This window comes from Quercus lobata, chromosome 12 (genome assembly GCF_001633185.2).
Source record: "Quercus lobata isolate SW786 chromosome 12, ValleyOak3.0 Primary Assembly, whole genome shotgun sequence".
In the NCBI taxonomy this organism is placed as follows: domain Eukaryota; kingdom Viridiplantae; phylum Streptophyta; class Magnoliopsida; order Fagales; family Fagaceae; genus Quercus; species Quercus lobata.
This window is the reverse complement of record NC_044915.1, coordinates 17,984,026-18,126,809: the sequence shown is the minus strand read 5'-3', so window position 1 is coordinate 18,126,809 and position 142,784 is coordinate 17,984,026. Positions and strand designations below refer to the sequence as shown.

Here is a 142,784-nt window from a genome sequence, read left to right as displayed (position 1 = left end):
GCTTGGAGAAAAAAAGTGGAAAAGAACAAGAATGAGTTATAACTTTATATAAAAGCAAAAACCTGATAGGTGCTCAAATTCTATATGTACTAATTATTTCACCTCCATAAAAATTTGTATAATAAGGAATACAATTTGGGGATAGTTACATAATAATATAAATTTATGTAAGTTGGGATAATTACACAATTAAATTAAATTAATATATACATATAAGTATGTTTGGTATATGTTTTTATAGATTTTCCTCGCTGAAGTCAGATTATGATTGTCATTGACTATATATCAAGGGGGCCATCTTGATAATTTATGTTTTTTAGACAAATAGTAGTTTATCATGGTATTAAATCATGTTATATGAGTTGGAATTTACTTTCCATCCTATGTCTCATTTAAAAAGTTATATAGAAGTGTGTGGGGGTACATATGTTTAGAGATTTTTCTCTTCAAAGTCAAATCTTGACTTTGTCATTGGCTATATATCAAGTCAACTCTACTAATAGTTTAAGTTTTTTTGAAAAAAATTATTAGTTATATTTTACTAACTGAGATTTAATTTTTTTTTTCCTTTCTCCCCCACTATTTTATTAGGTTTTCCTATTCAAATGGATATTTTTTTGTAGGCATTTATAATTAAAAAATATTTACAAATAAAAAGAACATGATCTACATACAATCAAAATTATAACATAACAAAAATAAAATAAACTTTTAAATATATGACTATTAACAATGAAATTATATATATATATTTATATATATATATATATATATAATGAGTTTTATTTTATTTTGAGTAAGACAATGCATGGTGAAGGAAAGCTGAAATTCACCTTTTAATGTTGGTAATGTGGAGAGAGAGAGAGAGAGAGAGAGAGAGAGAGAGAGAGAGGATATTGTTTGATGTGAGGCCTTGTTTGAAATAGGTAAATAATTAATGTTAAACATCTATAATGTGGAAAATGGATAGCTAATGTTAACCATTTATCATGTGAAAAACTAGTTTACAAAAATTAAAATCTCAAGCTGTTAAGAGAAATTGATCATCAATAATGATTCATCAAACACATAGCATTTTTTTTATAATGAAAATGAAGTTTTAATTTGGTTGGATTTTTAATGGCTCGTAATTTTGAAAACTTTATTGAGATTGAAGAGAGAAGAGATAAAATAAAATAAAATAAAATAATTTATGCTTTTTTTTTTCCTTAAAAAATCATTTATCCCCAAATTTTAGAAATTTGGAGGCTTTTTAGACCTAGACCTATGGCCGGCTCTAGCTATCAACAAACAGTAAATTCAATAATTTAACTAATATTCTAATATCCTAAATCTAATATATAATAGGTTTCTTTGCCTTTTTTTTTTTTTTTTGAGAAGAAGGTTTCTTTGCCTTTTAGCTTCTCGTAGTGGTATATATATATATATATATATATATATAATGATTTCTAACAATGACTTCTAACTTCTGAGACTGTAATGCTTCAAAAAATTAAACTGATATGCTTATATTGCTGGAAAACCACTAGGATGTGAACCATTTGTCCCCAAGTTTTCAGAAAATGTGTCCAACTGTGAATATCAATATATCAATACCTAACTCATGGTCGATTCACTATCTAGTATAGGCCTACTAGAACATGAGAGCAATTTGTATCCTTTAATATGTTAGCTTGGTCACCCAGTCTTTCTGTTTCATAGACATGACCCATTCAATTTCTGTAACATTTTTTTATGATATGATTGACCGTTGAAACCACAGGAAAACTAAGAGAGCATACAGGCTACGTACTAAACCAATGCATGTCACAAAATTCTTTCTAGCTCTTATTGTTATTGATAAAGAGTTTGCACTTTGCAGCTGAAACTGACCAACTCTTTATTTTCGTTACTACCTTCAATGGGTGATACCATTTAAGAATCAAAGATTACTTCAATGTGGGACCGGTTCATTCTTTATGTAATTTTGTTTGAAATTTTATTGTGGCAGAAATAGCAGATACTGTTGAGAAAAGTTCGGAGGGTGCAATTGATAGAGGTAAATGGTTTAAGTTACTTGTACAATATTACTTTGAATATGAAAGAGATTGATATCTTTTTCACATTGATAGTGTAAATTGTTTTCTCAGATGCAGTGCTTGCACAGGTGACAACTGAGAAAAGGTTGGCTTTAATTAAAGCATGGGAAGAGAGCGAAAAAACGAAAGTAGAGAATAAGTAAGAGGCTATCTTAAACTTTCAAATTCCTTTCACCTTCTCTTTGCATTCGCTTGTACTGCCCAATTTCCTAGAGGGTAAATTAAAGAAGGTTATTAATTATTATATCAATTAACTTTAATTTGGGGGAAAAAAACATTACCCTTGGTGATTAAACAAGTATTAGAGCTTGTGGTGGTGTGGGGGGCAAATACTAAAGTTCAAGTCTCCAGGAGGAAACTTCACACACACATACACTTAGGTTATACTAGAGTAGAATTTTATCTAAAAAAAACCAATTTTGGTTGTTCCAGTCTCTACAAATTTGAAAATTTTATTTTTTTAACCTACACATTTTGAGTTGGAAAATGTTGTGTACTTGTATCCATCTTATTAAATTTACTATATATACTCTTTGTACCAATCTAATCATGAGCTTTGATAGTTAATATGACTTCAAAAGATGTTCAGGGAATCTGTGTTAGGAAAATTTATAATAAAATGTTAGACACATTATAAATTTTACCACACAAATCTTATAAAATAATGTGTCTCTAATCACAAAATTAAAATTAACCATTTATTTATTATGTTATTGAAGTGTTACTAATCATTTTTATTGGAACATATGCAGTAATTCTATATAAGTTGCTAGCCAAGGCCAAATCAAAGAAATTGAATCAACAAATCAAAACATGAAATTTAGTTAAATAATTAATATTCTGGAACATTTTCTCAATACCATTAATAAAGGAGATGACATTTTTCAGCTTGATTATAGTATAACTCAGCATTGGGATTGTCCAACAGGGCTTATAAAAATCTGTCTGCCGTTGGATCATGGGAAAATAGCAAGAAAGTATCTGTAGAAGCACAATTGAAGCAGATTGAGGTAGTAAGCTCTCTTGGATTGCTTGCATTTATTCTTTGGTGTTTGTTCTGTTGCTTCCTTACTGATGCACAAGCACAAGCACAAGGCACCGCTAACTAGGAATAGGATAGTGAACATTCTTTGATTTCTTTCTAGAACTAGAAGTGCATGTCTCGACTCTCGATTGTCAACAAAGCGAACTCATTTTGGGCATAATATAAAATATTTCATATTTTATGCAATTGTTAGTGACATACTCAAATGTTATGGTATGTTCAGATGCCCATGACAAAATTTTCAGCTATTAGTTTGAAAATATTAGCATATGACATGACATCAATACTTGATTGAATAGTGTTAATTTGACAAACCCTTTTCTATGTAAAAGGAAAAATTCGATAAAAAGAAGGTAGAATATGCTGAGCAAATGAAAAACAAAATTGCTGAGCTCCACAAGGCAGCAGAAGAAAGGAGGGCGACAATCGAAGCCAAACGAAGAGAAGATTTCCTTAAGGTAGAGGAGATGGCTAAAAAGTTCCGCTCTAATGGATATACACCAAAGAAATTTCTTGGATGCTTCAGCTTTTAAGGTTACTAATTAAGCAAGAGCACAGAACAAATAAAGAAAAGTATTTTGGAGTTTAGTTTTCCTTTTTAATTTCTTCTTTGGCTTGGTTTTTTTTTTTTTTTTTCCTTATCATATGATAATACTACAGAGTATGTCTTTGTTATATGTATAAAATACAATATAAAATAAAGGGCTATGAATATAATCAATTAACATTGTCTCTTCCATGGATAGCTTACAGAGGTTTCAAGTTTTCGACCACTGAACTTACTTATGCTCAACGTGTGGAACGAACTGTCCAAGCCATAGAAAATCCTACTATAAGCATGATATTTGGCCTTGACCAAAAAAACAAAAAAATTGCATATTATTAAATCCCAAATCACCTTGGCGGAAAATTATAATGAGGGTTGAGTTTTTAGGTTTTAAGGGTATTTTGGTAATTTTATAGATTTAAGGGTGTTTTAGCAATTTTAGAGAATTTAGTAGTATTTTAGTTTTATATATTAATTGATTTTTTCTATAAAAAAAATTCATTGGTTATTGGGTGGTGCTTATTCATGGGAATGATGAATTGTAATGGTGCTATTGATGTTAGTTTGAGTTATTAACCATATAGGACATAGTTTGACCAGGACATTTAATGGTACTAAAATAGTTTGTCCTTATGATTTTCATAATATTGATGTTGAGGTCTAAAAAGTCACCATCGAAAAAGGACCCTCACAATTGGTAACGCCAATATCATGAAAATCACTATTGGATACTATATATTCAATATCAATTCACAATTATTGTCTGTGAAATTCTACTAAATATAATACAAAATAAAATAATAAATTAGTCAAATAGCATCTCCTAAATCGAATGGGGATAGATGCATGGGATTGTTCAGCTCAATTACAGTTTGTTTCATTCAATATCTTCACATACAAAATATTCGAATAGACATAGTATAAAAATTATACTCATTAGTTCAGAGAAAAAATAATAACAAAAATCTAAACAATTTAGTTTGTATGGAAAGCTAACAATAGAAATTTTAATTTTGATTCTAGTTGAGTTTTCTCTAAACTTTTGTTTAAAAAAGCTATATATATATATATATATATTGTTAGTAATGAACTATACATAGTCATGATACATCACATAAATAACTTATAAATTTGAATTGTTTTTAGTTATACCAAAAAAAAAAAAAAAAAAGACTCATAAATATAAAATCATTCAAACTCTCTCTTCCTCTAATTTTATAGAGCAAGACTTAGGTATAGTACTTAAGTGCTGTTTCTTATGTTCCCCTTTTAAGATTTTGCCATGTGAATTTTTCCTCATGAGAAGAAAGTATATTTTTTAGTTAAGTAGTCACATAACTGAATCTTAAGAGGGGGACCTAAGAAACAACACTTAAAGTACTGTACCTAAATTTTGTCCAATTATATATATAGTTAAATATACGATGGATCGAGATCCCGTGCAAGGTATTGCACGGGGCGGGGTGCAATAGCTTTAATAATAAATCTAAGAGATAATTACACTTTACCCACCTGTGATTTGCCTCTAATTCTATGTGCCTACCCGTGGTTCAAATTTTGACATTTTACCCACTTGTGATTCTCACCGCTTATGTGCCATGTACCCACCTCTCCCTCACCATTACTCTAACACAGAAATATGTAAAAAACTCACTCTCATCCAAATCAAAACACTCTCACTCCCAAAAAAATCACTCACTCCCATCCGGCTTGCTCACCAAAAATCACACACTCTTACTCCCAAAAAACACTCAGTCATTCACTCCCATCGTGCATGCAAACCGAGCCCGAGGAAGACAGCTCCTCTGTTCAGCTGTGGCAGGAAGACTCACTCACTCTCATCGTGCAATGCGCTTCGCTTCACTTGAGATAACTGAGATTTGATCGTGCATGCAAACCGAGCCAAGGAAGAACAGTTGCTCCTCTATTCAGCTGTTGCAGGTAGATCAGGATTATTGCTTTTTAATCTTTGAAATCTAGGGTTCTAAATTGGGTTTTAAAATTCTTTCTTCCAAATTGGGTTTTTGCAAAAACCCAATTTTTTTTTTTTTTTTTTTACAAAGTCGGAGAAATTTCCGGGTTGAAGAAATTTCTGAGCAAAAACCCAATTTTTTTTTTACAGTTGCTCCTCATTTTTATATGTATGCTTTATAGGCTTTGATCATCTTCATTTATAAGTTTAAAAAACCCCAAGAAATTGATCATCTTCATTTATAAGTTTAAAAAACCTCAAGAAATTGGAAAAAAAAAAAATTAAGCTAATGGACCACAGTCTCTGTTTTATTTGGTTAATCATGGTACTTGGGTTTTTATTCATTTAGCTTCCAACCATTTTTATGCTCAATTTCACAATTATGAGTGATTGACAAAAACCCAATTTGGGTCAAGTTAATAGGTGGGTCAAGTTACTTAGTTGGGTACTGAGGTGTGCATGTGGTGCTAATTAGCTGTGCATGTGGTGCTGCAAGTGTGGTGCTAGTGGGGTGCGTGTGTGAGTTGTTGATGAAGGATGCATGAGTTGCTGATGAGGCATGTAGGTGTAGCTGATGAGGTGTGCTAAGGTGTGCTAATTAGCTTATTAGCTGATTAGCTGTGCATGTGGTGCTGCTCTTATTACTACTCTTATCCATATAGGTATTGAGTCTTTATTAACAATAGAACTAGATGCCTCATTTTTATAAGTATGCTTTATAGGCTTTGATCATCTTCATTTATAAGTTTAAAAAACCCCAAGAAGGAATATGCTTGTCATAAAAATAAAAAAAATAAAAATTGAAAAAAAAGGGCAATGCAATTGGGTTTTTGCATCTATTCTTCAACGTGGAGCTGCTGGACCATAGTATTGATTATTGCTTTTCTACTTTCCCTTTCCATGGGTTTGTCTCCCAAAAACAGAACAAAATTTTTTAATAATATTGTCTGTTTCTGTGTTGTGCTTTGTGTGGACCATAGGACCACATGATACTTTTCCACATGCAAGCCCATCTCATACTTTATTCTGTTGTGTTTTATATGCAGATGGCTGACTTGGCATTCAATTTTGAGATTCATTATGGTGGCCAGTTTGTGTGGAACCCAGATTTAGTATATTTAGGAGGTAGTACTTCTTTTGTTGATAATGTTGACCCAGATAAACTTAGTTATTTTGAAATACAAGATATTTGTTCTAATGTGGGGGCAGTTAGTACAAGTAGATTTCATTATCTTATTCCTGGAGGTAATTTGGAGCAAGGGTTAAGGCTTATAAATGGAGATGATGATGTAGTTTATATGTGTGAGATTCATACTACATGACCTACAGATAAGATAACACTATATGTTGAGAGTGGTGAGGAGCCACTTGCAGTTGAACAACCATTTGGTAATGAGGAAGTAGCAAATGATGATGATGTGCATGAGGTGCGTCAGAATGATGATGATGTGCATGAGATGCATGAGGGAGGTAATGTGGATGCTGAAGGAGGTGGCGGACAAGATTTTGATTGGTTAGGGGAAGGGTTTGAGGGGCCAGATTTTGATGATGATGTATTTTGAAATGTAGATGATGGGCCATCTACATATGGAGTTAGTGTTAATGCAGCAGCCCCACATAGGCCCTCTGAAGGAGATGATGGGCCATCTACACATGAGGATCTACATGTGTATGCAGCCCCACATAGGACTACTGCAGCTGACAATGACCCACCTCTTGAAGAGGGTGAATGGATTGACCCACCTCTTGAAGATGACATGGAAAGTCTAGTAAGGTCTAATGATGATTAGCCAGCACCAACTGCTGCAAAAGAACCTGAGTTTAATGTTCAAACTGACATGAGAAAACCAGAGTTAAAGAAATGAATGAAATTTCCAAACTCTAAGGTATTTAGGGAGGCATTGAGGGAATATGTTATAAAGAAGCCAGTAGATATCAAGTTCAAATTGAATGAGAAGAAGAAGATATCAGTTTATTGCATAAATGAATGTGGATGGAGGTGTTATGCATCTTAACTACCTGGGGAGTTGACATTCCAAATAAAAACATTCAATCCAAAGTGCACCTGCCCTAAATCCTTCAAATACAGCCAAGTGACTTCAAGTTATGTTACAAAGAAGTTTATGCAGGATTTTGACAAAAACCCCAATTGGAAAGTGGTTGGTGTTCAACATCATGTGAAGTAAGCACTTGAAATTGACATAAGTTACAGTCAAGTGTATAGGGCAAAAAGGAAAACTACTGACTTGATTACTGGGAATGAATAGTTGCAATATGGGAAGCTTAGGGCTTATGCAAAGATGATAAGATTGAATGATAAAGGAAGTAGGGTTATTTTGCAAACTAAAATGAAAGATGAAAATGCACAGCCCAAATTTAAGAGAATGTATATCAGGTATAATGCACAAAAAGTTGGGTTTTTGAGTCCAATCATTGTTTTTGATGGGTGCCACCTGAAAGGGAGATTTGGGGGGCAAATACTTTCTGCCATAGTTAGAGATGCAAATGATAATATTTTCCCAGTTGCATTTGCTGTTGTTGAGCAAGAGAACAAAGATTCATAGGTATGGTTTCTGTAGCAGTTTTCAGATGACATTGGGAATCTAGAGCAACTTAATCTAGTCTTCATCACTGATAGACAAAAGGTATGACCTACAATTGTACTAACATATTTAACCCACATATTTAAAGTTCAATAATACATGCTTCAGTTCATTTCAACATGTTTAACTAATATATTTACTTGATCTGTTTTGTATATGAATTAGGGCATTATACCTGCAATTGAGATGTTGTTCCCAACTTGTGAGCATAGGTATTGTGTGAAGTATATCTATAATAATTTCAAAATGGATCATAAGGGCTTGGAGTTGAAGGATGCACTGTGAAGATGTGTTGAAGCCACAACAATCAAGAAGTTTGAGAGAAGAATGTAGGAAATGAAGGATTTGGATGTCAAGGCATGGGAGTATCTTGCTGACATCAACCATGCACAATGGTTTAAGTCTCACTTTAGTAGTAGAGCTTTGTTTGACTGTTTAGCTAATAACTTAAGTGAGTCTTTTAATGCCATGATCTTAGAAGCTAGGGATAAGCCAATTTTAGCAATGTTGGAGTGGATCAGAGTTAGGCTTATGACCAAACAATACAAAAAGATGAAAGGTATAGCAAAATACACTGGAAAGGTTTGTCCTAATATTTAAGACAAATTAGAGAAGTTAAAACATGAATCTATACCTTTCAGTGCTACTCTAGCAGGCAGCTTCATGTATGAGGTTGATAATGGTCGTTAGAGACATGTGGTTGACTTGGCTAAGAAAGCATGCAGCTGTAGGAATTGGGATTTGACAGGACTTCCTTGCAAACATGGGATCTCTACTATTGTTAAGAACCTAGAGAAAGTGGAGGACTATGTGCATCCTTGTTACTTGAAAGAGACATTTGCTGAAACTTACAAAGAGATAATACAGCCAATGCCTGGCCAGTCTGAGTGGGTTGAGACTAACCAACCTGCTCCTATTGCTCCTCATGTGTATAAACCACCTGGCAAACCACCAAAGTAAAGAAAAGGAGATCCTGAAGAGCCAAGGAACCCTTATAAAGTTTCTAGGATGAACAAGACAATCAAGTGTGGGAAGTGCAAGAAAGAAGGACATAATGCAAAAGGGTGCAAAGCAGGCATCACTGCTGAAACTCCATGGCAGAGAAGAGATAGACTTGTTAAATTAGCATCTATAAGTATTTCCATGCTTTGAACTATATTCATTTCCTCAAGTATTTCATGTGAATGTAACTTGTACTATCCTCTTTGTAGGCACAAGGCAGTAAATCTACAAAAACAAAGCAGACAACACCTTAAACTGCATTTCAGCCACCAAGTACTAGATCTCAGCCTACATACAAAGTTTTTGGTCAAATTACATCTCAACCTACACCAAACAATAGATCTGAGGCAGCAACTCAACCTCCAACTAGATCTAGGGCCAACTGGTTCTCTTCATCCTCACAACTGAGCTTCCATACCCTTAGAGAGACATGGAATTCTTTACCATCTCAGGCACCTCTGCTTTCTTCTATTTTGTTTATTTTTTTCCTCTTACTTGCTATTGTTGGACCATCTTGCTAACTGCTGGATTTTGGTTATGCAACCAAGTGCATCTATGAGCACTAGTAGTGTACCAAGTCAAGGAAGTGGTGGTGGTGTTGCTAGGGGGTTTAAAGGCAGAAAGTTTCAACCAGTTGGTGAAAATGGCAAGAAGGCAGTTGGCAAGGGCACCAAAAGCAGTAAATGAAGATGGAAGATGTTAAAGTTTCAACCACTTTTTTTGTTATAGTTCCCACTTTTTTTGTTATAGTTCACATGCTTAATGTATTTGCTTAAGCATGGTCAAGTGTCAAAAACAATATTGGCAATTTTGGTTGGAAAATGTGTATGTCTAATGTATGGTGGACTATTAGTTGAGTTTTGGTTGGAAAATGTGTAAAGTCACAGGATGTGCCAAAAATAATATTGGCAATTTTGTATGCATGTGACATAAAGTCACAATGACTGTCTTCACTTTTATTAATGTTAATGTGCATTGACACAGGATAAAGTATTTTGTTGTGTTGTGCTTGTCTTTGCTTTTGGTGGATTTACACAGGACTGTGTTTCGCTTGTTTTGTGCTTTTGGTGGATTTATACAGGTGTATGTATTCACACAACAAATCATGTGTATGTGTAAAACATGTTCCATTTATGGGCAAGTGTGCATTGACACAACAAACATGTTCCATTTATTTATCTTGCATTGACACAGGTGTATGTATTGAACCAACTTGTTCCATTCATGTTATTATGTTATTAACATTTTCACATAACACTTTGTACCAATATATATCAATCACAGAATGAAGTAAAAAAAAAAATTATACTAAAGTATATTTGCACAAAAACAACACTTTCCATTTCAGGAGATAGATACAATAATCAGGGACTTTGTATTTCAATTACCCAATAACATTTCAACATCCCCCCTAAGCATCATGGCAGATTAAGGTTCCTCACCCTTACATTATTGTTCATTGAGCCAAAACACAACAACAACATTACAAAAATGAAAAATAACCATGACAAAATTAGTGCCACCTTGTACAATCTCTCACTCTCTCTAACCCTCTTAAGTTTCTTCCTAGTTTCTACATAAAGCTCATGAGTTTATCTTTCCCTCCGGTTAGATCTTTCTTCCATTTCCCTAGTTGTCATTTCTCTCTGATTTGCAAGCTACAGTTCATTCTCAAGCATACTTATCCTGTCACGGTCACTCTTACAAGTTTCGTTATCCACCCACTGAAAGAAGTCACATTTAGGACCAACCTAATCATTATAATTATAATAATTAATTTCACAGTTCACAATTAATCACAACTAATAATTTAATTCAATTCAAATACAACAATGTAATTGTTTCTTACATTAAATTGATTACAATCGAGGAATCTTCTTCCATAGTTACCAGCTTTTCGACTTGTTCGTATGGCACAATTCTCAAGGGTACATAAATGACCATCTCCGGCACGGTAGAAACCACTAGTTGTAGAGCCATTGCTAGTTGATGAAGACATAGCAAAAATTTGTTACAAGCTTATAGACCAACAAATCTGTTACAAGTGGCATAGTTCAAATAGCTGTGCATGTGTGACAACATAAACCATTGTTAACACTTATCAAATTAAGTAAGTTAAACTCACTATACCTTACCACTGTCTAACTGCTTAATTGCCCAAAGCCAGCTATATCCTAACTAACTAACCATATTAACTAACTCTCATGCTATACAATACTGGTGTGGAGAATACGAGTATATATTGCCAACTAAGCAATTACAATTATCACCTATAGTACAATATCATTGTACACTCTAGCAGCACTAATAGATGCACACCTCATCAGCTACACCTGCATGCCTCATCAGCAACTCATGCATCCTTCATCAGCAACTCACACATGCACCCCACCAGCACCACACCAGCACCACACATGCACAGCTAATCAGCACCACATGCACACCTCTACCCACCTCATCAGCTACACCTACACGTCTCATCAGCAACTCATGCATGCCAACTCATTAAATCAACCAAGGCAAGTTAGTCATACAAAATCACAAAATTGCAAAAATAATTATCTCATGTTTTGGTTCTCAATTGTTGTTAGATAGCAACATAATTTGATATTCAAAAACCTCATTGTGGGCATTTTTTTTAGGGCATTAGTTTTCTTTGTAAGTGTGTGAATATTAATATGAAAATTTGAAGCAAGCAAGAGCTGGTGAATATTCAACCCAACATCCTCAATGAAACTTAGAATCTTAATAAACTCTTGTAATCCAAATCGGCCTTCAAAACAAACAACACCCAAACTAAAGCAATTAATAATCGGATTAGTAACAGGGAATAAAAGTTAAGACAAATCACATATATCTCATGCGTTGACTGTCAAAAAAACCATAATAATCGTTTATTAGTACTAAAATCACTCATAATTGTGAAATTAAACATGAAAATGGTTGGACGCTTAATGAATAAAAACCCAAATACCATGATTAGCCAAATAAAACAGAGACTATGGCCCAACAGCTCCAATTTTTTTTTTTTTTTCAATTTCTTGGGGTTTTTTAAACTTATAAATGAAGATGATCAATTTCTTGGGAGGTTTTTCAAACTTATAAATGAAGATGATCAAAGCCTATAAAGCATACATATAAAAGTGAGGAGCAATTGTAAAAAAAAAGAATTTGGGTTTTCGCTCGGAAATTTCTTTAACTTGGAAATTTCTCCGACTTTGTAAAAAAAACAAAAATTAGGTTTTTGCTTAACCAGATCCATGGTTAAGCAAAAACCCAATTTGGAAGAAAGAATTTTAAAACCCACTTTGGAAGAAAAAATTTCAAAACCCAATTTAGAACCCTAGATTTCAAAGATTAAAAAGCAATAATCCTGATCTACTTGCAACAGTTGAACAGAGGAGCAACTGTTCTTCCTTGGCTCGGTTTGCATGCACGATCAAATCCTAGTTATCTTAAGTGAAGCAAAGCGCATTGCACGATGGGAGTGAGTGAGTCTTCCTGCCACAGCTGAACAGAGGAGCTATCTTCCTCGGCTCGGTTTGCATGCACGATGGGAGTGAGTGAGTGAGTGATTTTTGGGAGGGAGAGTGTGTGATTTTTGGTGAGCAAGCTGGATGGGAGTGAGTGATTTTTTGGGAGTGAGAGTGTTTTAATCTAGATGGGAGTGTTTTTTACATATTTCTGTGTTAGAGTAACGGTGAGGGAGAGGTGGGTACACGACACATAAACGGTGAAAATCACAGGTGGGTAAAGTGTCAAAATTTGAACCACGGGTAGGCACATAGAATTAGAGGAAAACCACAGGTGGGCAAAGTGTTATTATCCCTAAATCTAATGCTTAGAAAATTGACATGTCATATCTCCACACTGGCAATCTGTGTGCTTCAATTTCTCTCCTATCTCTCTTCTTTTCACTCCAGCAGTTTAGCTTTCCCAAATTTGAATTTCAAAAAAAAAAAAAAAAAAAATCTCTCTTGGAGACTATAAATCCATGGCCGAATCTTAGTGGGCTTCAACTCGTCCCACACCACCACCACCACTGGTGATGCTTCCCGATCTAGTCTTCTCCTCTTTCAAGGTTTTCACATAGCTCTCTCTCTTCTCATTACACCCATGCCACTACTGTTGGCAGTGCTTATTATCGGTGTCACCACCACTGGTGGCTACCGAGTTTCCCTCTCTCCCTCTCAAATTTATTTTCTCTTTTATTTTTCTTTTTGTTTCAGTTTTAATTATTTTGATGACTACAGTTGTATGATTTTGTTTGGGTTTGAAAAATGGGGGTTTTGGGTATGGCTAAATGTGTTGTGATTGAATATTTGTTTTGATGGTGAGCTTGTGTGTGTCCTTGGTGTAGATATGTGATTATAGCTTTGGTTTGGATTTTTGGTTTTCAAATGAATGGTAATTTTTGGGTTTCAAATGAACAGTGGTTGGATGGGTGTTTATACTTTACAAACTTGTGCCTGTGGAAATAGGAGGGTGAAAAGGAAAATGATGTTATTATTATTATCATTGTGTGTGTGTGTGTGTGTGTGTGTTCTGTTTTCAATGAGCTGAGTGTTTTCTTTTTCCCTTCATTATGCTATGGCTTCCTTATGTTTTATTGTATTTTTTAGCTGACTGTTTTGTTTGATAGTATGGGTGCGTTTGGATACCACTTATTTTGCTAAAAACTGAAAACACTGTAACAAAATAATTTTCAAACGTGTGAAAAATTACTGTTCACTCTTTTTTTACTATTCATATGCCTTGGTGCACTGTATATGTCCCATGAACAGTGCACCAAGCGCTGATCTTTAAAAAAAAAAAAAAGGAGAAAACGCGCAAACGTGGACACAGAAATTTGGATCCAAACTCCACCTATGTCGATTATCTTGATGTTTGCAATTTTGTTCTTTGTTATTACGTTATGTGTGTTTTGGTAATTTGCTATGTAATTTTTTAGAATATAATTGTTTTAAGTTATGATGCTGGCTATAGAGGAATTTTTTTTTTTTTTTTTTTTTTTTAATTATAGTTGTGTAATGTAGTTTTGTTTTTCACCATTGTTTACTACATTGAATGGGGATGTTATTTCACCTGTTAAGAGAGTGGTTTTTTTTTTTCCTTTGGATTTTGAACTATAAGGTTTTTGTTTTAATTGATTGATAAAATAAAACATTAGAGATTAAAATTCTGTAATTTATATTATACCTAGTTAGATGTCATTTTAATTGCAAAAGATTAGCAATTGTAGTTTGATAGTGATTCTGGTTCTCATTGCTTTTTGTTTTAATTTGTATAGTTATATGTTGGGCATTGAACTAATTTAGTTTCATCATGAGAAAACATGTTATTCTTTTCTCTTGATGGTTGACGAATTATACTTAGAACCTTGAAGTTTAACTGATTACAGTCACAACTAATTGCTACGTAGTCATGCATTTGTTTATCAAAAAAAAAAAAAAAATTGTAGTTATGCATCAATGTGGTAAGACTTTGTGGTAAATTAATATATGATATCTAGTTTTAGGGGATTATAAATCAGAGATTCTTGTAGTTCATATCCTATATTGTATGTGAATTATGGTTTAAGCTTTAGAATCTCTTATGTGTTTCCGTTGTGCATGCCCATCGAAGGATGTTGTGCTTATTGGTTTCATTTACTTTCACTCTTCTATGTAGCACGACTATTATCTTTCTATTTTGAGATAAAGATAGATATATTATTGATATAGTTTGTATACAAAGAAGTATAGACCCTAGGGGTCTTGTGTGTTTTGCTCAGCTAGGTTTTTGTGGGTCTTGGCTGTGATTTGTTCTGTGGGTTTTAATTTTGGATTTTAGTTTGGTGTTACAATGGTGGGTTGGGGGGTTTGGTTTTGTGTTTTAATGGAGTTTTAGAGGTGGTGGTGGTGTTGTTTGGTGTTTCTAGGTGGTTGGTTCGGTGGTGTTGGTGTGCAAAGACAGAGGTGAAGCGATGGAGGAGATAATAATTTTTAATATTTTTTGTTGGTATATTTTATATTATTTTAATGAGTTGTTTGTAAAAATAGAAACTGGGATATTAGGAGAGTTGTAAAATGAGATGGTAAAATAGATAAAGTAAGTTTTTAGGATGTAAAATATAACTTTTTTGGCATCTCTAATGCTAATGCTCTTATAAGTAATCATATATGGTGACTTTTTTCACATGATTTAAGAAAAATAAAAAGCAATATAAAACGGAAAGGTAAAATAATCATGTATACATACATTTGTTATTTGAAGCCAATATAACTCAATTTACTAATTAAAACCTATATTATTTAAGATTGATGTTTATTAAAAATGATTTTTTTAAAGAAAAATTGAAATGTACTGCAAGTCTACAATTACACCGAATCTCAATCCAAACCAACTTTGAGTGAATTACAACAGATTTTTCCATCCCAACACGTAAAACACTATTCCATGCACTTGGGTTTTTTAAGGTCGTGACGACAGTAGGTCGCCAAATCACTACTTCCAAGGGATCAAATATTTTTGAGTCCATGAATTGGAACCAGGTCGTAAAATGGAGGCGAAACCACGAGAGGCACTAAAACACTTGTTTTCAGAACAAAGCAAACGGTTGAAAACAAACTTTCATCAACCATTCAACGACATATTAAAAACTTTAAAACAAAACTTAAAACTTTTTGATTTATCCAAGACAAGATCAGCAACAATCACAACACATTTGATCAAGTACAATCAAATATAGATGGACAAGAAGTTGATAATGAAATGGGATCATACTGATGGATTCTTAAATATAGATGTTCCAACATGCAAAATGTACTGAAAATTACATGTTTGTTTTTTGTTTTATTCCTTCCTTTTTTTTTTTTTTTTTTTAAATCCAATCATTTGACTGATAACATTTCATCTTTTTCTTTAGCTTTCTCCTTATAAGCAATTGATTTTTTTAACGTGATTTGAGAAAAGTAATAAGCAATTTAAAATGAAAAGGTAAAATAATTTATTTGAAATCAAGAGTAATATAACTCAATTTGTCAAGAAGCTGTCGAGCAGGTGTCGAGCACACCAGGCTTTGAACAGCTTTCTTAAGCTTGATAGATGCAGCTGTCGAGTTTTAATGAATCTGCACTATTAACTTGTTTTCTTGGATAGACTTGAAGGCTTCAACACTTGATCTTGAAACATGGTTTCTTGAAGTATTTAGACGCATCCTAAATCTACCCAAATACAAGTAAAGTGCGTTTTGTCAAAGGATAAGTCAATTACATAAAGTAGTGACATATGTTCCTAACAAGTTAAACACATATGTCCTAACAATCTCTCCCTTTGGCAATCCGTGACAAAACCACAACAAACAAATGAGCATATGAGAGAAGTCATAAATCACTCAACTCATATTCACTTGTTGAATACAATAAAATCTATCATAACACAAACTCTTGAAAAACTTTGAAGAAGAAAGTTTATGGCAAGTAGACTTTGACAACCTATGTTTCTGAAACACTTTAAACAAAACTCATCAAGGCATTTTTGTGTGAAATAGAAATAATAGATTGCATACAAGTAATAAGAAGCATGTGTATAAAGGGAGAAAAGAAACAACACATGAAGTGGTAGGTGAAAGAAAAACATACATCAATATAAATAGGAGTAAAGTACAATGTATGTCTATAAATGGTCACAAGACCTCATGTACAAGAATAATGTATCTAAAAAGAAAGAAAAGAAAAAATACATACTATCCTCACTACATCCCTCAAAACATATCAACACTCCCCCCTTAACAAAATGGTCCTATACTAACTCTCCCCCTAAAAATGACTACTCTCATATCCAAAACTACTTCCCCTTTTTGTCACGAGTGACAAAGGGTAAGAGTGTCAAGTAGACATCTCATCGGTAGAGCTAGCATCTCCATCACCATCATCCGAAGCATCATCGTCATCACCATCATCATCATCCTCATCCTCAGAATCAGAAGCCACGGGAGAAGGTGGTGAAGGAATAGCCTCAAGAGCAAAACCACCCATGGACACCTGTCGCCGTGCAATACAATTAACATGAACGTTCACCTGATACAACTCCATAGAGAGGGTATCTAGGCGAGCATCCATGTGCTACAGCTGCGCTATGATGTCTCCTAACATTACATCACCCGAAGAAGAGGAAGGAGCAGACGTGGATGGAGTAGAACGGGATGGAGCTGAATGGGAGGGAGGAGCTGTTGAATCCGACTGCTGCGACCGAAACTAGGCCTCGCTACGTTTAACGGAAGCGTAATCTATGGCACACATGACAGTGAAATGGTCGGAAGAGGGAAAAGGAACGGAAAAATGGCGTAAGATCCTCGTGATAGCGGAAGGAAAGATGAGTTTATCACGGGACGCCGAATCTAGATGAACATCTATAATAGAAAGAATGAAATGAGAAGGAAAATCTGTAGTAAGATGCTCAAGAAGAGATAACAAAAATCGAGCACGAGACTCTGTAATGGAGTTATAGTGAGAGAGTGGATGCAAAACAAAGGTCATCACCATGTTCATGAATCTAGGACCTTTAGCAAAAGGTCTACATGGTGTAAACTAACACTCACCCCAAACAGAAGGGCGCTCACAGAAAGCAGACATGAGCTCATCCCTGGACACAGTCCTCAAGCGCTTGCAACTAGGATAGTTAGGAAACTCTATCTTAGGGACCCGAAGCACATCCGCAACAAGTTGTGGTGTGATAAGAATGCGCGTACCTCGAACGCGAGTGAAGAAAAGAGGTACTGAACAATTAATCACGTGCATGTTAGAGTAAAACTCCTGGATAAGCATGAGAGGACAGGTGACCGGGATGTCACACAGTGACTTCCATCCCCTACTGTGAATGACAGTGGGAAGGTCGGTGTCGGCAAAGTCCGACAAAATGACTTGGCATTCCAAATGAATGCCTCGTCTAGAAAAGTTCTCTAAGAATGCCTTGAAGGCATCATCATCACGGAACTGAATATGAGACAGAGTAGGATCAGAGGATGAAGAAGATCCGGAATGAAGAGGGTTCCGGGCTGGAGTGGATTTACGCTTAGGTGCCATAGACACGACTAACGTAAACAGAAAGAGAGGGAGAAAAAGAAAGACAATTAGAAAAGTCCCAAGCAATTTCAATTATAACAAATATAATGAAAAGAGAGTACGTATGCATGGGAAATGCATGAACATGTGACATGCAAAAGAAATTTCATCATGAGCTCAACCCAATCCAAACCTATCAGCACACAAACAGATAGCACACATTTAAATGCATGACAATACTAATGCTAATGTGATGCAATGTATGATATTTTAAACTCATTTAAGTGAAAACTCATCCCAAAATTTCAATAAAAACTCATCAATTTTGAAAAACCCAAAAAAATTTCAAAAACCCCAAAACCTAGGTTTCAAAACATGAAATGCATGAATGTGAAAGAATTAGAAGCTTACCAAGTGAAGAAAAACTTGAAAAGCTTGAAGAAACCTTGAGGAACAATTATTGGAGTGAGATGAGAGAGTTTGGGAGAGAAATCAGAGAAGTATCGAGAGAGAGATAGAGAGAAATGAAGGACGGATCGCCCGAGGATGTTTAAATAGACCAGCAGTAAATCTCGACAGATGAAGGTGTCGAGAGGTGTCAAGACATCTGTCAAGGAAGGTGTCGAGAAAATGGTCGTTGACAGATACAGGTATCGAGAAAGGTGTCGAGGAACAAATCATCAAATACCAGATCAGAATCTCGATCGATCCAGCAGCTGTCGAAAAGCTATCAAGGAGGCAAAAGCATTCTCGATCGATCCAGCAGGTGCCAAGAAGCTATCGAGGAGGCAGAAGCCTTCTCGATCGATCAACCAGGTGTCGAGAAGCTATCGGGATTGCGATAAGAAAAAGCTTAAGAAGCTTGACAAACAGTAGGGTATCGAGGAGGTATCGAGCTAGCTTTTAAAACCATTTTTTCGAGATGTGAAAAACATAGACATGAATGCAATCCAACATGCAACTTAACCAATGATCCAATCAACATATTAAGCTCTCAAAATCATCTCTCAATAAAAATTTTAAGCACATGGATCTTCAAACACACACACACACACACTAAACAAATCTAACCAATTTTATATTTCAAAAACAAGTCAAGACAGTTTAGTGAGCATACATTAACACATGTAAAATTTTGTGATGACCAAATCACATTGTACCTGAACATGTATCAAGAATAGCAAAGAATATTGCGTGTTGTGTGTGAAAAACATCGCAAGATTGCATATATGTATACATGTTATGACGATTTGAGATGTGAGAAAATCACTTTAACTCACACACAATCATAACTGCTTGATGGGGACTATCACCTTCGAGGTACATCTTATAACTCCCACATCTCCTAGAATACATGCTTGCAATCATTTTCGAAGCATTTTTGATCTTTTTCCTTTTGATTTTTCTTTTGCATATTTTTCTTTTAAGCATATCATGCATAGGCATATTACAGAGAGAAAAGAAATACCCAATGATATTTGACATTCCAATTTTGCTATGCCTAAGCACACAAATGTCATTGACACTGCACTTTTACTATGCCAAAGCATACAGGTGTCATATTATGACTGGCGGGCAACAGAGGTAAGATGGTTATTAATGCCTTTCTCTTAAGATTTTTTAGTCTTTCCCGTCAAAAAGAGTGATACGAGTGTTAAGTATAAGAGATAACTTAAACTTACTCATCACTAACAAGAGCCACAAAACTCACTTGCTTAGTTGTGCATAGAGATGCTCATCTAAGTTACAAATGATACAAAGTTTAGAAGACTTTGTTTCAATGGCCATCCAAGGTACACAAGTACCAATGTACACAAAACACACACTGTTTTTGTATTTTTCTGATTTTTCAATTTTTTTTTAATTTTTATATGAAAAACAAAACAAAGAAAAACTGAAAAATAACCAAACAAAAATATTTTAAACAACCAAAGCATAAAAACTAGACTGACTCAAGACTTGAAAGCAAATCACATAAGTAATGCACACACAAAAACACGAATAGAGAGAGAAAAGTGACAGAATCACTTGGAGCCCTTTTCCTTCCACACCCTGAAAGAACTTTTCCTTTGATTAAACCCTTGAACTGGTGGTGAGGGGGGAAAAACCGTTCAAGTTCGAAAGGAATATGAGGGTTTTGAGAAGATCTCCGAGGGGAGCAAGAGAGGATTGAAGTTGATTCTGGTTCCCAGATGTTATCATGCCGTTGCTCTGTTGAGTGGCAAGCCACTTGTAGGAATTTGGTTGAGTATGACCGGCAGCTCCACAATGATGACAGAGATTCTGCTTCTTTTGTTTAGGCTTTTGAGAGTTAGCCTTCTTAGCCCTAGGGTTTTTAATATCTTTCTTCTCAAGCTTAGGGGGTGCTCCTAAGATAGATTTACCCTTATCTATGTTCTCACTAGCTAATTCAGTTTTAGTCTCATTGTTCTCAATTATAAATTATTAGCAAGAGGAACAAAAATAGTAGAACTAGAAGAAGCAATATTAGAGGAAGAGAGACCATACCCTAAGCCTGTTTGATCTGAAGCAGATTTCTGAATGCTGAGCATCTCATCAAGCTTTGCGCTTGAAGTACTTTCCAGTTGAGCTCTGACTTGAAACAACTCTGCTTCAAGCTTCTTGGTCTTCTCAGCCAAGAAATTGTTTTTAAACCTCAGTGCTCCAATGGTTTGATTAACCTCATCAAACTTTGTGGAAAGCTCCTCGCGGTCAAGTTCCACATTACTGAGCTTCTTGGTGGTTAGCCTATACAGTTTCTCATGCTTCTCAGAAAGCTTGTACAGTTTTTCATAGGCTGTATGAATGTCATCTTGATCATCCATCTTCTCAAACTTAGATTCCACCAATTCCTCTTCTTCAACCACATCTTCGCAATCCCATCAGTAGAATTAACAGTGGTTGTGAAGGCATTTAAGATTCCGTCATCCTCATTGTCGGAATCATCCTCAGGCTCGGTGTCACTGAGGGTAATAGTAAGTGCCTTGCTCTTCCCAATGCTCTTGAGATATGTAGGGCACTCATGCTTCATGTGACCAAAGCCTTGACAGCCAAAGCACTTAGGTCCTGCGGGAACAGTGTACTGACCACCTTCCTTAGTATCCTTATTCCCTTTGTCTTGGCCTTTAAACTGAGAAGAATTGGATTGCCTACGGTCCTTGTCGAAACCCTTTCCATTTGCGTTCTTCATAAACTTCTTGAACTGCCTGGTGATGTAGGAATTCATCTTGGAATCTTCATCATCAGAAGACTCATCTGTCTCACTGCTCTTGGCCTTCAATGTCATGCTCTTGCCTTTATCTGTCTTGCCAATCCTTGTCAACCCTAGCTCGTAGGTCTGCAAGTTTCCAACCAGCTTAGTCAAAGGAATCTTATCAATATCCTTTGATTACTCTATTGTCATGATCTTGGCATGAAATCTCTCAGGTAGAGATCTGAGTACCTTCCTTACAATCTTGGGTTTAGGAATGGTTTCCCTAAGATTGAAGGCTGAGTTCACTATATCCTTTAGCTTGGCATAAAACCCATCGAATGACTCATCCTCCTCCATTTTTATCTCTTTAAAGCTTGTAGTAAGCCTCTGAAGTTTTGAATCTTTTACAACCTTTGTACCCTCATAGGTTGTCTAGAGGATGGTCCAAGCCTCCTTGGCAGTTTTAGTTGAGGATATCTTCTTGAACTCCTCATTGGTGACTGCATTGAACAACGCGTTCAATGCTCTGTTGTTGAAGTTTGCCGCCTTAATCTTGGCATCATCTCAGTCGATTGGCGCTTCTGTAGGCTTAGTCCAGCCTATCTCCACAGTTTGCCACACTTTCTCATCTAAAAACTGCAAGAAAGCTCTTATGCGTACTTTCCAGTATGCATAGTTAGTGCCATCAAATAAATGAGGTATAATTAATGACTGTCCTCTATCCATGACAAATAGGGGTCCATGGATCAACACAGTAAAGATAAAATCCTAATCAAAGTGTGCCTGCTTTGATACCACTTAATAGGCCACAAACTAAATGACCCCTTGTGATAGAAATTAATTAATTAATTAATTAGTCAAGTTATTAATTAATTAATTTATCATGTAAACGCGTGGTAGCACAAACAAATCATCAATAAACTAATTATACAGTGGAAAATAAATAACACGGTGATTTGTTTACAAATGGGGAAAACCTAACGGCAAAAACCCCACCGGGTGATTTTTAGGTCACCACTCTCGAAACTCTACTATTATCACGACAAGTGGTTACAAGTAAAAGAATCCCAAATACCTTACCAACTTACAGTTGAACCCTTACCCCAATACCCAATTGGACTTGTTCTGTAGTGACAGTTCCCCTTTCTGATGCATGACTTCCAAGTACATGACTAACCAATTGCGCGGATCCCAGTATGCGACTTCAATCACCAACTAAGAAGGTTGTTGGTTGCAAAATTTTTCAGTTCATCCACACGATGAAGATCAAGAAGATACTTGGTCACAAAACCCTATGGTGCACATACACAGCAACTTCTTCAAGAGAAAGAGATGAATTAGGGCAAGAACTTCGTCTCTGGTCACAATTTGCTTGAACAGAGTTTGCTCAATGCTTGTGCAACTTGTGAACTGTTTGACGGCCCTTAAAACAATCCTTTTATATATCTAGGGTTAGGAAAAAAGCAAACCCAAAGGCATATTCACGGATCCCAAGAAAATCATATCAGAATTCTGAAATTCTTAAACCTCGACAGATAGGAGGTGTCGATAGATGCAGTTGTCGACCCAACTGTCAAGCTTTAATGAATCTGCACTATTAGCTTGTTTTCTTGGACAGACTTAAAGGTTTCAACACTTGATCTTGAAACATAGTTTCTTGAAGTATTTAAACACATCCTAAATCTACCTAAATACAAATAAAGTGCGTTTTGTCAAAGGATAAGCCAATTACATAAAGTAGTGACATATGTTTCTAACAAGTGAAACACATATGTTCTAACACAATTTACTAATCAAAACCTCTATTATTTAATATTGATGTTTATTAAAATTGATGAAAAAAATGAAGAATTTTGAGATATCTCTCTCTTGAGTGTGTTTGGTTCTTGATAAAACTGAGTGAGCGAAAATGGAGCTTTTGATATATTAAATTCACCTCAAGGAAGCAAAATATTTGTGTTGTAGACTAAGTAGAGTAGAGTTTGTGGTTTTCTTGAAATGACAAAACTTAGGTATAGTACCTTCGGTGCTATTCCTTAGATTCTCCTCTTAAAATTCAGTCATATGTCTACTTAACTAAAAAAATACACTTCCATCCCATGAGAAAAAATCTACATGGCAAAATCTTAAAAGTGGAACCTAAGGAACAGTACCTAAGTATCGTACCTAAGTCTTGCTCTTCTTGAAATACCAATTTGTACTTGATGAAAAAATGTAGGATCTTGAGATATCTCTCTCTCAGTTTCTTTGCAACCAAATCTATTGTTGATTCTTATTTGCTTGGGTAATTAATTTATGAAAATTAGTTGTGCAATTAGTTTCTTGATTTTATTTTTCAGTACTTCTAATTTATTATGCCTTATAGTGCTTTAGAATTTCTTAATCCAAATATTTACATGGCACCTTTTCTTAGAAATATCCCTAATTAAGCTCTCTAGAGCTTAATAATGTGTCGTAAGAGTGTGATAATAAAAGTAATACTTTCCTAATATATACTTGTAACCATTGAATAATTAACCCCAATACCAGTAAATTTTAAAACTTTGATTATCTTAAAACTTTGCCCCCTCAACATTATAATTTGATTTTTTCTTATTTTGATGTGAATTTTTTTTATTTATTTCTTATTGATATATATATATTTTTTTTCATACTGTAATCAATACAAAATTACATCTTTTTATGTCACATTCATTTTTTTGGAAAGAAACTCTTTCCTATTCTATCGATTTCTATTAAGATTCTAACTATATAAAAACTAAATAAAGCTTGGAGAACAAAAGTGGAAAAGAACAAAGATTGAGTTATAACCTTTTTTTTTTCTTTTTTATTAAAGAGTTATAACTGTATATAAAAGAAAAAACTTGATAGGACCTCAAATTCTATATGTGCTAATTATTCACCTTTATAAAAATTTGTGTAATAAGGATTAAAATTTTGGGATAATTACATAATAATATAAATTTATGTAGGTTGGCATAATTACACATTTAAATTAAATTAATATATATACATATATGTGTGCGGGTAGATATGTTTATAGATTTTGCTCTTTGAAGTCAAATCATGACTGTCATTGACTATACATCAAGCTGGTCATCTTGATAATTTAAGTTTTTTTAGACAAATAATAGTTATCATTGTATTAAATCATGTGATATGAGTTGGAATCTACTTTCCATCCTATGTCTCATTTAAATATTTATATAAAAGTGTGTAGGTGCATGTGTTTATAGATTTTTCTCTTTGAAGTCAAATCTTGACTTCGTCATTGACTACATATCAAGTTATCTCTGCTAATAGTTTAAGTTTTCCTAAAAAAATTTATTAGTTATATTTTACTATTTGAGATTTAATTTTTTTTTTCCCCTTTCTCTCCCACTATTTTATAAGGATTTTCCTATTCAAATTGATATTTTTTAGTAGCCATTTATAATTAAAAAATATTTATAAATAAAAAGAACATGATCAACATGCAATAAAAATTATAATATAATAAGAATAAAATAAACTTTTAGATATATGATAATTAACAATGAAATTTATTTTATTTTAAAATAAAATAATGAAGTTTTATTTTAACTTGAGTGTAGCTGAAGGGAAATTTGTGATCCCACCTCCACCTGATCAGAACAAGACTGCTCCTTCAGTTAATGAGAGTAAGTGATCTCTCTCTCTCTCTCTCTCTGAGTGTGTTTGGTTCTTGAGAAAACTAAATAAGAGAATATGGAGCTTTTGATTTTTTAAGTTCACCACAAGGAAGCAAAATATTTGTGTTGTAGTCTAAGTAGGGTAGAGTTTTTAGTTTTCTTAAAATCTCAGTTTGTACTTTGATGGAAAAATGTAGGATTTTGAGCTCTTATAAAACACAAATATTTTGCTCGATAAGGTGTAGCACTTGCACAGCAAGATAAAACGAGGTGCTAGTTTCTAAAGAATAAGAAATAAAATAATATCAAAAGAAAAAGAAAAGCAAAAAGAGTCAAAATGCTTTTACATGATTGCAAGCGTGTTTGCTAGGAGATGTGGGAGTTATATGATATAACTCTTTAGGTAATAGTCACTTTCAAGCCAATGTGATTAATGATGAAGAAAATTTGTTTGGTTACTATCTACATATTACCTTTTCAGTGCTTTGTACATATTCTAGTTGTACACACTACACGCAATTCTTTGCTAAGTATAGTACATATGATTGTGTGTAAACTAATTTTGTTAAGTTCTAAAAGTTTAGAATAATTGGCAAACCCTGAGCACAAACTTGTCTAGATATAGATTCCTAAGTCTATAGAGTATATTAAACAATGCTTAAGGTGCTGCAAGTCATAATACAAGAAAAAGGAAGCTGCAAGTTTAGGAAATTCGAAACATGCCAAGTTCGACCAATTGAGAACAAGGCTTGACCGATCGAAATGCGAATTCTGCAGAATTTAATTTCAGCCCACTACTCATTAAGCCTATTAAGTGATTAGAGTTTTAGATCTATTTCACATAATATATAAAGGAAACCCTAAGACACGTTTTGTAGAGACTTTGGAGGTGCTCTTGTGAGATCTAAAAGGTATTGTGCCTTCCAGTTTCAAAATCACTACCAAAAATCATTCTCATATCATTAGATCTGGTAGATTTGAAATTGCTGCAACAAGATCAACAACTGCTGATGATCTAAACCTTCAAAGGTGGTCTTGGAGTCACAAACTTGAGAGTTTGTGTTGCTAAACCTTTGAGTGGGATCTCAAAGTCATAAGTGCAGGAGCTTGTGTGTTGTAAATCCAAGAGAGAAGGAGTTCGTGGATTCGGAGTTTGCATGTAGTCGTGTCAGTAAGTTACTACTGGAGGTAGCAATAGATTTAGGGTTAAATCTTTGTAAAAACTTGAATTCTCTATTAGTGGATTTGTTTGCCCTAAGGATAGGTCAAGTTAAATCCTTTCCAGGTTTTTTACCTTGAAACTGTTGGTTTCATTTGTTTTCCTAGGTAATCATATCTATGCGTTATTTACTTTTCCACTGTTGTGCATGATATGATTTATTACTATTTAACCTAAATCTGAATAATAAACCTAAGTATCAACTTAGTTAATTCATTAGGTTAAACTAATCTGGTTTATAGGGGTCTAAACAAACAAACAATTGGTATTAGAGCGGGTTCACTCTAATTGGATTAACGTCCTGAGTGAGATCCTTGATCCCTGCTGTCATGGATAATTTAAAGTGTCTTATTGCTTTTAGCTGTGATGTTTTGAATAAAAAAGACACTAATGTTTCTGTTGATCTTATTGATGCTTGTGAAACTCTCCATAAGGAATTATTTAAATCTATGAAAATTGCTAAGAAATTCAAGGAAGGGTAAAAAGAGGATTTGATTGTGAGTTTAGATGAATCTAATAAAAAGAATGAATTTTTGAGAAATCAATTTTCCTCTCAAGATGAAAAGTTTGGAACAAAATTTAGTTGAGTCTGAAACTAAATTGGAAAAATTGTCTAGTACTAAACTTGCTATTGATAACAGATTTGTTTCTATTTCTATTTATGTTCCTCTTAAGCCTAAAGACAATTTTTATATTCCTCATTTCAAGAGGAATCATAAAGAAAAGGCTTATTTTGATAGGTTAGATAAAGGTAAAAGTTCTGATATAAACTCTGAAGTTTCTGAACCTATGTCTAAACCTACTACTAAATTGCAGAAAAAATCTGTTTTTGTGCCTAATTGTCATCTTTGTGGTGTTGGTCATATTAGACCAAATTGTTCTTTGTTGATGCAAAAATCAAAATCTGAGACTAGATCTACTATTACGAATACTGATGTTCCTAAATTTGTTCTTATTTGTCACTTTTGTAGTGTTTCCAGTCACATTCATCCTAACTGTCATTAATTAAAATTTAAGAATTCTATGTTTCAGTCTAGGAAGTGTGATGATATATCTCCCATAAGTCCTGATAAATTATTTCATATGATTTTGAAAAATTTAAGCTTGTTGGCTTATAAAAGGAAATTGCGGGATTTTAGTCTCTTTTAGAAGAAGTGTGTAATTTCTCAAATACACTCTAGTTCTCATGGTTTTTCACCTACAAAGCCAAAGACACGTGCTATATGGGTGAGAAAAGATTCGCTAAGGCGAGTGTTGTTTACTTATGCTTGATTTAATTCTTTCAATTATTTGTGAACATGTTTACTTTCTGTTTATGGCTATCTTGTTCTTAGGCTGTTTTGTTTACTGGAAAAAAAAAAATCCAAAAACATTGAAAATTTTCAAAAAGACAAAAATATTTTATTTTGTGTCTAGTTTTATTTTTCTTGAGGATTACATAAATCATAATATCTCTCTCTTGATTTAGAACATACTTGATATTGTAGAGAAACATAGAAAGTATATGTAGCATAACTAAGTGCATGAGCTATTTTTGATTTTGTATGAGTATATACTAGTTTATACATATACTCATGGGTTAATTAAGAAATTAATATTTCTTGTTTGTGTACCCTCTATAGCTTAGTTGAGCACACTGTTCATGCATTGCATTTGCATTTTGTTCATTTAGCATAATGTGTGCTTTGTGATTTTCGGTCATATCATTAAAAAAAAAAAACTCAAAATTTTTTATTTGTTTTGTATTGCACACCATTTAATGTGTAATTAAATGGTTGGCCAATGAAATTCCATTTTAATCCAACATGTTTCTTTCTTGGTCTCAATTTGACCCGAACTAAGTCGAATTGAATCCCAGGCCAATTGGATCAAACCCGTTTACTATTTTGTACATAAATTATGATTCTGATATCGGATTGTGATGATTCAAGTTGGGTTTGAAATTTAATTCAAAGTGCTACAATTTTGTAGTTTGTGAAAAGTCCAAATTTTGATGTTTAATGAGCCAAAAGATTCAGCCTACTAAAGCCTGAAACCTAGGATTTTTCTCCAAACATTAATTTTATTGTAATAGGATTTCCAAACTTATTTAACATCTTTTTAGGTCAAAATTCAAAGGGTGGCTGCCTTAAATCAAAATTATGATTTTCTTAGTGTTTCTTTTCAAATTTTAAAGTTTTATTTGGTGTAATAGCTTGCTAGAAGCCAATGCTAAGGTAAGGGATAACTATTGGTATATTCTTAACAATACTTTTATGATTTTAAAGTTCAAGTCCTTGTATTTTTTATTTATTTAATTATCTAGAAAAAATTTTAAGTTTGTATAATTCTTGGATTTAAAGTAAACTCCATGCACTTTAAAGGTTTAGGATTCCCTACAAATCAAACACAAATTTTGCCTTGCCTAAAATCAACTAAATTCATAAGACTACCTTTAGAAAACTAGTTCTTCTTTTCATTGCTAAATCATCAAAATAAGATTATCCTTCGTATGAATTTTAGTTGAATTATAAAATAAATAATTGTTAGGATTACCAATAGATGTGTTGTGTGGGGATTTCTAAACTTTTGTATTTTAAAATATTATTATTTTACTCAATTTAAATTTTCTTTACCAACCCAACGTAATTTCTCTTTAGATATATTTTATTTATCTAAAGAACGTTGAACCACCAACACATTCATTGATTTTATGCATTGAAAATGAAATTGCTGTGACATTTAGTGTTCCTGAGATTCAAAAGAAGAAATAGTTATTTTGTGTTGGATAAACTACATATTTGGTCCCTAACCTTTACGTCATATTTTAATTTGGTCCTTAACCTTTCAAATGTGACAATTTGGTCCCTAACTTTTTGTTATTAGGTTGCAATAGTCCTTGTCGTTAAGTGATGGATAAAAAAATGTTAACGCGAGTACGCGACTAACAATTAAAATGAAGTATATTTTTTTTGCCACATAACTGCTACATGGACTACCACATCAGCAAAACCTTAAAAAAAACCGCCTCATTAAATTGACACTTGGATCCCCACATCGTTAAAGATTAAACTAATACAAAATAAAAATCTCTCTCTGTTCCCATCCTTTATCAATCCCCATCTCCCCGCCTTGCCAAAGAACAAAACCTCTCAATCTACAGTCACCATTAGCAAAATACTTCAAACAAAAATAAAGATATCTGAAAATCTATCAAATAACAACCCAGGGATTACTCTTTCTTTATCTCTGTCGGCCTATTTTTGCAATGGCATCCTAAAACCCACAATCACTGTCCCAAAATTTATTGTCCATCATTAGGTGGGGACTACCTAATATAAGAGGTGTGCAATTGAGTCATTTTGTTTATGGTTGTGAGTTGAATAGCCCAATTTCTCTGTTGGGTTTTGTTGCAAAGTTGTGGCGTGAGTACATAGAGGTGAGACTACTTGTTGGGTCTGTCACAATGAGGATTGAACTAGAGGCTTAGGCTATTTGATGGTCTCCCCTTTCTCCTTTCTTAGTGAATAATCTCTCTACCTCTATCATCCCTGCGTTTTCACCTTCCATATATGCCTTTTCAAGTTTTTTAGGTACCGATTCTGCTGCGTTTGGTTCCAAAGAAAATATTGGAAAAGAAACCCCTTTTTTGTTAAGAAAAAAAACTCCAATGTTGTTCTTCATTCATGTCTTCATTGATTTGGGTATTACTTTTTTTTTTTTTCCTTTTCTTTTTTTTCTCAGAAACTTTGATGGGAAGATTGGAATTTTTTTAACAATTACCCATTTGATTTAAAAACATTCATGGACGATTGTTATTACACATTTATGCTCAAGTTGGAATTTTTGTGTTAGGTTTTGTTTTACTATTAATGTTATTTGAATTTGTCATCAAGTTTTAGTGAGGTGGAATCAAAGATATTTGTTTCAGATTTAGGGATTTTGTTTGATCTACATTTTTTTTTTTTTTTTTTAATTTATGCTGATGTGGCAGTATACATGGTAGTCTATGTGGCATAAAAATTATACTTTAGTTTGGCTGTTAGCCACGTCAGCATTTTTAATCTATCACTTAACGGTAGTGACTATTTTGACACAATATTAAAAAGTCAGGAACCAAATTGACAAATTTGAAAGGTTAATGACCAAATTGACATATGATGTAAATGTTGAAGATCAAATATGTAGTTTTACCCTTTTGTGTTTTTTCATTTGTTGATATCTTGTTAAATACTAAATAGGTGCTAATTTAATTAATAGTCATTAAATAAAAAAATAAAAAAAAAACAGTGGTTCATGCTTCCCCCAGCCCCCACCCCCTAATAGAAATCTTAGTTCCATCATGGACTTGGTTAGCATTTCATCCATATATATCATTAATTATAAATTGTTTTAGATACAAACAAGTTCCAAAAACATTAATGCATCAATTAGAAAGAGAAAAGTATTAATCATTCAAAAAAAAAAAAAATGCAAAATAGAATGATATCAATATGGAGCAAGGCAAGTTTATTTAAGATGCATCAATGTTCGAAGACAAAAGAGAAGAAAAGTGGTAATTAATGACAATATTGAATTAGCAAACAAAATAAAATGATTGAAATTCATATAGAGCATCCAAATATGGAAGAGCAATGCGATTAAAAAATTACCAAAAAAAAAAAAAAAAAACAGAATAGATATAAGTGCAAAGTCCATCTAATACTCTATTCTTCTTTGCAAAAGATCATTCAAAAACTAGGGACAACCCACCTAGGTGGTTTAATGCAAGAAAGAGATTCGCCTGGGTAGTGTGGTTCGATGCTTCCATCTATCATGTTGTAGATGCTTGTATCCCTGCCTCCTCCACAAGGTATTGACCAATGTATTTCAAAATTATCGGTAAAGTAAATGCAATTAGCTTTACATCCCGAGAAACCAGATGCCTTAACAGATACGGAAGAATTATGTCCCAAGAAGAGGGCTCTATTGTCCAAGTTCTTCAACTTCTTCCACTCCTCACCACCTAAGTTCACCTCAAAAACTTTGAACGCTGTGGTCCCATTCCCATAGGATGAATTCTTAAGACAAGGTTCCACAGACTCTGGAAATAGATTACTGAAAATCCACTTGTCAATTCCTTCCTTCGCAGGCTGTAGTTGTACATCTTCTTGTGAAACTAGCAACAAAGCACCGGAGGATTCCACCAGGTATAACTGCTCAATAACACGGGGCACAAGTTCCCTAGGAAGGGCTGTCACAGGATCTTTTAACCTAGGATTTGGGCCTCCAATGTCGCAAGCAAAAACTTTTCCCCAAACATCAACGGTATAAAATTTGTTGTAATTATAGTCCACGACTTATCACTCGGCTGGCAAAAGGCCAACTTTGACAAACTGTCATAAATGGCCATAACAATATAGTCTGATGTTTGAGAAGGGCTTGCTGATAATACAAACTGTTGGGTTTTGTGGAGCCTAGTTTTGTTTGATCCAGTTTGACAACCTGACTCGACTCGAATAATGTTGCGTGGTTTTTTAATGGAAGATTTACTGAGATTTAGGCTGTGTTTGTTTTGGGTGAAAATCACTTCCAGAAATGCTTTTCCATATATACGGGTGTTTGGTTGCGCATGGAAAATACATTTTCCGAAAATGCATTTCAGTTGTCCTGTGCTGGGGTGTAAATTGATTTCCGTTTTTATTTTACCTTCAAATACTATTTTCCAAAAAACAGAGAGAGAGCTGAGTGAGAGGGAGAGAGGAAGAAGAGAGAGGAAGAAGAGCCCACGTGCAGAGAGAGAGAGAGAGAGAGAGAGAGAGAGAGAGAGAGAGAGAGAGAGAGAGGAAGAAGAGACCGAACCCAAAAACCGACTCCGACAAACCCAGAAAACCCAAGACCGAGCTCGTTCGTCGCATCGATCGTACCATCGGCAAGATCGTCGCACCCCAACACCGATCCACCCAAAACCGATCGTTCTCGTCGCACCCCAAAACCGATCATCCTCAACCCAGATTCGTCGTCCCCGATCGTGATCTCGCCTTCGCGCCGATCGTGATCTTGCCTTCGCGCTGATCGTGATTGTAGCATCACGCCGATCGCGATCGCAGCACCGCGCCGCACGATCTCGCCTTCGCCTCCGCCGCGTGATCTCGCCTCTCGTCGAGCCCAGTCGCCTCTTGCGAACCTAGTCGCGACCGGATTATGAATTATTTTTTTTTTGGGTTTTATTTGTGTTTCTGGATTGAGGAATGAAATCATATATTTGTTTGGCAACTGAGAAAATGTGAGAAAATGTGAACAATAAGTAGAAAATGTGTTTTCTATGGTATTTTCAACAACACAACCAAACACCAGAAAATATTTTTCACAACATTTTCTAAAATGCAACCAAACACTTAAAAATATTTTCCTTTCTTGAAAATAGCATTTCCGGAAAATAAGTATTTTCCGGAAAATATTTTACATGAAACAAACACACCCTTAGTCCATGGAGCGAAGGCTTGGGCCGATAGGCCCCCAGGAAAAAAATTTGGGCCCGTTTAGCCCATTGTGGAACTGCCTTTTGTAATTAGGATTTTTTAGTGTGGTGTCGTTGCCATGTTTTTATATAGAGAGAAAATATTGTAGCCGCAAGTTGTACTTTGTATTCTTCCCTGATAATAGTGATATCACTGCAACTCCATGGACGTAGGCAAATTGCCAAACCACGTAAATATTGTCTTGTGCGTGTGATTGTTTTTCTTTAGCGTGTGTTTTCTCTATTTTTTTTTGTTTCTCACAGGTTGGGAATTTAGGTGAAATTCCCTACACAAACTTGTCGAAAATTTTAGCAAATAAGAATGGATCATGTTCACTAAACCAAAGGTCCCCATATAAGAGAGTTTTCATGTCCGGAAGCTCTTTTTGAATCTGAAAAAAGGGATGCAGAAGATTAATCTTGAGACTTTTTTCAATGGTAATAAGCCATCCTTGTGATGAAAAGCACTTCTTCCCATTAGCTTGTGGTAAAGACTAAAGAGACTTGGCGAGTCATGCCTTTGGAGAGTCTGAAGAAGCCCCGCAAGTCGCTGCCTTCTTTTTCTGCAAGCATAAGATATGGAATCTGTGATGCGCATATGCGTGTAATAGATTGTTTGAATGCAAATCGCCATGATTTACACACTCCACCGAAAGCAATAAAATCCTCGTACGAAGCTATGCTTCTAGCAATAAGAACTAAAAGATCATGATAAAGCCCAGACATATTAATTGCTTGACAAATTAAAGCAGACTCACAAGGTTTTACACAGTTTGAGAGACTATTAATTGTACTGTAATTGTAAATTGAATTTATATAGCAGGAAGCAAATAGAGCTTTCAAAGGAGTAGGAGTCCGTGCGGACTACGGATTCGAAAAGATTAAGGTTGCGGACGGCACGTAGGATATTTTCTTAAGAACGTTTCTTACTCTTTGCCACCCTTTACAAGTCGCCACAAGGTACAAACCTACAATTGGTCCAAGTAATGGGTCTAATTGCTTTCGAGACATTATTCCTATGAGTTATTATACTATTCGGTTTGGGTTTTGCATCACAAAGCAAGCCCTTAAGAGTACAAGGTCAGCAAGCTGACCTTATACTCCCAGCCAATAAGAGTATGCCAGCACATTAAAAATTGCTTACCTCAATAGGATTGCCAGCTCTTGTTAAAAGTCTATTAACGTTTCGAAATTTTTAACAGCTCCTTCAAAATATTCACGCATACCCTCATTAACTCTCAGTTAAAAGATTTGGCCCCACATCAATAAAATAATTAATATAGGGTTCTCAGTAGAAGACAAAGGCTTAAAGTTCATAAACAATATTGACAGCAACACAAAGCTCTCAATAGAAGACAACGGCGGACACAAAGTTACTATTTTTTTTTTGGTTTCAAGTAAAAGCATGGTAGAAATAATGGACTTAGAAAGTGATAAAGGTAAATTTTATTTTGTCTTGTTTTGATTTAATTTATGTTTTGAAAGAATGTTTAATTATTTGTGGTGATATATTTGCTCTCAAATAAAACTATATAAATCCTTATTGCTGTTTTTTTTTTCTTTGCAATATTTATAGTTAAATTTTATTATTATAATATTTTTTTTCAATGAGTATCCATAATTGACCCAAAAAAATTTAAGACTAAAATTTTGTTGTTATATAAATAAATAAACATTAAAAAATTTGGTATTAAAACTTTGTTGTTATATTGTTGTGCCTAAACATAAGAGTTTTGTGATTAAGTGTACCATAGGCGTTTAAGAAGACATACAAAATTGTAAACATGGTGCATATCGATTAAAAAAAAATTATAAACATGATATAATTATTGTATTGTAATTTTCTTAGCATTTTGTTTCTAACATTTATATTTGTCATAAAAATTGTTATAGTTATTTGCAAACCAAGTGATATTGAAGAAATTGAAGGGGACTGCATATTTGTAGCAAGGCTAGAAAATAGTGATGAAAATTTGTTGAATAAGGTGGTCCATAATGCAAATGAAGCATATGCTGTATATAATGATTATGTATTGCGAATGGATTTTAGTATTCGAAAAGGAAAGCCTAGATATCATAATGGGACGAAGAACATAAAGCAATGTGAATTTCTATGTTCTAAGGAGGGTTTTAAACTAGATGAAGATTTTTGTAAAGAGAAATATTCGAAGAGACTAGAGACTAGAACTGGTTGTAAAGCATTTATTCATTTCACAGTTGAAAATGGTGTTTGGAGGATTAGTGCATTTAATCTAAAGCATAATCATGAACTTGCACTACAATCAAAGAGGCATTTGTTAAGATCTGGTCATCGTATTTCAAAACCTAAGGCAGATGTAATTGATACCATGGTGAATGCAGGTATAAGTACAAAGAATTCTTATTCATATCTAACAAAAGAAGTTGGAGAGAGTGAAAATGTGTGCTTTACCAAAAGAGATTGTTATAATCATGTGAATATGCAAAAGATGACAATGATTAGTGCTGGAGATGCTCAAAGTTTATTGAATCATTTTAAGTCTAAGCATGCAGAAGATCCCATGTTTTTTTACACAGTTCAACTAGATCAAGAAAATCAAATGACAAATTTTTTCTAGAGAGATGGGAGATCAAGAGTTGATTATGATTGTTTTGGAGATGTAGTGGTATTTGACACTACATACCGTACCGACAAATATAATTTGATTTGTGCTCCATTTGTAGGTGTTAATCACCATTGGCAAAATGTGATGTTTGGATGTGCATTCCTTTTGGATGAGACCACTGATTCATTTAAATGGTTGTTTAAGTCATTCTTAGAGTTAATGGGGAATCGATCACCTATAACAATTTTCACTAACCAAGATCAAACTATGTCAAATGCCATTGGGGAAGTGTTTCCAAATGCACATCATCGGCTATGTTTGTGCCATATTTCAAAAAATGCTCCTTCTCGCTTAGGAGACTTAAACTCTAACTCAGAGTTCATGTACTTGTTTAACAAGTGCCAAAAATATTGTGATTCAGAATTGGAATTTCAACAGACATGGGATCAAATGACACAAAAATTTGATATTGAGAATCATCATTGGCTTAATATGATGTACAAAATTTGACATAAATGGAGCACTGCATTCATTAAGGATTTTTTCACAGCTGAATTTAAATCTTCCTCGAGGAGTGAGAGCATGAACTATGTTTTGAATGGTATAGCAAATAAATCAATTAGTCTCACTAAGTTTGTAATTGAATATGAAAATGTATTAGCAGGTATGCGTTTCTCAGAGTTGGATGAAGATTTTCGATGCAAGCAAGGTGCCCCACAAAAAGCAGTTAAGAAGAGTGGCATTTTGGGTCATGCAGCTCAAGTTTACCCTTGTAAGATATTCAATTTATTTGAAAATCAATTTCTTAATAGTCTTGCAATGGTCTGGGATCAAGTTGATTGTCAAGATGCAATTGGTGTTTTTGAGGTCAAAGAAGAAAATAGTGAAAGAGTATGCATCGTCGGGTTTGATCATCTCAATAACAATATTTCTTGTTTTTGTAAGAAATTTGAGTCATTGGGGATTCTTTGTTGTCATGCATTGCGGGTTTTTAGTATTAAAATTTTAACTAGAATTCAAAGTCAATACATTTTGAAACGTTGGACAAAATAGGATAAGAAGGGGATGATGACTTACGAACAAGACAATCATTCACTTAGTAATGATAAAGAGGCAAAGATAGTATGGCATAATAGCATGATGCGAATAGCTAACACAATCATATCTAAAAGTCAAGGGGAGGATAGCCTTAAGAGAATTTGCCAAAAATTGCTATTGGAACTTGATGAAAAAATTGAAAGGGAGTTATCAAGGGTCAAGTTTGGTGCAGATGCAAATATGGAAGAGAATGAAGTCATACAATGTGACACCATTGATGAAATGCCTTGCTTGCCAAATGAGGTGTCAGTGTTAAATCCCCCATGTGTGAGATCAAAAGGTTTAAGAAATACTAGACTTAAAGGGCACTTTAAGAAGCGAAAGGCAAACACATCTAAAGATGCATCTTCTTCAAGTGAGTAACTTTTTGTTAAAAACTAAATATACAATTTAATATTTTTATCATCACTAAATATTTTTGTATATTAAATTCTGATTTTGTGTGTGATTTTTTTTATGTACAATTTCATAGGAAAAAGAAAACAACAGGTAGTTGAAGAACATTCAAATGTCTCATTTGGTGGCGCATGCAATACACTAGTCTGTCAACCACCTAATCCCTACTCTTATACAGGCTTTACAAGTGCTAACTTATATGCCTAATTATGAGCTATTTTCTATTTAGGACATGAGCTATGTAAATGTACCATTTACATCTATGTTGCAAGATACCGATGTTGTAGCCCAACTTAGTCAAGTAAATTGACATAATTCATTCATTCGATACTATGTAAAACTATATGTACAAAGCTTTGTTTTAATATAATGTGTTCTTATATTTTATTCCTTATAGAATTCATCTACTTCCCAAATGAGCTCATTGATTTATAATTCTAAGCAACCAGATTACAAATATAGCCGAGAGGTAAATTTAGAAATTATTGTGGCATATTTGTTTTATCAATAATGTCATTTATTTCTTGTTCTCAAGGATTACTTACTTTATACATTTTATTTATTTATTTTTCTTTAAATTAGGTTGTCAACCACATAGAAAAGTTACAGAAGTAAGAAATGGGCAATGGCCACAATGAACTAAGTAAGAGAGTTCATAAGGTATTTTTTATTATAGTTTATATTAATTGAGATTTGGTTCATTTTTGTTCAATTCTAATTGATGCAATGTTTTAAATGTTTCTATGGGGAAAACTTCATGCTACCATTAGTATAAATTTGCTCTAGGCCGCCTTTTGGCATATTTTGGTATATATTGTGTCTAAATATGGCAAAAGAATCTTTTTGTATGTCCACTCTTTTGTAACTAGAGTTGGAAAAGGAAGAGCTGGACCTGGATATGAAAAAGGTAGAGTTGGAGCTAGAGCTGGGACTGGAAGAGCTAGAACATGAGATATATGATGTGTACTAGGATCAACATTTGATGGATTTCAGTTTTTTGTTGTTGTTAGGACTTTATATTATTAGGATATGTTAGTGCTAGATTGAGGTTGATTGTGGTCACTCTTTTGTAAGCTCTCCATGAGTTTCTTTTTTGTGTTGATATTTTTCAGTCATTGTGTACTCATGAGTTTTATTTTGTAATGACCAACTTAAAATTATGCCAATGTTATGATGAATCCATATTGATCGTTTTAATTTTAGTTGATGAGACCATTGTGTCTTTTAAGTTCAATTTTTAATTTTGGGCTATAGGCTCTGCAGTAGGCAGAATTGTTGTTGCATAATTTTGGACAAATTTTTGTTATTGCAAAACTGTTACTATACAAGGAAACTGCCACTTTTGTATAGATAGAAGGAATCTAGTATAATGAACACCCTCTATCTTTTGAAAATTACTTTTTTCAATTGGTGCAAATATTTCACAACGACCAAACTTTCTCATGAAGCGGTGTATTCAATTTCCATTACAAAATGGTAAAACTAGTGGCCATTTCAATTTTCATTACAATAAACAAGAGACCAGGCTTACCAATATCTCAAAACAATTGTCATTACAATATATCACAATCACCAAACTTCAATTCATCCACACTTTCACCTATTCTAAATAAATGTACTCTCCTTGTCTTTTTTGCTTTCACTAAACAGGCTAAAATGACCACAAAAACAACAAAAAAACTTAATACCAAGTAAACAAGTAGTCCCTCTCCCTCTACTAATGCACAATTTAAATCTCAGCAATCATTCTTCTCCTCCAAATTCATCAATTGGATGTCCATGGCAGACTCGTTATCTTCTAAATCAACAACATTCTTCTTACATGCATAGGTGCTCTGGCACAAATTTCATTATCGATTCTCAGGAAGAAATTGCACTGCTGAACTGTCTGCAATTTTGTAAAAATGCAAACAAACTTTAAGTAGTCCTCTTACTTTGACTCAGCCATGAAACACTATGCAAACTTTAAGTAGTCCTCTTACTCAACCATGAAACTGAACCAACATAAGATCAAAAGCAACATTTTTAACATTGATTGAAATATTCCAAATATATTAAAATTTTAAAATCATCCTCTCTAACATAATAAACCATGAAATTTAAGAAAATATGAATATAGTTTAGTTACACACCAACTGGTAGAAAAATAAGCAAAACAACTACCACCATCTAAAATAACACATCAGCTCAAGGCAAAGTCGTAAAGCACAATGCATTGGAACCAAAGTTTTTAACAGGTATTTTCACAAACACCATCTGTGCATTTCAAAAACAACATTAAAATCAAATCAAATATAAATCAGCCACATTTCCTTAAGATAGGAGGTCACATGGGCAAGCACAGCTGGTGGTGGTGGTGGTGTGAGACTTAGTGGCTGATGCAACCATGGAGATTCGGCCATGGATGTCCCACAGAAAAGTATGGTAGAAACAGAGATTTTAAAGTTTGGTGAAGCTGAAGAAAAAATCGAGAAAATGAATAGAGAACTGGGGCGATGTTATTTAGAGTTCAAGGAGTTCAAATGAACCCCCTGAGCTAGCATATTTTTTTTATAATATATAATATTTTTAATTTTAATTTTTGATTTGTCCCTATTAAAATGAAAATTTGAATACCTTGATCCTAAAATATTTTTTTAGTACAATTGAAATAAGCTTAAATATGATCTTCTTAACAATATTTTGGTCTTTTTAAACACACAAAAAAAGCCCAACAACAAAAATAAATAAATAAATTCGTCTTAAACCTAAAAAAAGAGCCTATTTAGATTTTAACAAATTTGAAATAAACTAATAGAAAATTCTTAGTTTACATTGTATATATAAGATTTAAATTGTCTCTAAACAAATGTGTATTGTACATTTTTTGCAAATTTATATAATATTGCACACGTTTATTTAGTCTACAATTTAAATCTTACATTAATAATACAATATTAATGTATCATTGTCCTAAACTAATAGATAAAAGTATTTTAAATAGTAATAACTAAAGTTCACTTAATGAAAATAATTAATATGTTCATTGTATTAAGAAATAATGTGCTAAATGAACTTATAGTTTATTTTTTATTCTTTTACTCATGCATACTATGGGCAAATTTGTAATAAAAAATCTTTGTAAAGCGCAAAAGTCATCTCTTACCCAAAATACATCTTCTTGTTGATCCCCCTAGAAAAAAATTCTGGAGCTGCCACTAACAGAGAAAGTGAGTTGAAGAGAAGAGGAAAGGGAGAAAATGGAGAGAGATATGGATTCTGAAATTTGCAGCACATTAATTAAACCCAAATCTGAGAGCTTTGTTCCTTTGTGTCCGCTGTTGTCTTCTACAAGTTCTACTGAGAGCTTTGTGTTGCTATCAATATTGTCTATGGCTTTTAAGCCTTTGTCTTCTACTGAAAACCCTATATTACTTATTTTATTGATGTAGGGCCAAACCTTTTAACTGAGAGTTAATGAGGGCATGCGTGAATATTTTGAAGGAGCTGTTAAAATTTTCGAAACATTGACAGATGCAAGAGCTGGCAGTCCTGCTAAGGTAAGTAATTTTTAATGTATTGGCATGCTCCTATTGGCCGGGAGTACAAGGTAAGCCTGCTTAAGACTCTTTAGAGCATCCATAGCAGCTGTTGCAAAAATTATGCTATTTTGTCACACCAAAAACCTACTTTATTATTTTACCACATCATTTTACAATATCTCATTTATCAAATATTCTATATTTTCACCACTTCATTTAAATATTATTTCTTAAATCTTTTTAATTCTTATTTTATTCTTTCTTTATTATTTGTTCCTAACGGTAATATTTGTTCCTAAAATTAATAAATAAAAAAAGAAGGCACATCCGATCGAATAGCCGAAGGCGGTGAATAGCTGAAGGAGAAGACAAAAGAGATAATTGGGATGAGAGAGAAAGAGGAATAAAAAAAAGAATAAAACCATATGGCACAGATGTCCGTACCGTGCCAAATATGTGAGGATACTGTAGCTGGTGTTTGGTGTGCCACGCTTTAATTTGAAACTTTTCTAATTGGGCTCCCCATGGCTGGACCAAAATAAATAGACCTTATGGGAAGGCTTATCGGACAATAATATATTACTCCTACTATTATCATGATCTTTAAATTTAATCTTCCATTAGCATCAGTTGACTGCTTTGTTTTGGTTTTGTATCAGAGCACCGACACTAGTTCAACAGTGAAAAGGATTTTTTAAACGCTGCTGGAGATCAGCAAGGAATTTGTCCTAACTTTGAGTTGGCATTCATGTCAGGTGTGCTTCGGTTACAGGGGCCAACAAAGGCATTGGGCTGGAGATCTGTCGTCAGTTAGCATCTGCTGGATTTGTGGTCATATTAACTGCTAGATTCTAGAGATGAGAAGAGAGGCGTAGAAGCTGTGGAAAATCTCAAAGTTTCTGGGTTGTCTCATGTGGATTTTCATCGACTTGATGTGAAAGAACAGGCCAGCATAGCTTCATATGCAAAATTTATTGAAGCCCATTTCGGAAAACTTGATATACTTGTTAGTCACATTTCGGAAAACTTGATTTACATATATTTCATTCTCTCTTTCACTCATTTTCTCGCTATCAAATTACATGTTTCTATATAGTAGTAGTTTTATTATTTATATACTATAATTTATGGTTTTTAGCATTTACCTGTATTAGTGCTTCTTAGGTGGCATCTCTACCATGAATTTCTAAATTTTGATTCACTTAAATTCTGGACATTAATATTATAAATTCATCATTGCATTTTGCAAGACATTAGGAATCATATAAATAGATTTACTTACAGGAAAAATAAAGAAAAAACTTGCTTTAATTAGTTTTGGAATTCTGCATGATAATTTACTTATAAAATAAGGTTAATTGTGATTTTCTTCTGAACTATAAGACCAAATTCAATCTTGTAAAATAAATTATAAAATTGATCAATGTGTCCCCTAATTGATTTGTGATAGACAAAATACCCCTTGCTGATACAATTTTCATAAATTTCAAAATATCAATGGAAAATTATAAATTGAGAACTGTCGTGAATCTCTCCCATTCTTAGTTTGTGAATTTTTACATTAGAATTATTAGGTTAACAGAAATTATTAATGGCAGGGGGGCATTTTGCCTATAATCAATCAGATGATTAGATTTTATAGTTTAGTAGAAGAATTGACCTTAAAAAATATTAGCAGAGATGTAATTATTCCTCTAGAGTATTAATAAGGTTGCATCTATGTAGGTAAACAACGCAGGAGATGGTGGACTAGTCATAAACTGTGAAGCCTACAGGGCCTTTGTACTTGCTGGCAATGTAGTAAGTCTCTAAATTCTTCTATCGGTATTCATGCATAAACCAAGATGTTTTCAATAATATATTGTTAACATTCTTTATAATTCCACTTATAGAGAATGTATTCCCCTTCAAATGAACAGAATTTAGGGAATATACTGATATAGAAGGATAAAAATGTCAACAATCTGTCTGATACGTACACATTTTTTGGGGAGGGAAAATAGAAATTTTTAGAGATGAATATGTAGAATTTTGGTTACACTTTTTTTAGGAGGATTCTAATATACGTAATAAAAACAAAAGATAACAATGGGATAAAGTTTAAATTTGGTTGAGGAAATCCTAACTTTTTTTTTTTTTATAGAGAATTTCAACCTATAGCGTCTATTTCTAATGATAGCTCTTTATCATCAGATTAAGACACCAATCAGTTTTTGATATTACCAGAGATTGAACCTGATCTCTTATACAACCATCAGAGACTTTACCATTTGAGCTAACTAGAACCCACAAGGAAATCATAACATTTGGGAACTAATTAGGATCCAATTTGATCTTAATATCATTTATTGAAAATAACTCCAGCTATTTATGGCCTCAATAGCCATGCTCCTAAAACTAGGACACCACTAACACTAATAATACAATCCAAACACAACTCAAATGCCAATAACTTCCTACTCACACTAAGCCCTATCTTAACTAATACTAAATTACTAATAAACATGGTAATTCTCTACAAACTTGAAACAACTAATAAATAATCATTAATATTATTTCCTAACAAATTAATATATATTACACTGTTTGCTGGATACATATGCACTTTCATACAATTTTGGCAACAATCTTGATTTGAAGAAATTATAATGTCAAAATGTTTTGGCTCTAAAATTTAGAACTGATCAGATGGGAATTTTGTTTATTACTAGACTGCCAGACTGCTTATTTAGCTTCAGTCATGACCTGTACCAAATGTAAACCAGAGTATAGAAGCAAGTCTTTAGCTAAAACTAGACTGAAGTAATGTAGCCACAATACCCGCTATGTTTTTGCAGCAAGCATTGCTTAACTTCTCAATTGATTGGCAAGCAAGACTAAAAAATTTTAAATTCTAGAAGGTGATTGATGAAAATGCCCACTTGCAGAAGGATATTCTCAAGCAGACTTATGAGGAGGCAGAAGAATGGGTGAAAACGAATTACTATGGAACCAAAGGAGTAACTGAAGCATTTCTTCCCCTTCTGCAACTCTCCCAATCAGCAAGAATAGCGAATATCTCCTCCTTCCATGGACAGCTAAAGGTAATAAAACACAATAAGGTATTCATCCTTGATTTGCAATACATAAAAGTACTGGAAACATGTAACCTATCATAGTTTCATCTTGCTATCCCAGTTTATCAAAAATGAGAGGGCTAAAGCAGTGCTAGAGAATGTTAATGATCTAATAGATGAGAAAATAGACGAGGTTTTGCGATGATTTTTAAGGGATTTCAATGAGCAAAAGTTGGAGGCCAATGGTTGGCCGAAAACTGTATCAGCCTATAAGGTATCCAAAGCTGCTGTAAATGCCTATACAAAACTCATTGCAAAAAGGATCCCTCAACACCATATAAATTCTATCCATCCAGGAAGGGTCAAAACAGAGATGACATGTGACATTGTAAAATTGAGTCCTCGTGAAGGTGCAAGAGGTCCTGTGCTGTTTTCTTCGCTGCCTGAAACTGGTCCTACAGGCTTATTCTCTGACGAGATTGAGGTATCTAGCTTTTGATGTAAGACAACCCAGAAGTATCAATCTTGGATTGATTACATAACCTTGTTATCCTTTGAAAGAAGCTGTAACTTTGGAATAACATTAATGACTCAATTTAAAAATAAAAAATGGGTCTTTTGAGTTAAAGCTAGTGGGCTAACCTTTTAGTGTTTGTTCTATTTATGTTAAGAGGACATGAAAGAAACTACTTATCACAGAGAGAGAGAGAGAGAGAGAGAGAGAGAGAGAGAGAGGGAGAGAGAAATTATATTTCATACTCAAATCTCAGATGGTTACATAAATTATACATTTTGTTTACATAACATCAGAAGCTAACATTTGAACACAATTGCATTCATTGCTTCTGGTGAAACGACCTACCAAACTTCCAATCCATTGCATGAGACAATAAGTTTACTTTAACGCTTCATTTCAGGTAAAATAACTACCAGAAAAATCTAGTCAAATAGTGAATGGGTTGAACTTCACGGCCATTGTGTTTGTCCGCTTCAAATGAATGTTCCTGAATATTAATGGGTCCTCTTTAAACTTTAGGATGGCCCCTGGCAGCATTGCGTCTTGCACAGCATCCCACAAAGTATATCATTGCCTGCATTGCACAACATAATGAAATACAGAGATCAGGGCATTAAGTACTGACTAAAAGGACAATATGGAAAGATACTTTCATGATCAGAACAAATTGGTTAAAGGAAGAGTCTCACCAAGAGAAGAAATAAAATAACATTGAAGATTGCTACCACTCTCCACTCAATTTTCATGTATTGTGCAACACCAGCCCTGGAAACATGATCAAGGAAAAGCAAATGTAGAAACATTTAAATGGGTAAGAAACATAGGAAAAGACCATGAGGAACTCATGATGCTTACTTGCAGGAATCACAATTATAGCACTTGATGGCCCGCGAATTTTTATAAAGTTTGCAGTCTTTGTTGGAACTAATTGGATGAAAGCTCAAGTCATAGTATGAAGCATTGACAGGAGGATAACCACATCTATGATTAAGTTGAATTCAAACAAATAATAAAGTCAGTAACATCATCACTATTCTGAATTATTGTCTGAATAAATGGCAAATGCACAATTTAAACTATAATCACACACACACACATATATGTATATATGAAAAGTACTGTTGGAATGTTACATTTTTACATGAAGAGGATTATTTATATTCTACACATAAATGAATGACATAACACAGACAAATTGAACATGGAAAGTGACTATTAAAATGTATACAGTAGAGGAATCATATTCATTTGAAAAAGAGGAAACAAAAAACCATTTATGAGGGGAGGATGAAATTTTGACAAAGAACAGTGAGACAGTTACTCAGATGGTGGTCGACAGCATCCAGCCTCAATGGGGCTCAGTTTTGCCAATTTATATTGTTTAAGAGTCTGCAATCAACAAGTAAAAAAATGTAAAACCAAATGGAAGGAATGTCGCTGGAGACAGATGAGCATATTTAAAATTTAATACAAAAATTCAAAAGTAAAACCTTGTATCTTTTCGATAGGTCATTGCAGTCTTCAGATTTGACAAGACAGTTCTTCAAGTGCTCCCAGTTATGGGTATTGTTCAGCTAAACAAAGTCCAACATCAAGCATAAATACATAACAAAGTTCGCACTAATATTTTTCACATTGCATTTTTCTTCTTTCTAAATTTGCTTGAAACTATTATTCACATTGCTTATGACCAAAGATTCTCACATGTTTTAGAAACCATGAATGGTAGTCTTGAAGTTGATACTCTTTGTACCTAACCATAGAAAAGATGAGATTAATTGCAGATGTCAAACCAACCCTAGTTGACCCATGAAAAAGAGAATCAAAACAACAAAGAAGTAATGAATGTTTTATCATTTGCAAAGGAATTTCTGCAATAATAGCATAATAGCATTTTACTACCCCAAAATCAAACTGAGGAGAAAAAACGTTTTTATCAGTGAATTACATGTATTCTCACCTCAAACCAGGAGCGCTATGACCTGTTCCATTATTCGTTACAATAAACCTACAAGTACAGGCAGAGAGAAAGATAAAATTTAAACAAGCACTAATTGAAGTGAGTTTGTTACTTGTTTAGAATACTTCTAACAATACTTATGGAGAAGGAAAAATGAAGATTAAACCAATAACCAAGAGAATATAGGTCATATAATGTTACTTATCAAAAAATAAGTCATATAGTGTCATTGTTTGGACTCAAAGTCCTGTTTTTCTCATAGCATTCACCTTAAAATATTTGAATATCAATATCGTTAATATCAAATGAAGAAAGACCATAATAGATCCAAAAGACGTTGATGCAAGAGATGCAAGAAGATTTTTATTTAGTATTATTTATGTTTACAAGTCAATTGTATTTTTTATGTTTTAGGTCCTAGTAGTTTATTAGGCTATTAATATTTTAATTTGGAAGCAAGGTTATTTTCGTAATAAGGCAATTAGGATTTCCTAACTAATTAGAACTAGGGTTTAGTAATCTTTTATAAGCAACCTATTGTACTCTTTGAGGAGATAGTTGATATTTTGATGAATGAAAACAATGGCCGTTTGGTCTTTCCTTGGTCTGGTGTTGACTCCAAGTCCACCCTAGGTGCTAACTCCTAGTGGTTTCCCCACTTGGTACTGTCTCCAAGTAAGGCCTAGTGCTAACTCCTAGGTCATATCCCTTTATTTTATTGTTGTTTCAGTTTTGTTCGGGTTGTCCTGCGTCATATTTGGTATCAGAGCAAACATCAATCTGTTTGAAGCATCATCGCAAGAAAGAACCAGAAAATATCACCCCAAAAAAAAAAAAAAAAAAAAAATCATTGTCAGGTTTCTCATCCCATCAAACCACAATACCCACACAAAAGCCAACCACCATAAAGGAAACCAGATCCAGAAAACCCATAACCCACTCCACCAGAACAGTACCGCAAGAATTCGTTAATGCCAATCTCACCCCGTCGTTCCAAAGCCGCTGCCCACAGCCATCACAAGCTGCCGGAGGGGCCAACCACCACAACCACAACACCATCGGAAGCCTCAGCCTCACATGCCGCTGGTTCTACTGCAACGCCAAACCTGCATCCATCCAATCTCATGAGGTAACCCACTGGCCTGTCTGAATTCCCCTATTTCCCTTCTTTAGCCATTTCCGTAACCAAGCTTTTTGTTAAAAAAAAAAAAAAAAAAAAAAAAAAAAAACCCAACGCATTTGCCTTTCAAAATTGTACTTGACCCATTAGCCACTCAAACACAATTTTACCCGGCCCAAATAAAGAACCCAACACAGCCCATTATAAAATTAGCTCAATCCAATAGGCCAGCACCCAATATAAAAAATAAATAAATAATAAAAGTCATACTATTGCAAAACCCACAGCCCGATCCATTTAACAAGCCCTAAGCCCAACTTATACAACACTAGTTTTCCTTTAAAAGTAGAAGACCCAGCCCCCCCACCCCCCACACACACACACACACAAAAATAAAAAAATAAGAACATCAGTTTCAACTTTCAATCTCTGTGTTTTGTGCCCCTAAGTTTGAGCTAAAAATAAAAATAAAAATGACTTCCTTTCATAGTGAACTTGAAAAGCAGCTTAAGGAGGCTGGGAATAGACTCCTTAACCCTCCTTTCTCCATTGATGACCTCCTTACTCTTCTTGATGAAGTTGAAAATTTGTTAGCATACGTGGAGCAAGTACCATCCAAATCAATGCGAGATGCACTTTTTCCCTCAATAAAGGCTCTGATCAATAATAAACTTTTGAGACATGCTGAAATGGATGTGAAGGTTTCAGTTGTATCTTGCATTATTGAGATTACAAGAATAACAACACCAAATGCCCCATATAAGGATGAGCAAATGAAAGAAATATTTCAATTGATTGTGGCAACATGTGAAAATATGTCTCATGTGTCTACTCGCTCTTATAAGAAGGTGACTTCAATTCTTGATACCATTGCAAATGTCAAGTTATGCTTGGTGATGTTGGATCTTGAGTGTGATGCATTGGTTGTTGATATGTTTCAAAGTTTCTTGAAGATGATTAGGTCCAACCATCCACCTGTTGTACTTTCAGCCATGGACACAATTATGAGTCTGGTCATAAATGAAAGTGAAGACATTTCCTTGGATCTTCTTAGTTCACTTTTTCTATTGTAAGAAAGGCAAATCAGAATATTTCACCTATTTCGTGGACATTGGGAGAGCAAATAATCACTAGGATTAATGCCCAACTAGAAAAGATAATGAAACCCACTCAAAAACTACCCAGCAAGCTTGAGGGTGCACATGATGTGAAAGTTGAAGTTGTTGAATGTGCTTCTGATCAACCCTCTACAGTCCTTGAAGATCTACATCTTGGTGAAGTCGAAGAGGTCAAAACCACAGTGCTTCCTATGGTTTATAAGGTTCAAGAAGAGATTATACTAATTCCACACATTGATTTTGTGAGTCCAAATGAGTTTGATGTGGTGGAATTCTAGGTTTTTCTTTTCCCTGTGCTCCCTAAGGTGATTTCAGACTTGAAGCAAATGTTATTTGTCAGCATCCTAATCCTTCAATGCTTTAAAACTCGAGGTCGAGTTTCCTCCAACCAGAAGAGAATGATGCAAGAGATGCAAGAAGATTTTTATTTAATATTATTTATGTTTTAGGTCCTAGTAGTTTATTAAGCTATTAATATTTTAATTTAGAAGCAAGGTTATTTTTGTAATAAGGCAATTAGAGTTTCATAGCCAATTAGAACTAGGGTTTAGTAATCTTTTATAAGTAACCTATTGTACTCCTTGAGAAGATAGTTGATATTTTGATGAATGAAAACAATGACCATTTGGTTTTTCCTTGGTTTGGTGCTAACTCCAAGTCCACCCTAGGTACTAACTCCTAGTGGTTTCCCCGCTTGGTGCTGTCTCCAAGCAAGGCCTAGGTGCTGATTCTTAGGTCATATCCCTTTATTTTATTGTTGTTTTAGTTTTGTTCTGGTTGTCCTGCGTCAGACGTACTACATTTCTCCTGCCTAAAACAAATGGTCCAAAAAAATTTAGATCAGAAACAAAAATAGGAGTCACCCTAACCAGATAAATTTAATGCTTTTGTGTAACACCACCGCCACCTCAATCCCAAAACTTAGGAGTCAGATATGTATCCCCAATAGACTAATTGGTATCAACCACAAGTATTCTTTTCTGCAGATCTGTCCTATTTTAAAGTATACTAGCTGGTATCAACCACAAGTATTCTTTTCTGCAGATCTGTCCTATTTTAAAGCATACTAATTGGTATCAACCACAAGTATTCTTTTCTGCAGATCGGTCCTATTTTAAAGCAAACTTTTGTTACTTCTTAACATGTCCTTCATACTAAAACCACTGTTATTCTATATAAGCATTCCTTAAGTCAAAACATAACAAATTGGAATTTTTATATACTAAAAAACAATGTAAAAGTGAAGAAAATGATAACAGCAGCTCCAGATTATTACGAAAGATTACATCTACGTATTTAATCAACATTATCTTCAAAGAAATCACTTCCACAGAAGTTGCATACAGACATCAAACATATTAATACCACAACTTGAATCCCTGCATCAGCTGGCAATTAAGGAAAGGCAATGCATTCCAATGTAAACCAGAAAACTCATCAGAACACAATTTTACACAACATAGAGGCTTCCAGTACCATATGATGCTTCCTATCAACCATGCTTCCAGTCAATTTCATCAATGATTTCTCTTTTGGTAATCACATAAGTGACTTCCGATTATTCCTTCTAAAAAGAAAATTAGAGAGATGGTTCAGCACTACTCTCCTTTGGCATACTAATATATATTAGTACTCCTGAATACTGTTCACCATATGTCACTAAGAGGTTTCAGAAGGTATAAAGAAATTCCTTTAAATAACTTTCTAATTTTTTAGAAATAATTATTTCTATAATCTAATCTTTTATTTTATTATATATTTCTTATATTAATAATTTATAGTAATAAAAAATTATTATTAAGAATAAATAATCAAAATAAATATAAAAATAAGTATAAGGGTCTCTGCAATAGATACTACGGAACTAACTTCATATACTCCTCAATATAACATTCAGTGTCAATAACCATTTCTTTATTCAAGTCAAAAGAATCTGGAAGGGGATATCTGGTGCCTGTGTATTGTCCCATTTGTCATAAAATTAGCCACACAATAGTATTCCACTTTTCCTCTCCCACATCTTTCACCACGTTTTGAGGTTGCCATGTTATGTTCTGAAGCCATATAACTGATTCAATAAACATCCTTTTTTTTTTTTAAGAGTTAATAATTTTTTTATAATGCACCAAAGGTCAAGCTCCCATATATGTGGCAAAATATTCAATGACTCAAGCCCTTAAAGAGCTAGAAAGAACATAGTATCAATGCTTGCTAAAAAGAGAAACCATGAAAGAAAGTAGTGGAAAGATCCACTTCCAAAGGGATATAGGTGCTTCTGAGAAAGGTGATCTTAATGTAATGTAATGGTCATTCAACCCTTTAAAAGCTTTAGAAATCCAAATTCCACCTCAAGCATAATAGCATAAATTTTCAAGGCAATCTTATGTCATTGTCACCAAACTCCCATACCCACTCCCTAATAATTTCACTGACAGAATTAGAAAGCACCCAAATAACATCAAAAAGAGCAAAAACTAAATCCCCAAGCACTTTAGCACTCAAACAATGTCACAAGAGATTATCCACTCATTCTCCATTCTTTTTTAGACATATAACAGTAACACCAATTAAATATATATATATATATATATATTTTTTTTTTTTCTTTTGAATACTCCCTGTGAGAATTTTCACATGAATAGATCTCTTAAAAAAATGCCACCTTAGTAGGCATATGAGCAATTTATATTTAATCTGAAACATTAAAATAGAAATTTATAAGTTAGTAACAACAGTTATTTAGAATCATAACATGCTTAACTTCATAGCATTTGCAGAAAAGCTTAGAAATTTCAATGAAAAAATTCCAGGGCAAAAAATTATCTAAATCCTATTGTAAGCTTCAGTTTAGATGACAAATCAATTTCACATTCTTCATCACATATACTTACGCCAATACTGTGAATACCAGAATTCCCACCAAAATGAAGCATAACATGATCAGATACTGCAAGTGAAATGTCAAGGAGCACCCAAAAGAGAGGCAACAATGTAGATATCACAAATATATTCAATTATGGAAAGGATACAATCCACAAGAGAATGGAGCTGTTTTTGAGTGCGCCCAAGAACCCGATTATAGATCTAAAGGTCAAAGGAAAAAAAAAAAACTTATATGTGAAGTTTAGGGAATAAAAGGGGAAGGGAAAAGATTAGCAGTAAAATAAGGCATCAATATCGGCTAAAACGGAAAGTAAAACTTACATTACAAAAATAAAGGCACCAAGGCCTAAAACTGGAAGCGCAAGGGACCTTCGACAGCCATCGTGATGAGAGCTCATCCATACTCCAAAAATTATGACAGCTAAAGCTAAAAGCTGCACAGTGAGGGTAAGAAGCATAAACCCTTTATTGAGAAGACAGAAGGCACAAGATTTACTTCTTTGCTTCCATTTTACATGTTTTCCATTTCAATTACACATCAACTAGCTAGAGTTGCCCACATATTTTTTGATAACTCACATTACCAAATCACAACAGGTAACGAACTAACAACCACTACATTATAATGCAAAAACCATCTAGAAGCACTTGCGAAATCAACTACAAAACCAATGTCGGGGTAAATTTTGTAGTTGATTTCGCAACAAGAACCCAAATCTATAGTAAATAACAGATAAAAATCAAATATCCCAAATGAAACAAACCCATACATGAGCTGATTAACAAGTAACAATACCACAAGAGAAAACCAAGAGTAGGAGCACACAAAAAGAAAGAAACTCTTTTTTTTTTTTTTTTTCAAAATGTACAAAAAGAATCAAAACTGAAATATAAAGAACAAGAAGGTGACATGAAGCATACCATGGTGAGAAAGTTGATCCATCTGATTACAAAGGTGCTTGTTCCTACGCCCATATCCCTTTTTGTCTCTAACCTTCCGGTCTTCTCTTCCCCACAAAGCAACAAAGAAGAGAGAAAAGGCAGAAATTCTGTGTGTTTACAAATAATGAAATATTAAAAGAAAGAGTCTCGCTTCTGAGCTGAGCTCTTGAGAAGAAAGTGGCACTCATACTTGAAGAAAAGGGAAAGGGCAAGTAGGATAAGCTGAAGGGGTTTTCTTGTCTGGGGCCAATGTTAAATTAGGAAGGGCACTTTCGTCACTACATGAAAGACATGCACATGGTTCATGTTCCTCGTAGATTGCTACCATACACGACACGACATCGTTTAACAGAAATCTAACTTCGAAGTCAAAGGTAGACGTTAAAAACGTTGACGGTTGGGAAAAGAAAAAGACTTTTGTTCCCCGTAGGACAAGGGTGTAGGAGTGTAGTGTATCTATGTCGGTTTTTTTTTTTTTTTAATGAGTCACACAACAAATACATTCTCTCTCACTTTTTAAAAAATAAATAAATAAAGGCAACATTATACATTAGATAATATATGGGAATATTTTGGTGATATGATCAAATAATAATGAATAAGGCTATGCAAATTATTATGAATTTAGCATGTTAAATAAAATGCCACTTTATTGACTTACTCTGAAGTCTAAATACCATGTCAAACAATGAACTTACAATTCTTAATTATCATAATATGTGTACTTTGTTTTGTTAAAGAGAGAACAATTAATTAGCAAAAATAGTTATATTAAATTACTTAGTAATTGGGGTTCAATTGATAACTAAATATATATAATAAAAAAATCATAAAAGTACCGCAACATTATGTTGTATTTGTATAATAAAACATATATTTTACTGATTAAATTATTAGTAATAACTACTGCGTCATAGTTTAATTCATTATCATACACTCATACCAAATTGGATGAAGTGCTGGAGTTGAGTAATATTTGTAATGGCAAAACATAGTTATAGGTAATTAGTTGTAGTACAAGTTATCAAATGAAATTCAAATATATATATATATATATATATGAAATTCAAATGTATGGATATATTGACCAATAAAACCAAAAAAGTATTATCATTTTTAATGAAAATTAAATTAAATTTAATGTAGTTATGTGTTTAAATTTAATTGAAAAATGTAAAAAATCTAAGGATTTTATTAAGGATTAGGTTATACATTAATAAACTATTTTAGGAAATTTTTATAGAAAAATGAAAAAGTGACTAACTTTTTTAACAGCGTCTTCAATTTTTCATGAAAATTTTGCTAAAATAAATTATCAATGTATGCCCTAAGAGTACATTAACTTTTTCTCAAAATTGCTCTACTCTTATACAAAAAGAGATGGTAATAAGGTATTTGATTAGATTGTCAATTAATTTTCCAAATTGTGTCATGTGGATGGAGGATGTTCCACCACCTATTTATCATGTACTTTAGGCTGATAGGGTTAACTTGGTTTAAATAATAATAGAAGTCTTGTTTCTAAAAAAATAAAAATAAATAAATGTATACATTAATCGGACCCAAAATCTATATACTACACTTAAAAGATAAGGACAAAATTTAGGTACAGTACCTTAGGTGCTGTTCTTTAAATTCTCCTCTTAAGATTCAACCATATGGCTACTTAACTAAAAAATACACTTCCATCTCATGAAGGAAAATCCACATAATAGAATCTTAAAATGGGAACCTAAGAAATTGCACCTAAGTACCGTATCTAAGTTTTGCCCAAAAGATAATATCCCTCTCTCATGATATCTTAAGGTAATCTCAGGCCTTTTAGCCTTCTTTGGTAATCAATTTGCACACACCCAAATAAGACCATATTCTGCCCTATCTACTACTATTATTATTTACAACATTATAGTATCCGTTTGGGAATAGTTTATTGGCGAAAACACCATTGGTCTCTACATTTTAGTGTCACAGTCAATTTGGTCCTTACATTTTAATAGCAATCAATTTGATCCTTATTATTTTCAATTTGTAATCAATTTGATCTCTACCGTTAATTCATCAACGGAAAATGCTTACATGACTAACAGATTACACAATTAACACACTTTTCGCTTATGTGGCAAATAAAATATAATAAAAAATATTTAATAGATATTTAAAAAACCAGGTCAGCACTTAAATTCAAAAATAAAATCAATTTCTCAATTTTAAAGAAAGAAAAAAAAATGTTAGAGCATTCTTAGTTTTTCTTGCATTTTCTTAGCAATCAAAAGAAAAAAAAAAACATAGAGAATTCAAAATTTTATGCTCCATTATTTTCACTATGTTTTCTCACGAACCAAACAGGAGCAGGTGAACTAAAGTTACTAAACAAATGTGGATCTAACTAAAAAAATCAAAGCAAAAATGCGAAATCAAAGAGATCAAAAAAATTAAATCAGTTGCTAAATTTTATGAGATTGTTTTGAATTATTAGCCCAGATGACCATCCACAAAAGAAAAACCAATATTTCATTATCATTCCAAAGAATCTTTGCATAACAAAAAGCTAATTCATTTCACCATCTACCATATACCCGTAACCCATGAAAAGGCAACAAATCCAACAAGAAACCCATTTTTAAATATGGCTTGGTTTTGACTCTTTGATCTCTCTCTAGCATTGAATTAGTGGCAAAGGTTTGACGGCGGAAAGACTCGGCGGAGATTTATGGACGTCTGAGGGTCATGACAGAGCAAGGAGACTTTGCAGAATTAAATCAAAGAGAGAGAAAAGGGTTATAGATTGGGTTTAGAGAGATTGGGGTTTGGCCGTGAGAAACAAGAACCACTGCCTGGAGTGGTGATGGTGACGAGTGGCTACAACGAACGAGGGGTTGCAGTGCCATGGCTATTTAGATTGCTCTGGCCACTGAGTCTAAGCTAGAGACGCAAAACAGATTTGGACATCATGAAATCACATAGAACAAATACTCACCAAACCCACTTCCAAATGGACCTTCATGGAAGAAATGGCTAGAGAGAGACTGGATTTAGAAGTCATAACTCATAAGGAGCGAGAGATAGAGCCATGGCATTTGGTCAGTGGGAAGAGAGTTTAGAGTTTAAATCTTTATGACCGTAGGTGTCAAATTTTCAAGGCAAAGGACATAAGCATCAAGGGTGCCAATTATGCAATTTGTTAGCCTTGTCAACATTTTCCGTTCTTGAATTAACGGCAAGAACCAAATTGATTGCAAGTTAAAAATAACAAAGATCAAATTGACTGCTATCAAAATATAGAGACCAAATTAACTGTGACACCAAAATGTAAAAACCAAAATAGTGTTTTCGCCTAGTTTATTTAACTGAAATTGAAAACTTTTTGCTGAAAATATTGTAGATAAATATAAAAGTTAGCTAAATAGTACTGTGAGACTCATATAATATTACCAAAAAATGTAATAAGACTCATGAATAGTAGTAAAAACAAGCTGAAATTGCAAATAAGTTCAAACTTTCAACTTGTCCCCAACGCACACTATATATTAGAGGATCCAACCCTAGATATCTCCCCCAAAAAGCCACCAGACTACAAGGGTTGTTGGCCAATCCAATTAAAATATTAGTTTAGAATTGGGCAAATATCTAAATGAATGTTTATGTTGCCCCAGTAACTATTTGGAATCCACTACGAAAATGATCGAACACCGTGAAATCCATGCACGAGACCAATATTACTTCTTGGATAAATTTGTGATGGTGGTGGCTAATTGAAGATTATGGCATTTAGGTTGGAGTTTGGAGTTGCCACAAATATTATGCATAGAGAGAACATTAAAGCCAAGAGTCTTATAACTAACATTAAGAGAGAGAGAGAGAGAGAGAATTTGGAGCTGCCACACCACAAATAATAGAGCATTAGCATTGGGGGTATAAACAACCATTGTTATTTTAGCAACCAACCAACTAAAAATGAGCAACACCCGGGTTTGGATACCTGTATTTTTTTAACAATTATGAACCGTTGGTTCTCAAATTTAGAACCAACTATATCTCCGGATGGAAACAAAAAATTATTATTTTATTCAAAATATCTATCCTTGTCTCTCCCTTCAAAATCAATCATACACGCCTAAACCTCTAATCTCATCCTCACTTTCAGATTATCTCTCTGCTTCCTTTTCTCTTCTTTCTTTCTCTCATTCTCTCTTCTTCCTTTTCTCTTTTCTTCGGATCGGCATTGGGTTTGTGCAGTGGGTTTGTGTGGTGGTGGGTTTTTGTAGTGGTGGACTAGGGCTGTGCAGTTGGGATTGGTGTGGTGGATGGCCGTGGGTATTGAATCGTGGAGACTTGGTGGTTGCTGGGTTTGGTGTTGGCTAGATTTCAATTCCGGTATTGAATCGATGTGGGTCCCTTCGATGGTGGCTGGGTTTGAATCGGTGGTGCTTGTTTGGGTGTTGGCTGGGTTGTTGAATTGGTGGTGGCTATAGGTTGTTAAATCGGTGTGGGCTGGGTTTGAATTGTTAGTTTTTGGTTCATCTGATTTGAGTTTATTTGTTGGTTTTGGATGATTTTGGAATGTGTCTACTTATTTTGGGTTTGGATGCTTTGATAAGGTTGGGTATGGATGGATTTGGTTTCTGGTTTGGTTGCTGGGCTTGTTGATTTTGGTATGGATGGGTTTGTTGTTGGGAGTGGAGAGGAAAGCAAGACTGAGAGCAAGACTCTAGTAGGCAGTAGCAGTAGCAAAATGGAAAAATGGAGAGAAAGGAATAGAGTAAAAAAATAGACAAAAGAGAAGTGAGAATTTAGAATTGATTTGATTATATTATTTGTTGGCATAGTTTATATTATTTTATTAAATTGTATATAAAAATAGAAATTGGAATGTTGGTAGAGTTGTAAAATTATATAGGAAAATAAATAAAGTTTTTAGGGTGTAAAATAGAATTCTTTTGACATTTCAGATGCTAATGCTCTTATGTACAGAGAGAACATTAAGGCCAAGAATCTTATAGCTTAGTAACATTAAGAGAGAGAGAGAGAGAGAGCATTATTATAGCAACAAATTTGTATAAGGACATTCCCATTTCTATCTTCATAATAAGGACATTCCCATTCCCATCTTCTTAAATAAACAAAGGTTCCATATCACTGCTAGATATATTCATTAAGTACGGATTGCTATGAGTTTGTGTAAGGGTTCAATGATTTAAAATTAAGAGATTTGAAGACAATTACTAATGTAAATTGCTTGATATAAATTTAATAACACTTGATCATGTGAACTTTGGAGTTCTTGCAATTTTGATTAAATAGAATTAGGAACACTTGTTATAGATTTGAAATGATATCTCACACCTAATTATTTCAAATTCACATATCAATAAAGAAGTAACGGTATAACTGACATACTGGATCAAAATAAGAACGATTATATATTTATAATTTTACATTACGACTTGAAAGAATTTACAGAAATTTGCCTCTATAAATGAACAAGAAAATTCTGACCCTTGTTGCGTTGTAAATGATTTCCCCGTAATATTTTTCCTCTGGATTTCCCAAGATGACTCCCAGAGTCATATGTGCATTCCCCAATGAAATTTACAATCACCAGAGAGTGACAAACAACTATTCCACCTTGTTGGTACATGTTAGGATTGCAGATTTCATCTCTTCCTTACCCAGTGATGTTTGAACTATCACCTGCTCAAAATAGCGCACAGAAGGATGAGAATATTTAAGTTTTGCAAGATCAAATTTCTGGATAATGGAGGAAAGAGATGGGAGCTTGAGTAATCTAGTTCTGTTGGACAGCAGCCAGACAAGAAAAATTCTGAAATATTTACCTCTCGTACTTTGTTTCCAGATCTAGCAAGTAGCTTGTACTGATTCTCAAACATGGATGCCATATACACCTGCACCAGACGATAAATGAGACATTTTATGAATCGAGTCTAACACAAAAAGGCCAAAAATATTCGGCGAAATAATAAACAGAAATTTTAGGTTAGTATAAGCTGGATGGGGATGGTAAAGTGTTGTTTACAGTTTCCTTCATATATCATTAAGAAGATATAACCGATGGCTTGGACCAAACCAGAAGTAGTTTGTTTAGATGTTCAGTAGTGAAGGTGCCAATGAGTTCTAGCCAACTGGCACTTCCTATCCTTATAAGTGTGAGGATGAGGATGAGGATGAGGTCGTGGGTTCAAGACCCATTGGAGTGTGTTATGTAGGTTATGTGACAAGACAGGCTATCCTTGGTATTGCCAGTATAGTCAAAAGAACCAGAACATGTAACAAGTAGGAGAATGCCCCTATGATTATCTTATTGACTTATTCACACAGTGAGCATTCCAACGACCTCTTTCGCATCCATATGTAGGATTTTAAACCTTCACTTAATCCCAATAAATAGTGGCACAAACTCAAATTTACTAAACATATTGCAAAAGATTCATTAGCCAAAAATTTAATCAGTGACAACAAATTGTGAACTGGCACTTCTTGAAGCAAATATCTTCTTTTTAAAAATTTTATCACTTATTAAATATTTTCCCCATCGCATTGTATCTCGGAATCTAGATCTTTGTACCTGAAATGTTGGAGCTAAACCTGGGCTCAAGAAAAAACGGCCTTTTGATGCAGACTGGATCCCTTCAATCTGTTGCAATTCTTTGATAAGAGTATCCACATCAGCCCACTGCTCAAAATACCAAATATAAATCACATGGTAAGGATAAGATATGGTAAAACCAAGTGCAGAATATTCCAATTATACAATAGTGCTATATAAAAATAAAATGTTCTCGTTTTTTTTTCCTAAATCACTAAAGTAATTTTTTTAGAGAAACTATTTTGATTGTTATGCACTTTTCCTAAGTAATGTAATATAAAGTGAATTTTGAAAAAAACTTTTCATTTTTTTTTTCCTAAATCACTTAAGTAATTTTGTTAGAGAAACTATTTTGATTGTTATGCACTTTTCATAAGTAATGTAATATAAAGTGAATTTTGAAAAAACTTTTCAGTTAGCTCTTTCATTATTTATATGTTAAACCAATGAAACGACATCAAAATTGCTTGCAACAGCACCAAGTAAGATGGTAAATTTAAAAATTGTCTTAGCAGCAAGCCACAGAAAAGTTCCTATAAAAATTTAACTCATCATAAATTTGGTTGCATTACTACTAGGACTAAACCTTAGTCCTGATTGACTTGGGCCAAAAACTAATTATTGAACTACAAAAATAACCTTGGCTCTAGAAGATAAAATAAAATAATAATAACCTAATTAGTTTAGAAGACCTAAAATAAAATCCAATGGACTAATAGTATAGACAATCAACTTCTAAAATTAAATAAAATTGTCTTTGCATCAATGCTCCTACTCATAGGGCACTTGAAAAAGAATCCTACTAAGGGTGAAAACAATAACCTCAGTTTCTGCTTGGGCTGCTTGTAATCTCCCATCCAAGGGATCACGACCACCAACCACAGACTCCAAGGTCTCAATCAATGGATCTGGCTGCAACAGAAAAGAATTTGTTTTGGTATATAATTTATACATTTTCATAAACTGAAATAGCAATTCAAACATAGAGAAGACAAAAAAAAATTATTAGTTACCGTAATCTCCTTCAATGACAAAAAAATGCGTTCAAGTGTAAAATCCAATTGGTGAACTTTTGCCTCCACGACCTGAGACCAGAAAGATTTTCTTTCAAATCCAAACAAATTAGAGAAGACGTAGCCACAACTACGGAGAATATGTAAAGTGATCTTTGCCTTATGTAAAACTACGGAGAATATGTAAAGTGATCTTTGCCTTATGTAAAGCACTGAAACGAGATGACAAATAAGAAAGACACATAACGATTGACAGGAAGATATACAACATTATACCCAGCCAAGATTCATCAAATGAAACCAAAATACCAGAATTCGTCTCAGTAACATAGAGTGAAATGATAACACTTCATTTGTTATAGCTTGATCCTTCAGTAAAGTACTATACCTGACCAATTTTGAAATATGATACAGGGTCCAGAGTGGCATCCCATGATACTTCTGTCTGATGAATTAATGCAGGCACTTCTTCAACCTGCACTAGTAAAGTTAAGTAAAAAATTTGATAAAAGAGAATCTGCCAAGAACTCCATACCTCAAATTCATAGTTCTATGTTTAGAAGTAGGGGTTGTAACCCATTTAAAAAGTATGACAGCAGGTAGCTCAAAACCACACAACATGGTATTTCAATATGTTAACCAACACCCCTTCTGTGTTTAAAAGCTCCATACAAACTGCAATATTAATGATTTGAAGAAACAGGAGCAGCAAACCTTTGACTAATTACCTCCACAAAAATACCAAAATAAGTAATCTTCTTGATGCAACATTTCACAACGTCCCCCACTTGAAGTTTAGCCTGTTACAAGAAATGGCACAAGATTGTGATAACTCAAATTCATAAGAAGTTATAATAATAAACTAGCTTCTTAAAATACAGCAGAGTAACACAGATGTCCATTTAGAAAAAAAAAATGCGAAGGATATGTCATGTTGAGCTTGAAAGGTTCAATTTCCCATCAAGCTTCTAGCCAGAAAAGTAAACCCCTTTAGTATGCTTTTAGGTACTAAAAGATACTATCACACTTCCTACCAACAACAGGGGTGCAGAACAATAAACTCTCAAAGGGGCTTAGTGTTTGGAAACCAAAAGGAAAAAAATAAGGATCTAAACCTAGGAATCAACACTTGGGGTTGCTTGGAGTCAACTCCAAACGTAGAGAGAATAATAAGAACCAAGGAGTCAGCGCCTAAGGTTGTCTGGAAGCAGTACCTAGGGTTGCTTGGAATTAGCACCAAGTGGGAAAGAAAAATAAAACCTTGGCTTTAGCACCAAGCATTGGAAGAATGATAGGAACCTAGATACTGACACCTAGGTTTGTTGGAAGTCAACACCGAGCACTAAAAGAAACTTCCAACCCAATTTTATTAATCAATGATCAGCCATTTACAATAGTGAATTTTGGGGTCTTTAAATAGGATACCTAAATTACATCTTGGAGGGAAAGGAAATAACTGTAACCTAATAATGAAAGGAAATGACTCGTAATCATCTACATTAAATATGAAAATAAATGCAAACAAAATTAAATCCTAAAAAGTCTAAGCATATATTTATATGTTCATAAAATACTATATTTTACCAGCACCCTTTGCATGCTAAAATATGAAAAGAAAAAACATGAAAAACTAAAGATTAATAAACCTTAAATTTCATATGATGGATATAGTTATTGCTGCCACAATGTGATAGTTTTTTAAAAGCACTAAAAAAGAGCAAGTATTTTCTTTTTTGATAGGTAACTTAAAGAGCAAGTGTACAAACACAACAAGGACAAACAAAAGAATACAAGAAATGTCACTGCTGGAGATATCCCCTAACCATGAGAATTTTCTTTTTCTCAACCAGCTCTTCTTTCTCTTTTGGCCTTGCTGAAAATATAAGCTTTCTAGATCTTCTTTCTGCCAACATCACATTTACTTTGAGTCTCTGCAAGTACAAAGTTGATCAATATCCACAATAAAATAGTCAAGTTTCAACATCAAATCAATTTTTCCAAACCTGGCCCACAAATGACGACAAGAATTTGATTTTCTCTTGATCATAAACTCTAAGAAGATCTTCCAACTTCATATCTGCTGATATTTCTCCCCCGATTTTTAGATCAACTTCTTGATCTAAGCTCAAGTTAAGTGTCTTGTTTGCTACATCATAACTTCCAATAATTCCTAAATTTTGTCTATACATTGATGGGTCTACGCCCTTTTGTCTCAACCATGACTCAAAAGCTAAGAACTTCCACTTGGCGGCAAGATTTCGGTATGGCAAAAACCCTACCAATGAACCAAAAGATACCTGCAAAATGGTCCAATCAGATTCAAAAAGGTAATACAAATGGAAATTATTAACTTGTAAATGAGTATTGCAAAGGAGAAGCAAGCAGCTTATACTAAAACTTATTTTTGATTGCTGGCTAAAGTACACTTACAACAAAACCTCTGGTGCTACAGCTTATTAATTCCACTTCTCCCCTATTTCCTGTCTTAACCAGATCTTCTGCCTTAGTCCAATCAGTTTCTCCACTTTCCTACAAATGAAACACATACAATGAACACCAAGGACCATCTCACACCATTGCTCAAATAAAACAAAACTATACAATGAAATTAATCTAACCTCCAAAGGTGATGTAGCAACAAGATTGTTTAACTCAACAGCATCACCATCACCTTTAGAATTCACAAAAACTGTCTCTTCTCTATTAGACTTTTGTGTTCTTTTCACAGACTGGTTTAATCTATAATAAAGCAACCTGCTTATGAAAAGAAAACTAGCAACAAAAGAAATCAACAAATCAAAAGAATGACTTCAACTACCTTTTTGGTTTTCCTTGTAGTGCAGCTTCCGTGGACAACTTGACTCTGGAATCAACTGCATAGGTATCACTCAAAGCAGTAATCTCCTGACTGGACCCCATATCACTCAGCTTGAGTGACTGTAATCCCTAAAAGGCCAAGCAAAATGTTAATGTTGACAATTTCAACTAATTAAAATTGTAAAATGCAATATAGAGCAATACCTACAACAAAGTCATTGTCTTGTTTGCTTCCATTTGAAATTAAGCCATCCATGATCTCCTCATAATTGTTCTTTGTTGTGTTGGCAGTTGCAGTAAATTCTGATAAGCCTGACAAAGCATTCTCTTCAATATCATCCTGGACTGTAACTTCTACACTCCTAAATTGCTGTCTATTATTCTCAAGATTTGTGTTGACACTCATAGGTTCAGGCTTTTTTAACAGTGCAAAATCACTAACTTTGTCATTTGCTTCTTCTCTCCTCATCTTTGATTCAAGATCATCAACTACTTTGTCATCCACATTACCACAGGGCTCTTGTTTCTTCTCAATAGATTGATTGACAGTTACTGGCTCCGGCTTCCTCAATAGCGTCATGTCACTAAATCTATCTTTCACTTGTCCATTCCCCATTTTCAATGACAAATTCGGTTTAATCCTCAACCTTGATGGCTTTTCTCCAACATCATCCTCATTAAACACGGTTGGTTTTCTCAAGATAACATTAGGAATACTACTTTTGTTACTACCCACTGCCTTCCCAACTGGTTTGCTTGGTTTTTTCATCTCCATCAGCTTATCATCAGCTTTAAATGCGAATCCTTTCTTTGGCACAGGTCGAACCAAATCCAAACCATCCAAAGAACTGGAAGTCTGCACTTCCTTCGACCCGTCAAACGGAACCTCCTTAATTTCCACTAACTTACCCTTTTTCTTATAAAATTTTTTCTCAATTTCAAGATACGAAGCATCTGGGTTTGCTTTCCTACCCATTATCTGAATCACCAAAACATACAATTTTCAGTATAAAATGACTAAAACTACAAGCAAACGCTACACACACATAATTAGAATAAACAATACATAATCCAAAAAGAACAAAATACAACAACTTTGCAGTGAACTACGGCTATGTAGTGAACAAAATACATGTGGGTTTGCTTTTCTACACCATTATCTGAAGCACTAACTTTGTCATTGTCATTGTGCATGTGTATGTGTACGTGTATGTAAATAATAGAGAAAGAGGGAAACCTTAGCAAGAGTGAGTTTGGGGTCCTCGCCAAGCAACTGACCGAAATTGAGCTCCATTTGGTCCAAGCGATCAAGTTTAGGATTTTTGGGAGTGTCTCCTTCTTTAGAAGCTGAAACTATGAATTTTCCATTCTGGGATTTTCGAGTTAAAGAGATGGTTCTGGTTCTGGTTCTGGCTGTGGCTGTGGCTGTGGATGAAAATGAATGGATAATACGGGTAAAGAAGGTGTTGTTGGTGAGACCAATTAGACCGTCCATTCTTTCTGAGTGTGGTGTTCATCAGACGGTGGTTGCGTCCAAAATGAAATGCATAGCTGTGTCAGTCTCTGAGTGTGAGTGTTTAAGGAGGAGCTTGGGAGTTGTGGATTGGGTGACAAGGGAATCCGAATTCGGATAGATAGAAATAGAACGAGTAGGGAGGGGGAAAGAGAATAGGGGCACTCTATTTCTATTTGGGGGAAAGCCACGTGGCATTATATCATTCGATTAGAGTTGTTAAACTCCGTAGATCCGTAGAATACTACTAGAGTTTTTTTTTTTTTTTGGGACCAAACCTTAAAGCATTGCACGGTCTAAAACTACCTCAAACCGATGAGATAAGGTGATGCGCAATGAATGAGAGTTTTCGGCAAACTGCACTTCCTACTAGTGTGGAATGACGGGCTTTGCCCTTACGATTTTTACATAATAATATGTAAATATATAATAATTAGAAATAAATAAATAAAAAACAAAGAAATATAGAAATAAAGTAGTTCTTCTTCTTTTTCCCTGCAAAAGTTTCACTCAAGCTCGAGTGAACAACATATGATCTCAACATCTTTCACAGATACATGAAAATGCTATTTAGTTTAGCAAAAAACATGAACATGCTATTTATACCTTCTTTTTTTTTTTTTTTCAATAATTTAATACTAGTTACAATGGAACTCCAGATACCTTTATTGGAAACATAAAAAATGTGTTAGACCAATCAAGCTTTTATAGCTGCTCTGATGTGCCTTTTTTTTCCCCATTAGTTACTTGATAATTAATTATATGATTTGTTAAAATTGAAGAAGAAAATATTATGAAATTGATGTTGAGATGCAAAGAACGAAAGTAAGAGAAAAGGGAGAACACGAGGATTATGTACTTCAACCTAATGATCTACATCCACAACTATATTTTTAGTATATGATCAAGTGTGTTACAATAATTCTTTCAAAAAAAAAAAAAAAAAAGGTTGTGCTGCAATGATGAACCCTAAGTAGCATATTTATAGTAATTAAGGGTTAGCCTAATATAAGCCGACAATATACATGGGTCTCTAGGGCTCTTACACATAATAACCTATATCTTTATCATGAGAGAGAGAGAGAGAGAGAGAGAGAGATTAATTTATGTCAAGAAGAAAAAAACTATTGTCGAATAAAGGTTGTACTCAATACATAAAGTTCCAAAATTGTGTCACGTTACACCTGGTGTAACTTTAAGTAATATTACGCCATCCGAAATTGACATGCATGTTAAGAGCATATAAAACATGCAATTCAACAGTGAGATTTTCAAAATATGAATTCAATAACAAGTTATTAGGTGGTATAATGTTGCTTAGTTATATCAGGTGTAACTCAAACTCAACATTATATGCGTGTATAGATATATAATTGGATTAACTAATAGAAGAAAAGTGATTTAAATCTTTGTTCACTAAAGTAGAATACACAATGTTATTACAAGATCTCGGTGATATGAATGACTTATGAAGCAATAAATTAATTTAATTCATTACAAGATCTTTGAGTCCTTTCCACAAAACATTTAAATGCCCCGTCAAGGGGGCAAAAAGAAAAAGGCAAAACAAACAAAATAAACAAAACAAAACTTAGTTACAAACACAGATGAACCAATCACACAAGAACTTCTTCATGACGCACTGTGCTAAATGGGCAGTGCCAAACCCAAATCACATGGCGTAGTGTCCCTGGAGAAATGAGAACAAGAAGGAAGTTGATGACACTAATGGTGCACATTTTTACTATTGCTCGTGGTCCTGTCGAGGTTCTGCTTCTGGTACTGTTGATAGTTTTGTTTTTTCCTCATGTTTCACTTCAGGTAACACTGCTCCATTTTTTTTCAGTGAAGCAGTTTTGGTTAGATGATTGTAGCTTCCCTTCTCCTTGAACAATTGAGAAAAGTGGTGCTTGCAGTACAGAAATCCATCCAAAGAAGCATAGGATGATTGTGTAAGGAAACAGCGACCATGAGCACACCTGAAGCATGACTTGTGATAAAAATCTCCCTCAATAGTCACCTATTACAAATTTTGTTCAACTTGATTAGTCTTTCGGCCCACCATGTCATTTATAAAATCTATATTAAACCTGCAATTTGAAGCTTTCTGTAAGCTATTACAAAAAAGGTTCTTTTAGTTGTTACAAAGCAATAAAAATAAAATTACAATTGAATTTCAAATCACTTGGTGCTATGTGTACAAAATCAAATGTTCTAATATATACATGTGTGTGCAATGGTGCAATATATGCGTGTGTGTGTGAGTGTGAGACTGAGTGCATATGATGCCTTTGTAGATGGATAAAATAAAAGGTATGGCTGTGAACCAGGAATAGTAAAAGACAAGGACAGGATTACTTTCTCCAGCGGGTATACTGTTTTTTTGCAAACTGCACATTTCTCTTGTGTCCCAGAAAACATGGAGGAGAGCTTGCTAGGCGTACGATTCTGTAGAAAATAAGAAAAGAATGTTCATAAGTTATGAAGAAACATACTAATTAAACATATTTCAGAGAATTGAGACTATATGAAATAGATAGAAGTTGTACTTACCAGATCGTTTTGTGGCCTTCCAGCTGATCATCCATGATGGAAAATAACACATTGTTAGCCTCAAACTGGAAAATAAAAGGACTATATATAATGCCAATGGTATAAGAATTAAAGGCGAAATTGATCTTACATGTCTGGAATTTTTTAGTGAAACTACCAGTCTCCTTGAAGAGTTGCTCGAAATGAGGCTTGCAGTATAAGACTCCATCCATGGAGGAGTATCTGCTCATCTGTAATTAAGACAAATGTCACCGAACACGAATGCCTCAAAATCTAGCCAAGTTCTCATTCTCAAATCTTTGTTAACCATTTAAGCTTTGGTCTCCCCCCCACCCCCCCCAAAAAAAAAGAAATTAAATCTTCTTTTCCCTAATTTCCATGTAACAAAAATGAAAAGGAAAAACAAAATTGAGAAAAAAAAAATGTAGCATACCGCTAGAATTCCATTACAGTGACTGCATTTAAAGCAGGTCTTATGATAAGGAACACCATCAGCTGTAAACAATTCTATGACATGAACGGTCTTGTCGCAAGCCTTGCATTTCTGCAGTGTCCCACTGAATGCCATCTTTTTTGTTGTGCAGTATACAAAACTAACAACAGAACTTTGATCTGTTTATGTTAAATAAATATTTGCAAAGATGGCCATTCAGCAAGAAATCATAGGAGTTCTAATCTCAATTCAGTTTTTGAGATTGAAACGAATTCACACATCCAGATCATCGCTAACGACCTTTTCTTGTGAATGTCAAAGGTAGATATCAAAGGTCCAAAATGAAATGGAACAATGAGCGGCAAAGGTTCCATATGGAGGACAGGTGATAACAGGTCCATTCCTTTTGGAGCATACAGATTTTAGTGCTCTAATACAATAGGAGATGTAAAATAGTCTGACCAGGTCCTTCAGACATTGTCTAGATAGAATTAAGGATAAAATGTAACAACCTTCCTCTATTTATATGGAACTTAATTAAGTTAGTTACTATGTCTTGGTCATATGCCAATCATCAGTATTCATAGGTAAGAGTTTGAGACTTATGGATTATGCGGTTAATCAATTAGGAATTATTAGATATTCTCGCAGCGTTGAGTAGATGATTTGCCAATCTTGGCTCTTTTGAACGTGCATGGATTAATGTGGTACATTAATACAAATCATTTACATAGAATTAGATATTCATGTAAGGGTTGATTTGTAATTGAGTTTTTGGATGACTGATATTGACATTGCCTATTGACAAATGATACTGTAGATATCAAAATTTTATGATGTATTCATAACCGTTTGATTGTTCATGATAAAATATTTGTGATCAAATTAATCTCAAATTAAAACAAAAAATTAATCTCAAATTGATAATGTGGATGATTGGCGAATGAAATCAAGCCACGTGACAACATCAAATGAAGAAAGCCATATAGCAACGTCAGAAGAAAAGTCCTATATAAAAAGTTCTTATTAAATGAAAGACCAAATTAAATTTATAATTAATTCTCAATAAATGTTAAGAGAAAATTCCCAAATTAAATACTATTAAGTTGCCTATAAATAAAGGCTTCTCATATGAGAAAGGGGACATACACTTAGAGAGAAAATCCTATTGACACTCTGCTAGAATAAAGAGTCATCTCTAAATTTCACAAGAATTCCATTGTTTATCAAGGTCTATTTCCACTTCTTCAAATCAAAGTGGGGATTTTCCTTTAATCTAGTTCGAAATCAAGCCAACGGCCCTCACATCAAATCAAGTACATTCAACTTGGAGACATCAAAACACGATTCAAGATCCAGTTTCATAGCTCCTTTGGATTGTAAAGTTTCTTGGAGATCGAATCAGATGTATTTATTGTATTCTTTCATTGTAAAAATTCATACAAAGGATTGTACTCACATATATACAAATCAATACAAGTTGATAATTTGTTACACTATTTCGTGATCGTGTGATTTATCTTTACGAATTTTGTGTGTACATATACTTATATATATATATATATATATATATATATATATATAAGATAGAAATTCTACTTTAGTATAATCTAAATGTATATGTGTGCGAAGTTCCCTCTTGGAGACTTAAACTCTAGCCCTTAACCCGACAAGCACTTATACTTGTGGAGTAACCATTGCACCAAAGGTATGCGGTGATATTAACAAATGATACCTATATCACCAATGTAATGAACAACAACAACAACAGTTGTTATTAAATAAACTGAAAAAAAAAAAAAAAAAAAAAAAAAAAAAAAAAAACCAACAGTTCATAACAATGAAGCAATTAATAGATAATAAGAACCATTATTAATGATATTGCCGTCAGCATATAAGTATAAAAATCATGTTAAGGACCAGAATTTTGCACTAATTCTTCGTTTGATATATATTAATTTCATATGGCCTTTCAAGATTTATTCATTGTAAGACTACTGAAAACAGTCTGTCAAAAATCATTTTAGAAAGTAAAATAACCATAACAAAACGTCATTTTACATGTTAAGAAAATTCATGAAATAATATATAAATGTTTAGTATTACACAAACCAATTATAGCTATATAATACAAATAATATAACTTCGCATAATTATAGGAGTATTAATAATATGGATTTATAGCCAAGAATTTTGTATCTTGATTGACACTTGCTGATATTTCTAATATCCAAAAATTAATTAGATAGCATAAGATGTGAGATCTTTTCTTTTCAAAAATTGTGTAGGGGGAAAGGCCCAAGGCCCAAAATCATACAATGGGCCTTGAGCCCCATACGGGATGGCCAACCATGTCTGAGGAGAGGGCGTAAATACTAAAAGGGCTCTCGGCCCAGTTCTTGTGGGCTTGAAGATGTTTAGAAGGCAGTTCGAGGAGGAATGTCTCTTCGGACATAACAAATATGGCTCAAACATGCATTCTGCCTACTAGAAGGACCCACCCCCGCGGACATTAGTAACAAAGATGAGTCCCACAGGCCTGTAGGAAGGAAGGAAGGAAGCGTAGGGTGTCTAAGGAGAGGCTGTAGCTGCCACATTAAATGCATTGCAACTACTTTTCTGGCCGCATTAATGTGGAGGGGACCTATGAATAGTGCTGCCTTAGTTACCACCACTCACAGAAAGATGGGGGGATGTCCGGTGGGATAAGCACTCAAGTGAGGGTCCAGATAATCAACAAGTGTAAGGGAGTTAGAACAGAAGAACAGTGCAAGAACCATAGTCTTTGAACAGGGACCCGTATACATTCACCACGTCTCCTCGGACTGAGAATATATGGACGTGAAGGGGATTTTCTTACTTTCAATTATTGTGTGGCCCAACTTTAGCTAGAATACACTTCGTTAAGGCCTAGTTCTATAACCCACTCTTTACAAATTCATTGTTTCTGGGTTCCTTGGACCAGAACCCCATACCTGTTGGACCTGGGTTCTAAATTGTGACCCTACAAATTGCAATTTGAAAAAATATTAATAAAGATGACAACTTACAATAATAATAGACGTAAAGTTTGACTAAAAAAGAAGTCTCACAAATAGTTTTTTTTTCCATCAACTTAAGAAGTCTCACAAATAAAGTTTTTCCCATCCATTTAGAAAGAGCCACAGATATAGGTTTTTATTTTTATTTTTTAAGTGCTTATTAATTCTTTTATTTAAATGAAAACAATAGAACTTTATAGAAACTAAAATCGCCAGCTTCAATAATGAATGAACTCAGATTTGTTTCCCATTTAACAAAAGTGAATGACAAAAACAAATGAAACAAGGAGTAAAAGAAAAAGAAAAAGAAATAAGACCACTTCACAATTCACAGACACAATCACACGAGAGTTGTGGGCAGATATGGGTTTTAAAAATTAAAAATGTCAGACATCAACCCAGCTTCACATCGCAGACAGTGAGCAGAGATATCATATCAGAGAAGAGAGAGATAAGATCAAGGAAGAGAGGGATCCATGAGACCATTCCTCTGTTGACTCGGATTCGTGTGAGTGTGAATAATGGATAGGAGAGACGAGTGGATACACCAATGGTAGTAGACCCAAGCTGCTGGTGATACTAACTACCGTGTGGAGCGGTCAACGGCGTAGGTTGTTACTCGGTGGCAATGAAGTGGAGCTATGGAGGAAAAGATGAGAGTTTGGAGTGGCAAAGTTGGGTAAAAGTTATTAGGTTTTTTTTTTTTTTTTAAGGTATGGTACCCACACAAATCCTGACCATCAAGTCTAATGGTTTTTAATCTATCCGTTTATTCAATTTTAGTAAGATACCAGCCACCGGTAAGGCAAGTTAGCATATAAAAGCATAAATAATATAACCAAATCTTTCTCCATTCGTTCTCTCACTTCTAAAGGGCAAATAAAGTGCTTGCACAACCAGTCAGAGGTAGGGATGGCAATGGGGTAAGGCGAGACCGAAGGATGGGGTCTTCGCTCCACCCCGCATGGTTTTGTCTTGCCTCATTCTCATCTCGCACAACGAAAAAAAATTTCTTATCCCATCCCTACTCCTTGGGGCCCGGCGAAGCCCCATTCCTCCCAATAATGAGTTTGTAAAATTAAAGATTGGGAGTTAAAATACAAGCCACTCACTCTCTATTTAACAAATTGAAACTCACATATTTATTTGACAAACCCTAATAATATCCAAATAAATGGCATGGTTACAAGAAATCTTACCATTTATTTATCGTTTTTAATATTAGAATACACCAACACTGAACAAAATAAAAGAAAAAGAAAGTTAAATGTAGGATGGATAATTGAGCATTGTGGTAAACTACTTTTTTTTGGTATAAACCACCCGGTATTCCGGAACCACAGGGGCTCCGACTAATCCGGATTCGAGCCGGGTAGGACCTCAAGGGCGACAAAGCTCTCCCAACCGAGTTTTAACGCAACTGCATACCCAAGGCTCGAACACGAGACCTTGGTTAAGCTAGGACTACCCCGTGCCAGTAGACCAACGCGCCCGGTGGTGTGGTAAACTACTTTGTTTACTTACTATCAAGCTCAAGTGAGATTCTAAATGTTATATATATATATATATATATATATATATATATGTATGTATATTATTTATATTGATTGATTAATTAAAGAAAGGTTTTGCCCGGGGCAACGCAACAGTAACTCATAAGTAGGCTTCAAATTCAGTTTTTACGGAAAACAAAAACACTACTTTAAGTTACTTAATTAGCTACTAGCATTTGTACCCAAAAAAAAAAGCATTTGTACCCAAAAAAAAAAGATAAACACCTAGAGTTTGGTGAACTTTACAGTTTACACTAACAAAAAACCAAGTCACAGACTTCCTAGATCTCCTACAGCGAGAGCTTTCCCACTTCCATCACAACCCAATGTGAAATGTTAGCAGAACATACCAAAATTCGAACTGTGTAATTTCCTCCCTCCACAATGTACACATACTTAACCTAATCACAAACCCAACAGCTTTCCCTGTTTCAAGAACGGAATGAACAAAACAGTCAGCGTTCAAGTAGCTTTTAGAATAAACAAAGCTCAGATCTCAGACAAACAAACCCAGAAGAATGTTTTGAACCAAAGGTCATATACCATATAATAATAACCTAATGACTGACACTATTCACCATGAAATTCACATCACATCACATCATACTCATTTACAATTGCTACAACATCATTGCTAGCTTTGGGAGCATAACAAACAGTATAATCATCCATCAAAGGAGGAAAAAATTTGAGTAAACCTCAATTGCAAATTCATTTACAATTGACAAATCTTCTCTTCAAGGGAAGATCTGAATTTCAGTTTTCAAGCCAGTGCAAACTTAATAGAACTATATTTTGTATAACAGAGGCAGAGCTCAATATGTGGTTGGAGGGTGCACCATGGTGCCCTCAAAATTTACATACATACATACATACATATATTCTTTAATTTGGTCATAATTTAAAAAAGAAGTTTATAGACAAACACCCAAATATTCAAATACTTCTTATAAGCCACAAGATGAACCCGGATTGTGGATAGAAGCCAATACCAGAAAGCCATTTGAAGCTCCTCATTCTTGGGATCCAGCTCTAATCCCTTATTAAACGAATATGCAGATTTCACAAAATCCTGCAACATTGTAAAATGACACTCATCGTCAGATAATGAAATATCAATTTTGAGTAGGATAAACTTGGAATTAACAGAAAAGAAAGTATTCACATACTTTTAATAACATGTATGCTACACCTTCCCTGTAGTATGCCTTTGGCCAGTCCGGCCTTAATGCAATACAAGCCTCAGCATCAGGTAAAGCACGACTTCCTTCATTCAAGAGAGCCCAACACAAACTTCGGTTCGATAACACAGTAGCATCAGAGGGCTCTGCGTTTATTGCCTACAATTTTCCAAGAGATCAATTGGAAATCTTTTTATTTTATTGTTTCCCTTTAAATTAAGTACAGGTCTCTGCTCACCTTTGTATACCAACATATCGCACCAAGATAATCCTTTCTCTTAAAAGCATCTTTTCCCTTGGATTTTAAGGTCAAAAAGTTCTCCTTTAACTTTCGGTTCATCTGCAAGAAATCAAGTGAAAGTCAAGAAAAAAAAGTTGAACATAAAAGTTTAGTATAGGAGTTGAACAATGCACATGATAATTTTAACTGATTTTGATTGCCTATGGCCAATTAGACTTTAGCCTCCTAATAGCCTATTCAACCAAATATCTTCATACGGATCATTGTAATAATCACATTACACCCCAAAAAAAAATAAGACGAAATAAATAACTACAGGGAAGGCATCCAAATGAGAATTCTACAAAGCGTGTTTTTTATCTAATCATACAAGATTTTGTACATCCTATAGCTGTACTGTCAAAATAATGGAGAGCAACCATAGGTTTAATAACTCTTAGTTGCCTTTAGTATGTTTTGATCTAATCCAACAAAATTTCCCTCAAAATCTGATGATCTTAATGGTGGATTACATTTAATTACCTGTTGTGTAGCTCTTCAGAGTGAATTTACTTCATTATTCCACCTGTACTCCAGTCTGGAATAGCTGGAATATGAAAGGTAACTGGAAAGAGAATCACGACACTCTGATAATTACATTGCAATGCTGCAATTTCTATTGGTGTCAATCCATACTGTAACAAAAGATAGAATCTTCAGTATGACTCCAAAAAAAAGACGTAACATCATAAATGACACAGAACAAAAACAAAACAATGCAACAACAAAATTGAATTACAGAAAATAAAGGCCAGCACCTAAACTTGTTTTGAGTCAGCACCAAGCAAAAGAGAACCTCTAATGGTCCTCACTTAGAGTTGACTAGAGCTAGCGAGGAAGCACAAGACACTTCATTTAGGGTGCCTACCCATATTGTACCCATGTCATAACAGTGTTATATCAACTGTTTGATGTTATAATTTTTCAGAAATTACCCATATCACCATGTCGTACCCGTGTCCGTGCTTATGCTTCTGAGCAAACCAATGAGAGAATTTCAAGAGAAATTTTATTCATAATCAGAATAATCCTTATCCATAACCGTAAGAGTACATTATTGCACTTATATAGACTACTAAACCTAACTCTAACTAACATAGGAAAACCTTAATTCTAATTGACTTAAGAAACTTAATTCCAAATGACTCGGGAAATCCCAATTTTGTATTTACAAAAGTACCATTGACTTTAGAAAATTAAATAACAATACTAATAAACCTAATTAAACTACTAAGACATACAATAAAAATACAATTGACTTCCAAAATTAAAATATTTTTTTTTTGCTATTTGGACATCTTTCTTCCCTAGTTGGAAGAAACTTGACCTTGAGTTTGAAAGTGTTGAAAGATCAAAATTTTAAACACGTAACACTTACTTCAGTTTAGGAATCACCTTCGGGAGCTAGGTTTATGAGAATCAGGTTGTTGGTTGTTCAAGTAACAGCAGCAGCTAGAGTTTGTGTTGGCTAAGTGGTTTGATGGTGGTGGTTTGAATTTGAGTTGAAAGCTTGGCTGTAATGGCTTTCGAATGGGTAGAAATACACGAAAATTAAAGAACAGAAAAATAAAGGATAAATAGCCTAGGAGTCAACACCTAGCATGCTTAGAGTCAACATCAAGCAAAAGAAAACCTCTAGGAGTCAGCATACCATTGGGACAATTTCAAGAGAAATTTTTTTCATTAGCAAAATAATACATAGGAATACATTTGTTATGAGTTTAAGCTAGGGGCAAAATAGTAATATCACTGTACTCTTTCATATATAAATAATATTTTAAGTGTTAGGGTTGACTTATAAGACCCTAAACACTTTCACCTTTAACAACAACATTATTGTGCTTATGAGACTAATAAACCTTAATTCCAACTTACACAGAAAAACCCTAATTCCAACTTACTTAGGAAACCTAATTCTAAATGACTTCGAGAATCCCAATTATTGAAATACAAAAATACTCACCTAGCCCTTGAAGGCGAGAAGGTAACTCCTCATGCACAAAGTGCTTGGGGGTTCATGGGAAAGGGGTCTCGTGTATATATCTGTGGTTTATTCCCTAGGGGTTCAGAGGGTCTTGCCTTGGCTTGGTTCCACGTCATCAAAAAAATAAAGGTCAACAACATTAATATATATATAAATATATATATATATATATATTTATATTTCTTACCATCTCAAAATAGATATCTCTTTGCACTTCCCCCATCAATAAATCTAAGGTTTTAAAATATTTATAACCAAAATCCTACATCATATGGTACTACCTCAAGGAATTCTAAATATATGTGACAAAAGCCACCAATATGAATCTCCCCTTCCCCCTCCCTTCAGGTCCAAAAACTTGCTTATAAAAAATAAATAATGTGATAAAAACTACATGTGCATCCCTTGTTCTGTCCATGTATTTCACTTCAAGCATGCATCTATTACAGATTTTAGGCACAAAAATAAAGTTAAAAATGAAGTACTCACAAAACTGGTAACATTGGGATCAGCTCCAGCATTCAACAAGCATTTGAAAATTTCCGTAAACCCTTCGGAAGCAGCACTTTCTAGAGGTGTCACTCCATGCTTTCTTATGTTTGGATCAGCTCCTGCCTAATGAAATTGCACAAATGCTCTAAAACTTGAAATTTCTGTGATCAATTACTCATAACTATCAGAATATAAGTGCTACCATATACAAACAGCTTGTCGCAATATAATTCAACAACAAATAAATCTATCAAATAATGAGACTTGTAATGATGGTATCTCTGAGACTAAATTATGAAAAGGGAAACAGCCACCATAGATCCCTTTTTGAAAACAAAAATAACATAACTGGAGTTTATTTTGAAAAACGTTATAGAATAATATCACCAAGAGCTTTAACAAAGCATAAGGAGCTTTAAAGTCAACTAACAATCACACTCATTGGCTGGTGAGACCCAGCATTCTTGTGTGGAAGCATGAAAGCTAAGCATTTGACACACAATAATTATGTTGAGAAGTCAATATGAGCCTTCTCATCTTTCTGAAATATTGATAACATATAATAATTCCAATTTTGGAGAAGACATTGTTATCGATTATTTTGCTGTTTAACTAATCACATTTTCTCCAGAGAAGATTTACTTCAACAAGTAAGAGCTATTACATAGAAAAAGATGTCATGAATCACATAATTTTGAATGAAAACTAGAAGACTCAAAAAACTTTGACAGTGAGCTAAACAACCTCCTTTGCATGTTCGTTGCTAGAGAAACTCTAAGATTATAGTGACATGCATCACACATTCATGTTAACTTCTGTGACAATGAGCAAAACTAGCAACAAAGTATACATGCTATGGTATAACAAGTTTGTTTGTTTTGTTTTTTGTTTTTGTTTTTTGTTTTTTTTTTTTAAAAAAAAGGTACCCGAAGCAAAAGTTCAAATTCAACACACTCGGTTGAATTTGCATGGATAGCCATCACCAAAGGAGGTACATGATCGTGGAAAATTACATTTGGCTGCAAAAGAGTAATAAAAAAACAATTAATTCCAAACAGTCATCAGACCAATATGTGAATTTAGTAGGCTTTTCTCTCCTAATATGAAATCTTCCACCTGACATAATTTTTATTTTATCAAAAGGCTATACATATAGTAACTGACTAACTGTGATTACAACAAGCCAATTGTCAAAGCCATAGTAATTAAATTTAAAAAAAAAAAATGCCAACTAATACATAAAAGTTTATGTTGAAAACTCAAAAAATATAAATCAAGGTAGAGTACACTGTGATTACAACAAGCCAATTGTCAAAGCCATAGTACTTAAACCAAAAGAAAGAAAAATGACAGAACTAGTGCATAGAAGCTTATATCAAAACTTTGAAAAAGCATAAATCAAGGTAAAAGTTAGTACCTTTTAAGTATAGTCCAACCAAATTTAACATGAACATATCAAACAAGTTTGGCTGAATTTACAGAGTTACAAAATATCTAAAACTACCTATGGATTGATAGCATATGCTACTTATTTAACACAGGAAATATTATTTCTAATTGTGGTTATCCAATCCTAATTTAATACTGAAATCAGCTTTCTCATGATATTTTTACTATAACTTCTGACATTTGGAAGCTAACAAATATTCTCAAAGATTGTCAAGGTTAGGACAAGAGTTATATGCTAGGTTTTACATAATATATTTCCAATCCATCCTTTTTTGGAGTCCCACCAACAATGCGCAGGTTATAATTAATAGTTCTTCCACATTAAGAAACAAAGTTGCTCACGTTGGCATGGTTTTCTAACAAAATTCTGACAGATTCTTTGTTGCCGTGAGCTGCCGCATTATGTAATGGCGTGCCATGATTAGAAATTGCGTCTACTTTGGCACCTTTTGAAATCACAAGACGTAAAATTCTCTTAATCCCTGCAACCGTGTAACTATATAAGTGATAATAAAGCATAAATAAACCAAAAGCTATATGTAGAAACAAGGAGAATAGTCAGAATACAATCAATGAGATTTCATATTAGGCCAAATGATAAATAGTGACAAGAATTACCCTATGCACCATCTCTCTAATTATAGCTTAATCTGAAAAATAAAGTTCCTCCTCCCTCACATACTTTTAATACTCTCTACTGACCATCCTGCATCTTTATTAATCAATATATTCAATCTATTTATCTTCCCATTATTTATTTATTATGAATTTTTTTCCTCACTACCATTAACATTGCAGTCTAGTTTCCATCACCTGAGGAAACCATTTCATTAAATTTGTAGATACTTGTTATGCAACATAGTACTTGATTTGTTGAAGGTATTATTCTTATTTCATAATTTTAGGCAGCACCTTGTAATTATTTAACATTGAAGAAGCTCCACAAAAAGTAATTTATAATGAGGCAGTTGAAATTTTGTAAATTCCCTTAACATTATTCATGTAGCATTAATTTTTTTTTTCTTTTTTGACAATTCAATATTTACAATGAAGAGGGGGAATTTGAACCCTTGATGTCTTTGTTAGAAACATGAGGTGCCAATTGAGCTACTAGGTTCTTGGCCATTAGAAAGAAATTTAAAGGACAATAAGCAATTTCTGTATTAGAGATCCCATCAAATGAACAAATCAAAACACTTATATTGACAATTTAATGGAGCAAAAAATTGCACTTGGCAACCATGATGGCAGAGCCACAATAACTACAATCGCTTATATATATTGACATGGAACTTCTAGGTCCCCAGGAAAATCAATAACCAAAGCAAATGCAAATGCATTAGATAGAAAGATAATAAAGCATATCCAGTTTCTAGTTAAACTTTTGTCCCAAACCTATAATCCCTCCAGCCATGTTATTTTTCTTATACTCATTAGGAGTGTCAATGTTCGACCCAACCCGCGAACACGACACGAACTCGACACTAGTTTTTTCGGGTTAGGGTTGGACCTTAATGGGTTTGGGTCATAAATGAGTCGACCCAAAAGTGACACGATAAGAAACGTGTCATAAGTGAGTCAACCCGTATAACCCATAATAGACACGTTTGACACGTCAATTTATTTGTGTCAATCCGAAATGACCCACTTAACACATCCCGTTTAACTCATATAACAAATAAATATTTATTTTATTTTAAATTTGTCAAATACCTTTTATATCTAACATATATTTTAAATTTAAAAAGAAAAATGAGTAATTACAAAAATTTACAAGGGATATAATTGGAAATTGAAACTTTACAGACCCTAAAACTACCAATACTTTTTTTTTTTTGGGTATAGAACTTGCACAAATAAAATTAGATGAGCTTGTAGAAGATGTTCTGATTTTGGATATCAACAAATAATCTATAGATGATAATCGGGGTCATAGTCAGGATTAGTCTATTGTTTACTCAAATTCTTTCAATATTGATACTTAGCATTTGACGAGTTCCAAGGATATTATATTTTTGTTGAACTATGTTATTTTATTTTTATTAAACTTAGTTATTTTGAATTTGGGTTGAAGTGTATGCACTTCTTTTGGTGTGTAAAGAATTTATTTTCTAGATGAATGTTATATTTTTGTTGAACTATATTATTTTGAATGTGGGTTGAAGACTTGAAGTGTATGCATTGCTTTTTGGGATGTAAAAAAAATTATTTCTAGATGGATGCTATATTTAATATTAAACAGGTTGAAATGAGTTGTGTTACATTTGTGTCAATCCAACACGACTCGTTTATTAAGCATGTCAAATGGGTTGGGTCAGGTTAACCCGCCTTATTAACAGGTCAGGTTAGGGTTGAAGGATCATGACACGATTATTAAATGTGTCGGGTTAGGGTTGAGCCATTTAGTCGAATACCCCTACCTCGACATGACACGAACCCGACATGCTGACACGAACCTGACATTGACACTCCTAATACTCATGCAAATTAACAAGTGAATATACTAAAGAGTTGTGGATATAATTTTTTTTTTATTGGTAAATTACATACACACCTAGTGGATTGTGAATCCATGATTGCAACCTCCACCCATTCTTACGGGTTAAATGTCATTTGAGCAAAAGCTCATTACATCCGGTCAACATTCAACAAGCATCCAAATTAATTTTTCAATTATAGCCAAGCAAAACAGAAATGTATAAATTCTAATACTCATTAACCGAATGACATCTGGATCCAAAACTAAATAAGGGAAAATTTTTTGAGGGTGAAGGAGACCAGTTTTCCTTTTTGCAAAGAGATATAGCTAAACTGTACATGCAGCATAATGCAGAGAAGTCTCCCCATTTTCATTTTCTGCATTAGAAGCCACACCGTTCATAAGAAGATAAGCAGCAGTGTGATAATAGTGTCGTAGAATTGCATGGTGTAAAGGAGTTTGACCTGTAAAGAGCCCATTGCCATAATGCATCTTTCACTATACCATCCACAGCATATTTAGGTGAAAATAAAATGCCAAGCTCCGCATTACCTATCAACAGAGCTAAATGAGAGGTCTCAAGAATTTTAGCAATAATTGCAACCAACAATAAACACAGCAATCAGACGCATCGCAAGAAAAGTGAACATTGTTAATAATTTAAGGTGTATTTGAACAATCCAGCTGTGTTTCCCACACGCACCATTTATAAGCTTTAAAATGCCTATACATAAAACAACGAACAGCAAATGACATATCATTTAAACTAAAACTGACAAAGCAAAATCACCTTAATCAATTACAGGCCTTGGGGGCAACAAAACACCCCATTTTCATATGACAAACAAAAATAAACAAAGTTTTAATATTAAAATTTATGAAACTTCAGAAACTATAAACCACATTCAAACAAATTCCTACTATTTCCTGAATACGCCTAAAGCAAGTACATTGTCTAAGATGAAATTACACCCCTTGATAAAACCTACCTTAACACATTTGAGTCACTATGTAGAAATGTGCTTTGTTCTGCAACTACAACGAGGTCCTTATGAAATGTTGCAAAATTTCACAACTTATGACATAATCCTATAGTCTATGTATCACACAAATCAAACTATTTATATGGAACTTTTTTAGTTTTACTCACAAAAACCATCTGTATGCAAGTATACTTGATATGTACACCCCTGTTTACTTCCTGTATACTTGGGTATCTCTCTTTTCGTTATCAATAAATCCTTATTACTTATCAAAAAATAAAAATAAACAGACTCTTAGGTATCAAGATACTACGATTCAACCATTAGTGAAAGCATGTAGTAAGAACAAAATCACAGTACAAGAGCAGAATGTTGGGGCAGATATTATGACCTTAAACCAAACCAAAAGGTATCGGAACCCTAAATACATAAAGATCAATCATTTAGGAACTCCCCTAACTTTATGTACCCCTAGGCAGACTAAGCGGCTTGCACCAAATACCAATTGAATTAAAGTAAGGACTACACGAAACCTGTTGTTCAGATACTTGTATTCTTTTTTCATCTTAAATCACCTCATATCAAAGTAATTAAGATCCCATTATATGTGTGTGTGTTCTTTTCATCCTGATAAAACTTTAATAGCTTTAAAAACTTCAATGATCTCTTTGTCTGTATTGCATTCAAATAAATTTGCAGAATAAGGGGCAGTGAGAATAGGAATACCCTGCCCATCTTTCATATTGACATCATCAACTTTCACTTGCTCCATAAAATACTTGGACACATGGGTCTTTCTTGTAGCAGCTGCATAATGGAAAAGGGTTCGACCCTCCAAATCCGGAATACAGGCTGCCATTTTCAGCAACCCTTTATCCAATCCTGCTAGAACATGCCAGGGAAATGAAGCAAGATTGCGAGAACATAATACTAAATGGAACTATAAAATAACAAGTCTTTAAGAAATGAAGCTTGGAAAGCAACACAAAGATTGTTAAACTGTAAAAAGGAAGTAATAAGTGTGTTTAGAGTGAGAATTGAAAGAAAAGAAACATGGAAAGTAATACTGCAGAGAGAGAGAGATTATTATTATACTCTTGAGGGGTACGAGATTTCCAGTTAGCGGCATAAACAACAGCATTAATCACAGGATCAAGTTCAGGATGGCCTGGAACTGCATAATAAACACACCAACATATATAAGATAACTACTACATTGTTTCATAGCACAAGTTCACATAAATTATAATAATAATAGATAAAATGAAAAGAAACTTTCTAAAAAAAAAAAAGTGAATAAGGCGAGGAAGGTGATTTCGATGGGCATGAGGTGGAGAATAGGAGATGGGAAGAGTATTGATATATACAAAGATAATTGGCTGCCAGGGAAGGGGTCTGCCAGGGTGGTTTCTCCACACGTTCCGGGATTAGAAGGTGCTCAGGTTGCTGCACTCATAAACCCAGACACGTGCACTTGGAACATTAACATGTTAAACCAGCATTTTTTGAGCTTTGAAGCAAGCCGAATCAAAGCGATACCATTGTGCTGGACGGATCAGAGAGACCGCTTAATCTGGCCAGATAGTCAGAATGGGGATTATACGGTGAGGGCAGGGTACCAGATGTTATGTCAGGAAGCAAATTCTGGTGCTGCATCAAGTTCGGACTCATCACATCAGTCGGCCTTCTGGAAGAGTATTTGGAAGCTCCGCGTTCCAAATAAAATCAAATGCTTTCTTTGGAAAGTTTGTTCTAAGGCTCTACCCACAAAGGTTAATCTGAAGAAAAGAAAAGTTCTGGAAGGAGCAACGTGCAGTGCTTGTCTCTTGGACCAGGAAACAACATTTCATGCTATTTGGAGTTGCGAGAAACTTACTAACATTTGGGCCCCCTGTTTCAGCTGGGTCCGAACAGAGTATCCACTTCTACAGGATATGCAAGAGTTGATTAACGTGGTGAGACGAAGGGAAAACAGTTTAGAGCTGTTTGGGGTGGTGGCTTGGTTCATTTGGAACCAAAGAAACAAGCTGAGATTGAATGAGAGAGGCTTGCCAACTGAAAAAATTTTTGACGCAGCTAAAGGTTACTTATCGGACTTTCAGTCCAAGCTCCAGATTTCAAAAGTGCAGCAACAAAAAGGAAGCATAAAATGGCGGCCCCCAGTGGATGGAACGTATAAAACTAATTTTGATGGTGCGGTCTTTGCCGAATCGGAGGAAGCAGGGATAGGAGTCATAATTAGAGACTTTCAGGGGCTGGTTATTGCGGCTTTAGCTGAGAAAATTCCTTACCCGGGTTCTGTGGAGGTTCTGGAAGCGCTAGCTGCAAGAAGGGCAGCAAGGTTTGTAGTGGAAGTGGGATTAACAGCTTCTGAATTTGAAGGTGATTCGGAGGTGGTTTGGAGGGCGTTGAGGACAGCAGATGGAGCACATTCGTCTATGGGTGAAATTATCAAAGACACGATGTCTATTTTAGGTTCGTTAAGAACTTTTTCTTTCTCTCACACTAGGCGGCAGGGCAATTGTGTAGCTCATGCTTTAGCCAAGAGAGCAATTGTTTCTTTTCCTTTATTGGTCTGGATGGAGCATGTTCCAGCAGACATTAGTTATGTTGTTATTTCTGATTTTCCAGTATCGTAATAATAATACACAGTTTTGACTCTCAAAAAAAAAAAAAAAAAAGATTTATATAAAAGAAACAGTAATAAATAAATATATATCCATTAATTAATTAAGAGAGAGAGAGGAAATCAAACGGTGAGTGAATGTATACAAAACTAAACATGTGACATAAAAACAGTAAAATACATAGATTAGGGATTACACATATAAAATAAATAATAAAAAGTGGGAGAGAGACCATGGAACACCATTGGAGAAGGAGAAGAGAGAGGTGCAATCCAAGGCAAGGCAAAGAAGAAGAAATACTTAAAAGTACAGTAGGGAGTAAAGTAGGAGTACAGAAACTGAAAAGGCATGTTAGTGTTGGTGTTGGTAGTTGTACGGATTATTGGGTCTGTTTGGATAAAACTTATTTTGCTGAAATTGAAAACTGAAAACTGAAAATACTGTAGCAAAATAATTTTTAAATGTGTAAATAGTGCTGTGGGACCTATTTTTAATGAAAAAGTTAGTAAAAAATGAAATTTATGGGTTCGTGATCAGTGCACAGATGCACTGTTCACGGAAGACTGATTAAAAGTTGTGACTACTGTTCATATACAGTATATAAACAGTAACCGCTGTTAGCGTAAAACGCGTGCTCCAAAAAAAAGAAAAAAGAAAAGAAAAGAAAGGAAAACGCAGCAAAGAAAACTCCGTATCCAAAATCCCTCAATACTCCCACTCCCACGTCTCTTCATCTTCAATTTCGGATTTGATTTGCCAGTTGGCAACTGCCATTTCATTTTTACCCTTTTTTTTAATTTTTTATATATACGTGAATCATAAATTATCATATGCCTTTCCTTTTTCTGAAAAAATGATTATACCCTCCTTCCACTTTCACTTTTATTTTATTTTTTAAAACACTTTTTTTTTCCTTCTTCTTAGAAAAAAAAGAAAGAAAGTTTCTATAGTTTTTTTTTTTTCTTTTCTTTTCTTTTCTTTTTTGGGAAGAAATCGTTTTTTTCATGTTAATAATTCTTGAGCATTAAATTTTAAAAATACATATTTGTTTTTACTTAGGGTTCGATTGGTAAAGATTATTTTTATCAACTTATTTTATTATTCAACTTATTTTTGTTACTATTATTGGATCCTATTGCATTTTTTGGTACTATTCATGGGTACAACTGTACTATTTCAGCTAATTTTTACCTTTATCTACTGTACTATCAGCAAAAAGTTTTTAGTTTCAACAAAATAAACAGATCTCAAACAGACTATTAATGTAAATAGTTATAAATGTTCAACCCTTGTCCAGTTTTATTAACTTCGAAAAAAAGCCTTGCTTAAGTTCCAATCCTCTGGTTTTATTTGCTCAAATTTCTTTAGATTTTATCGTTTTAGCAGTTTGCATTTGCTGATTACATAATTTCTTTGATTAATGTTAGCTAATTTTGTTTATTTTATTTTATTTTATATTTTTTGGATCTGATGTTTGATCATCTCTATATTTCTATATATTAAGAGGATTCAGAAAGTTAGTTATGCCTTCAAAAAATGTCTAAATACCCTTAATCTAATTAGATAATCTTTATTCTTAAAAAAAAAAAGGGGTTAAAATTGTAATTCAACAAAATTCAAAAAAAAAAAAAAACTAACAAATAAACTTTTTTCCTAAAAATTAGCAACCCCTCTATTTAAATATATTTTACATATGTTTGATATATTTTTTTCCTAAAAACTAACAAACAGTAAAAACTAGTTGTTTACTCCTAGCTTTATGTTTAACCTTTTTGTAATGTTATGCATAGGACATCCTTAATAAGAAGAGAAATATTGTGTCAATAATATTTTCACAACAAATATTAAATGATAGTATGCTATTAATTGTTATGGATTGGCAAAAATATAATTTAAGTTGTGGATTCATATTATAATCAATAACAACTCACCACCCGAAAAATCATCTACCAAAGCCTGATCTAACTCAACTCGTGGTTGTTGGCGGTTAGTCGCGAGTCTTCACTCCTTCTACTCGGCCTGAGCTTTGAGTAATGAGTTAACCTCAAACCCGATCCACCCAACCCATGGACATCCCTACTACGATGTACCCTCATACAGACAATAAATTAACGATGGATGAAATTACTTGTAAAGAAAAAACTTCAAAAATTTTCCACAACAGTTTTATTGTCCGAATTTTTCAAAAAAATTTGACTCAAAACAACATCGTTCAACAAAAGCAATGACATAACATTGAGTAGGGTGTGCGACCAAATAGCCAAAACCTACCTAATCCAACCCAACCCGCCATGTTGGGTTGGGTTGTGAGATTTGTTTTTTACAGTGGGTCAAGTTGGGTTTTGGTTGTAAGATTCACAAATCCACTTAACCCGACCCAAACCACCTGTAATTAATATATACTTAAATTTTAAAAATATATTATACAATTTTGTTATTTTCTTTTTTACTCCTTTTCCTAAATAAAACTCAAACCCCAAAGATCTCCTTGTATAGTTTTGTGTTAGTTTGATGTTACTTTCAAGATTATTTGGTTATAAATTTGCTCTTATTTGTGGTAGGGTTATTTCAATGGTAGGATTTCAGCAAGGGGGGAGCTAGAGCTAGATTTTTGGGGGGGGGGGGGGGGGTAAGTAAAAACAAAATGATTTTTTTTTTCTTTACATACAACTTCCATATTATAATAATCTAAAATAGTATTCTAAATACAATTCAATATACAATTCCATATTATATTGTACAATAGTCTAAAAAAGTTATTAATAGTTTAAATATTGGTAAATAACAAATATAATTAAATAATTAATCATACATTTTCGTTTTTCAAATTAATAATAACTTATTATATTTATGTGTGTTATCAATTAAATAAAAATATATGATAAAAAAAGAATAGTAATACACCTAGGAGTAGAACTAAAAGTAAATTTGAAACTAAGAAAAAAAAAAGGTAACTAATATAAGTTTTTGCTTTTGAAGTGTGATGTTTTAATCATACACGTGGATGTGGTTGTTCTCTTGGAATTTGAGCAAGCACTAAAAAATTTCTTGGACTTGAAAATATATAGAGTATTTATCAAATTATTTGATCAAACTAAGAAAAAAACTAAGAAAATATAGAAGAGAGAAAGAAAGATAAGGAGAATGGGAAAGAATCACATATGTAGATAGAGATCTATTGGTTGTAACAGTAGTGTAATTTTTTGCTTATGAAGAAAAAAAAAAGTGCAAGGAAAAATAATTTCATTTTACTGTCAACAGTAAAGTAAGCCAAAGTCTCGAAGAGATTTTTTTTTTTTCTTTTTTAATGAAGGAGCAAAAATTTGAAATTTTTTTTTTAATAAAATTCAATATACAATACTTATACAAAAATTTTATAACAAAATCTAGGTGGCAAGTTGTTAATGGTAGATAAAAAGTAATGTTAATTGTGAGTTTAAAAAAAAAAAAAAAGTTACAACTTGCCATATAGCATTTATTGTAAAAGTAGTATTAAGATGATCATATTCAGATTTATTTTAATTGTGTTTAAATAAACTTTAGGGTTAGGGTGTTCAAATTTTTATTTTTGGGGGGTCAAAACAAAAGTTAAAAAGAATTATAAATATATATATATATATATATATATATAAATTTTACAAGTCAGGGGGTTCATTTGAACCCCTTGGCTTGAACATAACGTTGCCCTTAAATAATAATAATAATAATAATTAAAAAAAATTATTCAATCCATGGGCTCAACCCAATCCATGTAGGTTGAATTGGGCCCTATGATGAGTTGGGTTGAGTTGAATTTTTTTTCTTTAACACAATATTATAATAGTAGATTCGATTGAAAAAACTTTTACCAATGTGAATGCTCTAACACTCCATATACTAGGAAGAAAATAAATAGGATGAAAAGAATTATTTTAAAATATTCATTTTATTCCTAGTTTGGTGAATATTCTAATCTGAAAAACCATTCCCTTGTTTGTTGAATGTCCCAATCTAAAAGACTTGCACGTGCAGCAACAAGAATTGTGATCAATAAGTTTTAAGTAATAAACCATAATATTGGATAAATTTGAAGTAATAATGTGTAGAAAAATGAATATCCCCCCCCCCCCCAATTCTCTCTCTCACTACAAGTATAATTTTGCATTAACAACTAGCGTTGAAAGAGCTTTCACAGAATATAAAGTAGGAAAAAAATTTCTAATGCTTTTATTGATCAAAGCAAGATCTAAATAAACCAACTATAAGATTTAAATAAGCTTCCTCAACATACATTTTTATTCTCCATGTTTCTTCCCTATGCTTATTTACTCATTGGGTAGTATCATTCTTATTCAAAGGTTGATACTTCCATTTGATCAAAGAAGAGGCCAGAAGGCCCACCTTCAGGCATCAAAGCCAACATCACAGGACCTTTTGCACCTTCTTCAACAGTTAAACCTCCACTATTGTGGTTCAAATCTGTGCTGGTATAACCAGGAGTCACGGAGTTGATTGCTATTTTGGGGAACTTCTTTGCTAGAACCCTTGTGTATGCATTAAGAGCTGCCTTGGAGACTATGTAAGCAGAAATATTAACAGGCCAACCTTTGGTTTCAATCAAATTCTCCTTGACATCTTCTAGAAATCCCTCTACCACCTTGTCCACTTTCTCTTCTGTGAGGTCATCAACCTCTCCAAGTTCTTTCTTTGCATTCTCATTTGAAATAAGCTGAAATATTTTACATAATTGAAATTTTAATTTCTTGAAAAAAAAAAAATTCAAGCAATTTCCTAGAACCAAATGTTTAGTGCCGGTCCTACACAATCATCGCAGCCATAATCTTGCACTCTATATTGCCGTGAAATGTTCATGACCAAATATAGCTGTTTTTAAAATGGTTTAATAAGATGTTTTACACATTTTGTACCTTTAATTGTCCCAAGATGGAGGACACATTTACTATTCTTCCAGAATGGGATAATAGAAGAAGTGGAATAAGTGCTTCGCTCACTTGCTTGGTCCCATAGTAGTTTGTTCTCAAACAGTCCTCAGTTGTTTGATAAGTTTGCTTTATGACTTCCTTCAGAGGTATGGCATTTGGACCGTAAATCTGTATCATTATATGCAAAGGTATTATATGATGTTACAGTACTCTTCTTTATAAAACTTGATTAATATCTATTTTCCTTTTATTTTATGATTTTCTTTTTATGGCCACCACAGCCTCAAGTCAGTTTAAATTCTTCACATTGCAATAGTCATCAAAATTTTGGGATATGCCTTCAATTCGAAGAGAAAGCATGTTGTGCACTGCATATGGGATATGTTTCATTTTTCTCATATCATGTGAGACCCACAACTATATAAGACCACATTTGATGACAAAATAATATCATTTTATGGATAAGATGGATGATCACATGATTCGCATCATATTATGGCCGCGCATCGCGCATGTACCCTCATAAATAGAATAAATCTATTGATGGATGAAATTACTTTACAAAAGAAACATAGAAAAAATTTCAAAAGCTTGCCTCAACAATCTCATTAGTTTGAGTATTGTCCGAATTTTTTAAAACTAATCACCTAAACAACGTCGTTCAACGAAAGCTGTGATGCAGAGCCAGACGGGTTCTACATAACATCAAGAAACTTACTTGATCAGCGCTAAGTTTTCTTCGTTCCTCTGGGTTAATTATGGATCCATTAATCCCCGCATTATTTACCTGCAATTTTGAAATAATAGCAATGTCAGAGCCACCAAAGTGGGGGAAAAGAACAAGATCTCAGTAATTAACAAATGACTTTCGTTTATCAACCTAATTACAAAAGGGTGGGGAGAAGAAAGAATACTAGACGATTCATCTTTGTTTAGAACTACAAACTGGTCATTGCAAGAAAAATTATTTATTTATTTTTATACAAAGAAATCTGATGACACACAAATGGACCAACACAAGCATGTATGTCTTTAAATTCAAAACCTATGATTCCTTAGAAATTCTAGAGATTCTTTGTAACATAATAAGAAGCAAAGCAAAGATCTACCCTCTCAAAAATAACACTTGGAATTCCAAAGATGTATGTATAATTAAGTTGCATTACCAATATGTCAAGCTTCCCAAAGTGGGTTTTGATGAAATCTTTCAAAGAGGAAATGGTAGTTGGGTCCATCACATCTAGTTGATGAAAAACCACATCAGAACATCCTTTAGCTTTGAGTTTTTCAATTGCTTCATTGCCCCTCCTTACATCTCTAGCAGTTAAAACCACCCTGATCCCATTTGAAGCTAATTGTCTACATATCTCAAATCCAATCCCTTTATTGGCTCCGGTTACAACTGCAATCCTTGGGGAAAAAAATTTTCAAAAAAAAAATTAATAATTAGGACATCTGCATATAAACTCAGTTCTATATGTGAAATGGAAAGATTAGAGTTGTCAAAGATAAAATTACCTCTTAATCCCCGTATTTATGGTTGTTTCTGCCATTTGTTATGAAAATTGAAGAGTTTGTACCTTTTTTTTTTTTTTGATAGGAAGAGTTTGTATTATTAATGCAGAAGATGGCTTATCTGAAAATTTATAGTTCTGCTCTAGGTATAGTTTTATAGGTGTTTAATTTGCCGCAGGTGCTGTATATATTTTATTATTGAGTTTTCAAAGTATAGTTGAACCTTGAAGTAGAAATTGTTAATGTCTATCTTTATAACGTATACCATGACATCTTCTTTTGCCGAAGGAGACTGGGTCAAAAAATCATGAGAAATTATTCAACATAGAATGAAAGTCACGAAATAAATTCTTGTTTTTATTAGTAGGGAGGACGATATATTTATCCTGCTGTTCAATTGAATAATTTCTTGTCATACACTCTTGCCAATCCATGACTAACCAACAACACTAATTGCGGTTTAGGTACAAATTGTGCTAAGTGTACTATACGACTCCTATAAATTGTTTTTAGTTTAGTATTATAAGAAAGCAGAAAAATTCAAGAAACCGGTTCTTTTTCTCCAGCCGATTAATTTATTAATCTGACAAGTGATTTCACAACTTGACAACTTGTACCTAACCCGCAATTAGTCTTGTTGGTTAGTTATGGATCCTCATATTGTAGTGAGCTATGACATTATCCACCCTTGTAATTTTAATTATATCTGGCTTTTCTATGTAGGCCGTGACGTTTTCCTATCTCTGTCTATGCCTAAATAAGTTATCTACGATAACCCATTATGTAGGCCATGACACTTTTCTAAACTCCTAATTCCTAAATACCATTGGTGGGAAATTATTAATAATAAATAAATAAATAAAACCCTTAGTGGGGGTATCTAAAAATAAATTATCAGTGGTGGTATAACAACATCTGGACTCAATAATTTTTAAACCCTAGTCCTAACTTGACTTGGTATGTATAGGTTTTGAGTCACTAGTTCATTGTTTCATGAACCCAAGGATCATTGGTCGAACCACCAGTTCAACAAAATTGAAGATAAAAATAAAAATTATTTTTCAACAAACTAAAAAAAGTTTAGATTGATAGATCCATTTTTTTAAAATTATATAAAAAAATAAAAAAAAAATCACAACAAAATATATAAGCATATAAAAAAAATTACAAAAAAAAATTCACAACAAAATATATAAACATATAATGACATAATGAAATATTAGTTATTTGGCCAAAACATTGTTATCATCTTTAAAATTTGCTTGGATTTCATTTTTCATCCCTAAATATTAAAATGTTCATTTTCAACCATAAACTTTGTTAATGCATTGCGTAAGGACTAGACTGAAAGACAAATTGAGGTATGTGTTGATGACGTGCTTGTCAAAAGTTAACAAATCGAACTCCACCTAGATGATTTCCTGGAGACCTTCGATACCCTTTGGAAGTACGAGATGAAGCTTAATCCAAGAAAGAGTTTTGTTAGTATTTTTATGTTTCCATGATGAAAAAGTTCCATGTATATTTGGGCCTCTATTTGCTTTGTAAGCAAGGTAATGAATGTTGCAGTTGAAATTTCAAAGTAGTGTGCATCCAAGTATTTTGGTTGTGTGAGGATTCAATCTTGGTCAAACAAAATTCAAATTCTCAGTCATGTGAGCATGTTCTAGGTTGTGCGAACTCCAAGTTGAAAGTCTCTGTGGACCTTCGATAGACTAATAGACACTAGGTCAACAAAGAACTTGTTTCCTGAATTTTGTTGATTTGTTTCAAGAGGAACTTGTGTGCCAAACTCTAGCCCAAACCCTACTTATATTTAAACTTTACTTCAACCTAACATCAATAGAAGGATGATGATTGATGGCCACCAAATACAAAAGAAACAAGTTTAAGCCCTTTAGACTTCCAACTCTCTCCAACACACATTTTTATTCTCCATGTTTCTTCCCTTATGTACTCATTGGGTAGCATTATTTCTTATTCAAAAGGTTGATACTTCCATTTGATCAAAGAAGAGGCCAGACGGCCCACCTTCAGGCATCAGAGCCAACATCACAGGACCTTTTGCACCTTCTTCAACAGTCAAAAATCCACTATTGTGGTTCAAATCTGTGCTGACATATCCAGGATTCACGGAGTTGATTGCTATTTTGGGGTACTTCCTTGCTAGAACCCTTGTGTATGCATTAAGAGCTGCCTTGGAGACTATGTAAGCAGAAATATTAATAGGCCAACCTTTGGTTTCAATCAAATTCTCCTTGACATCTTCTAGAAATCCCTCTACCACCTTGTCCACTTTCTCTTCTGTGAGATCATCAACATCTCCTAATTCTTTCTTTGCAGTCTCATTTGAAATAAGCTGAAATATTAACATAATTGAAATTTTAATTTCTTGAAAAAACTTCTATGCAATTTCCTAGAACCAAATGTTTAGTGCAGGTCCTACACAATCGTCACAGCCATAATCTTGCACTCTATATTGCAGTAAAATGATCATGACCAAATATAGCTAATTATAAATGGTATAAAACGATGAGTTTTACATTTTGTACCTTTAATTGCCCCAAGATGGAGGAGACATTTACCATTCTTCCCGAACTGGATAATAGAAGAAGCGGAATAAGTGCTTCGCTTACTTGCTTGGTCCCATAGTAGTTTGTTCTCAAACAATCCTCAGCAGTTTGATACGTTTGCTTCATGATTTCCTTCAGAGGTATGGCATTTGGACCAAAAATCTGTATCATTATATGCAAATGTATTAAATGATGTTACAGTACTCTTGTTTAAAAAGCATGATTAATTTTTTTTTTTTTTTTTTTTTTTCTTCTTATGGCCACCACAGCCTCAAGTCAGGTTAAATTCTTCACATTACAATAGTCATCAAAATTTTGGGATTATGCCTTTAATTCAAAGAGACAGCATGTTGTGCACACGGGATATGTTTCATTTCTCTCACAATAATTATATAAGACCACATTTCTTTTTTTTTTTTGAAGAGCTATAAGACCACATTTCTCTTGCAACAATTATATAAGACCACATGTGATGACAAAGTAATGTGATGTCATTGTATAGTTATGAATCTTATGATAAATGATCACATTCTTTTTTTAGTGTAGTGGGGCTGGGAAGTGGGAAAGTTTTTTATTTTTTAATGATAGATAGTTGTTTTATAGTCTGTTTGAGAGTTGATGAAAGTTTCAGTTTATTTTAGCTTTTAGCTGATTTTTTATAATATTTATAGGTTTTGTTGTACTTTTTTATACTATTCACATATGTAGTAAGTTGTTTTAGAGTCTTTTTGATAGTAAGTTGTTTCCAAACAGATTTTTATTTTTTTTTTCTTTTTGTTGATTTACAGTTTTACCTTTATTTCTTTTTTTAATGAATAAGAATAAGTTAAATAAATTAAGGGTATTTAAAAAAAAAAAAAAACTAACATTCTGATTTTTTTTTTTTTTTAAATATAGGAACTTTCTAAATCTTCTTAATATATTAAGTTTTTTTTTTTTTTTTTTTTATAGTTTTAGCCTTATTTTTATTTTTAAGAAATAAGGATAAATTAACTAAATTAAGGGTTAAAAAAAAAAAAAAAACTAACTTTTTATCTTCTTAATATTAAGAGATAAGAGAAAAGACAAAATTTATTCATGGATGAAATTACTTTACAAAAGAAAACAAAAAAATAAAAATAAAAATAAAAATAAAAACCTTGCCCCAACAATCTCACTAGTTTGACTGTCCGAATTTTGCAAAAACTTATCTCCAAAAACAACAGCGTTCAACGGAAGCTGTGATTCAGAGCCAGATGGGTTCTACTTCTAAATAACATTGAGAGACTTACTTGCTCAGCGCTAACTTTTCTTCGTTCCTCTGGGTTGCTTATGGATCCATTAATCCCCGCATTATTTACCTGCAATTTTGAAATAATAGCAATGTCAGAGCCACCAAAAAGAACAAGATCTCCTCAATTAACAAATGACTTTCGTTTATCAACCCAATTACAAAAGGTTGGGGGAGAAGAAGAAAGAATACTAGACGATTCATCTTTGTTTAGAACTACACAAACTGGTCATTGCAAGAAAAATTATTTATTGATTTTTATATAAAGAAATCTGAAGACCCACAAATCAACCAATACAAGCATGTATGTTTTTAAATTCAGAACCTATATATGATTCCTCAGAAATCCTAGAGATTCTTGGCAACATAATAATTAGAAGCAAGGCAAAGATCTACCCTCCCAAAAATAACACTTGGAATTACAAAGATGTATGTATAATTAAGTTGCATTACCAATATGTCAAGCTTCCCAAAGTGGGTTTTGATGAAATCTGCCAAAGAAGAAATGGTAGTTGGGTCCATCACATCTAGTTGATGAAAAACCACATCAGAGCATCCTGCAGCCTTGAGTTTTTCAATTGCTTCATTGCCCTTCCTTACATCTCTAGCAGTTAAAACCACCCTGACCCCATTTGAAGCTAACTGTCTACATATCTCAAATCCGATCCCTTTATTGCCTCCGGTTACAACTGCAATCCTTGGGTAATTTTTTTTTTTAATAAAAAAAAAAAATTAATAATTAGGATATCTGCATATAAACTCAGTTCTATATGTGAAATGGAAAGATTAGAGTAATTGAAGATAAAATTACCTCTTAATCCCCGGATTTATGGTTGTTTCTGCCATTTGATATGAAAAGTGAAGAGTTTGTATTGGCAATCCAGAAGATGGCTTATCTGAAAAGTGTTTTTTTGATAAACGGATTATCTGAAAAGTTATAGTTTTGCCCCAGGTGTAGTTTTAGGATTGAAATCCTGACGCAATGGAATTAAGCGGTTGAGATTCAGAGTTGGGTAAAATAACTTTCAATCTTAACCATTGAATAGAATAAAGTAAGAAATAATTAAAAGGTTGTGCGATAAAATTTGTTGGGAGAGAAGAAAAGGGTAATTGTAAATTTGCATGGTGTAATTGAACCGGCTCAATCCCCTGTAATAAAATATGCAATTGCACCGTGTAATTGTGAATTTGTTGGCTTTTTTTTTTTTTTTCATTTTAATCCCCATATTTTAATTTTATCATTTTTAGTCCATAAATCAATTAACGTATTCTTTTTTGGTCGTTTTCGTTAACCCACTAACAGAAATTGCTTAGGTGGCAAACTAAGTGCATTACTAGCACATTAAATACTGACGTGACCAATTAAAAAAAATTAATTAGCATTTAAAAAATGCCATGTCAGCTTCTAAATAATAAAAAAAAAAAATTTATTAATCAATTTTAACGAAATTAAAAAAGAAAAAACAAAATTAAAAACCATAAAATACATCAATTCAAATCTAATTCATTTTGAACAATAACACAATCACAGATTTAAACATTAACACAAGAACATAAAGCACAAACCTAGAACCAAACACAAAAAACACAAACTCAAATTTAAACATTAACACAAGATCACAAACACAAAGAACACAATAACAGACATAAACCAATTAAAAAGAGTAATTAAATTTTTTTTTTTTTCATTATTTTCGGAAGAACAAAGTAACATGTTCTTCATGTTCTTCGGGAAAGAACATGAAGGTTGTCCAGAAAATTAAAATAATTAATATTTTCTTTTCTTTTATTACATTTTCTCAGCAAATAAACATGCAAAAATTCATTCAAAATTCCTTTCCTCTACCAAATCCTCCAACAAATCAAACCCATAAACCCAGAAAAATAATAAAATCCACATGAAAAAAAAAAAAAAAACCCAGAAATTTAAAATAAACACAGCAGCAACCCGAAACCACCAAACCCAACCAAATCTCCTCCGCCCCTCTCTTTTTTTCTCTCTAGACCATTCCCCAAAATCAAATCTCTCTCTCTCTCTCTCTCTCTCTCTCTCTCTCTCTCTCTCTCTCTCTATGGTGAAACCCTAATTAGTAATTGATTCACAAATGCCACCTCCGACCAATAAATTGATGATGATGAACACCAGGCCAGGAAGAATCGACGGCAACTCCGACGAATCGGAGACACCGTCGAACAATCTTTAGGTCGGTAACCTAGCCAACGATGTTGTGGACTCAAATCTCATGGATCTCTTTAACTAGTATGGTGCGCTCGATAGCGTCACCTCCTACTCTTCTCGCAACTTCACTTTCGTCTTCTTCAAGCAAATCAAAGACGCTAAGGCTGCCAAGGATACCTTACAAGCCGTCGATCTCCATGGCCACCCTATCAAGATCGAGTTCGCTCATTCGATTTGTTCTCATCAATTTGTTCTTCTCCTATGTATATATATAAATACGATTCGTTTCATGACTTTGAAATTTTGTGCAGTTTTTATGTTTGTTATTGTGTTCTTTGTGTTTGTGATCTTGTGTTAATGTTTAAATTTGAGTTTGTGTTTTTTGTGTTTGGTTCTGGGTTTGTGCTTTATGTTCTTGTGTTGATATTTAAATCTGTGATTGTGTTCTTGTTCAAAATGAATTAGATATGAATTGATGTATTTTTATTGTTTTTAATTTTGTTTTTCTTTTTTAATTTCGTTAAAATTGATTAATAATTTTTTTTTTTTATATTTAGAAGTTGACATGGCATTTTTTAAAATGTAATTAAAATTTATTATTATTTTTTAATTGGCCACGTCAGCATTTAATGTGCCAGCAATACACTCAGTTTGCCACCTAAGTAATTTCTGTTAGTGGGCTAACAGAAAGAACCAAAATAGAACATGTTAATTGATTTAGGGACTAAAAGTGATAAAATTAAAATGTAGGGACTAAAATGAAAAAAAGCCAAATGTAGGAACTAAAAGTGCATTTACGCCTAATTAATATGACACTAAGGGGTTTGGTTCATTTGATTTTTTCTAACATTATCGTAATCTAAGATTATAAAATATATCACATCACATTAATCACATCACCTTCTTAAATGGATGTGATCTTACATTACTTATTGATGGGGATGTAATAATTTATTTAATTGGCAAAGTTGCACATACTAAAAAATTTTATTTTACTCATGAGAATTACTAAAATATAATTGTGCACACCAAAGACAGGGTTACTAATCTGAACCCCACTTGGGCTCACAACTTATTTATATGGTGGGTTTTGAGTATCCTACTTTGGGTCGTTCTAGATTTTGAGACTCAATGAAATCACTTTTCTCTCTTTCTCTGTGTTTCTTTCTCTTAGACTCTCTTTCTCTCTATCTTTTCTCCCCTCAAAATTCCATCCCCCTTCCACTCTTTAGCTTCTCCTATTTATAGCCAATTATTAGTGGGGGGATTATCAATTTATCATTACTTTTAAACTAGTGCAATGAGAGGTCCAATATCATTAATTGTAAGTGGATGTTTAGGTGTGAGTGGCTTTGGAAATGGTTTCCACTACAGCAAATGTGCTCAGCGGCGAAGTTTCCTAAGGTCACTGTCGGGCACACACAGGGCGATGTAACCGAACATCTGCATATTGTCCGGGGATGACTTGCCAAGCAATATGTGAGCTGGGATCCGCTATCCGCTTCTCAGGCATTTGAACAACACCCAACTTAGGCTCGTAACTTTTGTGGGCTCGGGCTGGGACCTCGAGTAGAACGGAGGTTGGGCCCCTGGGCCATACTATTGATCTATGGCCCAAGGCTCAAGTGGACTTGGATGTGAGGGGCCGTACAATAATAATAAAAAACCTCTAAATTTTAGTTTTTTATATTTTTGAGTTTATTTATTTATTTTTTATTTTTTTAGGTTTTAGGGGTAATTTGGTCAGTTTGGGCCTTCCAAGGGTATTTTTTTAGTTCAAGCATAATTTTGGCATTTTTTGGTGTTGAGAATACTTTCAATCGTTTTTATAATAATAATTTTAATTATTTTTAAGAATGTTTATGAATCAATTATATAAAGTTACATTCATGGATTATGATTGGAATGCAATTTAATAAAATCAATTATATAAATGTAACATTCATGGATTATGATTGAAATGCAATTTAATGAACCAAACACCTTAATGTCACATTAAGGTAATGTAATTAAATGAATCTAAGATTACAAGAATGTAACATTACACCTTAATGTAACATTAAGCAAACCAAACTCCCCCTTATCGTCTTTAAAGTTTGCATGAATTTCATTTTTCATCCCTAAACATTAAAAAGTTCGTTTTTCAATCATAAACTTTGTTAAAGCATTGTGTAAGGACTAGATTGGAACACATTTTGAGGAATGTGTTGATGACATGTTCGTCAAAAACTAACAAGTCAAGCTCCACCTAGTTAATCTCTTGGAGACCTTCAATACCCTCTGGAAGTACAAGATGAGGCTTAATCCAAGAAAGTGTTTTGTTAGTGTTTTTATTGTTTCCATGATGAAAAACTTCCTTGTATTTTTGGGCCTTTATTTGCTTTGTAATGCTAGGTAATGAATGTTACAGTTGAAACTTCAAGGTAGTGTGCATCAAAGAATTTTGTTTGTGCGAGGATATAATCTTGGTCAAACAAATTTCAAATTCTCAGTCGTGTGAGCATATTCTAGGTTGTGCGAACTCCAAACAGAGAACTTGTTTCAAGAAATTTCTTGATTTGCTTCAAGAGGCACTTGTGTGCCAAACTCTAGCCCAAACCCTACTTATATTTTAACTCTACTTCAACCTTAACATCAATAGAAGGATGATGATTGACGGCCACCAAATACAGAAGAACAACATTAAGCCCTTTAGGCTTCCAACCCTCTCCAAATTGACAAAACCATTGAAAGGAGATTTTAACCACCCAAAAACACTAGATCACCACTTGTGTTATTGGAGTGTTATGCTATGACCACCAAGATGACTAGATATATTCAAATGGCCTAGAAGTAATCAAGAGATTGATTTGATAGTCGATGTCTCAACTTGCACTAGCGAATCATTCTAAAGACTGAGCTCGATGAAGTGGTGCGGGCAAGAAGCTGGGAGTTTTAGATACAAGTTAGGTTACTCGTACTAGAGCTTTTGTAAGTCCAATTGTGTAGTTGTTCTTGTTGTGGTTCCATAATACTAAATCTGGAAAATTAATTACTTGGGTTTAACTTGTGAAATTGATAAAATTAGTTGTAAGTCTTATTAGGAGTCATGTGTCTTGAACAACCACTGTCAAGGTACCACAAACATGTGTCCATAACCTTAAATGCAGACTTCATCATAAAACACACTTCGTGCTTAGATGATAGATCAATGGGAACGGTGTTTTCTCTCATCTGCCTTTTACGAGCTAAACCTTTAATTTTCACTCTTCTCAAACGAACTCCTTTGCACATTTTCATTCTAAGACAGTCTAGTTTCTTCTTGCTCAACCTGAGATCTTTTCCAATAGTCATCATAATAGAATTCAAATAACTTTTAGACTTGTATTTTCTGATACACTCAAACAAGCAGAGATTAGAAAAACAAGATGTTTTTGAAAACAAAGATCTCTTCAAGCCGGTTGCAGCCATGACAACAGGGGTCAATGGATCACACAACAAGGATTAACCCTAATCAGAGTGTGCCTGCTCTGATACCACTTGATTGGCTAAAAACGAATTGACCTCTTTTGATGAATTAATTGATTAATTAGCTAAGTTTATTAATTAATCAAATTAACATGCAAACGCGTGGTAGCACAAATAAATCACCAATAAACTAAAGTATGCAGCGGAAAATAAATTGACATGGTGATTTGTTTACGAATGAGGAAAACCAACACCCAAAAATCCCACCAGGTGATTTTAAGGTCACCACTCCCGAGAATCCACTATTATCACAACAAGCGGTTCTAAGTAAAAGAATTTCAATACCTTATACCAACCTACAATTAAACTCTTACCCCAATACCCAATTGGACTTGTACTGTAGTGACAATCTCTCCTTGTAATTGCACGACTCCTAGTCGTGACTAACCAATTGCGCAGATCCCAGTACGCGACTTCAATCACCAACTAGAAAAGGTTGTTGGCTGCAAAATTTACCTTTAAGATCTACCTTCCTCCACCAACCACTGCTCCATCAATTTCAATCAAACCAAAAAATCGTCTGCCAAAGCCTAATCTAACTCAACTCGTGTTTGTTGGTGATTAGTCGCGGGTCTTCACTCCTTCTACTAGGCCTGAGCTTTGTGTAACAAGTAAACCTTAAACCCAATCCACCCGACTCGTGGACATCCCTACTATGATGTACCCTCATACAAACAATAACTTAATGATGGACAAAATTACTTGTAAAGAAAAAACTTCAAAAATTTTCTACAACAGTTTTACTATCCGAATTTTTCAAAAAATTTGACTCAAAACAACATCGTTCAACAAAAGCAATAACATAACATTGAGTAGGGTGTGCAGCCAAATTGCCAAAACCGACCCAATCCAACCTAACCCACCATGTTGGGTTGGGTTGTGAGATTTATTTTTTACAATGGGCCAAGTTGGGTTTGGGTTTGGGTTGTAAGATTCACAAATCCGCCTAACTTGACCCAAACTACCTGTAATTAATATATATTATACAATTTTGTTCTTTTCTTTTTTGCTCCTCTTCCTAAATAAAACTCAAACCCCAAAGTTCTCCTTGTATAGTTTGTGTTAGATTGATGTTACTTTCAAGATTATTTGGTTAAAAATTTAATCTTATTTGTGGTAAGGTTGTTCCAATGCTCAATTTAATAATAACTGTAGAAACTCCATGATTTTTTTTTCTAGGGGTTCAGCAATGATAGAGCTAGAAATTTGTCACCGGGGGGGGGGGGGGGGGGTAAGTAAAAAAAAAATGATTTTTTTTTTCTATACATACAACTTCCATATTATAATAATCTAAAATAGTATTCTAAATACAATTCAATATACAATACAACTATATTGTACAATAGTCTAAAAAAGTTATTAATAGTTTAAATATCTGTAAAATAACAAATATAATTAAATAATTAATCATACATTTTTGGTTTTTCAAATGAATAATAACTTATTATATTTATGTGTATTATCAATTAAATAAAATTATATGATAAAAAAGAATATTAACACACCTAGGAGTAGAACTAGGAGTAAATATGAAACTATGAAAAAAAAAAAAAGTAACTAATATAAGTTTTTTCTTTTGAAGTGTGACGTTTTTATCATACACGTGGACGTGGTTGTTCTCTTGAAATTTGAGCAAGCGCTAAAATACTTCTTGGACTTGAAAATATATAGAGTATTTATCAAATTATTTGATCAAACTAAGAAAAAAACTAAGAAAATATAGAAGAGAGAAAGAGAGATAAGGAGAATGGGAAAGAATCACATATGTAGATAGAGATCTATTGGTTGTAACAATAGTGTAATTTTTTGCTTATGAAGAAAAAAAAAAAGTGCAGGGAAAAATAACTTCATTTTACTGTCAACAGTAAAGTAAGCCAAAGTCTCAGAGAGAATTTTTTATTTTTATTTTTATTTTTTTTAATGAAGGAGCAAAAATTTGAAATAATTTTTTTTAAAATAAAATTCAATATACAATACTTAAACAAAAATTTCATAACAAAATCTAGGTGGCAAGTCGTTAATGGTAGATAAAAAATAATGTTAATTGTGAGTTTAAAAAAAAAAAAAAAAAAACCAGTTACAACTTGTCATATAACATGTATTGTGAAAGTAGTATTAAGATGATCATATTTAGATTTATTTTAATTGTGTTTAAATAAACTTTAGGGTTAGGGTGTTCAAATTTTTATTTTTGGGAGGTCAAAACAAAAGTTAAAAAGAATTATATATATATATATATATATATATTACAAGTCAGGGGAATAATTTGAACCCTTGGCTTGAACATAACGTTGCCCCTAAATAATAATAATAATAATAATAATTAAAAAAATTGTTCAATCCACGGGCTCAACCCAATCCACGAGGGTTGGATTGGGCCCTATGATAAGTTGGGTTAAGTTGAATTTTTTTTTCTTTAACACAATACGATAATGGTAGATTCGATTGAAAAAACTTTCACCAATGTGGATGCTCTAACACTCCATATACTAGGAAGAAAATAAATAGAATGAAAAGAAATATTTTAAAATATTCATTCCAGTCCTATTTTTGGAAATTTTGACCGAGAGATTATAAAAACCATTCCCTAGTTTGGTGAATATCCTAATCTGAAAAACCATTCCCTTGTTTGTGGAATGTCCTAATCTAAAAGACTTGCAGGTGCAGCAACAAGAGTTGTGACCAATAAGTAATAAACCATAATATTGGATAAATTTGAAGTAATAATGCGTAGAAAAATGAATATTTCTTTGAGGATTCCCCCCCCCCCCCCCCCTCACTCTCTCTCTCTCTCTCTCTCTCTACAAGTATAATTTTGCCTTAACAACTAGCGTTGAAAGAGCTTTCACAGAATATAAAGTAGGAAAAAAAAATTTCTAATTCTATTATTGATCAAAGCAAGATCTAAATAAATCAACTATAAGATTTAAATAAGCTTCCTCAACATACATTTTTATTCTCCATGTTTCTTCCCTATGCTTATTTACTCATTGGGTAGCATCATTCTTATTCAAAGGTTGATACTTCCATTTGATCAAAGAAGAGGCCAGAAGGCCCACCTTCAGGCATCAAAACCAACATCACAGGACCTTTTGCACCTTCTTCAACAGTCAAAACTCCACTATTGTGGTTCAAATCTGTGCTGGTATACCCAGGATTCACGGAGTTGATTGCTATTTTGGGGTACTTCTTTGCTAGAACCCTTGTGTATGCATTAAGAGCTGCCTTGGAGACTATGTAAGCAGAAATATTAACGGGCCAACCTTTGGTTTCAATTAAATTCTCCTTGACATCTTCTAGAAATCCCTCTACCACCTTGTCCACTTTCTCTTCTGTGAGGTCATCAACCTCTCCAAGTTCTTTCTTTGCTTTCGCATTTGAAATAAGCTGAAATATTTTACATAATTGAAATTTTAATTTCTTGAAAAAAAAATTCAAGCAATTTCCTAGAACCAAATGTTTAGTGCCCGTCCTACACAATCATTGCAGCCATAATCTTGCACTCCATATTGCCGTGAAATGTTCATGACCAAATATAGCTGTTTATAAATGGTTTAATAAGATGAGTTTCACATTTTGTACCTTTAATTGTCCCAAGGTGGAGGACACATTTACCATTCTTCCTGAATTGGATAATAGAAGAAGTGGAATAAGTGCTTCGCTCACTTGCTTGGTCCCATAGTAGTTTGTTCTCAAACAGTTCTCAGTTGTTTGATAAGTTTGCTTCATGACTTCCTTCAGAGGTATGGCATTTGGACCAAAAATCTGTATCATTATATGCAAAGGTATTATATGATGTTACAGTACTCTTCTTTATAAAAAATGATTAATTTCTATTTTCCTTTTATTTTATGATTTTCTTTTTATGGCCACCACAGCCTCAAGTCAGTTTAAATTCTTCACATTGCAATAGTCATCAAAATTTTGGGATATGCCTTCAATTTGAAGAGAAAGCATGTTGTGCACTGCATATGGGATATGTTTCATTTTTCTCATATCATGTGAGACCCATAACTATATAAGACCACATTTGATGACAAAATAATATCATTTTATGGATAAGATGGATGATCACATGATTCACATCATACTATGGCTGCACATGTACCCTCATAAATAGAATAAATCTATTGATGGATGAAATTACTTTACAAAAGAAAACATAGAAAAAATTTCAAAAACTTGCCTCAACAATCTCATTAGTTTGAGTATTATCCGAATTTTTCAAAACCTAATCACCTAAACAATGTCGTTCAATGAAAGCTGTGATGCAGAGCCAGACGGGTTCTGCATAACATCGAGAAACTTACTTGATCAACGCAAAGTTTTCTATGTTCCTCTGGGTTAGTTATGGATCCAGTAATCCCTGCATTATTTACCTGCAATTTTGAAATAATAGCAATGTTAGAGCCACCAAAAGTGGGGGAAAAGAACAAGATCTCAGTAATTAACAAATGACTTTCGTTTATCAACCCAATTACAAAAGGTTGGGGGAGAAGAAGAAAGAATACTAGACGATTCATCTTTGTTTAGAACTACACAAACTGGTCATTGCAAGAAAAATTATTTATTTATTTTTATACAAAGAAATCTGATGACACACAAATGGACCAACACAAGCATGTATGTCTTTAAATTCAAAACCTATGATTCCTTAGAAATTCTAGAGATTCTTTGTAACATAATAAGAAGCAAAGCAAAGATCTACCCTCTCAAAAATAACACTTGGAATTCCAAAGATTTATGTATAATTAAGTTGCATTACCAATATGTCAAGCTTCCCAAAGTGGGTTTTGATGAAATCTGCCAAAGAGGAAATGGTAGTTGGGTCCATCACATCTAGTTGATGAAAAACCACATCAGAGCATCCTTTAGCTTTGAGTTTTTCAATTGCTTCATTGCCCCTCCTTACATCTCTAGCAGTTAAAACCACCCTGATCCCATTTGAAGCTAATTGTCTACATATCTCAAATCCAATCCCTTTATTGGCTCCGGTTACAACAGCAATCCTTGGGTAAAAAAAATTTCAAAAAAAAAAATTAATAATTAGGACATCTGCATATAAACTCAGTTCTATATGTGAAATGGAAAGATTAGAGTTGTCGAAGATAAAATTACCTCTTAATCCCCGGATTTATGGTTGTTTCTGCCATTTGTTATGAAAATTGAAGAGTTTGTACCTTTTTTTTTTATAGGAAGAGTTTGTATTATTAATGCTGAAGATGGCTTATCTGAAAATTTATAGTTCTGCTCTAGGTATAGTTTTATAGGTGTTTAATTTGCCACAGGTGCTGTATATATTTTATTATTGAGTTTTCAAAGTATTGTTGAACCTTGAAGTAGAAATTGTTAATGTCTATCTTTATAACGTATACCATGACATCTTCTTCTGCCAACGGAGACTGGGTCAAAAAATCATGAGAAATTATTCAACATAGAATGAAAGTCACGAAATAAATTCTTGTTTTTATTAGTAGGGAGGACTATATCTATCCTGCTGTTCAATTGAATAATTTCTTGTCATACACTCTTGCCAATCCATGACTAACCAACAACACTAATTGCGGTTTAGGTACAAATAGTGCTAAGTGTACTATACGACTCCTATAAATTATTTTTAGTTTAGTATTATAAGAAAGTAGAAAAATTCAAGAAACCGGTTCTTTTTCTCCAGCCGATTAATTTATTAATCTGACAAGTGATTTCACAACTTGACAACTTGTACCTAAACCGCAATTAGTCTTGTTGGTAGTTATGGATCCCCATATTGTAGTGAGCTATGACATTATTCACCCTTGTAATTTTAGTTATATCTGGCTTTTCTACGCAGGCCGTGACGTTTTCCTATCTCTGTCTATGCCTAAGTAAGTTATCTACGATAACCCATTACGTAGGCCATGACACTTTTCTAAACTCCTAATTCCTAAATACCATTGGTGGGCAATTATTAATAATAAATAAATAAAAAACCCTTAGTGGGGGTATCTAAAAATAAATTATCAGTGGTGGTATAACAACATCTGGACTCAATAATTTTTAAACCCTAGTCCTAACTTGACTTGGTATATATAGGTTTTGAGTCACTAGTTCATTGTTTCATGAACCCATGGATCATTGGTCAAACCACAAGTTCAACAAAATTGAAGATAAAAATAAAAATTATTTTTCAACAAACTAAAAAAAGTTTAGATTGATAGATCCATTTTTTTTTTAATTATTAAAAAAAAAATCACAACAAAATATATAAGCATATAAAAAAATTAAAAAAAAAATTCACAACAAAATATATAAACATATAATGACATAATGAAATATTAGTTATTTGGCCAAAACATTTTTATCATCTTTAAAATTTGCTTGGATTTCATTTTTCATCCCTAAATATTAAAAAGTTCATTTTCAACCATAAACTTTGTTAATGCATTGTGTAAGGACTAGACTGAAAGACAATTTGAGGTATGTGTTGATGACGTGCTTATCAAAAGTTAACAAATCGAACTCCACCTAGATGATTTCTTGGAGACCTTCAATACCCTTTGGAAGTACGAGATGAAGCTTAATCCAAGAAAGCGTTTTGTTAGTATTTTTATGTTTCCATGATGAAAAAGTTCCATGTATTTTTGGGCCTCTATTTGCTTTGTAATGCTAGGTAATGAATGCTGCAGTTGAAATTTCAAAGTAGTGTGCATCAAAGTATTTTGGTTGTGTGAGGATTCAATCTTGGTCAAACAAAATTCCTCTACCACCTTGTCCACTTTCTCTTCTGTGATATCATCAACATCTCCTAATTCTTTCTTTGCATTCTCATTTGAAATAAGCTGAAATATTAACATAATTGAAATCTTAATTTCTTGAAAAAACTTTTATGCAATTTCCTAGAACCATATGTTTAGTGCAGGTCCTACACAATCGTCACAGCCATAATCTTGCACTCTATATTGCAGTAAAATGATCTTGACCAAATATAGCTAATTATAAATGGTGTAAAACGATGAGCTTTATATTTTGTACCTTTAATTGCCCCAAGATGGAGGAGACATTTACTATTCTTCCCGAATTGGATAATAGAAGAAGCGGAATAAGTGCTTTGCTTACTTGCTTGGTCCCATAGTAGTTTGTTCTCAAACAATCCTCAGCAGTTTGATACGTTTGCTTCATGATTTCCTTCAGAGGTATGGCATTTGGACCAAAAATCTGTATCATTATATGCAAATGTATTAAATGATGTTACAGTACTCTTGTTTAAAAAGCATGATTAATTTATATTTTCCTTTTATTTTATGATTTTTTATTTATTTTATGGCCACCACAGCCTCAAGTCAGGTTAAATTCTTTACATTACAATAGTCATCAAAATTTTGGGATTATGCCTTTAATTCGAAGAGAGAGCATGTTGTGCATACGGGATATGTTTCATTTCTCTCACAATAATTATACAAGACCACATTTCTCCTGCAACAATTATATAAGACCACATGTGATGACAGAGTAATGTCATTGTATGGTTATGAATCTTATGATAAATGATCACATTCTTTTTTCTTTTTAATTATAGAAATGTAGTGTGGTGGGGCTGGGAAGTGGGAAAGTTTTTTATTTTTAATGATAGATAGTTGTTTTATAGTCTGTTTGAGGGTTGATGAAAGTTTCAGTTTATTTTAGTTTTTAGCTGATTTTTTATAGTATTTATGAGTCCTATTGCACTTTTTTATACTATTCATGTATAGTAAGTTGTTTTAGAGTTTGTTTGATAGTAAATAATATCCAAACAGACCCTCTTTAGAAAAAAAAGATGGGGTAGGGGGAATTAGGAAGCGGGAAGAGTTTTTTTTTTTGAACGCTAAATAATTATTTTATTTTTATTTTGTGTTGATCTACAGTTTTACCTTTATTTCTTTTTTTAATAAATAAGAATAAGTTAATTAAATTAAGGGTATTTAAAATTAAAAAAAAAAAAAAAAAAAAAAAGCTATCATTCTGAAATTTTTTTTTTATTTATTTAAAATATAGGATCTTTCAAAATCTTCTTAATATATAGAGTTTTTTTTTTTTTTTTTTTTTTTTTTTAGTTTTAACCTTATTTTTATTTTTAAGAAATAAGAATAAATTAACTAAATTAAGGGTATTAAAAAAAAAAAAAACTTTTTATCTTCTTAATATTAAGAGATAAGAGAAAAGACAAAATTTATTCATGGATGAAAAAACTTGCCCCAACAATCTCACTAGTTTGACTGTCCGAATTTTGCAAAAACTTATCTCCAAAAACAACATCGTTCAACGGAAGCTGTGATTCAGAGCCAGGTGGATTCTACTTCTAAATAACATTGAGAGACTTACTTGATCAGCGCTAACTTTTCTTCGTTCCTCTGGGTTGCTTATGGATCCATTAATCCCCGCATTATTTACCTGCAATTTTGAAATAATAGCAATGTCAGAGCCACCAAAAAGAACAAGATCTCCTCAATTAACAAATGACTTTCGTTTATCAACCCAATTACAAAAGGTTGGGGGAGAAGAAGAAAGAATACTAGACGATTCATCTTTGTTTAGAACTACACAAACTGGTCATTGCAAGAAAAATTATTTATTGATTTTTATATAAAGAAATCTGAAGACCCACAAATCAACCAATACAAGCATGTATGTTTTTAAATTCAGAACCTATATATGATTCCTCAGAAATCCTAGAGATTCTTGGCAACATAATAATTAGAAGCAAGGCAAAGATCTACCCTCCCAAAAATAACACTTGGAATTACAAAGATGTATGTATAATTAAGTTGCATTACCAATATGTCAAGCTTCCCAAAGTGGGTTTTGATGAAATCTGCCAAAGAAGAAATGGTAGTTGGGTCCATCACATCTAGTTGATGAAAAACCACATCAGAGCATCCTGCAGCCTTGAGTTTTTCAATTGCTTCATTGCCCTTCCTTACATCTCTAGCAGTTAAAACCACCCTGACCCCATTTGAAGCTAACTGTCTACATATCTCAAATCCGATCCCTTTATTGCCTCCGGTTACAACTGCAATCCTTGGGTAATTTTTTTTTTTTAATAAAAAAAAAAATTAATAATTAGGATATCTGCATATAAACTCAGTTCTATATGTGAAATGGAAAGATTAGAGTAATTGAAGATAAAATTACCTCTTAATCCCCGGATTTATGGTTGTTTCTGCCATTTGATATGAAAAGTGAAGAGTTTGTATTGGCAATGCAGAAGATGGCTTATCTGAAAAGTGTTTTTTTGATAAACGGATTATCTGAAAAGTTATAGTTCTGCTCCAGGTGTAGTTTTAGGATTGAAATCCTGACGCAATAGAATTAAGCGGTTGAGATTGGGAGTTGGGTAAAATTATTTATTGATTTTTATATAAAGAAATCTGAAGACCCACAAATCAACCAATACAAGCATGTATGTTTTTAAATTCAGAACCTATATATGATTCCTCAGAAATCCTAGAGATTCTTGGCGACATAATAATTAGAAGCAAGGCAAAGATCTACCCTCCCAAAAATAACACTTGGAATTACAAAGATGTATGTATAATTAAGTTGCATTACCAATATGTCAAGCTTCCCAAAGTGGGTTTTGATGAAATCTGCCAAAGAAGAAATGGTAGTTGGGTCCATCACATCTAGTTGATGAAAAACCACATCAGAGCATCCTGCAGCCTTGAGTTTTTCAATTGCTTCATTGCCCTTCCTTACATCTCTAGCAGTTAAAACCACCCTGACCCCATTTGAAGCTAACTGTCTACATATCTCAAATCCGATCCCTTTATTGCCTCCGGTTACAACTGCAATCCTTGGGTAATTTTTTTTTTTTAATAAAAAAAAAAATTAATAATTAGGATATCTGCATATAAACTCAGTTCTATATGTGAAATGGAAAGATTAGAGTAATTGAAGATAAAATTACCTCTTAATCCCCGGATTTATGGTTGTTTCTGCCATTTGATATGAAAAGTGAAGAGTTTGTATTGGCAATGCAGAAGATGGCTTATCTGAAAAGTGTTTTTTTGATAAACGGATTATCTGAAAAGTTATAGTTCTGCTCCAGGTGTAGTTTTAGGATTGAAATCCTGACGCAATAGAATTAAGCGGTTGAGATTGGGAGTTGGGTAAAATTATTTATTGATTTTTATATAAAGAAATCTGAAGACCCACAAATCAACCAATACAAGCATGTATGTTTTTAAATTCAGAACCTATATATGATTCCTCAGAAATCCTAGAGATTCTTGGCAACATAATAATTAGAAGCAAGGCAAAGATCTACCCTCCCAAAAATAACACTTGGAATTACAAAGATGTATGTATAATTAAGTTGCATTACCAATATGTCAAGCTTCCCAAAGTGGGTTTTGATGAAATCTGCCAAAGAAGAAATGGTAGTTGGGTCCATCACATCTAGTTGATGAAAAACCACATCAGAGCATCCTGCAGCCTTGAGTTTTTCAATTGCTTCATTGCCCTTCCTTACATCTCTAGCAGTTAAAACCACCCTGACCCCATTTGAAGCTAACTGTCTACATATCTCAAATCCGATCCCTTTATTGCCTCCGGTTACAACTGCAATCCTTGGGTAATTTTTTTTTTTTAATAAAAAAAAAAATTAATAATTAGGATATCTGCATATAAACTCAGTTCTATATGTGAAATGGAAAGATTAGAGTAATTGAAGATAAAATTACCTCTTAATCCCCGGATTTATGGTTGTTTCTGCCATTTGATATGAAAAGTGAAGAGTTTGTATTGGCAATGCAGAAGATGGCTTATCTGAAAAGTGTTTTTTTGATAAACGGATTATCTGAAAAGTTATAGTTCTGCTCCAGGTGTAGTTTTAGGATTGAAATCCTGACGCAATAGAATTAAGCGGTTGAGATTGGGAGTTGGGTAAAATTATTTTTATTAAATAATTTAAAAATAGTCACTATGTATTATTCTTTTTTTTTTTTTTTTGAGATCCACTATGTATTATTCTTAAATGCAAATTAGATTATATGTTTCATTACATAAAATTTATAAATAAATACATTAAAAAACATATACACCATTTAACCTACAAATTTTACATGATATTTTTATAAAATAATTATATTACATTTTCTTAAACATCTCCTGAATTTACAACTAGTATACAATAATTTTGAAATATTAATGAGTAGAAAAATGAATATTTTTTTTGTTTTTGATGATTTTCTCAAGATTTTAAGTGATAACCTTCATTAGTGCATTCATATCCGATATCTTCAGACTATTCTATTTTACCATCTGAAAAGCTACTTATATATTATATCATATCACTTTACAATACATCTAACATCCCAACTTTTATTTTAAAATACAACAAATTAAAATAATATAAATTGAGTAATTCTACGATACCTCCTAAAAAAAAAGGAGGTACGGTACCCACTAGTAGATAACTTGTTACACTAGGTTACTTTTTTCTCACATTTAACGGTTCCATCCTCACATTGTGTAGTTCCACCATCACATATGACAGTTCTTTTCTCACATTTGGTGGTTCCCTTACTTTTTTCTCAAATTTGACAATTTCATCCTCACATTGTGCAATTCTAACATCACATGTGACAATTCTTTTCTTACATTTGGTGATTCCCTTACTTTTTTTCTCACATTTGACGGTTCTGTCCTCACATTGTGCGGTTCCAATATCACATTTAACAGTTCTTTTGTTACATTGGGTGGTTCCTACTTCCCTTACTTTTTTCTCACACTTGACGGTTTCATCCTCACATTGTGCGGTTCCAACATCACATATGACAATAATTTTGTCACATTTGGTGGTTCTCTTACTTTTTTCTTATACTTGACAGTTTCATACTCACATTGTGCAGTTCCAACATCACACGTGACAGTTCTTTTCTCACATTTGGTGGTTCTCTTACTTTTTTCTCACATTTGACGATTTCATCCTCACATTGTGTAGTTTCAATATCACATGTGATAGTTTTTTTCTCACATTTGGTGGTTCCCTTATTTTTTTTCTCACATTTGACGGTTCCATCCTTACATTATGTGGTTCCAACATCACATATGACAGTTCTTTTGTCACATTGGATGATTCCCTTACTTTTTTCTCACAGTTAACGATTCCATTCTCACATTGTGCAGTTTCAATATTACATATGACAATTCTTTTCTCACATTTGGTGGTTCCTTTATTTTTTTCTCACATTTGACGGTTCCATCCTCACATTGTGCAATTCCAACATCACATTTGACAGTACTTTTGTCACATTTGGTGGTTCCCTTATTTTTTCCTCACATTTGACGGTTTCATCCTCACATTATGCAGTTCCAACATCACATGTGACAGTTCTTTTGTCACATTTAATGGTTCCCTAATTTTTTTTTCTTACATTTAACAGTTCTATCCTCACATTTTGCAGTTTCAACATCACATTTAACAGTACTTTTGTCACATTTGGTGGTTCCCTTATTTTTTTTTCTCACATTTGACGATTCCATCTTCACATTGTACAGTACTAACATCACATATGACTATACTTTTTTATACTTTTTTCACATTCTGGTTTCCTTATTTTTTTTCTCACATTTGATGGATCCATTGTTACATTCGGCAATACTAACATCATATTTGACAGACCTTTTGCCACATTTAGTGGTTCCCTTAATTTTTTTCTCATATTTTACAGTTTCATTATCACATTGGGTAGTATCAATATCACATCTAATAGTACTTTTACATTTGTACCCACCACTGAAGTCCCTTTTATACTTACTTATTTCTTTATATATATATATGCTTGTAGCAAAAATTGATTGATGAAGATGGCAATCCCACACTGGAATGGTTTAAAAATACATATAGGGACGATGACAAGTATATGTCATAATTGACGTTTTGTGAATATGTAATTTTACTCAACACACTTTGTATTTTATGTTAACACATACTAATACATTGTTAATTTGTACTTGTAGATTTATATCCCTATGAATGACAATAATAGTCACTAGTACTTATGAATCATTGACTTTAGTTCAGAAAGATGTATATATGTATTGGACTTTTTGCCAAGCACAACTGGGCAAGACATGCGAACAAAAAATGTGCAAACAGTGGTATTGTTTCTTTCTCTTAATGCTTAATAATAATTTTGATACGTGATTTTGTTAAGTTTTATACTTAATAATTGCTTTTTGCCAAGCACAACTAGTCTAAACGTTTACGATATAAGTTAGCATCAAATCTAGTGCTTTCAAAATAAAATGAATGTTCCAAAATTATAGAAAATGCTAGAAAAATTCCACTACATGATTATTTTCGGTTACTAAAATGACAATGATTTGTATTAAATGATGATTTTGAGATTGTTTATGATTTAGTGAATTGTTTTTATATTTAATGAAGGGGAGATTGAATGTTTATCTTTAGCGATTTAGTGAATTGTCTTTTTCTTTTTCTTTTGAAAGGGAGACTGATTTTTTTATCATTCAAAAATAAAATTATTATATGAGAAGAATTAAAAAAAAAAAAATTATATGTAAAGAAACAGCAAGGATTCCATGATTAAAATTTCTTTAACAATTAAGCACAAGTTACTTTCTTAAAGTTCATTGCCAAAACATAGATAAGTTGGTATTTTCTAGCATTCAACTTGAGCCTTAATTTTAAATAACTGAAGCTTGAGCCTTAGTTTTAGGGTCGTTTAATAAACAAGTCGAGCCCAAGCAAAAAAAATTGACATGCATGAACATGCAAGGTTTCAGGGAAATATTTGTCAGTGAGTGACAGTGAGAAGCTAGTAAGGGAAAACTTGCATCTGCATCAATGTGCCCAACTGTTTCTCTCTATTTGACATGCATAAACATGCAAGGTTTCAAGTAAATATTTGTCAGTGAGAAGCTTGCATAGCCTAAACATTGATCAAATTCAATACTTATAACATCAGAACTCACATTTTTTTGGATTTAGAACTCTGCCTTTCTAATTTTTTAAAATATCCTTTATTAGAATAAGTATCACAACCTACATCCAAATTATTAGAAATGTAAATTGGAATTTTATAATTGGCATGGCGTAACTCAAGACAACATCTTAATGTACAATTTAGGAAGATGGATAAAACATGACGTGACAATGATGCATCAAGCAAATATCTGTGCTAGTGCCTCCAAGATGCCATTGATTCTACAAAGAATAGGTACTTTACTCCTAAAAGAACAAAATCATGTACAGGATCATAAGGATGGTCTTTGGAAGGAATCTCCATAATAACTAGAATTAGCTTGTTGTAACTATCTACCAAAAGCCTTATCATATTTGCATCCTAAAGATCAAAACATTCAAGGTCCACAAACAACACTTGCAGAAAGCGATTCGAAACTTTACAAAGTCTAGGCCATCAGACCTCACACTTGAAACAACCAAACCATCAGACCTCTAAATCACAAAGACCAACCTAAAGCAAAATAAACCCCCACTCAAAAAAAAAAGGGGAAATCTAGCACAAATTCAAAGAGTCTTACCTATCATTTTTTTTTTTTTTTTTTAACAAACAGTCTTTAAGTCTAGGGGTTGAGATATATGGTTGTCAATGAGTTTGGATTGCTCTAGTTAACAATGAGTAGCATAGACCATTATTACAGTAATAGGAACACAAATCTAGAATATTACAAAAGAAAATTAGGTCTTATAGTTTTAATTATAAAGAGAACATATAAATCCAAACATATGTAGGAAGGCGATTTCTCCCAACAGGCAATATGAATCATAAATTCATAATACTTTACTTAGATGTCCTAGTCAATATAATTCATGTACTTTAGAAAACTGAAGAACATATAAATTCTTGGCACAAATGGATATGGCATCTCTGCTACTGTCGAGGTGATAATTTTAATTAACCAAATAAAGTAAAATGAAAAAAAGAGAGTAGAAGTTTATAGAGATAATTTAATTAACCAAATATAGCACCATCTTTTACTGCCAGAACCTGTACCTCCAGTCCTCCTCCCCACCCACCCCATACACAATACCCACAATACAAAATTAGACTCCGGCCATATCAAATAGAGAGAGGGATCAATGATTAGAGGTGCAATAAACTCTAATCAGTTGATCTAAAAAATAGTTGAATCCAAAAAACTAACAAACAATTTGGGTAAAGAAAACAAACATGGTAATAATTAATTCAAAGATTTCACAACTTGCATGAAATTAGGGTTTTGTCATTGTCATCCTTACCTTCAACAATAACAAACCGATTTCGATCAAACAAGTTTAAGAGAGAAGAATTTTGAGGGAGAGAATGGGGTAACTCTATTTTTTCTAAGAATCTTTCACCGAATGCAAGAGAGGGAAGCAATTTGAGAGAGAACGTGAGAGCAAAGATTTTTTTTTTCTTTGTGTTTTTTTTTTCTTTTTTACATTACCTACTTGACCGGTGACAAGTATTCCATTATAAATGAATAAATGGCCAAGATTAAAACAAGTAAGATCTACAGTCAAAATTTACATAGGTACCGTACCCCCCTAAAAAAAGCATGGGTATCGTAGAATGACCCATATAAATTATACAATAAAATAATAAACAAATTATCTCTCTCTCTCTCTCTCTCTCTCTCTCTCTCTCTCTCATTTTTGTCCCTGCCTCTCCCTCACTTTCTCAACAACCAAACAAACAATGCCCACCACGCCACCACCATGCCCACCATGCCACCACTGCCCTCTACCCACCAAAATCCCACCAGAACCAAAAACCCAAAAATAAAAAAATAAAATAAAAAAACAAAACAAAACAAAATCCACCAAATACCTACCAAAAACCCAGCAAACCCATAGCAAAAACAACCCACTACCCACCACGCTGCCACCACCACTGCTCACCATGCCAACCTAACCAACCAATCCAAATCCAACTCAAATCCCATCAGAATCCAAAATACCAACCCATAGGAATCCAAAATCCAACCCATCCAAACCCAAAAGACAAAAATTAATAGCAAAAAATCAAACAAACCCATCAGAATCTGCCATGCCCACGCCGATCTTGACACGTTGTGACCACTTCAATCTCTGCCACGCCGTGACCACTCCGAATCCAACTCAACTTCGGTGGTAAGCTTGAACGAGAGAGAGATAAGTCAAATTCCCAATGCTCTCTAGAATTGTCCCTGTGAACTAGTTCCCATAAAGACAAAGACTATTGAGTGATTTCATTGTGGTCACCACATCAATTGGACCTGCCAATCCACCACCACCCTGCTGATTGTTCAACCAAAACATTTGCAAGCTCATGTGTGCAAGGGAGTGAGAAGTAAAGTATCAGAGAGAATCAAAGAAAAAAATAAAGGAAAGGAAGAAAAGGACGCAGTGACTGATAGAGGGAGAGAAAAAAGAATAAAAATTTATGCTAGTTGCTACAGTACCGTCATATAAGTAAGATGGTATTGTAGCACTATTGTAAAAATTTTTACAAGTAGAAGACTGGGTAATGAGCTTATTTTGTGCTTTGATGCTAAAATCTCCCTACATATGCCATTTGCAATGCCGGATGTGAATGCTCTTAGTATTTCAAATCAGATGCTTCAAACTTCAAAGATTGCTGAGTCGCCTACTATTTTCACTAATTCTCCTAATTTGAACAGTGTGTGTTTGGTACCCATATGATAAAGCATGTGGAAGCTAAACATTAACACTCTAAACTATATCCATATTACACTTTACAACCTAATATTTTTGAAAATGCACGTTTTGCACTAATTTAAACTATGACATTTGTTACACTTTGCATCTTGACATTAAGTTTGCTATTAACTTAAATGAAAAATCAAAATTTATGATGCAAAATATAATCAGGAGTATAGTTTAAGGTGGTAAAATATAATTTCTTTTTTGTTTTTAAGGGATTGAGAAGATAGGCAATTAGGATTTTTTCACGTACTACTATATTTTTTCATCCAAGTTAACAGTAAACTTGATGTCAAGAATGCAAAGTGTAACAATAATCATAATTTACTGTGCAAAATGTACATTCGAAAATTTTAGAATACAAATTATTATCGAGGGTATAATTTAAGATGATAAAATGTAATTTTATTGTAAAATAACTAAAGCTTTCATTGATGAAAGCAAGTTGGAAATAAACCAACTTTAAGATTTGACAGAAGCTTTCCACAACACATCTTTTTATTGTCTATGTTTCTCCCCCATGCCAATGTACACATTGGATAGCATCATTTCTTACTTAAAAGGTTGATACTTCCATTTTATCAAAGAAGAGGCCAGAAGGACCACCTTCAGGCATCAAAGCTAGCATCACAAGACCTTTTGCACCTTTTTCGATAGTCAAAACCCCACTATTGTTGTTCAAGTCTGTGCTGGTATATCTTGGACTCCCGGAGTTGATTGCCATTTTGAGATACTTCCTTGCAAGAACCCTTGTGTATGCATTAAGAGCTGCCTTGGAGACTATGTAAGCAGAAATATTAGCAAGCCAACCGTTGATTTCAATCAAATTCTCCTTTACATCTTCTAGAAATCCCTCCACCACCTTGTCTCAACTTTCTCTTCTGTGAGGCCATCAACATCTCCTAGTTTCTTCTTTGCATTTCTCATTTGAAATAAGCTAAAATATTAACAAATTGAAATTTTAATTTCTTGAAAGCAATTTCCTAGCACGAAATGTTTAGTGCAGGTCCTACACAATTGTCAAAGCCATAATCTTGCACTCTATATTGCCGTGAAATGATCATGACCAAATGAAGTTGATTTATAAATGATTTCGTAAGATGAGTTTTTCATTTTGTACCTTTAATTGTCCCAGAGTAGAGGAGACATTTACTATTCTTCCTAAATTGGATAATAGAAGTGAAATAAGTGTTTTGCTCACTTGCTTGGTCCCATAGTAATTTGTTCTCAGACAATCCTCGGTTGTTTGATAAGTTTGCTTCTTGACTTTCTTCAAAAGTCTGGCATTTGGACCTAAAATCTGTATCATTGTTATAGAAATGGTAAATGATGTGACATTCTTGTTTAATTTCCTATCTAGAAGGGGAGGAAAAACAGCAAAAGGGTAGAAGGAGATAACATTTGGTTAGTATCTATGACCAATTAATCCAGCCCGTTTAAATGCTTTTTATATTGCAATGGATTTTAAAATTCTTGATATGTACACAAGCTGAGACAAAGGAAATTTTTTTCTTTTTTGGTAGTAGATAAACAAATACTCAAAATTTGAATTTTGTTAAATTGTTTTTAAGTCCTTTGAGCCTCAACACAGACCTAAACCTCTGCAAAACATTGTGAGACTTGCTTCATCAGAACTATGTTTCTTTTGTTCCTCTACAATTACTATGGTTCCAAGAATCCCTGCATTATTTATTTGCAATTTTGAAATAATGTCAATATTAGATCCATCAAAAGAGGGAAAAAAACAAAAACAAAACAAAATTTCATCCATTTAACATTGGGTTTTAAGTTGGGGAAGAGTAAAACAAGATTATATGATTCATCCTTGTTGAAAAAACAAACTGTTTGAAAGAGTTTCCTGCACACAAATGTAGGTACCTTCTCAGCAGATTTCAACAAATCAGCTAGAAAGTACGGGTGCAACTTTAGGAGTGCCACACCCACACTGGACTTGCCTTGACGGGGCGTCCGGTGTTCGACACGCTGATTTGCCCCTTTTTTTTTATTTGGCTCGATTTGGGATGAAACCAGCTGATTCACTCCAATTCAAGCCAATTCCAGTGGAAACGAGAGCCAAAACGGACGATACGGTCCGATTCTGGTTAAAACAGACTAATACGGCCCAATTTTGGCCAATACGGCTGCCAAAATAGGCCAAAATGGGCTGCTGGCCACCATTCTTCTACTTCATATGGCCTTGGGAGGAAAAAGAAAAAGACACAAAGAAATGGTTAGAACTTAGAAGAGGTGAGGAAGAAGAATAAAGGCTTATAACAAAAGAATATAAATTAAATAGGTGAGAAAGTCATTTGTTTCATGTGGGTGGGCTTGGGAATTGAAAAATGAGCAAAGGAACCTTCTTGGAATGTGGTTTTTTGTTTACAATTACCAAAAATATTGATTTTATTAAAAACAAATCATAAATAATTGTTTTTTAATAATAAACTCTACCCCTTTATTTGATTTTTAAAAAAATAAAAATATATTTAGTAATTTATTAAAAACGTATCCCGTCACACCCGCACTCTATTTTTTTCAAAAATTGCTGAATCCTAAACCTACATCCGCACCCGCACCCAAATCCGAATCCACACCCGTGCTTCATAGCAAATCAGGGTGAATCACACCTTCCAAGAAGCAAATAGGACAGCTGATGGACTAGCCAAGAGGAAATGCTTGCAGTAAAAAGATTTTGTTATTTTGTTTAACCCCCCTGCCCTTGATATTGTAACTATTGTTAATGAGGATGCTAATGGTCTGTATTGTTTAAGGCATTCTGCCACTACTATGCCTTTCATGGCTATCTAATTTTAATACATGCTCCTTTTAACCCAAAAAAAAAAAAAAAGTATTGTACAGAAGAAGAAAAAAAAATGCAGTTTTTTCAGGAAAGTACAATACTACCGAAATTTGTTGTAAAAGACTAAAAGGCTTTGATTGCTGGGCTATTTATAGTCATAGGGAATCTAATTGCTTGGCCCAAAACTAAGCTTATTAGGCTTCTCAGTGCAATTCACTTCTAATTTTTATCGTATGGAGCTGTCTTCATTGCTTCTCTTTCCAATGCGTTTTGTCATAGAAGGAGATGGGGAGGTCTCCAATGGCCCCCATTCCTTTTTGATTTTATTTATCAATTAATTTTTATGATTCAAACCAAAAAAAAATAACAAAACCCAATTGTATGGTTCATCCTAATATCCCCAAGTAGAAAATGTTCTCATAATATGTCTTATTATCAATACTTACTGACTTACTGTAATTCAAATTAGAATATATCTTTTACTTATTAGCCTCTTTTGTTTAAATAAGTTGTTTCAAAAAAAAAAAGGGGGGGGGGGGGGGGAACTCAAATAGCATTTTTGCTCCCTGTCTTTCTCCTCAATCAAACCAATTCTTATTCTCTTTTATCCCTAAACTTAATTTCAAGAGTCACGTTTATGGTAAATAAGTTTTACTTTTTTATATGAATTTTAATTTGTTTTATTTCCAATTTCTGTGATTTAATATGTGCAAAGTAGGAATCTTCCAAACATATTCTTCTCCATTCACCTTTCCTATCGTCACTCTCACCCACGTGTATTTCTAATCTGACTTTCTTAATCTCAATAATTTCTTTTCTCATCTAATTTCAAAGCTCATTTCCAACTTCTTACACTCTTTAGTCCTCACCAATCATTTTTTCCTCATCTTCTTCTTGTTCTTCTTTTTTCCCCTTATTGTGCAACTATGCATTTTTCAATTTCTTGTTCGATCAGGGTGTTCAAAATTTTATTTCAAAGGGTTTGGAAAAAATTAAAATTTTTTTTTTTTCCTTTTTCTTCAAGTTAGGGAGTTCATTTGAACCCCATGCCTTCAATGTGGCACTGCTACTGATTTTTTTAGTATAATTTTCCTTAGATATACGTTAATAACACAAGTGATTACCAGCAATTGAATGAATAATATCTTCTCAATCCCATACTTTAATTTCATTTTTAGCCCTTTGAATATGGGGGGTTTAAAGTAGTTTGCAATCCATTTAAAACTTAGTGACAACTTATTTTCTCTGCCCTAGCTCACAATGCTAGGGTTGTACTCTCGAGCCCATGTGTAAGATGGACCACACTAATTTGCCTAACCCACTTTGTTATGGACCATCATTGGAGACCCTATTGAATTTGTTGAGGGACCAAATTAAGGCATTCCTAAGGTGCATTTAGGGTTTAGGTTTTGTTAGAATATCTTTGATCCAGCTTAATTAATAATCTCTTGATTTTCTTAGTGAAACATTCTCCTTAACTCGGTTTGCATATGTAAGTCCAATGTCAAACCATGTAAACCTTGGGTTCTTGTGTAATTGTATGTCCTATTTTTCTATTTCTTGTTTGCATAAATCCATTATAATTAACTAAATTTTGCAACAAATTAATTTCAAAACTTTTGTTATCTCAACACGCCAGGTTAGCAAAACATCATTGAGGAGAAAGAATGGGCGTGAATTTATAAGTGTCAATTAATTGCTATCTTAGGTTTGAGATTTGAGAATAATCCTTTTGAGGATGATTTGAAATTAAACCTTCAAAATCCATTTTTCTCCTCAACTCTCTTACTAAAATTCAAATGCAACATTAGAAATAGCTTCCACAACATAACAAATAAAAGCTAATAACTACAACTTCAATCACTCCCTCTCTCTCTCTCTCAGACATTGGATACCATCATGTTCACATTCAAAAAGTTGACATTACCGCTTTATCAAAGAAAAGGCCCGAGGGTCCACCTTCAGGCATTAGAGCTAACATCACAGGACCTTTTGCACCATCTTCGACAGTCAAAGAACCAGTATTGTTGTTGAAGTCTGAGCTGATATACCCAGGATTTGCTGCATTTATCAAAATTTTGGGATACATCCGTGCCAAAGTCCTTGTGTAAGCATTAAGCGCTGCTTTGGAGATGAAGTAGGCAGAAAAATTAGCAGGCCAATTATTGGTCTCTACCACATTCTCCTTCACTTCTTCAAGAAATCCCTCCACCAACTGGTCCACTTTCTCTTCTGTGAGGCCATCAACGTCTCCTAATACCTTCCTTACATTCTCATTTGAAATACGCTGAAATATAAACACAAATTAAAATTTTTATTTTCTAATTGATTAAAGCCTCTATACGAAAGTTCCAGCTACAATGAGACGAGTTTCAAATTTTTACCTTTAATTGTCCCACAGAGGAGGAGACATTCACAATTCTTGCTGAACCGGATAATAAAAGAAGTGGAATAAGAGCTTTGTTGAGTTGCTTGATCCCATAGTAGTTTGTTTTCAAACAATTCTCTGAAGTTTCATAAGTCTGCTTTATAAGTTCCTTTAGAGGCCTGGCATTTATACCTACAATCTGTATCATCAAATGCAATGGTAAATGTTGCTGCAATCGTGTTTAAAACATTTTATTACTATTTTTTTTTTAATATTCTCTACCCATGCCCTTTTCGGTTTAAATGCTTATGCTGCAAACACTGTTTAAAAATTCTGGATTACGCCCTTAACTTGAGAGTTGAGAAAAACAAAGATGTATATTATATTGAGAGACTTACTTCTTCAACACTAAGTTTCCACACTTCCTCTTCATTGACTATGGCTCCAATAGTCGCTGCATTATTTACCTGCAATTTTTAAGTAATATCAGTGTTAAAGCTACCAACGTTAAGTTAAAACGGGGAAATGAGCAAGATTTCATCAACTAATAATGTTGGGTTTTAATTTTTACCAAACAAGTGACAAGGTCTTATCTACCTAGTAAAATAAATATACAAAGGAAAAGGGGAAAAGAAAAAGACTAAGATTCATTATTGTTTGATACAATAAACTTATAAAGTGATTAGACCTGGGTTCATCCATATTCAACTGTGTTCAAAAGTTTGAGCATAGCATTAGTATTGGGAGTTTCAAAACTCTAAATATCCTATTTTATAGCATCAAACCACAAAAGAGATGCATTACCCAAGTTTCTAATTGTAAGATGTGACTGTAGCAAGTTTCTATTTTTTTTTAAATTATTTTTTATTCTCTCTCTTGTAGGGATATATTATTTTTATTGGGTTGTTTATATTATTTTAAGGTGCATGTAAAAATAAAAACTAGGATATTGAGATGTTGTTTATATTAATAGATAAAGTAATTTTTTAGATGGTAAAATAAGATATTTTTTGCAATTCTAGACGCTAATTCTTTAGTAGATATATCGAAATCTTGAATATTCTCATTTAGGTACTATTCAAAATTATCCGTTTTCATATATATAGAACTCAACCAATGCTTTCCTTCTTTAATTCATATAAAAAAATTAATGACTGTACTAAAAATCCAAGAGATTCATTGATGTAACATGTATGTTAAATAAGCAAGCAAAAATCTTCACTTTAACAAAAACAGTAGCTAGAATCGTTTCAAGGATGTATTAGTTGCATTACCAATATGTCAAGCTTCCCAAATTGGGTTTTGATGAAATCCGCCAAAGAAGAAATGCTAGCATAATCCGTCAAATCTAGTTGATGAAAAACCACATCAGAGTATCCAGCATCCTTGAGTTTTTCAACAGCTTCATTGCCTCTCCTGACATCTCTAGCAGCTAATATCACTCTGACCCCATTTGAAGCTAGCTGTTTAGATATTTCAAATCCTAACCCTTTATTGGCCCCTGTAACAACTGCAATCCTATAAGAAAATTTTTTAAGTCAATACAAAAACAAATGGTTGAGCATTAATTAAGGATGTCAAATTTGACATTCTTTAGGCTTAAATTCAATTAGAAGACAAAAGCTAAAGATCAAATTATACCTCTTCGTCTCAGAATTCAAGGTCGTTTCTGCCATTAGTGATGAGTGTAGAGTATGTATACGAGCGATGTAGTAAGGTAAGAATGATACTGATATTTTTATGGTTTTGAAGGTTGAATTGTATGGTTTAAAGTCGACTTTGGTTAATGGTTATATATAATTATATACTTAGCTGTATCTGGGTTCTCTACGTTACCCATGACCATGACGTCTTCTGTCTCGGTCCATGGCTCTAAGCCTATACGTAAGCACATTTTTTTTTTTTTTTTTTTTTTTTTTTTTTTTTTTTTTTTTTTTTTTTTAGGGTGGGACGTCTATGCCTACGTAAGCTATGACATCCATTCCAACCTTCAAGTTCCGAGTCCTTCTAGTACTACATAAAGTGACACAATAAATGTCACAACTCACTTATACAATAAGTTGTGATTGGTGGAGAGGTATTTCCACATGAACCCACCATCATCCTTCTATTAATCACAACTCACCACATGGGTGAGTTGTGGCATTTGTTATGCCACTTTACGTGGCACAAGACTTATTCTCGAGTTGGAGGCTTTCTTTTTCTTTTTTAATCTCAAGTCGTTGATTTATAATTAAGCTTTAGATATGGATATATATATATATATAGAGAGAGAGAGAGAGAACTGTTACATACCTTCTTTCAGGGGAAATAAGACAATAGAAATATAGAATGATAATCTAAAGAGCAATTGCACCGGTGATGGTAAAAGTTTCTGACTATTTTATAAAAAGAACTTTTTTTTTTTTTTTTACCCAATTATTTTTACAAAACACTACCATCAAATTATCTCTCATACACTACATTTTATTTAAATAATCATTTTTTATTATTACTTTTTACGTTATAACTGTTGTCCTTCACTCCTTTCCCGTTCTCTCTCATCCTTTCCTAAAAGAAAAATATGTTATCTCTCATCTCTCTTCTCTCTTGACCACCACAAAGACCAAACCTCCATGGTTGGACCTTCATAGCCATGGCTAAAGCTCACATGACCACCACAAAGGCCAAAACCCATACAATCAAACCATGGGCGGCGTTAGCCATAGCCCAGGGGGTTTCAAATGAACCCCCCTGACTTGGCTATATATATATAATATAATATAATATAATATAATATAAAAATTTTATTTGTTTTAACCCTCTAAAATAAAAATTTGAACATTATGATCCTATATTTTTTTCCTAAGCACACATAACTTTAAATATAAACCTCTTACCAATATCTTGGCATTTAAAAAAAAAAAAACCCAAGTTAATTTAAAATCTTGAAAATGACAATTATTTGTTAAATTTGAAGTACTTTTAATTTGTTATTTGTTGAGTGAGAACCGGGTGCATGGGACAGGCCAAGAGTGATTGAGTGAAAATAAAAGCAAATGTTAACACAACAAAAATTTTCTTAGTATCTATTTGGGAATAATTTATCTAACATTTTGCTAAAAGTATAAAATAAGTAGGAACTCACATGAGACCTACAAATAGTAAGAAAAAAGATGAAGTAATAAGTTGGCTTATAATCAAGACCCAAGCACACTTAATACAATTACAAAGAACAATAGTTGTCAACGTTGAGTTGAATTGTTAAATACAAGAATTGTAAAGAGTTAAAACAAACTAATAGATAAAAGAATTTTGAACAATAATAATTAAATTTCACTTAGCAATAATAATTAATATGTTTATTGTATTTAAAAACAATGGATGATTTCCAAGATTTCATCTTAGTAATAATAAGTAGTATGTTCATTGTATTATGAAACTATACGCCAAATGAACTTATAATTTATATTTTATTTTCCTACTAATATTATGTACAAATTTGTAATAAAGAAACATCGTAGATTACAAGATTCATTTTTTATCTAAGATTTATCTTCTTATTGACCCCCTTAAAAAAAAATCCTGGAGCCACCATTGAATCAAACCCTTCTCTCTCTAGCCCTCTAAACCTAAACTTCACATAGCCTTGACCACCATGCTGAACACCATGACGACTTTGTATTTTGTTTGAGATTTAGGGACTTGATGATTTTGTTTGGTTGTTGGTGTTTTTGAGTTGTGGGTGTAGTTTAATTTAGGTTTTGGGGTTTGAGAAAGGTGGGATTTTTGGCTTGAGTGTGGTGGTTGGACGATGGTGGGTGGTTGATCGGCTCTATCTTGTTTAGAGGCAAATAGAGAGAGATGGAAGAAAGTGAGGAGAAGATCTGACGTGAGAGACAAAAAATAATATAATATTGAAATACACAGCTATAGTAATTGTGTATATTTACACGGTTACTGTAACAAATATGTAAATATACACATCTATACATTGACTGATGCGTGTGAGTTTTAGGCTATATTATGTAAATTTTGCAACTTTTTTGTACTTTGCACTCACTGATGTGAGTGCTCTAATGGTGATTAAGGAATTATCAATACTAGTCGCAAACCCACACAATGCATGGAAATATAAATATTATGTAATGAAGTGTAATATATTAAAAGAAACCATTATTTCAAGTATTGTCTATTTAAAAAAAATATTTTTACAAGTATTTTTTTTAATCTTTTTATCTCTACAAATATATCATTTTATTATTATTATTTTTTTATGTTTGATTAATATTTTTTTAAGGTGAATCATATTCTTCTAACTTCTATTGTAGTGTATTATATTTGCTTAATATACAACAAAACTTTATAAGTTTCAAATTTATTATTCAAATTTCTCATCTCTTAAGGAATAGAGAAATTATCATAATAATCAAAACTCATTACAAAATTACAATATTATCTTAGCCAAAATTAAAATGCAACTAAAGGAATAAATAGGCCTTATAATAATTTATTACTCAAACAATTGGTAGGCATATTCAAATTCTTGATTCCAAAAAAACTAAGTATTAACCCAAACTAAAATTCAACCAAAGCTATAAAAGGGAAATAGAAGACTTTCTGATGGGATATTAAAAAAAAAAAAAAAAAAAGCAATTCCAAAACACATATTAAAAAAAAAACCATCAACCTTAATTAGAGTCATAAGAAAGAACAAAAAGTCACCGAAAGAAAGTAGAGTGAGACAGAGAGAGTACTCACATTTTTGTGTGAGAAAAATACAGATTGAATGGGAAAATGATATCAAATTTATACAAAATAAAATAGGTAGAAGAAGAGTCAAAATATAAAAAAGAGGAACGAAGTATAACATGAAAGTAGTGGGGAGATAAAGAGGTAAAAAATAAATGGAAAGGATGGAAGAAGTGTAATAGTAGGCGTGAACTAATAGGAAGAAGATGAGTTTTTTTTTTTTTTTTTTTCCTTTTTCTTTTTAAATAAATAGGGGGAAGAAAATTTTAAATAAAGAAAAGAAAATTTTTAATTTTCAATAAATGAATGACGTGACTGTTAATGTGGCTCAACATGAGCGAAATAACAATAAATAATGTTACGCTTTAGCTTTTAGTAATACACAGTCACACTCACATTATAGTATTATGGTTCATAAATGTGTTGGCAAATCCTAAAACTATCATTGTTGAAGATCAAATTACCTCTCTCTCTCTCTCTCTCTCTCTCGCTCTCTCTCTCTCTGTTTGTTTCTACCATTTCTTGAAAAAAATTGAAGAGTAGTATGTAAGTGCCAATGTGACCATGTTGCAAATTAGGCTTAAAACTTCCAAGTTTTTTTTTTTAATAGTGTAGTCTAATAGGGATTCATAGTTTTATTGTAGCCTATAGTATATGTATATCCTATACCCATTCAAATGTTCAATACACGAGTTCTAAACAACACATGGGCCCACGGTGGGGGTCACATCTTATGAGAAACCCATTGCATGCAATCGGTACAGGATATACTCTAGGCTAAGGCCTAAGGCCTCACTTGTCCCAAAATAAATTAAAGGGTCTCAAGGCCCCTTATTGCATAAGTAAAAAGTCATCGAAATTGTACAAAAATGTCTCACAATTTTAAAATGATAATTTTTTCAAAGAAAAAAATAATGATGGATTTTGCATTTTTTGTCCCTACGTATAATTAGATCCCCAAAATATTGAGCTAATAGAAGTCCAACTCAATTGAAACAATAAAATATTTCACCAAAAATAATTGTTATGAGTGTGCTGAATAATTATTGAAAAAATCTTCCCAACAACTTGTGAAAGAGACGTAAATAAAACCAAAATACAAAAACTTAATTAGCAATTTTACATTACAAAAAGCAATTTTCCCAAACTATATATATAGAAAGTCAAAATAGATAGTATTTAATTAGGCAAAACTTAGGTACAATACCTTAGGTTCCCCTTTTAATATTAAGACATGTGGCACTTAGCTAAAGACACTAAACCGCGTTAAAATTTTACATGGACTGAGGAAATCCAATAGCTCATTCTCTTTCTCTTCAATTTGAACTCAAGAAATAAAACTCTCCCAATCCACTCCTCTCTTAGCTAGAAATCAAGCACCCATACCTTCTTGAACAACCATCAGTGACCAACTTTAATTGTAACAAACTGTGAAACTCGTCATTACCACCAATAGTAGCAAAATTTTCATGTACCTAGTTGCTTGGCTTAATAATATATCTTTGGAAAGAGATTAGGTGGACATTAGTCTTGAAAATATACCTTTAGAAAGAGATCTGATGGCTCATTCTTGCAATGGGTAAATTACAAAGTTGATCCCTATTCTTTATACCATATTTTAATTTGGTCTCTAACCTTTCAATTATGTCAATTTGGTCCTTAACCTTTTCAGTGTCGTGTCAATTTAATCAAATGGCGGAGCCAAGATTAAGTTGAGGGGGGGGGGCAAAATTTGCATATGATATATGCACTTTCACAAAAGAAAAAATAAGTCAAATATTATTGTTAAGGACATATTTTATGTAATTGGCTTATCCTTTGATAAAATGCACTTTACTTGTAATTGGATAGATCTAGGATATGTTTAGTACCTCAAGAAACATGTTGTTCAAGTCAAGTATTAAAGCCATGAAGATTGGACCAAGAAACAAGTGAAGAAAAGTTGTTCATTAAAACTCGACAGATACCTCGACAGAAATAGAATCTAGTGAGACTTAAGAATGAAGCTTGATAGAAGCTCGATGGAAGCTGAATCTGTCGAGATCTACTAAATCAGAATTTCCAGATCTAATTTTTGGCTCATGCTAACATGTATGTGTAGGGTTTCTTTTATCACAACCCTAGACATATATAAGGTTTATTTTAAAAGCCGTTATACATAGAAAACACATGCAGAAAGTGACCTAGTGCCTTATTCTCTCTACAAGAAGTTATTGTGTCTTTTGTGCCTTAGAGTTTTGTTACCAAGTACTTCTTGATCTTCATTGTTGATGAAGTGAAGAACTTTACAGCCAACAACATCTTCAAGTTACTGGAGTTAGTCACGTACTGGGATCCTTGCAAAAGGGTGGCGTTCATGTATTGAAGAGTTCAGAGGTTCTAAAGTGGTAGAAGGTTTCTGCTGTAAGTTCATCTACGGGGATTGTAGAGTCTAGGGACAAAGGTTTTGTACTAGATTTGAAACTTCTCTTTACTATAGTGAATTTCTTTTCAGGAAGGTTTCCCCTCGGGTTTTTTAATGTGAAACTAGTTTGTTTCATTGGTTTTCTTAAGTTATCATATCTTGTCTTATTTACTATTCCTCTGTGCACGATATTGACATGATATTAATGTTTGTTTGTTTTAAGGTTTATTCATAATTAATATAATTAACAACTTGGGTTTAAAACTTGTTAATTTTATCAATCGAGGTCTAAATTTCCCAACAATTATAATTGCTAAGTACGAAGGAGTTTTATCAGGGATCATGATGGATTGTGACTTTCCAAGCAGTGCACTTTGCTTTCCAAGTTGGTATGCAAGACTGCATTTTTGAAGGGATTGATCAAGGCCTTTTTTGCTAAAATTAATACGGTAGGGAAACATTAAAACTTATGTGTAAGGCATACTGGTGGAGTTACTTATTTATTCACTCAGAAGGTAGAGTTATGCTCTGTTTCAAGGCTAAAGAAACAAAGTGGAGTTTTACTTAGCTAAATTATCATTAAGTGCGATTGATTAGAGCTTTTGGATGAAATTCCTCACAGGATAAGGAAGATCTTTGATCTAGATTGCTATTTCTATCAAAAGAAAAAAAATAAGTTGGGGTTTTTAATAAGCATTAGCTATGAAACTAAGGGTTTCTTTTGGGCAAGCCAGGGGGGCAACTGCCGCCCTTCGACCCCCCTAGCTCCACCTCTGATTTGGTCCTTGCCGTTATCACTTGGATAGAATAAACTGATGTGTCAAAGGGAATAATAAAAAATTATTTCTCATGTCACATCAATAGCCAACTATACCACCCTGTTAGGTTGTTTTTGTTTTTGCTTTTTTTAAACCAAATTAAATCTAAGACACGTGACAACCAAAATTCCCAACTCATCTACATTTCATCTCCTCCCCTCTCTCTCTCTCTCTCTCTCATTAGTTAACAATAAGAGTTTTCACTCTTTGGCCAAAAAAATTTTCCATTTTTTTTAAATTTTGAATCAAATATTTTAAAGAAGAATCAATTTATTGTGTATTTGTTTCCCTTTGTATTATTATTATTTTTTAACGAACAAAAACAATAAAGGAGAACATTAGACACTTTACAAGAATAGAGAACTAAAAGTAGGAGAGGCACAATGAAAAGAAAAAAGTAAGAAAAATAAATGAATGAAAATAGCTAAAAATCATGGGCTTCCACTTTTAGGTGCACAAAAATTTATCTACTGCTTCAACTTCCTTCTATATTTCTTGAAATTAAGGATCATCAAATAGCCCACGGCCCACAGCCCGACTCAGAAACCCGACGGCCCACCGAGGTAATGGGCGGCCCAGCCCGTTATTATTAAGGCCCATGGGTAGCCCACTAGCCCAGTGGGTCAGGTCGTGGGCTAGTTTTTATACCCATGGGTACTCGGTGGGCTAGCCCAATAGCCCAACCCATTGCCCTAACCCATTGGCCCAACCCAATAACTCATAATTCATAATAAAAATATATATGAAGTGTATGAGGAATTGATCTTGAGATATTATAGAGAAATTTCTTAAGAGAACTCCCTCAACCACTAAGATACTCAAAGTAATTGTGCTAAACTTAGTTTACTAAATATATATTTATCTAGTAGTCTAGCAAATTTGAATTAACCATTTGACATTTTTTTTTATTAACGATAAAAATAAAAACTATTTAAAGCCTTAATAAAAAAAAATTAAATAGGTTTCCATCAACAAACCAAAAAATTAAATAGATTTGATTGTAAAAAAAATTGTAATTAAGTATTAAATTCTTTAATTCTTTCCTTTTAAAAAATAGATTGATTATTTCCTTATAAAAAAATTGATTCTTTCCTTATAAAAATAATAAAATAATATGCTAACACAAGCCATAGGTAGCCTATTAGGCCCAACTCGATAGCCCAGCTCGCTAAAGACAAAATGGGCATTACCCATGGGCAGGGTCATGGGCTGAGGTTTTCTCTTTTGGCCCAGCCTGACCCGGCCCGTTAACTAGTTAATAGCCCATTATGCCCAGCCCATCGTGCCCATAGGTCGGGCCGACCCGACCCAGCCCATTGATGACCCTTACTTGAAATGTTATTTCTAGCGTTGGTGCAACTCGATCAATATCATAGATTGTGGAACATCCCTGATAGCACTTCTAGATCTTCAAAAACAGCAAAAGTCTCCTAGCCTAGTTTTTGTTTTTGGAGTAATATATTACAAATCCTATCCACCTGTAAAAGGATTAAAGCTTCTCTATAGTGTTTCCTCCAAATCTCGTAAAGAGCCTCTGTAATAGTATGGACAATTGCCAGGTTTTAACGAGCTAGAGAAACACCCATTCAAAAATATGAGGATGAGGGAGAAGAGATGAAAATGGGTTTGATTGGTGGTGACAAGAGAGAGAGAGAGAGAGAGATGGAGATGAGTTAGGGATTTTAGGGATTTGGTTGTCACGTGTCAGATTTAATTTGGTTTTTTAGAAAAAATAAAAACCTAACGTGGTAGTATAGTTGGCCGCTAATGTGGCATGAAAAATATTTTTTTATTATTTTGTTTAACACATCAACCTTTTTTCATTCAATTAATAATGGTAGGGATCAAATTAACACAACATTGAAAAGGCTAAGGACCAAATTGACACAATTGAAAGGTTAGGGACCGAATTGAAATATGATTGTGAGAGGCTGCAAAACTTCTCAATGAGAAAGGGTGCCCTCAAAAAAGAGATTTGGGTGCTTGTTCAAGGCACCTCTCTTTTTGGGTAAGTGGTGTCTTATTTTTTTATACAAAAAAAAAATAAATTAATTAAATACAACTTTACATGATTAAATGTTCCATTATCATTGACTGAATAAAAAAAGTACAAACTTGATATATTGAGTATTGCATGGCTTTGGGTCTTAGTTACAAACTACCAAAGATACATGGTTTTTTGTCCTAGTTACAATCTACCTAAAATAAAAACAAAGATAAAGCCTAGGTCTACCTATCCAAAGACACTAAATTCAGAGGCTAGGTTATGGAATGGGAAGGTATTAGGCACCCATTCCGCCTAGACAAAGTCTAGTCTTCTAGACTCTCATGACCAATGTACCCCTTTATGCATGATATGAATGATATGTTGCACACATGAGACACTTAACCAAACTAAGTCACATAAATCTCTTTATGAATGTGTCCTCTTCCTTTAAACAAAAAAAAAACAGATATTTTTTTTGTGGATAAAAAAAAAATGATTTGATTCATTAAAAAATTAGATCCGTTTTCGTATAAGTAAAAAGATAGTTTTGGGTGAAGAAAAATCAGATCTGTTTTATTAAGTAAAACAAGGGCTTTTTACTAAAAAATATCAAATCTATTTTGGAACAAAGTAAAATATTGGTTTTTTGATTTGTATGTAAAATAAAATATATATATATATATATATATATCAGATCTGTTTTGTAATAAAAAAAATTTAGATTTGTAGAAAACCTTTTAAAAAAAATCAAATCTATTTTTGTGAATTTAAAAAAAAAAAAAAAATCTTTTTTAGAAGAGAACTATACTCATGAAATAAACCTACGCTACTTGCATCAAACAAAACATCACTACTCATGACTTTCATTTTTTTATTTCAAAATCTGCTATGTTTAAAAAATTCAAATCTATATCTAAAGAAGATATAGATCAGTTTTTAAATATAAAAAATAAAAAATAAATAAAAATCAGATTTGCATCTAAGGAAAATACAAATAAGTTTTTATGTAAAAATTCAGGTTTGCATCTAAGGAAGATACAAATCAGTTTTTTATTTTAAAAATTCAGATTTGCATCTAAGGAAGATACAAATCAGTTTTTCATTTTGAAAAATTTAGATTTGCAACTAAGGAAGATACAAATCAGTTTTTATGTTAGAAAAAAAATAAGATTTGCACCTAAAGAAGATACAAATCAATTTTCATGTTAGAAAAAATTTAGATCTGCATCTAAGGAAGATACAAATCTGTTTTTGGTTTTCGAAAAATTCAGATTTGCATATAAGGAAGATACAAATCTTTTTTCTATTTTCTTTTTTTTGAAAAATTCAAATTTGCATCTAAGGAAGATACAAATCAATTTTTGGTTTTGAAAAAGAGGTGATAATAAGCAGAGTTTTGAAACTCAAAAAGGTAAATCATGACAACAAAACATCAAGAACATATTTCAATAAAAAAATATTGACAATACATGGTATGAGCAGTAGAAATTAAAAGAATATTTAATCATGCATCACTAAAGTAAAAGAAACAGAAGAAAAAGGGTAAAGAAATATTTTAGAGTTCAAAGAAATTTATTCAATTATCTTTGAAACCTAAAATACCTTACTTACAAAAAAGAAATTCTTAAGGCTATATACTACAAGAAATCTGTACTATTGCGACGGGTCTTTTGTGGTGGGTGCCAAAACTGCCACTATATGTCGCATATTGCTGCGTTTTATCAGACCACCGCAGTAGTTCTAATCTTTTGCAACACACTATAGCGACAATACATATAACCATTGCAATATATGTGTTTTAGTGGCATTTACTTAGATATAGCGGTGCTCCAAAAACCTGCCACAATAAATATAGCATTTTGCCGGGATACTATAGTGGTGGTATAGAAAACCGCCGCAATATGTAAGTTGTCGCAACGCTTTTTCTTAGTTATAGCGGTAGGTTGGACCACTGCAACAGAATTTTTTTTTTTTCCACTTAGGTTTCCACTTTAGCGTCGTTAGCCCCAAAACCTCACTCTCTCAAAATCTCTTCACTCACAAAACAAAGCTTCAACTCTTACACAACCAATTTTGACTAAACTTTGACTGCGCCTTTCTCTAAATTCAACCGTTTAATTTTGACCATAATTTACCAAAATGAGCCTTTCATTACACTCTTCAAATCCAACAGTTAGATTTCAAATCTAAGAATGACACATGATGGACATGTGTTGTGTACCTATATAGCTATATATATTCTCTCAATCTGACCATCCAATTGATCTCAAATTTTACCAACACCAATATATCACCATACTCTCCAATCCCAATGATAAAGATTCGATTATGAATTTCACCAAGTCTAGTGGTATCGGGACCATCTATTAAGTTTGATCGGGCTTGACCAACTTTGACCGCACCTTTTTCTAAATCCAATCGTTTAATTGTGACCATAATTTACTAGAATAAACCTTTCATTACACTTTTCAAATCCAACGGTTAGATTTCAAATCTAAGTATGGCATGTGATGGACAAGTGTTGTGTACCTATATGACTATATATATTCTCTCAATCTGACCATCCAATTGTTCTCAAATTTCACTAAAATCAATATGTCACCATACTCTTCAATCCTAATGATCAAGATTTGAATATGAATTTCACCAAGTCCAATGGTATCGGGACCATCTATTAAGTTTGATAGGGTTTGACCAACTTTGACTAAACTTTGACCGCGCCTTTGTCTAAATCCAACCGTTTGATTGTGACCATAATTTACCAAAATTAACCTTTCATTACACTCTTCAAATCCAACGATTAGATTTCAAATCTAAGTATAGTGCGTGATGGACATGTGCTGTGTATTTGTATGGTTATATTCTCTCAATCTGAACATCCAATTAGTCATATTATTATTATTTTTAAAGTAAATGTAGTTAGTCACACATTAAAATTCTTGCATAAATTTAATAATAGCTATGATCATTTTTTTAAATTTTTTTAATAAGATAGAACGTGTGATAATTTTTGATGTGTGGTATTTTGTTTTTTTTTTTTTTTTTTTTTTTTTTGAGAAAGTTGTGTGGTGATTTTTATTGAGTATATGTGATTGATTTTTGTTTTTAAATTTTATTTCATAGCTCATTAATATTAGATTATTAATATTTTGCACTCATTAACTCACTTAGATATATAGAAGTGTTTGATTCATGTACAATTATAAAATGCATGACAAAATGGTAATTGCTAGTCAAAAATGGTAATTAATTAAAATTGTCTTCTTTTATTTTTATTTTTTCCTCAAAATAAATATGTCTTCTTTTATTATTCCCACCCAAAATTTCCCAAAAATTTGTTTCCCTCCTAACGTGTTTCACTTAGCTTTTTTCGCACCAAAGCCAAAATCTAACTTTTTACTTAGGTTTTGTTAGGACGTAGGTGAATCATTGTTAGGAATATATGTCAATATAAAATTGGCTAATCCTTTGACAAAATGCACTTTACTTGTGATTGGGTAAATCTAGGATGTGTTTAATGCTTCAAGGAACAAGGTTTCAAGATCAAGTGTTAAAACCATGCAAGTCTGTCCAAGAAATAAGCGAAGAAGTGCTAGATTTTAAAGCTCAACAGCTAGTATCTATCGAGGTTTAAAAGACTGTTTAAGCCCGATGCTCAACAGCTGCTCGATAGATAGGTTATCTGTCGAGGTTTATGAAAATCAGTTTTTCAGAGCTGATTTCACTCCAATCCATGAATAGATGTTTGACCTTTCTTTTCTCACAACCCTAAGCATATATGGATTTTTTTAAGAGACGTAAAAGCTGGTGCAACTAAATGCAAAAGTTTTCCAAAAGCATATTGTGAACCGGAGACATATGCCCTAATTCATCTTTCTATTCAAGAAGCTGCTGTGTTTGTACACTGTAGGGTTTTGTAACCAAGGAGCTTCATGATCTTCATCGTGTTGATGAATTGAAATACTTTGTAGCCAACATCTTTCTCAAGTTGGTGAGTAAGCCGCATACTAGGATCCGCGCATCGAATTGGTTAGTCACATACTAGGAGCCATGCATTGGAAATGAGAGATTATCACTACAAAACAAGTCCAATAGGGTATTGGGGTAAGGGTTCAACTGTAGGTTGGTATAAGGTATTCGGATTCCTTTACTTGTAACCGCTTGTTGTGATAATAGTGAATTCTTGGGAGTGGTGACCTTAAAATCACCCGGTGGGGTTTTTGCCTTATAGGTTTTCCCCATTCGTAAACAAATCACGATGTCAATTTATTTTCCGCTGCATTTTAATTTAGTTGGTGATTTGTTTGTACTACCATGCTTATTGCATGCTAATTGAATTAATTAATCAACTTGGCTAATTAATTGGTTAATTCACCACAAAGGGGTCAATACATTTTTGGCCTATCAAGTAGTATCAGAGTAGGCATACTCTGATTAGGTTTTAATCTTTGTTATGTGATCCATTGACCCCTGTTTGTCATGGATAGAGAACAGTTTCTTATTATACATTTATTTGATGGCACTAACTATGCATACTGGAAAGTACGCATGAGAGTGTAGTTATTAGATGAAAAGGTGTGGCAAGTTGTGGAGATAGGCTGGACCAAGCCAAAGGAAGCGCCGGCCGATTGGGATGATGCTAAGATCAAGGCAACTTACTTCAACAGTAGGGCATTGAATGCTTTATTCGGTGTGGTCACGAATGAGGAGTTCAAGAAGATATCCTCTATTGAAATTGCAAAGGAAGCATGGACCATCCTCCAAACAACCTATGAAGGAACCACGGTTGTCAAGGATTTAAAGTATCAGAGGCTTACCACAAGCTTTGAAGAGATTAATATGAAGGAGGATAACTCATTTAATGAGTTCTATGCCAAGCTCAAGGACATAGTGAACTCAGCCTTTAATCTTGGGGAAACCATTCCTGAACCTAAGACTGTTAGAAAGGTGCTTAGATCTCTAATCGAGAGATTTCATACCAAGATCACCACAATTGAGGAATAGAAGGATATTGACAAAATTCCTTTGATAGAGTTGGTTGGCAATCTACAAACCTATGAGTTGGGTTTGACAAGGGTAGGGAAATCTAGTAAGGGAAAGAGCATGGCATTGAAGGCCAAGAGTAGTGACACTGATGAGTCTTCAGACGATGAAGATTCTAAGATGAAATCCTATATCACTCAGCAATTCAAAAATTTTATGAAGAATACCAATGCTAAAGGATTTGACAAAGACCACAAGCAGCCCAGCTCGTCTTAGTTCAAAAACTAGGACAAAGGAAAGAAGGATGCAAGGGATGGCCGTCAATACACTGTTCCCTCAGGACCAAAATGCTTTGGGTGATAAAGCTTCGGTTACATGAAACAAGAGTGCCCTACGTATCTCGAGACCATTGGGAAGAATAAGACAATTGCTTCTACTTTGAGCGACACTGAGCCTGAAGATGATTTTGACAATGAGGATGACAGAATCCTAAATGCCTTCACTGCACTGTAAATCCTACTGAAGGGATTGTTAAAAATGTGGACGAAGATGGATGAACAAGATGACATCCACACAGTCTATGCAAAATTGTACAAGGTCTCTAAAAAACATGAGAAGTTGCATAGGTTGGCCACCAAGAAGCTCAGTGAAGTGGAGCTTGAACGAGAAGAAATCTCCATGAAGTTTGATGAAGCCAATCAGACCACTGGAGCACTGCGATGCGAGAACAACTTCCTGGCTGAGAAGACCAAGAAACTTGAGGTAGAGTTGTACAAGAGAGAAATAAGATCATACCAGATGAAGAAAACTTGATTTGGGCCGAATATCAAGTGGGGAATGTGAAGAGGTTGAGTTTAAGGAGTTTGGGAGACGAAAAGACAAACTATTAAGAGAGATTTAGGAGAAATGAGAGAAAATTCGCACTAACCCTATATATAGAAAATCATAAAGTTTGATGGATCGAGAGGTGTCGAGCTTTAAAACACATGAATTAGCTGTCGAAGAGCTATCAAGGATCTGTCGGGAGGTGTCCACAGTAAAAGGGTCTCAATGGATCGAGAAGCTATCGAGCATCTATCGAGCATCCAGAAAGTTCCTCGATGGATCGAGTAGCTGTCGAGAAGCTATCGAGAATGCAATAAAAAGAAACTGAAAGGGCTCGATAGATAGCCTAGCTGTCGAGAGGTGTCCAGCAGCTGCCGAGATTGCTTAAAAATAGTTTTTCAAGAAGAGAAAAATACAAACATGAACGCAATCGAGCATGCTACACAACCAAAGATCCAAACAACATTTTAAGCTTTCAAAATCATCTCTCAACGAGAAAAATGTTAAGCACATAGATCCAAAACACACACACACTAAACAAGTCTAACCAATATTATATTTAAAAAACAAGTTAAGTCAGTTTAGTGAGCATACATTAACACATGTATTCTTTGTGATGTCCAAATCACATTGTACCTACACATGTATCAAAAGTAGCAAAGAATATTGCGTGTTGTGTTTGAAAAACATTGCAAGATTGCGTAAGTGTCTACATGTTATGATGATTTGAGATATGAGAAAATCACTTTAACTCGCACACAATCATAACTGTTTGATGGGGACTATCGCCTTCGAGGTACATCCTATAACTCCCACATCTCCTAGAAGGCACACTTGCAATCATAATTAAAACATTTTATTCTTTTTGCTATATATTTTTCTTTGCATATTTTTCTCGTTGAGATGCTCATCACAAACACGAGCCATAAAACTCACTTGCTTAGTTATGCATTGAGATGCTCATCTAAGTTACAAGAGATACAAAGTTTAGAAAACTTTGTTTCAATGGCCATCCAAGGTACACAAGTACTAATGTACCCAAACAAACACTATTTTTTGTATTTTTCTAATTTTTCAAAAAAAAATTTTGAAAAGAAAAATAAAACAAGCTGAAAAATAAACAAACAAAAACATGTTAAACAAAGCAAAGCATAAAACTAGATTGACTCAAAACAATAAAGCAAAACACATAAGTAATGCAAAAACAAATTAAGAAAGGGGGAGAGAGAAAAAGTGACAAAATCACTTGGAGCCTTTTTCCTTTCACACCTTGGAAGAACCTTTTCGTTTAGCAAACCCTTGATCTGGCGATGAGGGGGAAGAATTGAAACCGTTCAAGTTTGAAAGGAACATGAGGGCTTTGAGAAGATCTCCAAGAGGAGCAAAGGAGGATGGAAACTTATTCTGGTTTCCTGAAGAGATCATACTATTGCTCTGTTGAGTGGCTAACCACTTATAGAAATTTGGTCAAGTATCCCCAATTGCTCCATAGTGATGATAGAGATGCTGCTTCTTCTGTTTAGGCTTTTGAGTATTTCCCTTCTTAGCACTAGGGTTTTTATTTTCTTTCTTATCAAGCTTAGGGGGTGCTCTTAAGATAGATTTACTCTTGTCTATGTTCTTACTAGCTAACACATTTTGTACGTCATTGTTTTCATATTCAACATTATTACTAGGAGGAATAAAAGCAGTAGTACTAGTAGAAGCAATACTAGAAGAAGAGAAATCATACCCTAAACCGGTTCGATCGAAAGCAGATTTCTGAAGATTAAGCATCTTATCAAGCTTTGCACTTGAAGTCCTTTCCAACTAAGCTCTGACTTGGAACAATTCTATCTCAAGCTTCTTGGTCTTCTCAGCCAAGAAATTTTTCTCAAATCTCAGTGCTCCAATGGTCTGATTGGCTTCATCAAACTTTGTGAAAATTTCTTCTCGTTCAAGCTCCACTTCACAGAGCTTCTTGGTGGCCAACCTATACAACTTCTCATGTTTTTCTGAAACCTTGTATAATTTTGCATAGGCTGTATGGATGTCATCTTGTTCATCCATCTTCTCAAATTTAGACTCCACCAAGTCTTCTTCTTCATCCACATCTTCAACAATCCCTTTAATAGGGTTTATAATGGCAGTGAAGGCATTTAGGATTCCATCATCCTCATTGTCGGGGTCATCTTTAGGCTCGGTGTTGCTCAAAGTAGCAGCAAATGCCTTTCTCTTCCCAATGGTCTTGAGATATGTAGGACACTCTTATTTCATATGTCCAAAACTTTGAAATTCAAAGCATTTTAGTCCTGAGGGAACAGTATACTGGCCGCCATCCCTAGCATCCTTCTTTCCTTTGACCTGGTTCTCAAACTGAGACGAGCTAGACTACTTGCGGTCTTTATCAAATCGTTTAGCATTGGCATTCTTTATAAACTTTTTGAACTACCTCGTGATATAGGATTTCATCTTAGAATCTTTATTATCTGAAGACTCATCTGTGTCACTGCTCTTAGCCTTCAATGCCATGCTCTTTCCCTTACTAGATTTCCCTATCCTTGTCAGACCCAACTCATAGGTCTGCAGATTGCCAACCAACTCTATCAAATGAATTTTGTCAATATCCTTCGATTCCTCAATTGTGGTGATCTAGGCATGAAATCTCTCGGGTAGAGATCTAAGCACCTTCTTGACAATCTTGGGTTTGGGAATGGTTTCCCCAAGATTAAAGGCTAAATTCACTATGTCCTTGAGCTTGGCATAGAATTCATCAAATGACTCATCCTCTTCCATCTTAATCTCTTCAAAGCTTGTGGTAAGCCTTTGAAGCTTTGAATTCTTGACACCCTTGGTTTTTTCAAAGGTTGTTTTGATGATGGTCCATGCTTCCTTCATAGTTTCTATAGAGGATATCTTCTTGAACTCCTCATTTGTGACCGCACTAAATAAAGCATTCAATGCTCTGTTCTTGAAGTTAGCCGCCTTGATCTTAGCTTCATCCTAATCGACTAACGCTTCCTTTGGCTTGGTCCAGCCTATCTCCACAGTGCCACACTTTTTCATCTAATGATCACAAGAAAGCTCTCATGCGTACTTTCCAGTATGCATAGTTAGTGCCATCAAATATAGGAGGAATAATAAGAGACAGTCTTCTATCCATGACAAAAAAGGGTCAATGGATCACACAGCAAAGATTAAAACCTAATTAGAGTGTGCCTACTCTGATACCACTTGATAGGCCAATAATGTATTGACCCTTTGTGTTGAATTAACCAATTAATTAGCCAAGTTAGTTAATTAATTCAATTTTCATGCAACAAGCATAGTAGCACAAACAAATCACCAAATAACTAAAAGCAGTGGAAATTAAATTGACACGGTGATTTGTTTATGAATGGGGAAAACCTACACGGCAAAAACCCCACTGAGTGATTTTAAGGTCACAATTCTCGAGAATTCGCTATTATCACAACAAGCGGTTACAAGTAAAGGAATCCTAGTACCTTATACTAACCTACAGTTGAACCCTTATCCCAATACCCAATTGGACTTGTTCTGTAGTGACAGTCTCTCCTTTTAATTCATGGTTCACAGTATGTGACTAACTAATTCGATGCGCGGATCCCAGTATGCGGCTTACTCACTAACTTGAGAAAGATGTACAAACACAGCAACTTCTTGAATAGAAAGATGAACTAGGGCATATGTCTCTGGTTCACAATATGCTTGTGAAAAACTTTTGCATTGAGTTGCATCAGTTGTGACGGCCCTTAAAACAATCCTTATATATGTTTAGGGTTATGAGAAAAAAAATCCCAAACATCTATTCACGGATTGAAGTGAAATCCTCTAAAAAGTTGATTTTCATAAACATCGATAGATAGCCTATCTATCGAGAAGCTGTCGAGTATCGGGCTTTAACAGCCTTTTAAACCTTGATAGATACTAGTTGTCGAGCTAGCTATTGAGCTTTAAATTCCAACACTTCTTCACTTGTTTCTTGGACAGACTTGCATGGTTTTAACACTTGAACTTGAAACCTTGTTCCTTGAAGCATTAAACACATCCTAGATCTACCCAATTACAAGTAAAGTGCGTTTTGTCAAAGGATTAGCCAATTCAATATTAACATATGTTCCTAACATTGATTCACATATTTCCTAACACAATACTCTTTACTACTCTTGATACATGTGCAGGTACAATGTGATTTGGCCATCACAAGGAATACATGTGTTAATGTATGCTCACTAAACTGTCTTAACTTATTTTTAAAATCTAAAATTGGTTAGACTTTTTTAGTGCGTATGTGTGTTTTTGATATAAATCCTTGACATTTTTCTTGTTGAAAGATGATTTTGAGAGCTTAAAATGTTGGTTGGATCTTTGGTTGAGTAATATGTTTGATTGCATTCATGTCTGTGTTTTTCTCTTCTTTGAAAAACTGTTTTTAAGCAATCTCAACAGCCTCTCAATACCTCTCGACAGCTAGGCTATCCATCGAGCCTTTTCAGCTTCCTTTCTCGATAGTTGTTATCGCAATCTCAATCCATCGGGATTCTTAAGATTCAATCTCGATAGCTACTCGACAACTACTCGATCCATTAAGGAAGTTTCTAGATGCTCGATAAATGCTCGATAGCTTCTTGATCCATCGAGCCCATTTTGCTGTGGACACCTCTCAACAAATCGTCGGTAGTTATTTCTCGCTTTTTAATTCTCGACAAATCTCGATCCATCGAGAAACTAGAATTCCTATAAATAGGGTTCGTGCGATGTTTTCTTCATTTCTCCCCTATCTCTCTCGACAGAAAACGTCTCTTCCTCTTCCTAATCACCTCTCTCTCACTCCAAACTTCATTCCTCAAGGGTTTTTGGCCTAGATTGATCTTTCTTCTTCTGGTAAGATCTTCTTTCTTTCACTTTTTCACTTTTTCATGTTTCTAGCCTAACTTTTGGGATTTTTTGATAAACTTTGGGGTTTTTCAAAAATTTTGATGTTTTTCTGAAAATTTTGGGACGGGTTTTTGTTTAAATGATTTTAAAACATCATGCATTGCATCACATCTGCATTATAACAATGTTTCGTGCATTTTAGATATGTGTTTACTTTGTTGCAATGTTATGCTGGTAGGTTTGGATTGGGCTGAGCCCATGATGTTTTTAAGTTTGCATGTTACATGTTCATGCATACGTACCTTCATTTATCTTTATTTTGATATTGATCTGTGTTGGTGCTTTTCTGCATGTTTCTTTCTCTCTCTCTTTCTTTTGGTTAGTTGATCTATGGCACCTAAATGGAAATCCACTCCGTCCTAGAACTCACTTCGTTTTAGGGCATCTTCCTCTAATTCTACCTTCTCCCATGTCTGATTTCGTGATGAGAAGCCCCAGTCGGACTTCTCGGAGAACTTTTCATGACGCAGCATTCATTTGGAAGGCCAAGTCACTCTATCAGATTTTTCCGATACTGACCTTCCCACTGTCATCTACAGTCGGGGTTGGGAGTCACTGTGTGGCATCCCGGTCACTTATCCTTCCGTGATCATACATGAGTTTTACTACAATATGCAAGGATTCGATACTTCAGTACCTCATTTTATCACTCACATTCGAAGTCCACACATTGTAGTTACTTTGGATATTGTATCCGAGGTACTACACATTCCTAAGGTAGCGTATCCTGACAACCCTAGTTACGATCATCTGAGGACTGTGTCCAAAGATGAACTCTCATCTTTATTTTGTGAGACACCTTCATCTTGGGGTGATCGTGAAAACACCCCTTACTCGGGCTTGGCAAAAGGTCTGAGATTCCTTAACATGGTAATGACATTCATTCTTCATCCATTGTCTCACTATAACTCTATCACAGAGCCTTGTGCTTAATTTTTGTTATCCCTTTTAGAGGACATTTCTATTGACTTCCCTTCTCACTTCATTCTATCCCTTATAGATGTCTATAGGACGACTTGTGATAAGCTCATTTTCCCTTCGGCTATCACGCGGATCCTTTGCCATTTTTCTGTCTCCTATCCAGAGTCCACACACTTTTCCATTATGTGTGCCATAAATGCTACTACCATTCGACGAAGCGAGGCCGAACTTCGGCCGAGGCGGCCACAGACCGAGACAGTGGTTCCTCCAACTTCTTTCGCTCCTTCCACCTCTGCTCCTTTGTCTTCTGCAGGTGGAGTGACT

General features: G+C 33.6%; 13 protein-coding genes, 3 long non-coding RNA genes and 1 pseudogene across 22 annotated transcripts in view; 3 read left to right on the top strand and 14 right to left on the bottom strand.

The window, feature by feature from the left end:
- LOC115972037 (remorin-like) overlaps positions 1-3,862 on the top strand; it is a 6,408-nt gene extending 2,546 nt beyond the window's left edge. Inside the window, exons 3-6 of the mRNA XM_031092174.1 lie at positions 1,991-2,038; positions 2,130-2,217; positions 3,007-3,088; positions 3,456-3,862. Coding sequence (XP_030948034.1) covers positions 1,991-2,038; positions 2,130-2,217; positions 3,007-3,088; positions 3,456-3,656 — 419 coding nt within the window. The 3' untranslated portion in view covers positions 3,657-3,862. The remainder of the gene's footprint in view (positions 1-1,990; positions 2,039-2,129; positions 2,218-3,006; positions 3,089-3,455) is intronic.
- Positions 3,863-8,581: 4,719 nt separating this feature from the next.
- Positions 8,582-9,205, top strand: LOC115970325. Its single transcript, XM_031089974.1, has 2 exons — positions 8,582-8,827; positions 8,936-9,205. The coding sequence occupies exons 1-2, from the start codon at positions 8,582-8,584 to the stop codon at positions 9,203-9,205; spliced, it is 516 nt and encodes a 171-aa protein (XP_030945834.1).
- Positions 9,206-31,062: 21,857 nt separating this feature from the next.
- LOC115970324 lies at positions 31,063-33,557 on the bottom strand. The gene is made up of 3 exons (XM_031089973.1): positions 33,336-33,557; positions 33,129-33,223; positions 31,063-31,585 (listed from the first exon to the last, which is right to left on the bottom strand). Exons 1-3 carry the CDS (start codon positions 33,555-33,557, stop codon positions 31,063-31,065), a joined length of 840 nt encoding a protein of 279 aa, XP_030945833.1.
- A 7,475-nt stretch (positions 33,558-41,032) lies between these two features.
- LOC115971216 lies at positions 41,033-44,115 on the top strand. 2 transcript variants are annotated; one of them, XR_004087260.1, is made up of 4 exons: positions 41,033-41,437; positions 42,157-42,231; positions 43,359-43,514; positions 43,609-44,115. It is a non-coding gene; the product is annotated as an uncharacterized LOC115971216 (long non-coding RNA). The 2 variants fall into 2 exon arrangements; XR_004087259.1 differs by having other exon boundaries at positions 43,359-44,115.
- A 94-nt stretch (positions 44,116-44,209) lies between these two features.
- Positions 44,210-52,251, bottom strand: LOC115971215 (tetraspanin-10). The gene is made up of 11 exons (XM_031090982.1): positions 52,007-52,251; positions 51,407-51,519; positions 51,232-51,286; positions 51,094-51,149; positions 45,965-46,012; positions 45,709-45,757; positions 45,495-45,578; positions 45,326-45,393; positions 44,860-44,985; positions 44,694-44,769; positions 44,210-44,578 (listed from the first exon to the last, which is right to left on the bottom strand). The coding sequence occupies exons 1-11, from the start codon at positions 52,058-52,060 to the stop codon at positions 44,513-44,515; spliced, it is 795 nt and encodes a 264-aa protein (XP_030946842.1). The 5' UTR covers positions 52,061-52,251; the 3' UTR covers positions 44,210-44,512.
- Positions 52,252-57,320: 5,069 nt separating this feature from the next.
- On the bottom strand, positions 57,321-64,125 carry LOC115971036. Of its 2 annotated transcripts, none has more exons than XM_031090703.1 (14): positions 63,699-64,125; positions 62,670-63,440; positions 62,463-62,590; positions 62,263-62,383; positions 62,075-62,173; positions 61,648-61,941; positions 61,468-61,575; positions 60,373-60,444; positions 60,033-60,119; positions 59,645-59,716; positions 59,454-59,543; positions 58,611-58,718; positions 57,862-57,930; positions 57,321-57,718 (listed from the first exon to the last, which is right to left on the bottom strand). In XM_031090703.1, exons 1-14 carry the CDS (start codon positions 63,954-63,956, stop codon positions 57,644-57,646), a joined length of 2,352 nt encoding a protein of 783 aa, XP_030946563.1. In that variant the 5' UTR covers positions 63,957-64,125; the 3' UTR covers positions 57,321-57,643. The 2 variants fall into 2 exon arrangements, with proteins under 2 accessions (XP_030946563.1, XP_030946564.1); XM_031090704.1 differs by having other exon boundaries at positions 57,391-57,718; positions 62,463-62,581.
- A 1,318-nt stretch (positions 64,126-65,443) lies between these two features.
- Positions 65,444-67,279, bottom strand: LOC115971037 (LIM domain-containing protein WLIM2b-like). The gene is made up of 5 exons (XM_031090705.1): positions 66,961-67,279; positions 66,658-66,757; positions 66,528-66,550; positions 66,333-66,422; positions 65,444-65,994 (listed from the first exon to the last, which is right to left on the bottom strand). The coding sequence occupies exons 1-5, from the start codon at positions 67,093-67,095 to the stop codon at positions 65,719-65,721; spliced, it is 624 nt and encodes a 207-aa protein (XP_030946565.1). The 5' UTR covers positions 67,096-67,279; the 3' UTR covers positions 65,444-65,718.
- Positions 67,280-71,702: 4,423 nt separating this feature from the next.
- On the bottom strand, positions 71,703-74,624 carry LOC115972284 (hsp70-Hsp90 organizing protein 3-like). Of its 4 annotated transcripts, none has more exons than XM_031092508.1 (6): positions 74,394-74,621; positions 73,499-73,650; positions 72,974-73,075; positions 72,724-72,894; positions 72,547-72,626; positions 71,703-71,980 (listed from the first exon to the last, which is right to left on the bottom strand). In XM_031092508.1, the coding sequence occupies exons 3-6, from the start codon at positions 73,073-73,075 to the stop codon at positions 71,956-71,958; spliced, it is 378 nt and encodes a 125-aa protein (XP_030948368.1). In that variant the 5' UTR covers positions 73,499-73,650; positions 74,394-74,621; the 3' UTR covers positions 71,703-71,955. The 4 variants fall into 4 exon arrangements, with proteins under 4 accessions (XP_030948368.1, XP_030948366.1, XP_030948365.1 ...); XM_031092506.1 differs by lacking the exon at positions 71,703-71,980 and adding an exon at positions 73,774-73,989 and having other exon boundaries at positions 72,232-72,626; positions 74,394-74,624; XM_031092505.1 differs by lacking the exon at positions 71,703-71,980 and having other exon boundaries at positions 72,232-72,626; positions 74,394-74,624.
- LOC115970323 (ankyrin repeat and SOCS box protein 8-like) lies at positions 73,525-77,919 on the bottom strand. Its single transcript, XM_031089972.1, has 4 exons — positions 77,283-77,919; positions 76,418-76,510; positions 75,489-75,614; positions 73,525-73,650 (listed from the first exon to the last, which is right to left on the bottom strand). The coding sequence occupies exons 1-4, from the start codon at positions 77,457-77,459 to the stop codon at positions 73,525-73,527; spliced, it is 522 nt and encodes a 173-aa protein (XP_030945832.1). The 5' UTR covers positions 77,460-77,919.
- A 1,647-nt stretch (positions 77,920-79,566) lies between these two features.
- On the bottom strand, positions 79,567-83,295 carry LOC115970742. Of its 2 annotated transcripts, XM_031090350.1 has the most exons (5): positions 83,262-83,295; positions 81,498-81,576; positions 81,129-81,284; positions 79,884-79,971; positions 79,567-79,796 (listed from the first exon to the last, which is right to left on the bottom strand). In XM_031090350.1, exons 2-5 carry the CDS (start codon positions 81,541-81,543, stop codon positions 79,790-79,792), a joined length of 297 nt encoding a protein of 98 aa, XP_030946210.1. In that variant the 5' UTR covers positions 81,544-81,576; positions 83,262-83,295; the 3' UTR covers positions 79,567-79,789. The 2 variants fall into 2 exon arrangements, with proteins under 2 accessions (XP_030946210.1, XP_030946209.1); XM_031090349.1 differs by having other exon boundaries at positions 79,567-79,971.
- Positions 83,296-87,289: 3,994 nt separating this feature from the next.
- LOC115972121 (salutaridine reductase-like) lies at positions 87,290-90,487 on the bottom strand. The gene is made up of 5 exons (XM_031092282.1): positions 89,470-90,487; positions 89,118-89,361; positions 88,670-88,738; positions 87,937-88,119; positions 87,290-87,737 (listed from the first exon to the last, which is right to left on the bottom strand). Exons 1-5 carry the CDS (start codon positions 89,502-89,504, stop codon positions 87,357-87,359), a joined length of 912 nt encoding a protein of 303 aa, XP_030948142.1. The 5' UTR covers positions 89,505-90,487; the 3' UTR covers positions 87,290-87,356.
- Positions 90,488-90,667: 180 nt separating this feature from the next.
- LOC115972122 (salutaridine reductase-like) lies at positions 90,668-94,262 on the bottom strand. Its single transcript, XM_031092283.1, has 5 exons — positions 94,121-94,262; positions 93,763-94,006; positions 93,311-93,379; positions 92,019-92,201; positions 90,668-91,825 (listed from the first exon to the last, which is right to left on the bottom strand). Exons 1-5 carry the CDS (start codon positions 94,153-94,155, stop codon positions 91,448-91,450), a joined length of 909 nt encoding a protein of 302 aa, XP_030948143.1. The 5' UTR covers positions 94,156-94,262; the 3' UTR covers positions 90,668-91,447.
- Positions 94,263-101,850: 7,588 nt separating this feature from the next.
- Positions 101,851-108,306, bottom strand: LOC115972119 ((+)-neomenthol dehydrogenase-like). The gene is made up of 7 exons (XM_031092281.1): positions 108,143-108,306; positions 107,785-108,028; positions 107,333-107,401; positions 106,007-106,189; positions 103,306-103,374; positions 102,578-102,760; positions 101,851-102,382 (listed from the first exon to the last, which is right to left on the bottom strand). Exons 1-7 carry the CDS (start codon positions 108,175-108,177, stop codon positions 102,002-102,004), a joined length of 1,164 nt encoding a protein of 387 aa, XP_030948141.1. The 5' UTR covers positions 108,178-108,306; the 3' UTR covers positions 101,851-102,001.
- Positions 108,307-108,566: 260 nt separating this feature from the next.
- Positions 108,567-109,075, bottom strand: LOC115972124. The gene is made up of 2 exons (XR_004087404.1): positions 108,918-109,075; positions 108,567-108,803 (listed from the first exon to the last, which is right to left on the bottom strand). It is a non-coding gene; the product is annotated as an uncharacterized LOC115972124 (long non-coding RNA).
- Positions 109,076-109,341: 266 nt separating this feature from the next.
- LOC115972123 lies at positions 109,342-109,855 on the bottom strand. The gene is made up of 2 exons (XR_004087403.1): positions 109,693-109,855; positions 109,342-109,578 (listed from the first exon to the last, which is right to left on the bottom strand). It is a non-coding gene; the product is annotated as an uncharacterized LOC115972123 (long non-coding RNA).
- A 6,386-nt stretch (positions 109,856-116,241) lies between these two features.
- On the bottom strand, positions 116,242-116,994 carry LOC115972506 (annotated as a pseudogene).
- Positions 116,995-120,254: 3,260 nt separating this feature from the next.
- Positions 120,255-122,611, bottom strand: LOC115972505 (salutaridine reductase-like). Its single transcript, XM_031092817.1, has 5 exons — positions 122,495-122,611; positions 122,128-122,371; positions 121,252-121,320; positions 120,870-121,052; positions 120,255-120,772 (listed from the first exon to the last, which is right to left on the bottom strand). The coding sequence occupies exons 1-5, from the start codon at positions 122,527-122,529 to the stop codon at positions 120,395-120,397; spliced, it is 909 nt and encodes a 302-aa protein (XP_030948677.1). The 5' UTR covers positions 122,530-122,611; the 3' UTR covers positions 120,255-120,394.
- Between the last annotated feature and the right edge of the window lie 20,173 nt (positions 122,612-142,784).

Coding starts and splice junctions, on each gene's coding strand:
- LOC115970325 (XM_031089974.1), top strand. CDS start 8,582: ATGAAGGATTTGGATGTCAAGGCATGGGAGTATCTTGCTGACATCAAC. Junction 8,828..8,935: donor TAGCAAAATACACTGGAAAG/GTTTGTCCTAAT, acceptor AATGGTCGTTAG/AGACATGTGGTTGACTTGGC.
- LOC115970324 (XM_031089973.1), bottom strand. CDS start 33,557: ATGTCTGGGCTTTATCATGATCTTTTAGTTCTTATTGCTAGAAGCATA. Junction 33,224..33,335: donor CCAAAGGCATGACTCGCCAA/GTCTCTTTAGTC, acceptor CCCTTTTTTCAG/ATTCAAAAAGAGCTTCCGGA. Junction 31,586..33,128: donor TTTGCTAAAATTTTCGACAA/GTTTGTGTAGGG, acceptor CCCAAATCCTAG/GTTAAAAGATCCTGTGACAG.
- LOC115971215 (XM_031090982.1), bottom strand. CDS start 52,060: ATGGGCGTAGGAACAAGCACCTTTGTAATCAGATGGATCAACTTTCTC. Junction 45,758..45,964: donor CATAGCGCTCCTGGTTTGAG/GTGAGAATACAT, acceptor TTCTATGGTTAG/GTACAAAGAGTATCAACTTC. Junction 45,579..45,708: donor ATTCATGGTTTCTAAAACAT/GTGAGAATCTTT, acceptor GACTTTGTTTAG/CTGAACAATACCCATAACTG.
- LOC115971036 (XM_031090703.1), bottom strand. CDS start 63,956: ATGGACGGTCTAATTGGTCTCACCAACAACACCTTCTTTACCCGTATT. Junction 62,384..62,462: donor CTACAAGGAAAACCAAAAAG/GTAGTTGAAGTC, acceptor GCTTTATTATAG/ATTAAACCAGTCTGTGAAAA. Junction 60,445..61,467: donor AGAAAAAGAAAATTCTCATG/GTTAGGGGATAT, acceptor TTCTTGTAACAG/GCTAAACTTCAAGTGGGGGA.
- LOC115971037 (XM_031090705.1), bottom strand. CDS start 67,095: ATGGCATTCAGTGGGACACTGCAGAAATGCAAGGCTTGCGACAAGACC. Junction 66,423..66,527: donor GAAGGCCACAAAACGATCTG/GTAAGTACAACT, acceptor TATTTTCTACAG/AATCGTACGCCTAGCAAGCT. Junction 65,995..66,332: donor CAGTATACCCGCTGGAGAAA/GTAATCCTGTCC, acceptor AATTTGTAATAG/GTGACTATTGAGGGAGATTT.
- LOC115972284 (XM_031092506.1), bottom strand. CDS start 73,075: ATGAACCGAAAGTTAAAGGAGAACTTTTTGACCTTAAAATCCAAGGGA. Junction 72,895..72,973: donor CGATATGTTGGTATACAAAG/GTGAGCAGAGAC, acceptor GGAAAATTGTAG/GCAATAAACGCAGAGCCCTC. Junction 72,627..72,723: donor TAGCATACATGTTATTAAAA/GTATGTGAATAC, acceptor ACAATGTTGCAG/GATTTTGTGAAATCTGCATA.
- LOC115970323 (XM_031089972.1), bottom strand. CDS start 77,459: ATGCTTTATTATCACTTATATAGTTACACGGTTGCAGGGATTAAGAGA. Junction 75,615..76,417: donor AATTTGAACTTTTGCTTCGG/GTACCTTTTTTT, acceptor CAATTTCATTAG/GCAGGAGCTGATCCAAACAT. Junction 73,651..75,488: donor ATCCCAATGTTACCAGTTTT/GTGAGTACTTCA, acceptor CTTTTGTTACAG/TATGGATTGACACCAATAGA.
- LOC115970742 (XM_031090349.1), bottom strand. CDS start 81,543: ATGCTGTTGTTTATGCCGCTAACTGGAAATCTCGTACCCCTCAAGA. Junction 81,285..81,497: donor AAATCTCGTACCCCTCAAGA/GTATAATAATAA, acceptor ATGTTCTAGCAG/GATTGGATAAAGGGTTGCTG. Junction 79,972..81,128: donor CAATATGAAAGATGGGCAGG/GTATTCCTATTC, acceptor CTCTGTTGATAG/GTAATGCGGAGCTTGGCATT.
- LOC115972121 (XM_031092282.1), bottom strand. CDS start 89,504: ATGGCAGAAACAACCATAAATACGGGGATTAAGAG. Junction 88,739..89,117: donor TTGGGAAGCTTGACATATTG/GTAATGCAACTT, acceptor TCAAAATTGCAG/GTAAATAATGCGGGGATTAA. Junction 87,738..87,936: donor CCATCTTGGGACAATTAAAG/GTACAAAATGTG, acceptor AAAATATTTCAG/CTTATTTCAAATGAGAATGC.
- LOC115972122 (XM_031092283.1), bottom strand. CDS start 94,155: ATGGCAGAAACAACCATAAATCCGGGGATTAAGAG. Junction 93,380..93,762: donor TTGGGAAGCTTGACATATTG/GTAATGCAACTT, acceptor TCAAAATTGCAG/GTAAATAATGCGGGGATTAA. Junction 91,826..92,018: donor CCATCTTGGGGCAATTAAAG/GTACAAAATGTA, acceptor TTAATATTTCAG/CTTATTTCAAATGAGACTGC.
- LOC115972119 (XM_031092281.1), bottom strand. CDS start 108,177: ATGGCAGAAACAACCATAAATCCGGGGATTAAGAG. Junction 103,375..106,006: donor CCATCTTGGGGCAATTAAAG/GTACAAAATATA, acceptor TCAAAATTGCAG/GTAAATAATGCAGGGATTAC. Junction 102,761..103,305: donor GAAAACTTTGCGTTGATCAA/GTAAGTTTCTCG, acceptor ATAATGATACAG/ATTTTTGGTCCAAATGCCAT.
- LOC115972505 (XM_031092817.1), bottom strand. CDS start 122,529: ATGGCAGAAACGACCTTGAATTCTGAGACGAAGAG. Junction 121,321..122,127: donor TTGGGAAGCTTGACATATTG/GTAATGCAACTA, acceptor TAAAAATTGCAG/GTAAATAATGCAGCGACTAT. Junction 120,773..120,869: donor CCTCTGTGGGACAATTAAAG/GTAAAAATTTGA, acceptor TTTATATTTCAG/CGTATTTCAAATGAGAATGT.